Genomic DNA, 144179 nt, shown 5'->3' with positions numbered 1-144179 from the left:
TCCTATATTTTGCTGGCAGGAACCCATTGTCTGGTCCACACAACTGTGCACTTAGGTGCAGTCTTCCAGTTAGTATTGACAAAATAATTAAGATTGCACGACGTAGTAAGAGAGAGCGTAATAAATTTTCGATTCCATGTTGCATATGTATGTGCAAGTATGAGACATAAGTATGAAGTATCTTTCAGAATTGTAGGTGAGCATACGTTCATGGGTAAGCCAGAAGAGGGAACAAGTTAAACAAAACTTATGCTCTATTGTATTACACGTCCTGATGAAATGCTTGATAAATGTAAATCTAATCCCAGAAATGTTTTCATATATCCAAATTATGTGTAAAATATACCCAGATAATGGCCTGCTGTAGAGTAGTTGAATCACAAGTCTATCTCTGAAATGCAATGTCCAAATCATGCCTAATAAATATCCAGATTATAGGTCCAGTTCTAGACCATAATATATGGAGCATATCTGAACCAAATTAAAGCGTCCGAATAAATAATTGATAACTCATATGTAACAAAAGTGAACCCAAAAATGTCGATTACGGATCCAAAAATAAATTCAATTGCTATCTTCTAGACTGCATCCAATGGTTTTCCACTACAGAACTTCGCCATGGATATCCAAAATACATCTAATGCCTTGAACATTTTCACTCCAAGAGTTTTGAAGATATTCGCGTGTTTCACGACTTTTGACTCACCCTGCATAGTTTCATACTTAATATGCATTTTTAATAAGTCTATGTTTCAAATGTATTTATAGTTTCTTCATTTTCAAGTTCAACATGTGCTTCATTTAGTATTGTGAAGGGGCTATTTTTGGGTAAATTTAATCTGAAATATTTTTCTTATTCGGAAAAACACCTTCACCAAATTTAAATATTATGTTGAACCTGAAGAGTTCTCAGTGGGGTGAAAATTTCAGAGTTTTCTTCTGTCCCCCATATTTGAAATTTTTTTGTATGTGAAAGTTTTTTTCTAAGTTACAAATTCCACATGCAACAAACAAACAAAGGTTTATTTTAGTTGTTTTATATGATTTCTCCATTGCATTTACAGTTGTATAGATAAGAATTTTTCATAAGCAATACATTGAAAACAATAAAATACTTTCCTAGAAACCAATTCATGTAGTACTTAAAGGCTCTTTTCAAACTTCAAGTAGATAGTAGTAGAGAATGATGCAAGTACTAGGTTCACTAATTAATGCATCGTATTTAGAGAAGTTGTAATAATTTTGTTTTGAAATTGAGCACATAGCTGCTTAAACTAATGCATGTTTTGATTTACTGTTTGAATCCTATTACAGAAAAAATCCTAGAAAATAATCAGGCACAGTTCCGATAGTGTCTAAAACTCATATTGGCTATCGGAACCCAAGGTACCTTTATAAGGTAGGCCATTCCCGAGGGTCCGAGATTTTCTCCCATGATTCTGTGCGCGCCATGACGTCATTAAGAGGACAGAATGGAACTTACTTCGTTATCGTATACGGAAGCTTGAGATAAATGGGTCGATTATTTACCTATACACACTTTTTCTTGAATGCCGGTAGAATGAGGACAAATCAACCTGTTTGTGCTCTTGCCACATGCAATAATAATAGAAGAAAATCGCCTGGAATAAAGCGATCATCGCTTCCCAAAAAGTTGCTGTAGCAGGATTGATTCAATTTGTTCCTCCAAATTTCGGACTTACTCAGTGGTGCAACCACAGGGGAGGGCAGGGGCATTGTCCCCCAACCTTCGACGGAAGTCAATTCTAGGGGGAAGCAAACATTGTTGGCCAAAGGCACCTGCAGGGGACACAGAGGAGAAATTGCCCCCCTTTTATTTCAAATTTTATACAAATAAAAATACATTTCGTAAAATTTTCTTGCTCGCTTTGCTTGCAGTGCCAGCTTTTCTCAGCCTCGTCAAGTTCAGAGACGTAGCTAGGGGGCGTTGGGAGTCGGCCATGGGCGCCAAATAATCTAATTTTTAAAAAAAATGTGAAAGAGAGAATGCCTTGGCGCCATGTGATATTATTTGTTCCTTATTAAATCAATATTGTTTTAAATTGCAAAAATTGGATCAAAAAATTTTCTTTCTCGCTTCGCTCGCAATATAATTGTTTTTTGTAATGTAATGTATTTAAATAATATGTTTTGTATATATGTAATCAAAAAACTTTGAATACGTACATAATTTTTGATTTTTTATTTTGAATTTAAAATTTTGGGAGCGTCAGCACTTAGGCTATTTTGCTCCCGTCACATTATACGGGGACCAGCCCCTTATCATTACAAATCACAACTCTAGCGTTGCATAACTAAAAATGTTAAAATATTCTGACTTCTGGTAAAAGCTGAGGCCGTAAACGGGCACTCAGCACACACAAGGACAAAAGAACAGGACAATACGAACAAAATTATACTGGCCATAGGGCCAGTCGCCAGAGCCTCGTTAGTCTTTAGTCCAGGGTGCACTACGTGGAAGTGAGGATGACTTTTGGGCGCCTACGTGGAAGGTCACCCCTTACACCCAGAATACGTACATAATTTAGTGTTAGCATCTTGCATATGTATTTTCTTATTTTATGTCGTTCCATGTTGCATATGTGTAAAACATATGAAAGTTATACATGTAATATGTACAAAAAAAATCTTCCGCATGCTTTTATCATTCATTTTCTGCCATTCAAAAATACAGTTTGTGTGCTTCTTTTCAATTATTAGCTAATGTAAAATTTCTGGTGTTGAAAAAATATTTCAAATCGTTTGTTCCAAATAAATGCTTTAGCACAGACATCTACCTACCTTTTGCGTAATTTATGAGGATAATAACGTCTTTGATACTACCACTACTACCACTAGTAATAATAAAGCCATTATTAATGTTATTATTATTACTATTATTATTATTGGTACGTTTATCCTGGTACTTTCTCCCTCCAGATAAAAAATTCGTGGTTGCGCCTCTGGCCTTTTCTTCCACACTCGCCTTCCGTATCATCACGTATGCAACTTTCAAAAACCTTTACACAATCGGAACTCAGTTTCTAAGTATTGCTTCATTGAATATTGAGTGCAAGATAAGATTTTTTAGCTTTGAAGTTGAAACATCGTCCGCGAAAATAATACTTTGAACATCTCGTAGGTAGAGAACACTAATTAACAATTGCACTGTTACTTTACTTTATGTGCGTTTGTTGAGAAATTGTGCTGAAAATATAATGTACGACTTACAGGACAGGCGTTTCTCCCCTGCACATCCTTTCAATCTTCTCGTCAATGAGAAGAGCTGTCATGTAAATAATGACCAAAGAAGCTATTCAATCAGGCCCGTAGCCAGGAATTATTTGTAGGGGGGGGGGGCGAAGTCAATCCTAGAGGGGGCAAATTTTTAATATATTGTGTCGCATTGGCACATGTTATGGTAGGGTACACAGAGGCACTTTCCCCCTCCCCCAAAAGCTATAAGTAACAGAAAAGGGATGGTATTTTGAAACTGCAATAAACAAAAAAAAAAAAAACCTTCGAGCAACATCAAATAGCAATATTTCGATAATGACCTTTCCAGGTTGCCAAAGAATATAAAGTTTAACATAAATAGGCTAATAGGGACTGTACCTACTTGATATTGTAATTGATTGATTTGGTGTTTAAAGTCCACTTTATGCACACTAAGGCTAATTGGGACTGGACCTACAGTTTAAATTGGGATCCGAACCATTATGTGCCTTCACCCTACTTGATATTTACAGGTCGATAATGTTAATTGATGACTAACAACAGCTTTGGGCCTCTCTGCAGAACTGATTAAGGGAGCCCTTTATAAATCATGCTTCATAATGATTCCCTCTAGTTTCCAGTACGCAAGATTTTTTACGCACAAAGGAATCTATCGAGAATCCAACAACACCATTGTGTTGTGTTGTACAAGCAAAATCGGATTAATTACATAATAATGGTTAGGATCTGTACTTTGATGAATTGTGGAAAAAATTGTAATACTTTTTTTTGACCTTGCTAAAACATTAAAACATGGGTCCCTTAGTCCACCACGGACTCTATTTCCTTCAAAGGGGAGACTCTTGTATCACTACAGACAATGTTTGCCTACTGGTTACGTTAACCATTTTGCATAATATTGTGTAAATTGTATTATATTATAGTTGAAATACATGTTTCGACACCTGACAAAAAATAGAATCCCTTGATTGACCAATGACTTCTTGGATTACAGTGTCATCATTAATATTTGATATTAAGTTTCATAGAAAGAAATTGTTTTAATAGGGCGCAAATAATTTTACGGGGGCTCCCAGGGCCGACTCCCGCCGCCACATATGGAATAGGAGAAATTGTGAGCGAAGCGAGCAAGATAATTTTACGAAACGTATTTTTATTTGTATAAAATTTTAAATCGAAGGGTGCAATTGCCCCTTTGTGCCCCTTGCAAGTACCCTTGGCCGTCTGGAAGAAAAATGCAAGGAACACGTCCTCCCCGATGGCGCAGTGGTAGCGTCATCGCCTTGAAATCAAGGAGTCCTGGGTTCGATACCCGGTGGAGGCTCAAAGAGGTTCGGATCCCACTTTAAACTGTAGGTCCAGTCCCAATTAGCCTTACTGTGAATAAAGTAGAGTTAAAAAACCAACTCAAACCAAACCTACCTGTATTATTAGTAAAACACATTTTATGTGTGTGTTGGATATGGTATGAGATTTAATTAGGAAAAGCGATGGATAATGTAATATTTATACAAAGTAAATTAATGTATTATGTTCTTACAACAAATGTAACTATTACAGAATAGGAAGCCAGTGACGAAATTAGCCGTACGTTTTTTTAATTCCTGGGAGTAGTAAATATTGTTACACATAAAATCCAAAAAATTAGATCCTCAACTCAGGTGGATAAGAGATCAAATTATAATTCTCAGCTTGCATTTACCTCCGATTATTAGAAGTATCATTCGACCGAAAAGCAATCTCCGACTGTTGGCTGATAAATGAGATGTGCCTAAAATACAGGAAAACGTAACAGCATAATCGTTCCATTATTTTTGTTTTGTATTTGTATTGTTTTTGTTTTATTTCAAGTATAATTTGCCCCTTGGCTAATCCCAAAGATGAAAATGAATGGTGAGTAGATGAAATGGATGATCACAAATCCATGTGGATCACATACAGTACAGAGTACTACACAGATTGTTGGCCCACATGCCAGAACCTAATAAGCCCGCAAGAATGAAGTTCCTAGGATATACTACCTGGAAGAAATATTGCTATTTGAATGTTTCCAGAAAAGACACCATTTATACAATAGCCATCATCTAATTCATTCTACTGCTCGGTAGCCAAGGGCGTTAAGTGGTCGACTTTCGATTTCGCCTCCGAAGTTCCCGGTTCAAGTCCCAGCATGGGCATAGGTGTTCTCTGCGAGTCAGGCACGTATTCAGGAATTCCTTTAGTGGGGGGCTAAACACCATATTTTTAAGGGGTTAAGATAGAACCTCACAATTGTATGTTTAAGGCCATTGCAATGTTGGCAATTGGGTTCAAAACGGGAGTGGGGGGTGCAAGAAAAGTTTACTTTCTCTTCCCTTGGTATACAAGGGTTAGCATAAAGAGGTCATAGTGTGAAGGCAAAAAAATGGGGAGCAACTATCCCCTAAATCGTCGCCACTGTTCAAGGCTGCCAAATTATTCAGAACGTGAAATCGGAACATTTTTTACCACTCAACTCCTCTGTTTCCATGCATTAACATTGTGTGCCGGAACCATTTCAGTATGTGTGTTTGTCCATTTCTTATCATCAGACATCAAAACATCTATGGCGTCTTCGAGTGTTTTTACGAAGCTGTTACACCGCACGGGATGGACAATCCACTCGACAACGCGAGACTCAAACTGTGGGCTGCGAACTGGACGCAGAAATTTCTCGAATATTTCTCTCCGATTCGAGCCTGAACACCACTACTGTGTCTTGTCCTCCCATGTTTGCAGTTCTTATAAAAGCCGAAACCCACCAAATTATTCATATTGAGGCCTAAGCACATGCAAGTGTTCACAATTGTCTGTCACAAGTTCCGCAGTCTTCTCATATATTGGCACAAAACAAAGTAAGTCTTCTCGAATACAGTTCGAAACAATTAATTCACAATGAAAACCCTTCCGATCCCAACACATCTAGTGTTTCTTCTCCCAATATGATTAAATGCTTACTCATTTATCTCCAGTGACGTGCCCAGGGGAGGGTTGGTGAGGTCATAACCCAATTTGACCAAGTATTCCTTAAAAAAAAATGAACGTCAAAGAGAGGAAAAGGTGGCAAAATGAGGACTGACCACCAAAAATAGTATGCATAACCCTCCTCTTCTAAAATTCTGGGAAAATTTGGTCCGGGCACAACTAACTCATCACTCAAAACTTTGATTTTCAGTTGATCTGTGCAGCTTATTTCTTTTTTAATTAACCGCTCCAATACCCGTTACTGCTTAAATATTCACTTTAGAGAGAGACCTTCGATCTCTTCGGCCCTCGACCCGAACTAGCACTACACTGAGGCTCCGGAAATTCCGTTGTCGTTAATGCCTTCTGCTTTGGACTCGAACTGGAACTAGTAGTAGACTTCGTTAGTTTATGGTATTTAGTCCTTTTCATTTTCGAATCACTAGATCTTATAAAGCCACCAATAGACACTGACTGATCACTAATCGACTGTATGAACTATCACACTTACCTTTGAATACTCATTAAGCGATTCTGTTGTACAGATCAACCTGGAAATTGAAGCAGCGTATTTTAACCTCATTATATTCTAAAACGTTCCACAGATAAAACGATTCGTTAATGTTGCCAGTAGTTCGACTCCTTCTCTTATTCAAGAACGTTCCCTCTCGCGCTTTCCAGAGATTAAAAAATTACAATGAATCGTCCTACGTGTGGCGCTACGTTTGCAGCTTCCAAATGCTGACAAGTCTTTGCATAGTGTTGCGACAACACCGAAAGCGCAAGAAAAGTTTTAATGCAATATTATCAACAACAGGGTTATAGAACATTCTCCGTGTTGCCTTGGTAAATATTTCTCTCCTTATATATTATCGGCACACTATTCAAGAAAACAAAAACCTAATTTTGCCGGACCCTGTGGCTGAGTGGTGTCGACCTCCGTGGCGAAGTGGTTAGCAGAGCGCGCTACAACGCCAGGGGTTCTGGGTTCGAGTCCCGGGTAAGGCATGGGTATTTGTGTTCGTCCAGTGTATAAGAAACAAAGAAAAATGTAAGAATTGAAAAGTGTAAAAGTGAGAAAAAGAGTGAATGGTGGGGGATACTTCCGTGTAGGGGACATTTCCTTTGAAAAAAAGTGATTAGCACATCGCGCTGCGACGCCAAGGGTCCCGGGTTCGAATCCCGCTCGGCCATGGTTGTGTGTGAATGTCCATTTATCATTTTCATAATTTCATCACTCATTCCCATCTTCGTAAATTAGCTAAGAGGAACAAAACGCGAAGTAAAATAAAATAAATCAAATAAAAAAAAACTAATTTTATGTAGTGCAAACTGAAAAAATTAAGGGGGGGCTCCAGCCCCCTGATCCCACCTTGGGTGCGCGCTATTAACAATAACAGGGTTATAGAACATTCTGTGTCTTGGCTAGAAAATTATTTATCTCAAATTGTCATCACATTATTTAAGAAGCCATGAACCTAATTTTATGTAGCGTAATTTCCTGAATGGGGTGCTGGAGCCCCCTGATTCCCACCTTGCATACGTGCTTGACTCGATAATTATTTCTCTCCTTAAATTATCGTCACGTTATTTTATTTCACACCACAAGAAACCAAAAACCTCATTTTAACTATTGTAAACCGCAAACTTTCGGGGTGGCTCGAGCCGCCTAAGCTTCCCCTTGGATACGTGCCTGCTGCGAGTGTCCCTTCATCAATTTAAACTAATCATCACTCATCCTGTTCGTCGCTATTAGCCAAAAGTGGAAGAAGACGCTAAATAACAAAAACAAATTTATCCTCACCGTGGCGATCAACTGGAGAATCTGAAAAGTAGAATAAAAATATTAAAGGGAAATTCCAGGACATTCAGTAAAAATTCATATCAGAATATGCCCGGACAAGAACTTTCCTTATAATTAGACATTTAAAATAAATGCAATAGCTTAGCTGGAAAGAAAAGCTGGCAGTGGAATACAGCCTACAGGGACAAGATATCACGCATATAATGTATGAAAAATAAACTATGCATTGTTTCGGAATAAGTGTATTCTTCTATCGCGTATTTGATCTCTTGTTGTCAAATTAAATTAACAGCTTTGGTGTATAATATCAAAAGATGCATGAAAACACATCGTTTCATGAGCCATCTGCTACATTCTACGCATAGCTTTCTTCTGCTCGTGTCCGCTTGGTGACGTCACAAGCTCTAGCCAATAACGTGCAAGTCGCGGAGTGGCCCCCTCTGATCGGAACCAATTGGAAAAATTTCCAGCTGAGTATAGGTGTAGAAAACAATTTTGTGACGCTATCTGTTATATGATTAGTGTTATGAAAGATTTTATGCACCATATTCATATGAAGGACAATATGGCAATTAGATCATCACCATACCTTCCAAACACAGAAAATGCAAAAGCACTAGAAACAGTAGTATTGGAATTATAGAGTTTTCAATTAATCCACATGTTAGTGTGTTTCAAGATTGACTCTAAAAATAATACTGAATGTCCACTTGTAAATTCTTCCGAGGTCAACTGTTGTTTCATGTTTGATGCTTACCCTCCCTGTGATTTAGAGGAAAGCTTATCTGCAATATGTCAAGGTACATTTTTTTCGCCTTGATTTCAAAGCATCACTCAGTGAAATATATATCAATCAAGCAAGTACGAAGACCTTAATTTCACAGTTAGGCCAATGGCAGTATCATTCATAGTTTCATAATATTTACTCCAGTTGAAGCTACTAATTTGAAACATCTCAAAATTGTACATATTATATATACTAGATATACAACCACTGCATCTGAAACCCTGTCATGATAGCAGTGGCGATAGTGTTGCTATGTTGAGTTACGGGGAAGACTCTAGTTCACATAAAACACAGTTTCAGAAAGCTTGGTGCAACTATAAATATAGTGCTGCTGTATCCCTTGCTAAAAGTAAGTTCATGCAAGAAGAAATATTCTTTTTATGGCTTAAGATATCTCAAGGCAACTTGGAAATAGGCCCTAAAAGGGTAGAAACTACTAATGCCAACCCTCCAATATTTGGCTAAATATATAGTACCTAACTACCTTGACCATATAAGGTTTCTCTTTGAACAGCAATTATCCTTAAATTACCCTGATATAAATAAAGATTTCAATTTCCGAACTGATGGCAGTTTGACAGGATATGTACTGTAACAAGAGAGTAAGTTTACAATATGTATTTTTCCCCACAAAGTGTTTAAAAAACATAATACAGAACTATGGAACTTGATGTTAGGTTTGGATAAATTTTATTTCTACTTAAAGGCTCCTTTCAAACTTCAAGTAGATAGTAGTAGAGAATGATGCAAGTACTAGGTTCACTAATTAATGCATCGTATTTAGAGAAGTTGTAATAATTTTGTTTTGAAATTGAGCACATAGCTGCTTAAACTAATGCATGTTTTGATTTACTGTTTGAATCCTATTACAGAAAAAATCCTAGAAAATAATCAGGTTAAATATTACAAAATAAAGAAAGATATTTTGTACAAAAAAAATCACCACAAATACCTCATAGGACCTGGGTAATTAGTAACACGCAAGTGTCTGTGATTAGTTATTTTCATAATCTATACAGGATGTCCATAAATTATCTTTACACTTTTGCTTATTTTTATGGACACCCAGTACTATGTAAGTTCATGATATTTATTGTACCTTAAACAGTAAATATCAACGTTTTAATTGACATTGCTGTTGTTTGTTTCAAGTGTCAAACTGACGTAGCAGGTTGTGCTATTTGAAAATGTAGTCTGCACGAGAGAAAGTATAATGCATCGCTTCATTCACCGAAATAAATCTGACACACAAACGCAACGACATTTTGAGACTAAGTATGGAAAAACCCCGCCATATTGTCCTACTATTCGCAAATGGACTAGAAATTTATGGAAACTGGGTCCGTGTTGGATCAAGATCAAAGTGGGTGCACACGAACATAAAATGAAAATCTGTGAATTCATTATGTCATGGACTATTGTCCAGTGCAAGTTCTTGTAACAGTTACACTTTGTATGTAAATAGTGCAAATGTTTTTGCAACACCCTGTGTAGCATGGACCGATATATTTATATTTTCCTGGCAGGGGAACAAATGGAGTTCTTTGAGCAAGTGAAAATGAATCGTGAACATGTCTGATATCTTCATTTGATGTTCGTGGATGGGCACTTCAATCTTGATCTCACAATAAGGAGAAGGGAGTGAAGTCTGGCTTCCAGACTTGCACGACAAACAGACACCTCGCTACAAGTAGTTCGTGATTCGATGCTACGAGGGATCTTCTCCACACAGGTGAGAGACAGGTATTTTCATTCACCATGCTGATCTAGTCTGTAGGGGTTTAAACTCAAGCGTTGTGTAATGCCATTCATGTGTGTGTGTAATTATTACCTCTCGCTTGTTACCATTAAGCTTACCATGAACAGCGAGTGCTCAAACACTGAGGATGAATGATCAGTGAGCTACATCATCCATCAGAATGATTAAGGTTTCTGGTTCGATCCCACGTACCTAGCAGAACATAGTAAATTAAAATATCCTTGACAACTAATTGTAAAATATAATATTTTTGAATTGATCTTAATTTGTAGTATAGATAAACAAAATCGAAAAAACTACATACATGTATATTTGTGGAAATGAAATATGATGAAATTATTTTGTCACTATGATTACACTGTTTTTCTGGTGTTTCATATAGTATATTTATAATGGTAAGAAATTACATCACACTTCATTCGAGACTAACCTCGAACACATGCACAGTTTGGAGGCCACAATCGATATTATGTTCAAAACTAAATCTACAAGCATTTATGACAGAGAGTGGAAATGCCAATGGCATTACATTAGTAGAATTACCTAGGTATGAGAATTGTTCACTAAAAAATACATCAATATTCATTTTATACAATGGTCGAGTGTGAAATTAGAGTCCTGACCTGGATGTGGGTGTTACTTAGGATTTCCCATTCATCAATTTCATCTAAGGGTCGAGGGGCGACCTAGGGTAAGGTGAAGTGAACATATAACCTCTCCCTTGCCAAGACCGTAGTCTGTGTTCGATGAACACATCCTTCTCGAGGTGACCCTGATTTAGCCAAACACTATGGATCTAGACTGGGAAGTTGATAAAAATCCCTGAAGAGGGGGAGCAGCCTCTTCAGTACTGGCCCAGAGTCAATGACATCAGTCCAAAAGAGTCTAGAACCAGACAGTCACAGGCAGAGGTGGAGCAACAGAATGTGTGATAATGCACCCAAAAAATTTAGTTCTATTCAATTAATTAAGGCAAGGAGTTCACATTTGCCATTTCATATACTCAAGAGTCGAAATACAAGCACAAGTCACAAATGTTACGGGATATACTAATCTACGAAAAATTGTAAATTGTGTAATAACTTCAAATTCAAAGTTACCTAATCAAATCCTTGCAATAATCTTCCATTTCTCAGATGTGTTGTTTTGTAAAGGATACTTACAAAGTAAACGGATTGAGAGAATTTTGTTATATTTTCTATGCAGCTTTCTTTTTGTTCTTCGATAATAATAGTATAACCTGAACTATATGAAAAAACTTGCCTCAGGACATTTACAAATATATATACAATCATTGGGTTTTGGATTAATAGAAATTGCAATTTTTCACGTCTATGGACGAAAATTCAAGCAGAAATCATGCATAATTCCCAGATCCAATAATTCATGCATAATTCCCAGAATTCAAGGAATTCCCGGTAAGTAGCCACCCTGTTATTGGAACATGAAATATAAAATCTCTGACAGGAAAAGAATGTGAGATAGTAGAAGACGTGGAAAAATACAAGATTAAAACCTTAGGCATAAGCAAGACCAAAAGGAAATGATCAGGAGAGATGCTGATGAATAAGGGATACCTTAATATTCTCAGGAGTAGATAAGAAAGCAAGAGCCAAAGAAGGTGTAGGTATAATATTTGAAGAAGAATGTACAAAGAAAATAGTAAATTGGGAACCAATTACATCAAGAATATTAAGAGAAGATATGGAAATGGAGGAGAAGATATCACTTATTCAGATCTATGCACCTACAGAGGATGCAATGAATGTGAAAAATATATTTTCTATGTCAACCTACAGGATACCATGAATAAGGCTAAGGACTTTGCGAGACATGTGATCATCATGGGAGACTGGAATGCCAGAATTGGAAATGAACCAGAGAAGAGAAACGAGTGTATGGAAAAGCATACAGCAAAGAGAATAATAGGATGAGAGCTGGCACTCAGCCCCTAATGTGGAAATCGTGTGTCGTCTGCTAGGAGGGGAAAGGAGGGGAGGTAGGGGACTTCAGCTACACTAGCGGCATCTCGTCCTGGTCCCCCGAAACTCACGAACTAACGCAGTGCTCTACTGTTAACAAGTGAAGGAAGCGTTGCATGTAAGTTTGAATTTGAAGTAACCGTCGATGTTGCTCGCGTCGGTAGAACGCCGAAATTTGTTCGTGCTCCGTGTTTGGCGTGGTATTTGTATGTTTTTTTAGGCGATTGGCAACAACTGAAGTGCAATTCAAAGCCCACCATGCCTCGTAGATGTAAGTTACGAGTTCGTCTGATTTACGGGAAAAATCTACGAGATCTGAAGCTTGGATAAATTCACGTTTCAGAATTCCGAAGGATCCAGACAGGTATGTACAATAAATCTTACGAGACATTAGGAAAATGTAGTTAGAAAATTCTTAGTTTGTTAATAAATAATGCGATCACCAAAGGTAAACATATTGGTATGTATATATATATATATAGGTTGTAAACAATCATAACACAGATGCATGATACTTTGGTCCACCCTCTATTTTCACGAAATTTCACACTTTTGACCTACAAGACGTGTTGGCTGGAGCTCAAGGGAGCCAAAAGGAACGGATATCCGGTGATTCGGAGTCCACCATCAAATTTGTGATTTTTTTCCCCTATCTAAAGGAGGCCTTTGAGAATACTTTTAACATACCAAGCCCCTTTGGAGGCAAAATTGTCAGTTCGACATGCAAGAAGCTCAGCCTGTGAAGCAGGTTTTTCTGCAAATAATAAATACTTCTATAATACAGATTTTCTGAAAAATTAAAGAAAAAATATAAACAAAGAGAGAGAGAGATTGTGTGTGAGTGTATATATACTTCTTTTGGTACTTCTTCCACTCTTCAATGACTCCATCGACAGCAATGAAATTTTCCTCTGCACACGCCATTCTTCGTATTTTCGTGGGGGCCTGTTACCGTTTTTCCATGCACGACATTTACGTGTTTCCAAACATACACATGATCATATCTTTTTCATTTCGCATGTTGTTGCACCCATGTCAAGCATAATTATTATTTATTTTGACTCCGCGAATCCCAAAATGAAACAAAATTCGGGGGTTCCTATTTGAAAAACACAACGTGCCCTCCCTGGCCCCCAGGGGGGCCCTGTGCGGGGGCTCATTTGTACGCCATTAACTTCCCCCCCCCCCCCAACAAGGATCATGGTTTGTTTGGACCAAATTTTCCTCACATGCATATCACTCCCGCTATTTTGATATGTCAAGTTAAAATTAACACCCTGTATAAAACTTCCAGGGAAGAAGGAAATCAAGTGCATCTCTGAATAACACACAGTATTTAAATTAAATGATATAATAAAATATACAAGGGTTGGATAAAAAGTAATGGCAACACTGGTATAATTGGTACTTGACTGTATTGGCAGAGGAGCACGTGTTACATTCCTTCAAAGTAATCGCCCCTCATCTCTACGACCTTCTGTCACACGTATGGAAGGTGTCGTACACCGTCAGTGTGTCCATCTCTGTCGATGTCCCACAGTGACCGCCCTATAGCACGTATGATGGCTTCGCGCGTGTCGTAGTGCTTCCCGCCCAGTGGTTCCTTCATTTTGACAAAAAGGTCGTAATCACACGGTCTCATACCGGTGAATACGGCGGATGTTCCAGTACCTCCCACTACCAGTTATGCAGGAGCGCCGTCACATTGTTCGCAGTGTGACACCTTGCATTGTCAAGCAGGATGATGGCACAACGTGCCGTCGCTTCCTTCTTAATGCAAGACGAAGGTGGTGTTGCAAGAAGGTGCAGAAGTAGGCTGCGTTGACCGTCTGCCTGAGAGATGTTGTTCTTCTTGCCTAAACATATTGTTAGGGCGCTTGCACTCTCGTCCTCTGCTTCAGAGCACTGCTGTTTTTGACTGAATAACATACAATCGCTCCCACTCACTATACTTCCTCGTCTGACATTCATTTATCAGCCACGAAACGCTTGTGGCGCTGTGACTCACCCCTTTCACGGGACAGCAGTGTTGCCATTACTTTTTATCCAACCCTTGTAAAAATAAACATTGTGTGAAAACCTTAAAATTTTACAAATTCTAAGTTCTTCAGATCTTAAATATCATATGCACACATATGTGTTTAGATCTGCTTGTTAGAATGCATGTGATTGTATTTGTACATGGAACTGTAAATTATGAATCTAATCAAGGCAATTTTAACTTATGTTTATATATTACAGATGTTCCCAAGGTTGACCAGTCCTGGAAGCACAAAATGTGGAGAAATACTGTGCAGTGTCCATACATAAAATGAAAGTGATTTCTGCTACGATTTAGTGACAAGTGTGAAATGTGATAAAAGTTTATTTTTACTGCCTCAATGTGGACTAACAACTCACCAATAAAGTCATTAGTATATGTTTCAACGTTCCAAAATCTTCTGATATTGAAATGTTTTCTTGGTGCATAGTTTACCTCAAGAAAAAAGCAATTGGTGAGAGCTTTGATTCTTAAAAAGTTTAATTGTTGTTGTTGCCATTTCTTCATTTGTGTGCGGATGTATATAAGTGAGAAAAACTTGTGATACACTGTGAGAAATTCCAAATGTAGTGCCTTTTGCCCTTTTTCTTTATGAGATGTAAAGCATCTTTATTCAAAAAGGAAAGATGAGAAGACTATATTCGGATTGGTAAATGAAAAACAAGGGAGTATGTATTTTGTGATTAATAGTGTCAGTGTTATGAAGAAAATTGCATGGATTCAAACAAAGTGCTTGTTTTGACAACCATATTCTCATACTTTCATGCAGCTTGGGGTATGTATTACCTCCCTTATGGTAAGAAACCACATTCAAATTTTAACTCTGCTATATCACTCTTCTAGTTCCACAAGTTTTAAGGCAATTCTTGCTTCTTTCTAATTTACTAACCAAAACATATTGACTGCAATTGAGTCATTGGCCCAAGTTCCTTTTGTTTTATTGCGATTTCAACATGCTACGAATGCAATTTTTACATGGTTCAATTTCGGTGTGCATCTGTTAACACATATTGCGGAGTTTTAGGGATTACTTAAGATTGATTGATTGATTGATTGATTGATTGATTTGGTTTATTTTACTTCGCGTTTTGTGCCTCTTGGCTAATTTGCGAAGATGGGGATGAGTGATGAAATGATGAAATTGATGAATGGACATTCACAAACAACCAAGCCCGACCGGGATTCGAACCCGGGACCCTTGGCGTCGCAGCGCGATGTGCTAACCACTCGGCCACAGGGTCGGGCAGGATTACTTAAGATTTTGTTCAATATATGTTTTTGTGGTTAGGTTAGGCAGGTTAGGTTTGGTTCCCTTAGCATTAAAATAAAGTCCCTAAATGCATTATACAAAGGTTCCGATTTACTTCTATATTCATTCCCACGCTTCTACGATATTTACTGTCGCTTGTTGACGGAGAATATCTTGTCCATGAGAAGTGCGTAAAGTAATTTTCAAGTTTTATTTTCAACATAAATAACTTTTTTCAGGTCCAAACAGTGCTCATTACTTTAAGGAAGGTTCAAATTTCATGTGACAATGATTTCCAAAATAGTCTTTGTGCTAGGATAAATCATAAAACAATCGGAACAGTTACCGAGTCATTTTAGAAATCTAGATTGTGAATTAAAGCCAGTGTATTTTAGGAAGAAAAATATAGTAACAATGCTCTGCATTTGTGTTAGTTCACTAGTAAACTTATTAAATGTATGTATTTCCAGTTCTCAGTGGCACATTTGCTTGTGCGCAGGACCCAGTACTTATTGCATTTGGGCAGCTAGTAAAAATAATGCTCCAACACAGTGTAGATACAACACATGTTAGTCACTAAAATAGGTACTTTAGTATTATACAGACTGCCTCATTTCAGACCGTGCATTTAGGGACTTTTTTTTAATGCTAAGAGAACCAAACCTGGCCTGCCTAACCTAACTACGAAAGCATAGATTGAACAAAATGTGGTTAGGTTAGGCAGCCCAGGTTTGGTTCTCTTAGCATTAAAAAAAAAGTCCCTAAATGCACGGTCTGAAATGAGGTAGTCTGTATAATACTAAAGTACCCTAAAATATAAGTGTTTTATACAACCTCAACATAATTTTTTAAGAATATTTTTAGTGCTACCTCAGTATCTGAACACATGAGATAATCTCATAACCAAAGGTTCCAGTTCAAGTCTGCGCCAGGGCTTGGGTGTTTCTTTGTGAGAGTCCCTTTATGTCAGAGAAGTGACCCAGAATTAGAAAGATTTTAGTACAGAAGGGACGGATTAACTGATAGTTTACTGGTTTCGGCTAATATAGGAATAAGTAATGAATCATTAGAATTTTTTTCATCCACCCCCACCTTCGGCCGTGATCAAGAAAGTGTGGGGCCTATCTCCACATCCCCTATAAGCCTTCATGAGAGCACCATGTTAGAGGTTAAAATGTCATCTCAGTCTTCATTATAATATTGAGTGAAGTTTTATTCCTGGAACTGTTATGTTTACAAAGAGGAACAGTTTCACCTACGGTATGTAAAGATAATAATTTACATAGTTTTTCATTACATGTCTGTACTGTTATAATGATTTGGAGACAATAATGAAATAATTTTGAGTATCTGTCTTTGTTTATATTATCCTTTCTTTACTTGCCTATTGTTACTGCATGTCTCCACAAAAGACCTAGAGTCGAGAGTCGTCAGCTATTAGAGGTTGAGTGTTCTGCACTGCAGAAGTGTGTCAAATGAAAAGTGCTACTGTTTCATGTAGAAATGACTGTGCGCTCAATTTATCATAATATAATATATATATTTACCTGAGTTCAGTTTCATTTAAATATTGATGAAAATACTTTCTTCTACATGCAGAACACTCAACATACATCCACATGTAGATAATAAAAATGTAATTAGTACATTTACTTCTTACTGGGAAATAAAATATCGTAAGGAGGATCTGATGGAATTTTGTGATACATATATTTGTTCTTCTGGTCAACATTATATGGATTACAACTCGATTAAATTCCTTTTTTTTTTCTATCTTTGTTCAGTGAAGATGTGGACATGTGAGTTGTGATGAATGGGATTTATTTTTAATTGAATTGAGTTTACATTTTTTCATGGATGATGATGAATGATGCTTTTTACCCTATCATTGAGTTTAGAACAGTGGTGTATTAATCCATATTATCTGGTCTACCATTGTTAAACAAGCTTTTTGCATACATGTGGAAATTGCCTCAAAATTTGAAGTTGTTGTAATTCAATACTTGTTTTACTTGCATGTCTGCATTGGTGTTTTATTTCTTTTATGTCTAATATATAATAAACATATACAATAAGTAAGAATTGTTCCGGTAAACCAGGTAAAATATTACGAATACGCCACTGGTTTAGATTTGCCTCCGGCTATGTGCCTCAGGAAAAAGCATGTTAAAATTAGCTGGTGATTGGAATATTTAGATCCTATGTGGGTCAAGGTGGTAATGTAATGCAAAGCTAAATCATAGGCAGTGCTTTTTTTCTGGTGGTATGCAAACTGTATGCCATACCGGTATCTTTTTACATGTGAAAATAAAAAATAACATTTTATTTTAATGTTAGAAGTTTGTGTGTAACTGTATGAATGCAGGATCACATGTGAACATACCTTACTATTCTGGGTAGTTCTTATGATGAACACAAGAACAATTTTTTTGGAGAGTACTGGAACCTATCTTCCCAGAAAAAAAGTACTGGTCCTAAGTAAGACCAGATGATTCTGTGCCAAAGTTTGAGGTTTAAGCCAACTTTATGCTCAGATAGGCTAATTTTGAATTTAAAATTGAATCAACCACTGCATTAAGCCTCTATCCATGACTTCTCCTGATTACAAGTCAACATCATCAGAGAAGCTGAGATTATCCTTCAGATCACTAATGTAACTGCCCAGGGTGCGAAATCATTGAAAACTGGTGGGGGGAGAAAGTTCTTCATCTACAAACTGCCTCCTCCACAAACATATTTGTAATGTTATTAAAAGTAAAAATAGTAGTAGATTTGTTAATGATCTCTTGAAAGAGAATGCATTCAATACTCACACAACTACACTAATTTGTGTGTGTTTTCGATATTATTCCTAGTAAAGTATATTTGAAATTAAAAGTAATTGCTTATCTTTTGTTTGCTATAACAAAAACGCTCCCTGCCTGGAAACTTTTGGTGGGGGGATTTTTGAGGCCAATATTGTTGGTGGGGGAAATTCCCCACAGGATTTCGCACCCTGTAATTGCCACACTTTATTCAAGAGAGAGATGGAATTATTTACACATTTTCAGAAAGTAATGTGTCAGGTAAGGGTTTCAATTTTCTTAATATTTAGTTTTGAATACATTCTTGCTTTAACTGCACAAGGTGTTTAGGAATGAACAAATCATCTTGAGGTGAAATGTGTGCATGGTCATCAGGAAGGTGGGAACCCCCCCCCCCCCTGCAAAATGATTATCAACTTAAATTTATATTTCACACATGTTCTTTCATTTAAGTAACAGCAATATATGATAATTTTTATAAGAGCATTACAGGAACACGATAACTTCAAAATGAAGGACTGGTTTCATGGGATTTACTGTTTTTTTTTGCCCGTCCCCTCGCTCCTGGAAAAATCAAAGCTGTGGCTGCATTATTACTGATGTAATATGGTGTTTGTTTTTTGAAACCTCTATGATGTGCATATGTTTTTCGTAAATTTTGCTCGCACATGAAGATACATATACAGAAAGTTCGTGAATGATTGTAAGAATCACCTTTAGATGGTGTATGCTGAAATAAGTAATTTTTCGGTTAGGTTAGGTTATTGTAATTTTCAGGAAAAATTCTAATTTACGTTTAAATTTCTACACTTCGAAAATTACAATATTCTGTAAAGAAAAAACAACTAGTAGAAATCTGAATTCCTAAATACATTTGTTTAAATTGTAAATGTTTTTCCCTTCGAAAGTTTACTACGTTGGTAATAATTTTCAGCAGTCAGGCAGCTTAATTTAGAGTCTCCATATTTCGCCATGGATTTTTTCCAAGTATAGTCATATGTTGTGACGTAAAAATGGAATATAGTCTACGTAAAACGTGTTGCTTCTGGCGTTGCCATGGTAACCACAGTAGTGTGGCGGCAGCATAATCTCGGCTTGTTCCTGATTGGCCGGTCTCGTTTAAATTTCTCATTTCGGATTGGCTGTCTTGTAAGCCGGCTGCTGAAAAGTTTCCATTGTGGGTATAGGAACTTTCTTCTCTCCTTACATCCCCATTCTCTTTGGTATACAGCAGAAACAGTGAAAAACAGCAATGGAGAAAGAATGATTAAATATTGTATAGACAATAATTTACACATAGGAAGTACATTTGCTCAACATAAAACAATACATAAAATAACATTTGTAGCAGAAAGGAGAAGAGCAAGAAGTGCAAAAGATTATTACATTTATACAGAAAATACAAGATATACAATACAAGATGTCAGAGTGCACAGAAGTGCAGAACTAAGCACTGAACATAAATTACTAATAATGAAAACAAGATTTCAGGGACCTAAACAAATACAAAAAGTAAAGTACCCTCAAATTAAAATAGGAGAACTAAGGACAGAATGCAAGCAAAAGGAAAAAGGAATTTAAAAGGCAAGTGAAGGAAGGGTTGAACAAAAGAGAGAGAGTGCTAAGTAACCAGAACTAAGATAAAGAAGAATTAGAAGAAAGATGGAATATTCCAAGAAGAGTATTGATTAAGAGAGCTACAGAAGTTTGTGGCTTAACAACCGTTGGAGATCAAAAGAAAAGTTCAAGATGGTGGAATAACTTCGTTAAAGAAATAGTTAACAGGAAGAAACAAGCATGAAAAAGGTACATGGAAAATAAGACAGAGGAGAAATAGAATGAGTATGTTCAGAGGAGAAATGAAGCAAAAGAAGAAGTCCGACAAGCAAATCAAGAATCATGGGAAGAGTTTGGGTTAGAAATAGAGAAAAACTATCAAGGGAATAGTCGAAAGTTCTGGCAGACAGTAAAAGCAATGAAAGGAAAAAATGGGAAGAGAATAAGAAACATAGATTATGAATCAGGAAAGATCCAAACAGAAACTGAAGATATATGGAAGACATAGAGTAAGTATTATGAAAACACATTTAGAGATGAAAATGGGAAGATGAAATAGAGAGTGCAAATGTAAAAGAGGATGGAAGAGATGAAATAAAAATGCAAGAAGTGGAGGATGCCATAAAGGGAGTGAAATTAGGAAAAGCAGCAGAACTAATAGATGGGAGGAAAGAAAGTTCTACAATGGTTGTGAAAGATTTGTAATGAAGCATGGAAGAGAATTAAAATACCCAAACATTGGGAAAGAAACATGACCATACCAATCCACCTGTAAAATGTGAAAATTATAGAACAATCTGTCTATCTTCAGTAGCTCTAAAAATATACACAAGAATCTTAGAAGAAAGACTAAGAGATGAAGTAGAGGAGGAGTTAGAAGAAGAACAAGCAGCTTTCAGAAAAGGAAGACAAACGCAACATCACATTTTCACCCTATGACAAGTTGTATAAAAACACTAAGTTGCTGACCAAGGCAGTTTATTAAGATATAAAATCACTTAACATGTAACGTTTCAACCCTGTATCAGGGTCTTCCTCACACGAAGAACTAAACTAAAGATCTTGGTTTAGTTTAGTGTTTTTATATCTTAATAAACTGCCTTGGTCTGCAACTTAGTGTTTTTAATATGGAAACAAGGCTTAATTATATTACAAGTTATAGATAATTTCTTAGCAGAGAAAAATAACTATTTGTAGGCTTTTTGGATTTAAAAACAGATTTTGATACAGTACAACGACAACAACTATGGTCAATTTTACAGAAAATAGGAGTCTCAGAAAAACTAGTAAGAAGAATGCAAAGAGTCTACAAGACAGTTAAAGAAATAGTGAGAACAGGAAGTGAGAAATCAAAAGAATTTAACATGAACAAAGGAGTTAAAAAAGGGGTGGCATCAGCCCCTTACTATTTATAATACTAATGGATCAAATACATAAACAATGTAGAAGAAGAGCTCAAAAATGTAAGGTTGGAAAAGGAAACTGAAACCAGTTTATGTACAATCACTTCTGTATGCTGATGACATAGCATTAATAACATCAACTAAACAGGAACTACAACATAGAGTAATAGAATAGGCCAGCTCAATACAAGATAGAGAAATGTTGTTCTTGAGTTGGTGTTTTAAGTCCACTTTATACACGGTAAGGCTAATCGGGACTGGACCTACAGTTTAAAGTGGGATCCAAGATAGAGAAATGATAGTGAACTCAAAGAAGAGTAAAGTAATGCATATATCAAAGCATGGAAATGAAGAGAGATTGGAAATAAAATGAGAAGGAGAACAGCTAGAACAAGTGAATAGATATGAATATTTGGGAACAATAATAACAGGCGATGGAAAAGTAGAAGATGAAATAAATAGCAGGGTTCTAAAAACAAATAAAATATATTACCAAGTAGGAAAAAAGGAGATACAGGAAAATACTAAATTAAGGACTTATAAAACCATAATTATACCAACAATGCTCTATGGCATAGAAAGCTTAATGCTCCAAAATAAGCATAAAGGTAGATCAACAGCAACAGAGATGAAATACCTCAGAAGAGTTGTAGGAAAAACCAGACAAGATAGAATTGGGAATACTAAAATCAGGAAACAGCTACAAGTAGAATCAATTGAAGAGATAATAGAGAGAAGAACACTGGGCTGGTATGGCCATGTCATGAGAATGAGAGAAGAAAGAAAACTGAAACAAGTAATGGAAGTGAGACCAGAAGAAAGGAGAGGAAGAGGAACACCTCAGATAGAATGGGAAAAATACTTGTCAGAGATGGTTACTAAAAGAGGGAAGACACTAATGGAAATTAAAAGAATGGCCCAAGATAGAAAGACTTTTAGCAGATGGCTGAAGGACCCCGATGCCTAACAGCAGTAAGTAAGTAAGCAATTTCATCTAATCATCACTCATCCAAATATTGCAATTTGCCAAGGTGGAAGAAAAGAGATGGCAAATAATGAAAATACAATACTATAAATTAAGACCTAAGAATCGAGTCTTTCCGAAGGCATTAGAATATACCATAAACATAATTTTTATTTTACACAAATGTAACATTCATCTCCGATGAGTTAAAAATTCTTGTAAGATCCCTGAAAATAATACATGAGTGATTGATTTGCTTTATTTTACTTCACTTATTGTGCTACTTCTGGCTAATTTGCGAACATGGGGATGAGTGATGATGTGATGAAATTGATGAATGGACACTGACAAACATCCATGTCCAGGCCAGGATTTGAAGCCGGGAACCCTGGTATCATAGCATGATGTGCTAACTACTCCGCCATGAGAGCCGGCTGAAAATATCAACTCAAGGTCTAAATTTGCCACACATTTTCACTGCATAAAACCAAGTAGGTCAATGAAAGACACCCATCAGAGGTTCAAGCAGGTGAGCTATTGAAATCTACTGGGTGAACTTTTTTTTTCACAATTATAACAAGCAATTCACTTTTTTTTAGATATGAATTTGATTGGGTGTGTTTCTCTTATCTTCAATTAAGTCCTCTTACACATTTTTGTTAATCTTAAAGACTCAATAATCATGGTAGAGAAAATTAGTCTGAAACTGTGCTACGTTATTTTATCTCTGCCAAAGGGAAATAGTTTTTATCTCTTTCTTGGTATAATGTTTTGTAGTTCCTACATTTCATGGTGTGTACTAAAAGCAACAGACACTTTTTGGGAATAAAAACACCATGTAAGCTATGAAAAATGCTATTTTTTTCTTTCTGTTGAAATTAGTGTCGCAAGAGTGTATTCTGTAGTTAAATGTGAACAAGTCTAATATTTTGATGATCTCATAACCTATGGATGGTTTTAAAAAACTTATGGAAGATGCCACAGCTAAAATGTATGTAATGCTTACTACATCAGCTAACTTGAATAATGCAGAAAGGTGAAAAGAGCAAAACTAATAAAGATGCCAACCTCAATATCAATAAACTGAAGGTAAATGTGACGAAGCTTTCAGTGTAGTCAAGATAAACGTAACGGAAAAAGGCACTTGTTTTGATAAAATGACCAGATGGACGATTGTAGTAGTAGGAAGCATGTGTGGTAATTCTTATTGTGACACAATATTCCATTGTTTAGTAACATAAAATATGCATGGATAATGTTTTTTACATGATGATGTTTGAGCTGGATGATGTGAGACATAAACATAAGAGGGTAGCCAACTTGACCACAGGTTCCTTTACTAGTCTAGAAACACAGTGGCGAAAGATTTACATTCTTCCTTATAACATGAAGTCAAGAACTATATTAGAACATTTTAAGAGAGAGAAAAATGGAAAACTTAAGAATGAGGAATAGTGGTAGAGAATATTTACCATTCCGCATGTTGAAATTGGAAACAAACTTTTATGAGGTTGGAAAGACTGCACTTGGTGATGCACACAGTCAGGTAACATTTGGAGAAGTGTACAATATGTCACATAAAATTATTAGCAAAGAACAAGACAATATCTTCTAATGAAATGTGAAACACATATCAATAAGCTAACTAACATGTGGCAAACAATAGGTAAAGAATGCCAAATAGCAAAATTCACTCTCTTTATAAAATAGAATGTCCCAAATAACAGATACATAATAAAAGAACTAGATGCATTACAACTGCCAGAACTACTTTTATTTTTTTGATAACTGAATTGGAACATATCTTTTTCATTCATGACACTCAAATACAGAGTACATTGTGGAAATATTTATACTTTTCTAAAAAGTCTGATCACTTTATAAATCTCATCATGCATGTTTCAGGCTTGAATGCTTCTTGAAATCTTCCTCTGTAGCAAAAGTCTTAGAACACAACCTGCACGTGTAAGGTTTCATGGCATGCATTATTTTGTGTCTCTTCAAACTTGAATGGCGATTAAATGGTCTATGACACACTGGACATTGGTATGACTGCACTCCCGTGTGAATTACAGCATGCCTATACATATGTCCACTCTGGGAAAATCTTTTATCACATACTGAACATGCAAATGGTTTTACTCTAGTGTGAACTCTTGAATGTATTTTAAGGCCATCTTTATCTTTAAATGCTTTGTTGCAAGTAGAACATGCAAAGTGCTTTTCTCCAGTGTGAATCATGGAATGCTTTTTAAGATCACCCTTCCGTTTAAATGCTTTATTGCATGTTGAACAAATAAACGGTCTCTCCCCAGTGTGAACTCTCAAGTGGGTTTCCAGTAAAGATTTCCAAGTGAACACTTTGTTGCATACACTGCAGGGAAAAACTTCTCTTGAAGCAGGCGATTGTTTAGTTTTCCCTTCCGTTGTACACCTCGTACTCCTTGAATTATTCTTGACTGCAGACGATGTTTTTGATCCTCTAGCTTTGGCTCTAGAAAGACTCTGGAAACATCCTTTTGAAATCAAACAGCAATCTCTAGGTTGCACATATTTCTTGAATAGAATAACATCCCTTCCTGTGTTTTTCGATGAGCACCTGAAACCAGAATTTTAGAAATAAATTTTATGATTGTCAAAAAATACAAGCCATTGTTACAATTTTAAATCACTCATTAAACACACAAATATCAGATTGTTCAGTACATTTTTGGAATATTTAAGTACCATTTGTACATAAATACATACATAGAAAAAAATTTTCTAATATGTAATCACATCTTCCGAGTTAGAAATACATCTGCACTATCCTATTGATATGTTGATATACATATACGTCAGAAAGTTTGCTTAAGGTCAGCCCCTGCTCAGATCAGCCACTCGTGAGTGGTACTATTGTTCTAAGTGGAATCCAATCCATTGCACAATATATATGCCTGTGTCAGGATAGAACTCAGGACACTTTGCTGACAAGGTAATAGTTATACCTTAGTTAATATTAATAGTTAATATTAAGTTATTGAGTATTAGCCTTAGATCTTGAAATTACAAAATTAATATCATGAAGAACTGCTGTAGCAAGAAATAAAGAATAAAACATTGACATGTGCAAGACTAGGGTGACCATAATATTTTTACCCAAAAACGGGACATCCCAAGGAGGTCAGTTTACATTCCCCTATCCTTTCTGAAAAATCAATTAGGGCTAATTATAAAATTACTGTTGTTAAAGTATGAATCACATAAATGATACATCATCAACAATAAATTATATATGATCTCCCGTTGTCAAAAGGTATGAATAATTACAATTTCTATATTACTTACATAGTGTTTCTGGCTCTTTTCTGATCAACTTTTAATGTTAGACTGAGACGCTGAAGTTGAGGAGTGCCAGAAGTATTTATCAGAAGAATCAGTCTTCTTGAGAACAACTTTATTCTTCACCAAACGTGAGATTTGTCTTTACAGTTTGTATCAAGATGCAGGAATTTAAATTCTTGTTGCAGGTTTGTATTGAAACTACATGTACGCTGCCTGGAAATGCCTATTTATTGCTCTACAAATATCGGAACACACACAAAGCAGTACAACTATCTGATCAAACATTCTCGACAACAACCGAACATTTTTATTGTTATGAAGCACTTGAAACAAAAGAGCTGTTTTTCCATGGTGTAGCTATTGCACTTGTTTTAAAATCCCATCAACATTTAATGTCTCTCAAATTTAGATTTGATATCAAGCTAACTCATAGACTTTTATAAAACGGGACAAATAGTGTTTCTTTAATAATATCACAGGGACAACCGGAACATGTCTCTGAAATGGGACAGTCCCAATCAAAACAGGGCATATGGCCACCCTAGTAAGGCAAGCACAGAAAAGTAAGTTACGGAATTTTCTGATGTTGACAAATCGTAGAATAGTTTGGTAAAAATTATGCTGTATTAAACAAGAAACATTAAAAATGGCTTCGTATTAAGCTATTTAAATTGTGTTTTAAATGCAAATGCAAGTACCTTCAAGAAATGAAATGATTAACATGTAGGCTTTGTCAAGAAAAAAACAATAGATTGTGGAAGCATTATGTCAGGATCTAGGTGTCCCATTTTTATTGCAAGTGACTTTAAACGAAAATGTTTCATCCAAAATACGAACTTAAAATGTTTTAAACATATCTAAAACATTTTGAAAACATTATGTTTAAAATGGTTGATAATTTGTTTTAAAAGAAGAAAGGAGTGTGCTTTTATCATTGTTCACACAACAGTATACACCATTATAATACATTGCTCATGACAATATCAACTGCCATATAAATGCATTTCTAGTTTCATTATAATCAGGTTTTAGAACTAATCACAGCTTTTTTGCATGACCAGGCCTCATATATCTTTTACATCATAGGAGATCGATTCCAGCATGTGACAGTATGATTTTTGAATTATATGAATGCCTTCAAATCACTTGATCACCATGGTATACTAATTGCTAAGCTAAAAGTATTACTTTCGCACCTTCCGAAATAGACTGGGTTCAGTCTTACTTAACTGTGTGTAAACAAATGGTATTTTGTGTCAATGATCTCCAGTTTATTATTCCAGAACCTCTACAATCATAAGGATTGCTATTTCAATAACCAGAAGATTATTGGTGGTAAAAGAACAAAATGTGCATTAATTCCAAAAAAATCGCAAGCTGTTTTAGTTGGCTCTGGGAAAATAAAAAGTCACATAGATCTTAACATTTAGTCCTAAATTTTTTTAACTTGATTTATACATTTCAACAGACCTATCCATTTTTATAACAAAATTCTTTGGAAAAGGAAAAGTAGCATTCCATTGCATTGCCAGCACAAGCAAAATTTTAGGAAAATGCATAAAATCACCATACATAGGAAAAATATACCTTTATACCATGCTTTGGATCAGATATCGCCAACAGTTACAAGGTAGTAAAATTTGAATAAAACCAGATTCATCAAGTTTAAAAAAGCAGGAAAGAGGTTTAAAAAATAACTTAGAAATGGAAAACTGGTCTTGATAAAAATATGACCTACCATACATATTGAAGCCATAATTTGTAGTTTTCTTTTTAAGTTGACATAGCTATGCATGAAAAGAAGATGTGTTCTACGTGATCAAAAGTATCTGGACAAACTGCAAAACTTGTGTTTATCATAGAGAGTGACAAAGTACTGCCATCTATCACGTGGAACACATGGTCAGTGATCTCAGTATTTGAATTTGAATTTGAATTTTATTTTTCTTCCGTTGACCCTTGTTTAAAAGGGCATGGAAAACGTCAAGATACATAATGAAATAATAATTAGTTAAGTACATCATAACAAAAAAGAAGAAACATTGCGTAGTACATTACATCACTACACCAAAGTAAAAATGAAAAAAATACACTTCATTACACTACAATAAAAATAAAAAAACACATTATCATTGTTGCATGATTGAAATAAGAATACAATTAAAATACACCTTTTTTAGTACATTGGCCTTGTATTGTCTTGTTCCATGAATTCTCCGATACTGTAGAGAGCTCTATCTGTCAAATATTTTTTTATTGTTTGTATTTGATTATCTTTTGGAGATATCAGTTTTATGTCATGAGGCAGCTGGTTGTAGAATATTTTTCCGGCATTCATTGGTGATTGTTTTGAGATATTGAGTCTGTGTTGGTTCTGGTAATAATTATCTTTCCCCCTTGTATTGTGGTTGTGTAATTGGTTATTTTTAGTCATGCTTCCAGTATTTTGAACAAACGTTATAGCCTTATAGATGTATAGGGAGTATATTGTCATTATTTGTTTTTCCCTGAATAACTCTTTGCAAGATTCCCTACAGCCTAGTTTGTACATTATTCTAAGTGCTCTCTTTTGAAGTCTCAGTATTCTGACAGTATTATTATAAAATGATCCACCCCAAGCTATTATGCCATATTCAACATAGGGGTAAATTAGTCCATAATATATGCATTTGTTAATTTCTGTTAAATTATATTCAGCCATTTGTTTTAGCAGGTATAGATTAGATGATAATTTACTGCAGATGTTGTTAATTTGTTCTTCCCACGTTAATTTTTGATCTAGTGTTATACCCAAAAACTTTACTGAAGATACAGTTTCTATGAGCACATTGTCTATGCATAGTGTTTGTGACTCAAAATCCATGTTTCGAATTGTATTGAATATCATAAATTTTGTTTTATTGTTATTTATTATTAATCCATGTGAAGTTAAGTATTGTGCCAGTTGGTTTATGGTGATAAAAGTGTTTATTTCAAGCTTCCTAGGGTCGATACCTCTGGCAAGAACAGTTGTGTCATCGGCATAGGTGACAATTTTTGTGTTTGAGTATTCTGGTACATTGTTTATGTACAAAATAAAGAGCAGGGGCCCCAGGATTGATCCTTGGGGTACCCCCATTAACACTTTCCTACTTTGTGATTTAAAGTTAGTGACTATACCATGCATGTTGTAGCTTATTTGAGTAATTTGCATTCTGTCCTGTAGATAAGATTGTAGAAGTTCATAAGCTATCCCTCTTATTCCTATATTGCTAAGTTTGACCATAAGCAGGTCATGTTTTACCCTATCGAATGCCTTGGAAAGATCTAGATATATAGTGTTTGCAGCTTCGTGTTTCTCTAATGTTTCGGTTACATAATCAATTAACTGTGCTAGAGCTGTGTTTATTGATTTCCCTTTCTGGAATCCATGCTGGTTTCTGTTTATTATGTTATATTTGTTACAAAACTTTATAATATAATTTGATAAAATTTTTTCCAATATCTTTGAAAAAGCAGATGTTAGGGAGATAGGTCTGTAGTTCTCAATGTCTGTTGCAGCTCCTTTTTTGAATATGGGTATCACTGTGCTGTGTTTTAGAACTTTGGGGAATGTACCAAATTTTATTGAATTGTTGACTGCATACAGCAGGGGTTCTAAAATAGATTCAGAGCAGGATTTAATAAGTTCAGCTGACCATTCATCAGGTCCATGTGATTTTTTGTTTTTTAAACCTTGTATAACTTTTTTTAACTCATTAGCACTTACTTCTGGGATATATATACTGTTTGACCGATATTTCTCGATTGGGATCTCTAGTGTTTTGTCATTATTTTCATTCTCTCTGTTTGTGTTGGTTAAGTTTATAAAATATTCGTTGAATAAGTTACATATGATATTCGGCTCAATTACTTCAGTGTCATCCTTGATGACTTTTATGTTTGCTTTATCATTGTTTGTGTTTGATACACGGTGATTGTTTACTATTTTCCAAATGGCTTTTTGTTTATTAACAGACTTTTTTATTTGTTTACTGAAAATATTCGATTTTTGATTCTTTATGGCTTTCTTGAATAGTTTTTTTACATTTTTGTACTTTTCCTGGTGCTTAGTGTCTTTTGTAATTCTGAATTTTTCATATTCTATTTTCATATTACTTTTCAAAAGTACAATTTCTTCTGTTAGTGGCACTTTCTTCTTATTAGGGTATATTCTTTTTGTTGTTTTGGGACAAGCTACATTTAAATAATATGTTAAGTGGCTTATTAGCAATTCCCAGATATCATTCGTGTCAGTTAGTTGGTAAAGGTCTATCCAATTTTCCTGATGTAAGAGGTATTTAAGATAATCTATATTTTGCTCACATGTATCCCTACATTCTATTGTGTAACTTTTTGAGTATTCTAACCTTTTCCCTTGTATTGTAATTTTTTGAGACGTGTGGTCAGAGATAAGCGTATGTAGGACTTCAGCTTTAATGTGATTTGATTGTATGTTTGTTATTACATGGTCAATCAGGGTTTCTGTACTTTCTGTTATTCGAGTTGGTTCTTGAATTATTTGAGTTAGGTTGTTTGACTTCAAGGTATCCAAATATTGAGCACAGTAGTCTGCAGACAGCACGAGACAGTGGTACGGGATGGTCTGAGGAACTCATGGACTTTCAACATGGTCAGATGGTTGGGTGCCACTTGTGAGAGAAGTCTGTGCACAAGATTTCCACCCTCCTAAACATTCCGATGTTATAGTGAAGTGGAAATGTGAAGGGACATGTAAACCCAAACGCATGCAGGCTGACTTTCAGAGATAGTCGAGTGTTGAAGAGGGTCATACAGCGTAATTGTCAATCACAACCACCATTACACAGGAATTCCTAACTGCATCAGGATCTACTCCAAGTACCATGACTGTTCGGTGCAAGGTGCGGCAACTTGGTTTCCATGGCCGAGCAGCTGCCCATAAGTCAAACATCACACAGGCAAATGCCAAAAGCTGCTTCACGTGGTGCAAGGAGCATCAAAACTGGACCACAGAACAGTGGAAAACCATTGTGTGGAGTGATGAATCACGGTACACAATGTAGTGATCTGATGATAGGGTGTGGGTGTGGCGAATGCCTGGTGAACAACATCTACCAGACTGTATAGTGCCGACAGTGAAATTCAGGGGTGGCAGTGTTACAGTGTGGTCATGTCTCTCCTGGAGGGGGCTTGGCCCTCTTGTTGATTTATGTGGCAATGTCACGGTACAAGCTTGAGTCGACATTTTAACCACTTTCATGCTGACTACCGTGGAAGATCAGTTCAGGGATAACCATTGTGTCTTTTAACACAAGTACCCATCCCATTGCAGGGCTTGTGAGGGTGATTTGACGACACCACCACCCCGGACTGGCCTGTGCAGTGTCCCGATTTGTATTCCATAGAACATATCTCGGATGTTTTTCAATGCCAACTTCATGCTAGACCACACCGACCCACAACGATACCTCTTCTCACTTTGGCGCTCCATGAGGAATGGGCTGCCATTCCCCAGGAAAGCTTCCACCACCTCATTGAAAGTATGTCTGTGAGAGTGAAGGCTGTCATCAAGGCTAAGAGTGGGCCAACACAGTATTGATTGCCAGTGTTCCCGATAGAGAGCAGCCCAAACTTGTACTTCATTTTCAGGTGGGTGTGCACATACTTCTGATTACATAGAGTATATTGCACATTCTTGTACTAATTTATAAATTTCTAAAACTCAAATCACCTTCTGTTTCTAGTTTTCTTTCTGAATTTCATCCCCATGATATTAGAGCACTCCACTCCTCATAGACCTTTACTCCATGTACACAATTTTCATATTTTCTCTCTATATCAGATCTAAGCTAGTAAAATCAGTTTTCTTCAAATACACTCTCACAATAATAATTAAACATTTCAATATTGTAGATATTTCCATCAATGTTCCGTATGCTACTTTAAATGATCTATATTTGTATATATGAATGCACTTATGTGTTAATAGATTTACAGGTGGTGGACATTGAAACTGAAAAACCTGAAACGCAGACACCAACCTTTATTACTATGGTGTTGGACCACCTTTGGATGCCAGTACAGCAGCAACACATCTGAGGAAGGTACCAATAGAGGTCCTGCACAGTGGTGAGAGGGATTTGCAGTTATTCTTCCTGAAGCACACCAATGAGTTCAAGACGTGTTGCTGGAAAAGGAAAAAGTCACTGCTCACGATCCTCCAAACTACCCCATAAGGGCTCAATAATGTTCAGGTCTGGCAACTGGGTGGGCCATGGCAGATGTTCAACCTCACTTCATGCTCATCGAACCACTCTGTGACCTGTTCAGAAGTGTGTATCAGTGAGTTTTCATCCTGGAGCAGTGCGCCACCATCCGGGAACAATATTTGTAACATAGGGTGCAGATGGCCCTATAGTCCTTGTCAGTGACATGTCTCTCTAGAACAATCAATGGTTCCAAAGACTGCCACAATATTGCACCCCACACCATCACGGATCCATTCCCATGTTTCACTCTGGACACTAAGCAGTCTGGTTGGTATGCTTCGGATGGACTTCTCCACACGTAAACTCTTCCAGATGTCAGAAAAAGAGTGAAGGTGGACTCATACAAGAACATGACACATTTCAGGTCATCTAACGTCCACGATTTGCAGTGATGGCACCAGTCAATCGCTTATTAGCATTGCTGCTAGTTACAAAGGGTTTCAGTATAGCAACCCTGCCATGGATGAAGTCCTCGATGGATGGTTTTGGTAGAAACAGGTTCAGTCAATTGTGTATTCAATTCTGCGGTGACTTTTGCAGTGGTGGGTTTAAGCTTTTTGGACACAATCCTCTTCAATACCCTCTGTTATCTCTGTCACAGAGCTTGCGCTTCTCCTGGATGTGGTTCGTCCTTCATTCTGGTATGCTGTCATGACCCTTGATACTGTGGCTTTTGATACCAAACAAATATTTGCACTATCCATTACTGATGCATCAGCGAGACGAGCACGAACAATTTTCCTTTTTGAAACTCTGATCTGCTCCCCATTCTACTGCATGAAATCGAATACTCGACATGGAGATTGTGCCAATGTGACTGGCAGGCACACACCTACTCGCTCGAATACCCGCTAGGCTGTGCATTACCAACAGGCGGCGCAGGAGACCCCTTCAGTGGCATGTTCTATAATCACCGGTGTTTCAGTTTCAATGCCCACCACCTGTATATATAACTATATGTACATGGTTAGTGGAAGGTTCTGTAACAAGGCATTAACTTTGGAATTCAAAATAAGGCAATTATAATAATGATGGTGGGCCTCCCCGATGGTGCAGTGGTAGCATCATTGCCCTGTAATCAAGAGGTCCTGGGTTCGATACCCAATGAAGGCACATAGTGGTTTGGATTCCACTTTAAACTGTAGGTCAAGTCCCGATTAGCCTTACTGTGCATAAAGTGGACTTAAAACACCAAATTAATCAATCAATCAATCAACAATGATGGTGGTGATAATAATCAAACACAAACGATAAATTAAGAGGAAAAATGTCAGATATACATAATAAACGGGTCGACAAGCTAAATCTGAAAGGAGATAAATTTTTATGGCAGTATTTCCACCTAGAGAAAAATTTACCTACTTTAAAAGCAAAGAAGAAAATATCACATTCTGGGTATACTTAAGACTGTAGTGGTAGTGTGGTAAAAAAAAACTCCCATCATTAGTCCCATGGATCACAACAGTGATCCATAGAATATTATCATTTTTACTCATTATTTGTCAAACTTTCTCAACCCATTTCAGTAGGGAGGAAATTCTTAATCTGGTGCATTACATTTGGATGTGATGAAACCAAAGGAAAGTACATATCTTAGAATCTTACTGTTGTTATTTTCTTTACCAAAAATTTAAAAAATATCTTTTTGGTGGTCTGGTCACATACACTTCACACATTTATTAACAAATTTTAGGAACATACATATAGAAATACTATGTATCGAAAACACTCCCATCAATGGTTGCATGGAGCACTATTGTGCCCCACTGAAATATGAGCTCTAATAAAAAATCAACAATGGATATATTTCAAATAACAGCTGAATGAACATAGTTTCTGGACTGTTCCAGGAAGGTACACTAGGAGCCAAAGGTCAAGAGTGATGCCAAACTGCAGTAGCATGTGGAAATATACGAGTGGATCACTATTGTGATCTACGCGACCAGTGCAGTTATAATCCTCACTATCTTGTATGAACAATACTGACCACTCTTTGATCCACAATTTGCATGTTATGGGGCGAACATGGGTTCTGAATACAGGTAGGTACTCATAATCACTTACACGTTTTAAAATACTTATGTCCAGCAGCAATTGGTAAGATTGTAAAATATTTTATGCATTTTTTGTCCTTCAAGCAAACATTAACCCAGACAATAGTCACGGCAAGTGACCCTCTTGTTAGCCTCCAAATAAAGATCAATTCTGATCTTCTTTGGAGCTTACAGTTCTTCAGTGAATAGCAGTAAATGGAAACAACATACTTTACTGGAAAGCTTCAATCATCTACTTTTACTAAGCATTATTACAAACATGGCTTGTTTTCTTATTATAATGAAAAAATCATTTAGTATGTGTTTTTCTTGCATTTTGCAAGAACTTCTAACTTGATACTGTATAGTTAGGTTGCATAATTGCAAATCAAAATGAAAATGTTAAAAAAAAGAGGTGATCACTTTTTTCATCTGTATTATGAAGTTTGAGATGTGTATCCCAGAGAGAATTTTATTTTGCCAATGTAATATGGCAAATGAGACCATGAAATACGCATGTCACATGTGGCTTGTCTCTGAATCCACACGTACGTGATGTGCATGAAACAAGTTCTATTGCGTTCATTGGATGTGACATCAGGGACACAGGGAGAAAAAAAATTCTAAAGGCCATAAGATGATTATAATTTTCATTAAATTATATAAATACACATGCATTAGCATTTTATTATTTCAGCACTTTTTGACAGAATTTCTAATATGCAGACACAGCACAGCATCTCACAGTTCTTGAATAATGTTCTTCTTTCTGAAACACACCATTTTACTCATTGTCTCTTTCTCATTTACTTTACATGAGACTTCCTCTCCATACATTACTACAACTTTGTATGTGTCCTCATGATGTAGACTTATAACTATAGGGGCGTGGGGTATAAATGGTGGACTTACTTTTTGAATTTGAATTTAAAATTTTGGGTGCATCAGCATGTAGGCTATTTTACACCCGTCACTTTATACGGGGTCCATCCCCTTACCATAACTAATATATCATAATTGCAGTGTCGTGTTACTAAAATATTACATATTCTGGCTTTCGTTAAAAGCTGAGGCTGTAAAGGGGCACTCAGCACACACAAGGAGAAAAAACAAAAAAAAAACAAAAAAAAACAGGACAACACACACAAAATTATACTGGCCATAGGGCCAGTTGCCAGAGCCTCGTTTGTCTGCAAAATGCAGTCCAGGGTTTACTATGTGGAAGTGAGGTTGACAATTGGATGCACTACGTAGAAGGTCCCCCATACACCCCATGGAGACTTACTAGAGGATGATATATACCTAGCTACACTATTAAGAATAATGCTTAAATATTTTTTAAAGCAGCTAAACAGACAGTGTTGGAAGTTAGCAAAGAGAAAACTAAATATATGCTTACAGACCGAAACCAAGTATTAGGTAATAATCAAAATGTAATTATTGATAACAACTCATTTGAATCAGTGTCCAAATTTAAGTATTTAGGAGTAGTACTAACAAATAAAAATGATATTAAAGAGGAAATAAAAAGAAGCAGACTTAATTTAGGAAATGCATGTTACTTTTTTTTCTTCATAAACTTTTATCTTCTTGAATAAGAAAAACTAAAAGTTAAAATATACAAAACAGTAATTTCACAGGGAGGTGAAATTTGGTTGGTCTCTTACATTAAAAGAGGAACACAAATTTATGAGAATTAATAGAATTCTTTGGAAAATATTTGGATCTAAAAGGGATGAGGAGAAAGGTGAGTGGAGTAGGTTACATAATTTAGAACTGTATAATTTGTACTCATGTGCAGATATTATTAGAATAATTTAATCAAGGCGACTTAAGTGGGCAGGCCATGTGGCACAAATGGGAGAGGAAAGAAGAGTTTACAGGATTCCTATTGGGAAACATGATGGTAAGAGGCCTGTGGGAAGGCCAAGACTAAGATGGAGGGATAACGTTGAAATGGACCTAAAGGAAATCGGTCAGGATGGAAAAGATTGGATTGATCTTGCTCAGGATAGGGACAGATGGAAGGCCTATGTTGCTGCAGCCATACACCTTGGGGTTTAAGAAGGCTAGAGGGTTAGTTAGTTAGTTGTATGTGTCCTGACCATGAAGCTTTTTATAATTGAATTTATCTACGAATTGAAATGCTAAAGAAATATCCAAGGGTGTATTGAATATTTGAGGTCCATAAAATGACTTCGGAAATTTCTAACATGTGATGATATGGCATGACACTTCCATCACTTGCAGAGCAAAGTGAAATTAATTTTCAGCTATAAGAGTTGCCGGGGCCATATCCTTATTTTTCTAATGGGGTCCAAGTAGAAGGAAGTTCTAATTACAACACAATGCAGTTAGCTGTTACAGTTTGTTTTGATTTCATTTGTACGGAAAAGAATGGTGGGATTTGCAATTCAATTATTGTAACGTAAAAGGAAGCCAATTTTAAATGCTACATTTTCAATTGGTATTTCAAAACTATTTCACACCCCCACCTGACATGCCTTTATCTGATGTATGGTACTTTCAGAACACAAAAAAATGAATGAAAATATACATATGCCTATTATTAATAATTATCTTCACTCTCCAACAATTGGAAATAAAACACATTATACAGAAATCTACTGATATATCTAATTAGAAACATTTCAAAAGACTGCAGGTGAAAGGTAAAGCTACCCCCTGCACATTGCAACTTGCTAAGAATGCATATTTGCGAGGTTATGCTCCAGCCACTTTAATCCCTCCCCCCCCCCCAGGTACCCATTCATTGCAGGCTGGGTGAACTACAATCACTCCATGCAGTGCCATTGCTGGACAAATTCCATATGATTGATTGAGTTAGTGTTTTAAGTCCACTTTATGCACAGGAAGGCTAAACGGGACTGGACCTACAGTTTAAAGTGGGACCCAAATTCCCACACGAAATCACCCACCAAAAGAATTGAATCTGGGCCTACCAACTGGACTGCCGCAGCTAGGAAAGACTAGCATGATCATTGAAAAAATACATTTATGTATGTATTTGTTAGCACAGTGTTTCCTTTAATGACGGTATAATACTCAGCCTTACCATAAATACTGTCACTGGAAGGTGACTCCTCTCCTGCTATTCAAGATCAACAGTTCCTCCCATGAGAAGGACCATGTGAGTCATTGCTAGTTGAACTACAGAAGTGATAGAACATTTTTTGGTATGGGGCAAGTAAGAAAACCGTGTGATCCTCTATAAAGTAGGGAAGTCAGTGGGCAACAATTTTCAAGAAGATTCGAATCTCCAAGAGGTATCGTACTATCCAGTGTTTCAGTGAATGATAGGCCCAGGTAAGGATGGCCATGGTATGACGGTTTGGAGTCATAATTCCCTTGTTCATACCTAACCTATAGAGATTGTTCGTTCATTTAATGAATGCACTTAGTGGTTTGTAGGATTCACGAGAGATGGTGTAGAACATAACTGCGTTAGATGATTTGTTTTTACTTCCAGAACAGAATCGAAGTAAATTGGTTGATAAACAAATTTTGTATTATCGTTCATAAGAATTCGTTAATAGTAATTATTGATCCCACACACCATTGTTGTACTCATTTTGCAAATTCATTATTAACATTGCTTTGGTTGTGATTAAATTTAAAGAATCGGCCAGATGCGAGTCCGCGGTGATGGACAGCTCGGCAGACCATTGCATGAAAGTTGCGTGCTGCTGATGATATACCTTTATTAAAAAAGTATATCTAGGAATAAAGGTCCAAGTGTTCTTTATAATTTAAGTTTGAGAACACGATGGAACGTGTGTATGGTTTAACAAGTAATTCCTTGGTTCGTGTGTTCAAGAAATTTTAATCGATCCTGTGCCGATGTTCGATTGGAGATGGAAGTTATCGATTTCGGCACGCGGTGATGGAAATGGACTTCCGGTAAAGGAGGAAATGGAGTGAGGAAAGAGAAGACACTGCAGTTAAGGAAATTGTCATTGTTTCCAGCTGTTTCTGTATGAATCCGACGTCTGCTGTTATGATAAAACGGTGGATGAAAGCATGGAGTGGAAGTACAACGCAGAAAAACATTGGAGGTGAGTCGAACTCTCGGCTTCCAGAGAGGAAAAGAGTGGACTCGTGCATGCCGGATTCTTCGTCCCCGAGACACAAGGTAAGGAAACTAAATTTCCTTAAGTGACGTTGAGAAGAAGAAGATTCTCGCAAAACGTGGTACCTACGGATACACAAAGTCGACGCTATGTCAAAAAAAAAAAAAAAAGGGTTGTGTGCACACATAAAACGAACTATTCTCGTTCGAGAAACGAATAGTACATGCCAAATAAATTAGGAACATGTTCCGGGATTAGTTTTACGTCTATTCTACGAAGTAATATGGGCTTTCGTAACCAATTTTATGTAATATAAAATGTGCATGCTAACACTCGTAGGTCACAAGTCAATGTTAAAAGACATATTGGCAACACCTTTTTTTTTAAGGGAATATATTTATAATATTACGGTTGTTGGAAACGATCATGTACCCGTCCATACACGTTGGGTAAAAGTTTAAATGGAAGGTGGTCAAACTGTGTTATAAGTGTATGTGGCCTAATGTCGAATTAGTTCAGACTGGATGATGTAAAATTAAACGTTTTAATGTACTGAGTTTGCATGCTAAACAATGGTCACTATTTTCTTTCTTTTTTCTTCTTTTTTTTTCTCTCATTTTTCATATACACAACAGTTTGAATGATCTTTAAGATTTAAGATCACACTACAGAATTTTGTGAGTAAGCATTTCGTTTCTTGTAATAAACATAAGCTTAATTAACGTCCATGTGTTGTAATTTCAGCTGTTTGCAAATAAACTGTTCCATGTCAACAATAACACATAATTATGTATGCTAATTGAGACATTCCTTTTCAGTGGGGGGACCCTCATGTGCATACTGATTGGGATTTGGTCTTGATATATTGTGGGGGTGGATCTGGTGAATTTACTATTAAAATTGAGTCATGTCTCTATGTATCTAATTAAATAAGTGAGCATGTACGTAGGCTACTCAGTATCATTGTAAATTGCAGAAAAAGGGTGGAAATTTTTGTTGTGGCTTGGACACCTGATATGTATTAAAAATATCTGGGGACCCAAAAATACTGTTTGCTGGAAAATGTTGATGGATATCCTGGTATATCAAAATTAGGCACAGGGTGTTCTAAAAGTTAAGTGACCAAACTTTGAATTTAATTTATTTTGTTTGTGCAAGTTTGAATTATCATATGTATATTATTCTTTTCATTTGCAAGTCATAGTACTGTGAACCTCCAAACGGCATATCCGGCGTCACCGTACGATTGTCATATGAAAATCTGATTGAGTCGAAATTTTGTGAAACTTGGGAGATTTTTGTTGGTTGAAGATTGATGATGGGGTATTCATATGAATTGAAGGTGTGGGCTACCGCGCCAGGGGCATACCGTTTTAATGGACCATGAAATCAGTGGTGGCCCGTATGTGCAGAATTCCTGTACGTAGGCCCATGAACTGATATTCCCAAAAATGCCCATGGCTCATGTGTTGTGAACTGACCTAGGACTGAATGCTTACAAACAATGTCACGAACAGGTCACTTTCTCACAACTGAGTTAATGGCCAGAGAGTAATAAAGAAAAAGGGCCTACTTGAGTATTTAACAGAAAATGGGCACAGAAGAAGAATTCTGTTCACTGTTGAAAATGTTTATCGTGGAGGAGGCTTTGAACTTGCAAAATGACAGTGTGCATGCCACAAGTTCACAAGAAGCTAGTGAACAGGCAGTAGCCCTGCTTCAATCATGGTGTGGTGTTACGATGAGTCCAATTTTTGCAAGAAAGGGATACAGAAAACAATGGTCAAGAATCTCAGCAACTCTCTTTTCCATGGTCAGGAGTAGAGCTTTCAGCAGAATTCTGGAAACCCAGAAGCGGCTGGAGACGAATGTGTCCGACTTGGTTTCCTCCTCAGATTAGCCATTTGGCAGTCCCAACTTCAACCATCTGGATTACAAATTATGGTCTGTGCTTCAAGATATGTCTTGTAAAGGTAGACTATGATTATCAATGTAGAAAATGAACAAATTTTCAAAGAAAGAACTAAAATGAGTAATGTTTGATTTGCTTTTGTTATTTAGTGTTGCTTTTCTGTCACTTTTGGCCAATTGCAACAATGAGTATAAAATTGATGATAGGACACTCACAAAGGACACACATACCCAGGCTGGAATTTGAATCTGGAACCCCTGGTGTGTAAAAAAAGTAAAAATAAATAAATACATTTAAAAAGGTGTGTCACACTGACGAGATATGAGGGTCATTCGGAAAGTAACCGCCATTTGGCTGTAAATAAAAAAAACCGCCTAGAAACAACAAATTTTTACTTTACATTTGAAAGGTACAACTGTCCTCTATTTTTCAACATAGTCGCCATGTAAATTCAAGCTCATGTCATAGCATTTCACCAACTTACAAATCATTTCTGCATAAAACTCGGCCGCCTGGGAATTCAACCAACCTGTCACAGCATTTTGAAGATCCTCATCATCAGCGAAGTGCTGTGCCCCCAAGCCACTTCTTCATGTGAGTGTGAGTGAACAAATGAAAATCAGGAGCCAAGTCTGGGATGTATGGGGGATGATAAAAAACGTCCAATTTGAATTGTCGCAAAAGGTCTTGTGTTCGGCAAGCAGTGTGAGGGCAAGTGTTGTCATTCACGAACACAACCCCAGATGTCAGCAGACCGCAACGTTTGTTCTGGATGGCTCTTCTCAGTTTCTGCAAAGTGTTACAGTAAACTTCAGAAGTGATTGCCGTACCACGTTCACGATGAATGTCTGCCGCTTGCAGATTTTTTGCCCCCAAAAATCTTATCACTCCGCGTACCTTGCATTTGGCAGGATTTTTGATGGCATCACACATTTTGTGACATTATAACCAGCACACAAGCAGTACTACAATGCTGTCAATAGCACAGCTGGAAGCTTACTGAATCACAGATTGGGTGATGTAACAACGGCTGCTCTCTGGCAACTACTACTAGCGCAATGCCACAACTGCGTTTACTTTCCGAATGACCCTCGAGTACTTTGCTAATTAGGTAGCACTTGATAATAATCAATAAATCAATTTGTCCTTCGCTCCATGGTATAATGTTAATTTAACAAACACTAAATTTATAGGTCCTAGGCTTTAGTGGCTTCTTGCCATAATTTTTCAGTTCTGTAAAAGTAGTTCTAAATTAGAAGAGGATGCACTGTAAGAAAACTACTAATAGATGATGACTGCCTTAAAAAGAAAGGCTCTGGTAGAAAACTCAAGTACTATGAACATGTCTCTCTAAAAATTTCTGAGTGGAATTGTCTCTGTCCCATGTCTCTATGCTGCGAGAAACTAGGCACCACCAACATCAACATTCATAGGCAACAGATCCTGTTGCAGTAGGACTGACACGATAACTCAGTTTGTACAATATGCAGACCAAGTTTCGAGTCCTGCTCAAGCCTGCATATTTTGCTGAAATTTCTAATTATAACAGTAATCTTCTTCATTGCCATATAAAACAAGAGAACAATAACACAAAAAACATAAGGGATGCAACTATTTATTTTTTAAGTACAAACGTACTACAAATTAATAAATTCTGTGAATGCAAGAATACCTAATTCGTCATCTAGTACATTGTAGCACATCTTTATTTGTCATGTATGTGGAAGAAGTGAATGCATCCTCAAGTTTTCTTCTGTATTAAAAGATCGCGAACACAAGTTGCATGTGTATGGTTTTGAAGCATGCACCACAATATGTGTCCTTAAATGTGAGCTTTGAGTGAATGACCTGTCACATACTGGACAAGTGTATGGCTTCAGTCCTGTATGAATCCTTGAATGTGTGTTAAGATGAGCCTTTCGTGTAAAGGCTTTGCCACACGTTGCACACACAAAACGCCTCTCTCCAGTGTGAACTCTTATGTGAGCAGTGAGATTGTGTTTGCGAATGAACACTTTGCTGCATTCGCTGCAAGGGAAGGTACTCTGGGACGTTGAAGGATCCAAATGCTTTTCTTCTTTTTTTGAAGATTTTACATTAGCTCTGCCATCCCTAATATGCAAATCAAGTGATGCTGATACTGCTGGTCTCAGCTGAATTCTTGACTGTGCAATTTTAATATCATCCAACTTTCCACCTGATAAGTATGCCCCTTTGGGCTGCAAATGTCCCTGATTATCCACAGTTCCTTGTAGAGTACCATCACTTAACAGAGCATTGTTGAAAAAGTACCTGCAAGCAGATTTGTTAACCATATAAATAAGTTTGAGTCATCTATTTATACGTAACATTAAATTTAACACTACCTTTACTGTTCAGCACATAACTAATTCTTATTTGGTACAAATGAAGTAAATGATGGTACAAATGTCTAACAAAATACTTAGAACACAAATTGTATTCATTGGAAATGTCCTGAATTCATTAATGTGCTGTATAGTACAGGGTGTCTGGACTGGGACTGACAGTTTTTAAAAGGGTGTTATTTTAACATGGTAAGGAGTAGTTAGAAACAAAAACATACATTTTGAAGACAAACTCACTAAGTTTTATTGGAAGCCGTTACAGTTCAGTATAGATTCACATGAGCTCCGCTTGTTGCATGGACAATTTCCAGACTCTATCCAATCTCCCTTCACGTGTTCTGTAGCATCTGAGGGGTTACACAAGCAAGAGCAATCCGAATATGGTCCTGCAGTTCTTGTAGATCACCTATCTTTTGCATAGAATACATCATGTGTGTGTTTGATGTACCCTGAAAGGAAGTCTAGAAGGGTTACATCAATCTTCTACAGAATGTCAGTGGCAAATGAATGTCTTTTCGGCTTGTCATCTGGCTTGGCTTAATTTCGTGCAACAACTACACCTTGTAAGCGTACAAACAACCTTTTGTGCACAACTTCGTTAACAGTAGTTCTTAGAATTCCTAGCTGCTGGCTTGCCTCCCTTTATGAATTCCGTGGGCTACACGTGTTTCTTTCTGTACCGATGCAACATTTGTTTGAGCGACACTAGCGCCACCACACTAGTTGTATATGCATAAAAATTTGCTGAACCAAACTAAAAAAATGTACTACTGCTTTTGCAATGCTTTGTTAACAAAACGCTAGGTTTGTTGAAATGTAGTAATTATTTAGAAACTGTCAGTTACAATCTGGACACCCTGTATATGAACAGGAAATCAGACTAGCAAATTTTGATATGTATTTTCACCTGGTAAAAAAATGCAAAAAAAAAGCAGTGTATTGAATCATGATAATCTTCTGAAATCCAAGTTAGAAACTATAAACCAGCATTGTAATATATAATCCAACTGAAAAAGTAAATTACGTACATTAATAAAGTTAGAGAATAATTAACATGCTGCATGTTCAAATTGAAAGGAAAAATTTACGACGTTGGAAATACTGGATCAGTATGGTTGCTGGCTCTATTTGGAGGACATCAACATCAAGTTTGAACACAAGGAAGAAAATTTTACTATTTTGGTAAAACTAATTTCACAAAACCTTGGATAATATTATGCAATTGGTAAAATGTACACTATATCATTTTTTGATCTGTCGCTAGTACCACAAGCAACAAGATCTTGTAACATGTGTCCTATTGTGTAATATTTTGCATATAAATCTGTAGTGTAAGATAAATGTAACCAGTGAAAGATCTCTTAATTACAATTGCATGTTTGTTAAGACTGTGCCAAAAACACAGGAGTGCTAGGATCTGCACAGACATGTTCTCCAAAATGCTAATGATGAGCTGACAGGGAAAAAGGTACAGTGTAGGTTTGATTGATTGATTGAGTTGGTGTTTTAAGTCCACTTTATGCACAGTAAGGATAATTGGGACTGGACATAGTTAAAAGTGGGATCCGAAACCTTAACTACAAGGTGACAATGGTACAATGTAGGTGTCATTTCCTCAATCCTCACTGGCCCGAATACACCAAGAATTGGTAATTAAATATGTTTTACAAACAGCACAATATTACATGCATAATGCATGTGATATCCCACCCACAAAAACTTTATTTTTTCCCTCTAATAACTTCACATACTCTTCTGTTGGCTAGGTTTCCAGCTGGACATTGACACACAGCATTCTCTAAACCAGAGTGGGTACAGAAAAGCCATAAATTTCCATGGCTTGTCCAGGTTTTCTGTAAGAAAATGTGCAATTTTCCCTCACACATATAAAATGCATACAGGCAAGTTGCAAATTAAAGGTGGGAGGGATGGAATGTTACTGTGGTTCTCCCAATAAACAGTGGTGTGTCAGTTATATACTGATCAAAGGTGGTGCCTGGTTCAGATGACAACAGTTGCAAGCTATGCAAAGAGAAAATGTCAGGTAACAGAAAATATTTGAAAATTTGACAATATTGAAATCAATTTGTAAACCAAAGTTTCATTTGAAGTCTTGTAGGAAAATGGGCAAAGCTGAATATGAAGTTCTTATGTTTAGTGGAAACTGTACATATAAATGAACAATGTTATTGTAATTACATAATGATATCTATAATTTCAAGAGTTGGTTTATCCCTCATGGTAAAGTAGGATCCTTTTACTCAACAAGCAAATGAAGATGTAGGGAATAGTGAAATATTGGGAAAATGTTGCAGTAAACAACTACAGTCAACTCTCGATTCAACGACCTTTCACAGTTCCCGGGAAAAGGGTCGTTATTTCGAAGGGGTCGTTATTGGAATTTGCACCAATTTTCAGCTTAAAGGGAGCTCAAACGGACACAAAGATGCCAAGGAAATGGTAACACCATTTATCCTGGTAGTTATACAACCTGTTATGCACAGGATGCGTGTTCTGAGAAGGAAAATAGAACATGAAAAAGTTTTCACAAACGAGCATTTAAAATAATATTACTTTGTTTCAATTGTGCACAGTCGTTGCTTTTCCAGGAAATTCTTTCAATTCTAGTTCATGAGAAACCCGTTTGCACTGAGACCAATGGAAAGGAAAACAATCTCTCGCTTATTGCAAGCGAAACTCGAAGAATCTTGACACCAGTCAGACTGGTGCCAGCAAAACTCGGGAGAATGAATGTTGGATTTTATACAGGTTTACTGGAGCATTGTCTGTTACAAGATTAACTGGTAAGATTAGATCTCTCGGGAGAAACAACACAACCTCTCTAGGTACCAGACAAAAAAAATAAAGGCAGGGCTGTAATTTTCGTTCTGGTTCGGCTGTGTAAAATACATCGTAAAAAAAGTCACTTTTCTTTGCTTCAACCAACTTCATTCACCCTCCTTCCCCATTCAAGGGAGCAGTCGAAACTCCTTCCTTGACTTGCATTGTAATCCAGCGTGAAAAAGGAAATGTGCAACCTGCGATCTGTTTTCACCCAATGCGTATTTTAGGACACGTCATTAAACATGTCATTAAACAGCGTGGCAGTCGATAATCATTCGGGTTTGGAATTGAATTTCACTTTAAACTGTATAATTAGTCCCGATTAGCCCATCAGCATAAAATGAACCGAAAACAAGCTTTATGAAACTGCGCATTTTCACATAAAAAATATTTACTCTCACATTAATGGACGATTGAATGTTGGATTTAGGAGTATTCTCGATGTCAAACACCCACCCCTCCAAACGGTTTTGCCTTGAATAATGTATTTTTAATCGGTCTCAGCGACCATTGTTACATTGAACTCTTTTTTTTTTCCTCCACATGAATGGTTCTGAGAAAAAGCGGATGCAAATTAAATTTACAGATTTGCTTATCAGAAGGCGCAGAACATGAAGTTATTTTAACTCTTGTTTTCCTTTCTGGAGATTGAATTTCGTTATCCTCAAATCAAAACAGCTTTGCGAGATTCAAAACAATAACTTTTTTCTTCACGCTGGATGAGTCATCGCTGTTATCTGCAAGCCAGAGCTTTGCAGATGCTAGACAAAACACTGGCGCCAGCTGCATCGTAAAAACAAGGAGACCGGCTGGAAGTTCGAGCAACAGGTGGCGGAAGAGAAAAATCCCAGCATTTTAAAGATAACGCAACTGTCGAAGACGGAACTTTTAACAGCACTGTAAAGAAGAAAGAAATGACCCTTGCTTTACGTTTTACCATGCAACAGACAATAATACGGGCAATATTTCCTATGCAGACAACAGCATTAAAAAAACAAAAACAAAAAAACAATTCTGCAATTATCAACATTGCCGTGCACACCAGTAGCGGAGAATAAGCTGAAGAAAGGGAGTTGGGTCACTTTTTTTTTTTACTTGTTGTATGGGTTTTGTTCGTCCAGAACTGGTTGCCCCATTTTAGACGTCAAAGGAAAGGAAGAGGGGTGGGTCCTTTTCCACCCTCGCCTGTAATCAGCCCGCATCAGCAAGAAAATCGGGGCTGAAACAATCTGCATCGCACCCCCCCCCCACCCCGCCTAAGTTTGCTGACAGGAAAAGAGGGAGAAATCAGTCAGCCAACGGAACACTTTTTTGGCAGATATTACGAAATCGACACAATGGACATTTCCACTTTGACATGAAAAACGTTTTAAATCCATTCATTTTACAGATAATGACACAAACATGAGATGTGCAAAATATCTCGGCGATATATGTTTCGGTTCTCGAGAAACACGCCTTCAAACACCGCTGAAATTCACCTACTACGTCACGGATTTGAAAACGTCCTCTCCACAGACAGGAGGTCCTCTGACGTCATCACTTAGAAATGCGTGCAGGCGGGGCTTCTGCTCGTCCCGTCAACTTAGCATGAGCCGCGGAAGCGACGAAAAATTCACTTGTTACTGTGTAAAACAAGTATCTTGTAACTTCCAGTGCAAAAATCTGTGCTCCATTTCTTGGAGATGAATTATGCTCTAGCAGTATAGTAGTATTTACTATAATTCAGCCACTCGGTAGAGGGTTTTCCCATTAGGGTGACAAAGCAAACCTTATAACAGTCAATGGCTGAACACGTGAACAGCCTTGTTCATTGCGAATATATAGGTTAGTTCTGACTGGCAAGAACTTAATGTTATAGGAATGCCTTTTCTGGAATTACAATTATTTTCGTCATAATATTTTCTTCACAAATTTTAAGATAATACTTTTAGAACACACTGGTTTACACGCCAATTTCTGCAATATAAGAGGTGAAACGGTATAAAAAGGTACGGGGAGTTTTTAAATTTCTTGCAGTGAATGACAGTTTTCTTCAGTTAATATATATATTGCAAATTTTTGTATTTAGCCTACTTTTACGTCGCTTTTCCGTTCACTTTGTTTAATTGCAACGATGAGAACGCATGGTTAATTTATTATGTATCATCTCTAACATCACATTTCTTCCCACTTTTGGCTAATCGCTACAATGAAGATGAATAACTACAAGCTGTATTCGAAGTCGGGGTGCAGGAGTACACCCCCCCACACACACACACTACCACCAACTGCACAATCTAAGTATCACCCAACCTGCCACGATAAGAGACGAACTTTTTCTTCTGTCCCATCTCATTTCGAAAACATTCACTTGTCCCATCTCCTTTTATGAGAAGAGACGGAACATGCCTCGTCTCGTGAGCAACACTAACATTAACAATAGAAGCATCCCCCTAGCTGTCCCCAAAGTCTCGAGCAAACATCCTCCCATGTAACAATTTCCAGTTCAATGAAATGCCACTCACAAGGTAACAGTCATGCCCAGGTCGGTAGTCAAACCTGGAACATGCGACTTCCTCAGATAAATCATGAATTTTGTGTATAATAATTACAACGCAAGTTCATTCCTGGTAATTCTGAATCTGCAGTTAGGTTTGCGTATATAAGCAGGATAATATTTAGTTTTCGAGGAGTCAAATAATAATAATAATAATAATAATAAAAAATATTAAGAAAGGTTTTTTTGTATTTATAATGATAAGCGTCTGCATACGTTGTTAATTCTATATTTTTCTAGACTTGAGACGAGAACGAGAATTGCCCTTCCAAACCGAGGCGGATGTTTATAAATTGAGACGAGACTGTCGATGAGACATTTACAAATAAACACGAGACAGATATTTACAACTCTCAACGAGATCGAGACCAAGGCTGCCATGTCTCGTCTCGATAGGATCCTTAGTGGTGAAGTTGTGAACCAACCAATTAATGCGTTCGGGGCAACGAGATGAGGCGGCTTTTTTCGCAGTACAAAATTCAAAATAATTATATCGTACCATTTCAGTATGGGATATTGTTATACACATGGGCGTATATATAGTTCACGGGGGGGGGGGGGGAGGGATGGATCAATTTTTGGTATGATTAGGGTTGCTTTATTTAGTAAGTGAAAATCCAGGACACTGCTGGCCGGAAGCTTGTTGGGGAGCATGGGGAGGGGATTTTGGACCCGACAAAGTTGTGTGTTTGTAGTCACGAAGTCGCGCTACTTAGTATTGATACTTTTCTGTTCATCTTGTGCCACTACGTTTTTAAGAACCAAATTTCTTTAATATGATTCGAGGGGGGAAAATAACTGATTTGACAGTCTCAATGCAGTTTCTTATCGCAGAAATTCCGAAACTATCAGGAAATTGCAGATATTGGTCTGCAGTCCCATCTGGTGTGTGGAATTACGAAATTTCCTTCCCATCCGTATCCCGTCCTATACGTCTCTAATTTAAGAAAATGAAATAAGTCCGAAGGAATTTTTTATGAACAAGCGGATAGAACAAGGAAACTGGTAATTTGAGTGAACCAAAAAAAGAGGGGGGTTGGACCCGTTGAATCCCCCTTAAATACGCCCATGGTTATACACATTATTTCCTTGTAATATTTATACATAAACTAAGTATAGATATGTACTGTGCAACTAATGTAATCTTCTTAGTGTATTTTCTCTTATCTGCACAAAAATATTTGATCATAATTTGCGCAACAGAAATGGAACACAAACTGAAATTGCTTTATGGAAAACAAAGTCAAGTAGACTTTATAAATAAAGTGACGAATGTGAAAATTCCTATTTTCTATTACATAGGTTACGGTAAATATCGATAAATATAAGTTTAAAAAATATTTTTGAGTGTCTGGTCAGCAACCAATTTTATAAGCAATATTTTTAGCATGGCCTGAGAACACACGCAGCTGAACCCTTTCATTTATCTTGCACGTGAGCAGTACGGATATTTCATAGAAGAATGATCATTACAAAGCATAGCTTTCCTTTCTCCTATCGCTCCTTCTTCCATTATTTAAATCGGTACAGATTTGTCAAACTTCTGCACGTGTTCGCTCACCGTGGGCTACCCACCCGGAACTGGACGCTCGAAGCAGACGACAAACGAACTCTCCCTAAGGAGTGACGTAGTAACATGGCGGCGGCGTGTTTTCAGCGCAACGCTAGCCTCGCAACTTTGGAAGTCTCGTTTCTGCCTTAAACTGGACGCAGAGAAACGCGAGAACTTGCAGGGGTAATTTTTCCAGGGTGTAGTTTTTAAAATTGTTGTAAAAAAATTGAGTGGAAATGTCCATTAGGAAAACGTATGAAGTGGGAAACGGGAGTTATGATGCACGTAAGATCGAAGTAAACTTTTGTGGAAACCTGGATGACAGCGCATTAAGCGGGTTGACGATCTTTAGTTCACCAATGTGGTTTTGATTATCTCTAAAAGTTTCGCTTTTTTATGAAGTGTTGCAGGGAACAAAGAATACTTTTTGAATGAAAGCTGTTACCGGAAGTTGTCGTCTACAAGGCCGAGAGTTGCTCACTCACGGGAACCTGCTGAACTCTACGTCAGAGCTGGACAGATGGGTCAGACTTCCAGGCGCCACGCATCTGTATTTTCGAACATCCCTGCGATCTTATCTCTCAAGGTGGTGTATTTATCGATGAAAGAGCTTGACCTGCCATACACATTGGCAAAGTCTGCAAGTGCAGCAGTCATTTCAGGCTGCTCCCCCCTCCTCTGCAAGTTTTAAGCAGCTCTTAGGACAAGGAAACAAGTCAAGTCGATTTAGAATAACATCCAAGCACATTCGATCTTCTTTTCTCGCATATCCAAGAGCAAGCCTGGCGCCTTGGGTGGGGTGGTGTCTATTTTTTAGTTAAGACCCAATTGTGAGCGGTAGAGCGCTCGTGAAGGGAATGAGTGGAGGAAAAAACAATGCATTTTTCGGCCGATTTCCTTCAATTTGTCAACTTTTTTTTTCCAAATTTTTCTAATTTTTTCTAAATTTTTCACGGTTCCCGGGAAAAGGGTCGTTACTTCGAGAGGGTCGTTATACCCGGGGTCGTAGAATCGAGAGTTGACTGTAGTGAATGCACACAAATCAAAGTAATAACATTTAAGGCTGTCATGCCACTTGAGAAGCTGAGTGGTGATGTAAAACATTTGAATAGAGAAGTTACATATTTAAGAACAGTTGATAATGAACTGGAAAAAAGATTGCATTTTAAATGGCAGGTTAATTAATAATGAGAAATCCAGTGCAGACAATGAAACTGTTCCAAATTATGATAAAGGTGATGTAAACTTGGTGGACAAAACTGATACATGTAAACAATCATTTTATCTTCTGAATTTGGCAATAATGGTGATAAGGTTGCAGAGAGCAAGGAAAATGATGAAGCAACATGGATTCAAGTAGTGAGAAAAGGAGGGCAGCAAAAAGCATTAGATAAAAATGACATGCCTGCTGTGGGAAAAGTTTGGATGTTGGAGAAAGAATATAAAATTTCTGCAAACATGCTAGCTTTTTGAATGGATGGTTTTATCCAAGTGCAACCTTCATATTTTAGTAGGCTTATTATATCTATGTAATATACACTAATAGTATACTAACATAATTTTCAATGTTTGAATTTGGAATAGGAATATGCATATAAAGTAAAAAAGAAAGAAAGAAAATATTGCTACATATTTTAACAACCTTATCAAACGTGCCCTCAGTGATACCATTTTTTCTTGAACTACCTTCAGTAAAAAAAGAACCTGGAATTTGGCTGGTAAAAGTCCCACATTGGAGATATCGAGAATTCTTTTTGTACGTAGGATGGCATCACTGTAATGAATGACCACACAGAGGGGTAGAGTAATCTATCCATCAGTTTGTGCACAGCAGCTGTTTACGTCAGTTGTGTTGACGAGTGTCCTGCGATTTGCAGAATGGAGAAAAATATCGAGCAAAGAATTTGTTTGCAATTTTGTGTTGTCAACTGTCGTGTGCTGAATCGTTGAAAATGCTACAAAAGGCCTTTGGTGATTCGTGTCTGTCGAAAACACAAGCGTATGCATGGTACAAGGCTTTCAAAGAAGGCAGAAAAATTGTTGCTGATTTACCCCATTCTGGTCAACGACTGACGAAAACAAACCTCTAGTAACTCAACTTTCATGAAACACATCATAACTGGTGATGAGACATGGGTGTATGAGTATGACATGCAAACAGGTGAACAATCTTCGGAATGGCACTTCGAAAATGAACCAAAACCCCCCCAAAAAAAGTTGCTCAAAAATTAAGGTCATGCTCAATGTTTTCTTTGATTATCATGGTGTTTGCACTCAGAATTCCTTCCAGCGGGACAAACTTTGAATAAAGAGTTTTATGTGACCGTTATGAGGCGTCTGTGTGAGAATGTTCACCGGAAAAGACCAGAGTTATGGAAAAACAATTCTTGGATTTTGCACCACGATAATGTGTCGTCGCACACGTCGACTCTTGTTCGTGAGATTTTGGCCAAAAACTCAACACATGTACTCACCCAAGCCCCACATTCCCCAAATATGGCTCCATGTGATTTTTTTCTCTTTTCGCGACTCAAGTTACCACTTTGGGGAAGGCATTTTGAATCAATTGAATCCATTAAAGAAAATTTGCAGAAGGAACTCGGGGCGATGCCATCTTCTGTGTTTGAAAATTGTTTTGAAGATTGGGTTAAGCATTGGCATATGTGTATTGCATCTGATGGGGCCTATTTTGAAGGCGACAAAATAAATGTTGATGATTAACCATGTATTTTGTGTTTTATTCACAAATTCTGGGTACTTTTTGTACGTAGTAGTATATCTAAAATAAAAAATCTACTATCAAACCCCTTAACATTTGCATTTAGCATAAAATATTTGTATTCTGGCTTTCAAGTGGATCATGTTTTGATGTAATAACTGCTAAAGCTGGTCATGGTTCTCAACCATTGAGAGACCAGAGTGCGTTCTGTGGAAATTTTTCAAACTGGTTTTGAGGTCTGTGTAAAATGCTAGCATAAATGCATCAAATGTGATGGCAACTGTGTGGAAGAGTAACTCTGAGTAGAAGACACTGTAGGCAAACTATATGTATGTTCATTGTTTCAATATTTCCAATATTAAACAAATTATACCTCAACACGCAAAACTTATTGATGTCCCTTATACATTAATATTAATTAAATATTAATAAATAAATTATGACATATTGTACATGTTTATATTTGTTGACAAATATAAAATTTGATTTAAAATTGTTGGCAATATCTGGATATCTGGATTTCTTGACAAATATAAAATTGGATTTAAAATAGTTGGCAATATCTGCAATATCTTGCAGCCTGGTACCAGGCCAAAGCCTGGCAGTTGATAGACACTACCCTATAGTGGAATCACAAGCAAAACAACCTGCGCAGACCCGTGACTCTTGTGCACCGTACTCCCGTGAGGAGGGGAGGGGGAGAGTGGACATGCTTTCTTATGGCCCAAGCTGAACGGAAGAAGGGAAAGCTGCGCTGGGACTTTTCGTCCAAGGTTTTCTTTCCCTTGTGGTCGCTCTATAGTACACCGTAACCGTAAAACTGAGGTAGAAACTGAAGTAGATTGGCTAAAAATGACCAAAGGAAAAAGTACATTATTTTTACAAAAATCTGGATTTCTGTCAGTAAAATTTTGTTTGTTTAAGTCCATTATATGCTCAGATATGCTAATTGTGATTGGACCTACACCTTAAAATGCAACCTGAACCACTGTGCCTCCATGGGGGATTGAACCTGGAAACCCTTGATTACAAAGGGCAACATTACTTTATGCCATCAGGGACCCAATTTTTTTTATATGTGGCCTATAACATGCAATAAAAATTCGGCCATTTTTCAAACAGTATTCACAATAATAAGTTACTTTTGGCTCTAAATCTCTTATAGTAGCATACTGATCTTAATTATTTAATGGAGTATAGGGACATGTAGTAATGCATATGTATTATGAATAGTAAGGATTTTAATTATTTTATATTTTAAAATTTTAATTGTCCTGAAAGATATAATAGTTCAATATTAATGTTTCATTAACTTTTTTTGACATAAATGGCACAAACATGTGAAAGTTTGTTCTAAGTTTATTTTGTACTCTGATAGGCTAATCAGGATTGGTCCTACAGTTTAAAAATGGAATCCAAATCATTATGCCATACATATGTCTCCACTGAGGATCAAACTTGGTACCCCTTGATTACCACTGTGCATTGGGTAGGCACATACACAAACTTGCATACAACAAAAACAGGTTAATCACTACAGGTGTTCAAAACGTCATGCAACCAAGACTTTGGATGTACATAACTTTTGTACAAAAAGCTATATAAACATGAACCTTGTGTGGGGCTACCCCGATAGTGCAGTGGGTGTCGTCACCTTGTAATCAAGGAATCCCAGGTTCGATACCCAGTGGAGGCACACAGTGATTCGAATCTCACTTTAAACTGTAGGTCCAGTCTTAAATAGCCTTTCTGTGCATAAAGTGGACTTAAAAATAACAACTGAACAAACCAACATGAACCTTGCATTCGGTATTGACATTGACTATGTGGACATTTTAAAAACATTAAAGAAGAAAGTTCTGCAAGAACATTCAGCATGGAGAAAAAGTTGCTTTGGTCTAAAAAGTATTTGTACGAAGAAAAGAAAAACATGGATAAAAGACAGATATGGAACCACTTGTAAAAATTGACAATGTGTGTTGATGGTCTCTGTGAGTATTTATGGAATTGGCAAAAGTATGACAAATTTTTTCAATAAAAAATCCAGTAATTTTCCAAGAAAAGTATTCCCAATAATAAGTTAAATTTTTGGCATTAGAGATTATTATTTATGGCATATTCACTAAAAGCATGTTTTTTTTTGTTTTTTTTTTCGAAATTACAAAGTGTGATGGCAACATTGGTTGTGTCAGAGGCCAGTGCCAGGTGTGCCTGACATCTGGCTATCAATGGCCAGATGAAGGAAAAGATTTAAGATTTATCGAACAAATATATAGGTAGGTTAGTATTTTCAATGATAAATTTCAAATCTTTTCTTTCATCTGGACATTGATGGCATAACGGAGCGAGATGCCAGGCACACACCTGGCACTGTTCTCTGACACAACCAATATAATGATTGTAATTTCAGAAAAAAAAAACTCCTTCTTTCCATGTTTTTCTTTGATTTGTACAAATATTTTTTTACACCTTAGTAACCTTTTCTCCATACTGAATGTTCACGAAGAGAATCATTTCATTTTTCATGTTTTAAAAAATATCCACATAGACAAAGTTAATACCCAATGCAAGGTTCATGTGTCTATCGATTTTTGTACAAAAGTTACATACATTCAGTGTCTCGGTTGCGTCAATTTCCAAACGCCCTGCAGAAGAAGTGGCTAATATGTGTCCTGTGGCTGCCACATCATGTAATATTATTTAGCTAGTTCCAAAATATGACATTATGAACCTCCAAACCCTTAACTGACACTACAAGTAAAATACGTTAACACCAATAGGTAAAAAGTCAAAATTTCCGTTATCTTCCACAAAAAGATGGCTTTGTATCAGGAAAAAAAAACATCCATTCAAAAAGCTGGCTTTTAATCTTAAAAAAATCATCCATTCAAAAAGCTAGCTTTTAATCTAAAAAAAATCATCCATTCAAAAAAGCTGGCTTTTTTTGCAATTCTAGCTGTGGTACACATGTTGAAAACCGTAACCTGCTTGAAAGTGTTTTGTCAAACCTCATTCACATGTGTGGGCCATGGATTACACACGGTGTGGTATGAGAGGTGAGAGGCAACTTCCCTCAAGTCATCGTACTTGTCTTTTCCACCAAGAAACTTTTGTAGAAGCCACTAGACATGCTGGTAGGGTGTATGACTGCCAACCCACGTTTGATTCCCAAGTGAGTGATCTAAGGTTGGAATTTTTCCAACCTTATCACAGCATAAGGCAGCTCTGTGGTTTGTTTGCCCAGCCTCAAATAAATGGGTACCTGGGAGGTTAAGGTAGCCAGAGCATGGTGCTGAACACATCACCCCTACAAAAAAAAAAATGTGTGATGCCCTACCTAAACATCCTCCCTATACATGCCTTCATGCCATGTTGCAAACTGCATTGGGAACATATTTTACCTTTTTTGCCTGACTAACAATTTTGTTCATTCAGTGAGAATATGTAAATGTATATCTAGAGGTGAAAAATATTTGACCACACAAGCTAATTAACTGTACTCAAAACTGTTGTCATCCACATTATCAATTTATCAGATTATGAATTTTTCAATGTTATTTAGCATATTACAATTTCAAGGTAGCTTCTTAAAGTATAATAATATTGAGAAAATAATACAGTTTAATTACATATTTTACTGCCAGGAACCTAAAAACAGCAAGAAGTGAGAAATGATACCTATATTAGATGTTTTAATGTACTTACATGTTTTTACATATTTCAGTATACTTACGAGGGTCATCCAGAAAAAAAGGGGAACGTTTTGGTGTAAAACACAAACAACAAATGATGCATGCAAAAAATTTATGGGACAGAAACTTCATACCTCACTCTACTTTTCAACAAATTCGCCATACCCGTTCAAGCACTTATTATAGAATGATACCGGTTTGTTGATACCGTCATTGTATTTGGTTGCAGTCATTGTATGGCACAACAGATCCTTTGAAGCAATTGACAGTAGGCCTCAGCATTTATTGTTGCACCCCCTGGCAGAAAATCAATGAATAAGATGCCTTTCCTGTCTCGAACGACAGTCTCCAGAACCTTTCACATGCTGAGTGTTTGTTGGGACTCTTTTGGCTTGGAAGGTGATATGGTATGGTGCACTGACTGACACTTGCTTTCGGGTGTTGAATAGGCGACTCATGTCTCATTGCCAGTCGCAATCGAGAAATTTTCGGAAGCACTTGCCATTGTTGAAGAAAGATACTGTCACTAGATGATTGAATACATTTGTGGCAACCGAGTACAATGACTGTGTATACAAACTGGTATCACGCTCTGATAAGTGCTTAATTTGGTATGGCGAATATACGAAAGAGTAGAGTAAGGTATGTAGTTTCTGTACCATAAATTCTTTGCACACATCATTTGTCATTTGTGTTTTATACCAAAACGATCCTTTTTTTTTTAAGACCCTCGTACATAGTTTTTACATATTTCAATAATTTTTCTACATATGTTTTGACTATATAAAAATGCAGGCCCTAGTTATGTGCAACTAGTCTATTAATATAAAGACATTAAAGAACTATTTTATGCACAGCCACCAAATGCAAGTTCAAATCTTCTTGCTGAAGGAAACTTTGCCTACATAATTTGCAAAGGTGTGGTTTCCGAATGTGAACCTTCAAGTGTCTCTTCAAATCTCCTGGCAGAACAAAAGACTTGTCACATACGGAACACACATAAGGCTTGAGACCACTGTGAAATTTTAAGTGGATGCGCAGATGGTTTTGCAGTTTGAATGCTTTGTTGCATAATGTACACTTATAAGGCCTCTCTGCTGTGTGACTTCTCAGGTGAACTTTGAGTACATACTCACTAGCAAACACTTTCGTACATATTCTACACATGCCAAAACCTGACTCCGTTGAGTTTGAATTAATTTTAATATGTTGGTTTTCACTCGGCAAAGCACTAGATATGTTTCTTCTTTCTCTTGTGTTACACTTAATTAAATATCTGGAAAAAAAAAATCACTATTTCATTATATCAAATTGAGATATTTAAACTTTTGCGACACTCATCATAAAAATGACTTTCATAGGAAAATACGAGATTTGTACAAAAAAGACCGAAATCTTTTAATAGCCCCTCAACTGTTGCAGATGGCGTGATCCAGCTAGCACCTAGCGGCATATCTTGGTAAGAGATCGTCTTTTACTGGGTTCCGATCTATGCATTAGTTGTCGAGTAGCAGCCGATTGAGTGAGGTCGTGCACAAGCGGCTTGTCGGATTAGTGGCAAAGCAACAATGAAAGAGTTGGAGGAACAACGCGTGTGTGTGAAATTTTGCATAAAAGTTGGGAAAACTTTTACAGAAACATTCCAAATGCTTAACTAAACATACTGAGATGACTGCATGAGCCGAACAGAGTTCTATGATTGGTTTAGGTGCTTTAAGGAGGGCAGGAGTTCGATTCCCCGAAGATCCAAGGGCTGGACGACCTTCCACGTCAACAGACAACCAAAATGTTGAGATTGTTCACGCTGTGATTCATGAAAATCGTCGTTCAACTGTCCGTGAGGTTGCTGAAGAAGTTGGCATAAGTGTAGGATCCTGCCATAAAATCCTGACTGAAAAACTTGACATGCATCGCGTCAGTGCAAAATTCGTTCTGCATTTGTTAACAGATGACCAGAAGCAGAACAGAGTTCAAATCTGTCAGGAACTGCTTGCAAATGCAAATGCAGATGAAAACTTTCTCAAGAATATCGTAACAGGAGATGAGACATGGGTTTACGGATGCGATGTGGAAATGAAGAGGCAGTCTTCGCAATGGATGGGTCGGTCAAAAATCAAGGTGATGATGGTTGTGTTTTTTGATTGGAAAGGCGTTGTGCACCATGAATTTGTACCACCTGGTCAGATGGTAAACAAGGAAGTCTACCAGAGAATTCTACCACGATTGAGAGATGCTGTGCATAGGAAGAGGCCTGAACTGTGGGGGAATCAGTCGTGGATGTTGCATCATGACAACAAGTTATCTGGTAAAAATCGCACTTCTGTTGTGCCCCATGCACCCTATTTTCCGAACTTGGCCCCTGCAGACTTTTTTCTCTTTTCCAAACTGAATACCACTTTGAAAGAATGGCATTTCCAGACCATCGAGAAAATTCAGAAAAATGCAGCGGAAGCGCCAGGATTAATCTTTAAGGGGTGCGGAAAGAAATTTAGGGGGTGCGATGCTGAAAATAAGGAAAACCATGAAACAAGCATGCAACATTTCAAAACTGGGGAGCAAGTTGCCAAAATGGCAGGGGGAGGGTGCAAGGACAGTTAAGGATAATGTTGGGGCAAAAATAGCAAAAAGCGGGGGGCAACTCCACCCCTAATCACTGCCACTGATTAACAAAATTGAGTGATGGAAATGAAATTGTATGTGTGAAATATTTATAACTTTAGATTGACATTCATTTTCCAGGCAGGCTGTGCCCACCTTGCCTTCCCCCTGGACTTACATGATGTTATGTATTGAGTCTTATACTAAAAAAAAAAAAAAGTGGTCTTACAGTGTAAACATTGAGATACACGTTGTAGTCTTATTGAACTAAAGGTAAAAAAAAAAGTTATGCTATGCACCATGCCATGAAGGTGTATAGTAGTATGAACTATGTAGTGAAATAAAAAATGAAATTATCCTTGTCTTTTAAAAACACAATTTTTCAATGTAACCAATGGAGGTACCAAATACGTAGTAATACATTCAGTCTGCCAATTCAGGATATAACGCAAAGTGCACAGCAACTTCGTCTTCGTTAAAACCCCTTCTGCTGCACTATCCCCAACAACGAACCGTAAAATTTCATCGTGAACATTGGGCCTCTTTCTAACGGGTTTTGAAAAAGCCTGAAATGGTACGTTTACTAGACATGTTACATGGAACAAATACATAGAACGCATTAACAAGAAAATTACCCTTCAACTTACAACTCGCGTTAAATGAAGGGCTCGGGTGTAAAACATGGTAAGCGACATTTTGTTGATTTCCGAGTTCATTAAGAAAAAAAGGTTATTAATGTATATAAATTGTTTTCGTTTTGTGTTTACTGATTTCAAAAGGCTTCACTGAGTCCATTGCAAATTGGGTATAATTACAGAATACCGGAAGTATCTCTGATTGCTTTCAAATTTGGTATACTCACTAATTTTGACCTCGAAATCATGAATTTGCAGTTAAAAATTGGTGGTCACGTCTAGAAAATATGAAATACCATGTATACATTACTGCTATTACTGCTATGTTTGTCGATGCACTAATATGGTCGCCATGTTTGATGTGAACAAGTGAAGTTCGCTATCCGTTCCATGGAGCGTTGCTTTACCGTGACAATATGGCATCTTCAGTAAATGTGGAAAACATACTTGCCCCACGAACCATTCACGTAAGGTTAGATTAGGTTAGGTTAGGCAAGCATACTTAAAATTCAGGGTATTCATAAACATAGTTTTTGAACGCTAATCATTGCAAAAAAATGTTGTTGCCTTCATAAATCACCGGTGTTTACTTCGTTCACGGACCCCCTTATTTCGCATTTTCTAGATGTCACCGCCAACTTTTCCCCATCTTCGCAAATTAGCCAAAAGTGGCACAAAAAGCAAAGTAAAATAAAAGAAATCAATAAACAATAAACCATTGGGAAAAAGATTGAACACAATGGTGAATATCAAGGATGGATGATATAAAAGACATCACCGACATGATATATATCGGCAAAATATCATGATGATATATCGCCAAAATATTGTGACAATATATATTGTCAAAATATTGTGATGATATATCAACTAGTTGATATCGCCTGGACGATATTTTTTTCAATATCGCAATATATCATTTGGACGATATATCACCCAACATTAGTGAACATTCCCCATGTTCAACTTGGCCCATGCCAAATGCAGCAGCTCCATCAATTGGCTCACATTTTTTGGGAGCAGATCTCACAATCCATTGTAGCAATTGCCAGACATGTCCAATGTGTTTACAGCCTGGTTAGTTGAGGGGGGGGGGGGGGACAAGGCAGTGTGGAAAATTCATTGTCATGTTCCTGCAACCACTTTGTGGTGATGCAAAGCCCTATGACAATGTGTTGTCATGTTGAAACATGGCTTTGTTGTTGGAGATTTGGACACAGATGGCCGGCTAAAAGATTCCTGAAGCATTCACAATTCAAACCCTGTGATGTTCAGACCAATAGTCCTAAAGCATACCAAGACAAAGCTCCTGGCTACAAACAAGCAGAAATGAAATTCCCTAACTTTTCCAGATTTTCCAGGACAAAATTTACATTTTCCCCTGACAATTACAAACTAAACTAAATCGATGTTTTTGCAAATGGAAATAATAAACTCATATAGATCCAGGTATGAATTTGTTAAGTACCAATATTATCTTCTATGAAATTGACTTAATTTCTCTATACTCTATGATTTGAATTCAAACAGCAAAATAGTAAATTTGGAAAATTATTATGATTCACAAGCTAGGGAAGGATTACGGGAACAGGAAGGAACATTAAATTTCTTGGATATTGAGATGAAAAACAAGAGAGGAATGGGGATTGTGTCTACATGGTATCAAAAGAAGTGTTCGGCAGGAGTGTTCTGCCATAAAAGAAGTGATGTGAGTGATGGAACTAAACATAATTTGATAAGGAACATGGAAGACTGAATAAAGAAGATATGCACAGAGAAAAGGGAAGAAGAAACCAAGATTAATAGCCTGTGGGAACAACTAGAAGAGAATGGCTATGAAAAGAAAGACAGACACAACATCAACAGAGGAAGGAAAGAAATAAAAGAGAGAGGACTGGAAGAGAAGGAAGAAAAAGAAAAGGAGAGATGGTTTGGTATAAGAAGTATGGGAGATGCCACAGAGAAGATATGCAAAGTGCTGAGGGAAGTGGGTATAAGAATTTACAGGAAGGGAGGATGCACTGTTTTAAGTATAGCCAGCAAGAAGGAAGAAAAGAGAGGAAGGAGAGGAAGGGGTTATCTACGAGGTGAAGTGCAGAAGATGTGAAAGTGTATATATAGGGGAAACGAAGAAGAGACTCAAAGACAGGTTAAAGCAACACATGGATTATGTGAGATTGAAGAGAGACAGGAATGCCATATTCAAACACACTAGAGAAACAGGACATGAAGTTGAATGGGATTCGGCTAGGCGAATAGGAAAAGAGAAGAGAGAACTAGTGAGAAAATGGAAGGAGGCCAAAGAAATAAAAAATAAAGGAGAAGACATCAGGAATTGGAATGGAGGACTCAAGATAAACAGGGAATGGAAGAGTGTGTTACAGAAAGTTGAAAGGATGAAGGAAAGGAATGAGGGGCATGAGCAAGTGCAGGACACACCGCAACCTGGTCGGATGCGTTCATCCACTACAGACGAAAACATCAGGTTGGTGGATGACATGATTAAAGCGAACAGGCGTATCACCATCGATGATGTCGCTGAAGAACTGGAAATAGGCCATGTGTGAGCTCACAAGATCATCCACGACATGCTTTTGGATGACAATGCGAAACCACACTCGGCGAGGGCTACGCAACGCACTCTTGCAACCCTTGGTTGGGACCACCTTTCCCATCTGCCGTACAGTCCCGATCTCACGCCAAGTGACTTCCCATCTGTTTCCAGCTTTGAAGAAGGCACTCGGAGGAAGGCGCTTTGGAAGCAATGCTGAGATGACACATTTCGTGCAACACTTCTTCCGTATAAAGGACACTCATTTTTTCCAAGAAGGTTTTTTGAAGCTTATCAAGCAGTATGACAAATGTCTGAATGTCCGGGGTTCTTATGTGGAAAAATAAAGTAAGTGTGCTAATCCTTTTCTCATTTACGTTTTTTTTCCTTCCCATCTCTGTCCACAGTCGCCAGGGTAAACTTATTTTCGGGCTCTCCCTCATAACAATCACATGTAAGTAACGGGTGGATCTAAACTTACAAGTGGTGATAAAAAAATCCAATCTTAGTTTACTTGGCAACATATTAATAAAAAAAATGATATAACACGAAGCGTACAAATTACTTAAATTTCTTCCTCGTGTCATCTGCTATCCAACAAGGTACAAATGTTGCTAACATTCACATTTGTGTACAAGAAATAATACTTCATTCATCTTCATGTGAATGGAATCAATGAACAATACAATTAAAGAACATTACACGTCTTGCTCAAAGTGGGCACCTCCGTTACGAATGCAGGCAGGCAGGTTTTTACGGACATTTGGTCTTGTAACTTGTGATGTGATGGTGTACTTGATGTGCTGACCAGATGTTAAGATCCTTACCCTGAGCTCTTCTTGCGAGTTTACCGGTGTATTGTAAACTAAGTCTTCCATGTGGCTCCAAATGTAGAAGTCGGAAAGCGTCAAATCGGGGGATTGAGCCGGCCAGGGGATCGGGCTAACTAACTAACAAACTCCCTAGCCTTCTTAAACCCGAAGGTTCATGGCTGCAGCAACACAGGCCTTCTATCTTTCCCTATCTTGAGCAAGTTCTATATACTCTTTTCCATCCCTACCGATTTCCCTTTGGTCCATCTCAACGTTGTCCCTCCATCTTAGTCTTGGCCTTCCTACAGGTCTCTTACCATCAGGTTTCCCAACAAGAATCCTGTAAACTCCTCTTTCCTTTCCCATTCGTGCCACATGGCCTGCCCACCTAAGTCTTCTTGATTTAATCATTCTAATAATATCTGGACATGAATACAAATTATGTACTTCTAAATTATGTAACCTTCTCCACTCACCTGTCTCCTCATCCCTTTTAGGTCCAAAGATTTTCCTAAGGATCTTATTTTCAAATACTCTCAATTTATGTTCCTCTTTCAATGTAAGGGACCAAGTTTCACATCCAGGCAACATTACTGTTTTGTATATTTTAACTTTTAGTTTCTTAGATATTAAACGAGAAGACAAAAGTTTATGAAGAGAGAAGTAACATGCATTTCCGGAATTAAGCCTACTTTTTATTTCCTCTTTAATATAATTTTCATTTGTTAATATTACTCCTAAATATTTGAATTTGGAAACTGGTTCAAACGAGTTGTTATCAATAATTAGATTTTGATTATTACCTAACACTTGGTTTCGGCCTGTAAGCATATATTTAGTTTTCTCTTTGTTAACTTCCAAACCTATCTCTTTAGCAGTTTTGAAAAATATTTTAGCATTATTCTTAATTGTATTCACATCATCCCCCAGTAAGTCTACATCATCTGCATATGCTAACAACTGAGTCACACCATTTAATTTTAGTCCTTCTTTAGTTTCTTTTACCTTCCTAACAGCATATTCTAAGGCAAAATTAAAGAGCAATGGAGATAATGCATCTCCTTGTTTTAACCCATCATGAATTGTAAATTTGTCAGACATATTAATACCCACACGAATTTTACTTTCTGTTTCACTGGTGCATATTTTTATCATACTAACAAGCTTCTTAGGTATTCCAAACTCTACTAATATATTATATAATTTATCTCTTTTGACCGAATCATATGCTTTTTTGAAATCAATGAATAGCTGATGGACATTTTGATTATATTCCCACTTTTTTTCAAGTGTCTGTCTGATGTGAAAAATTTGATCTGTAGTTGACCTGTTACGTTTAAATCCACATTGATAATCACCTATAATTTCATTAGCATATGGAGTTAGTCTTGTTAAAAGAATGTTAGATAATATTTTATATGTTGTTGAGAGTAGAGAAATTCCACGGTAATTATTGCAGTTCATTTTATCACCTTTTTTAAACACAGGAACAATTATGGATTCTTTCCACTGTTGAGAGATTTCTTCTTTATTCCATATTAAACAAATTAATTTATGAATTTGACATATTAACGAATTTCCACCATATTTAATTAACTCAGCTGGTATTAAATCAATGCCAGGTGCTTTGTTATTCTTTAGCCTTTTAATAGCATCTTTAACTTCAGTCAAGTTAGGTTCTGGAACTAAAGGTTCTGCTGTGTGTACTTCATTTACTTCTGATTTATCTCCTACATGGACATTTAAAAGGTCATTAAAGTAGTTCTTCCATCTATTTAGAATATCGCTTGGGTCAGCTAGAAAATCACCGTCTTTATCTTTTATCAAGTTTACTTTAGGTTGCCACCCCTTTCTAAACTCATTTACACCTTTATATAGATCTCTGATATTTTTATTTTTGCTGTTTGTTTCAATTTCGTTAATTTTGCTTTTCAAGTAATCTCTTTTTTTACTTCTAAACGTGCGGTTAACTTCTCGCTTTATTCTATTATAATTGTTTAGATTTGTATCATCAGAGTTATTTAACCATCTAAGTCTAGCATGATTTCTTATTTCTATTAGATTATGACATTCATTATGAAACCATGGCTTACTTTTTGTTGGTTTATGGTATCCTATACTTTCTTTACCTGCTGATTCTATTGCATTACGTATGTGCTCCCAATTCTTATTTACGTCTGTTTCATTTACATTTTCATCATCATTTAAATCCTGCAAAACATCAAATCTATTTGACAGTTTAATTTGGTAATCTTTCTTAATTCTTTCATCAGTAAACTTTCCTGTATCAAATTTTAGAACTTTTAGATTTTGTTGCTTATGATTTATCACTGAGAGTCTTTCTCTTAATTTAGCAATTACTAAATAATGGTCACTGGCACAGTCAGCACCTCTATGTGTACGAACGGCAATTATACTAGTATGCCTTCTCTTATCAATGAGAATATGATCTATCTGATTATGAGTTTTACCATCTGGAGAAGACCAGGTATATTTATGGATATCTTTATGTTTAAAAGTGGTACTTTTCACAATTAAATTCTTTGAGGTTGCAAAAGTAATCAATCTTATACCATTATCATTACTTAATTCATGAAGACTTTCTTTACCAATCGTGGGTTTAAATGTCTCTTCTTTGCCAATCTGTGCATTACAGTCACCTAACAGAATTTTCATATCATACTGAGAAAATTTATCAAAGACCTGTTCTAACTCTGTATAAAAATCATCTTTAGTATTATCATCTTTATCTTCCGTTGGTGCATGTATGTTTATTAAAATAATTTTACACCACCTACCCTGTAAAACTGCATATGATATCCTATCATTAATAAATTCTACTGTTTTAAGAGCCGAGATAATTCTATTATTTATGAAAAAGCCTGTTCCAAAATTATGATTTTCAGTACCACCATAGAAAAAAGTATAATTTTTAGTTTTACAATTCCCTTCTCCTGGCCACCTAACTTCCTGGACAGCTACTACATCTAATTTATACCTAACTATCTCATTAACTGTACACTGAAATGCCCCAGGCCGGTAAAGGCTCAGAACATTCCAGGTGCCTAATTTAATATCCTTATTCCTAACGTAGATCTTATCCTTAGTCCAGGGACCTCCCAAAGTAGTCCCCACCCGGAGATCCGAACGGGGGACTATTTTACCTCCGGAATATTTTACCTTGGGAACATTCATGGCCTTATATTGCTGTTTCTTGACATGGCTTTTTACAGTGCAGAGTTGTCAGCTCTACGCCTAACCCCCAATATGAATGGAGGAACTACTACACAAGACAAACACAAACACATTAGACAGCACAATTACTACACAAGACGAACACAAACACATTTGACAGCACAACTACTACACAAGACACACACAAACACATCACAACTAAACACAAACGCATCACAACTAAAACATAAACAAACTACACACCACAACTACTACGTAAGACAAACACAAACAAATTAGACAGCACAACTACTATGCAAGACAAAACAAACATACTAGACAGCACAACTATTACACAAACATACTAGACAGCACAACTACAACACAAGACACATACATACATATCACCGATATTACACAAGACAAGCAGAAATACATTAGACAGCATAACTACTACACAAGATAAACACAAACGCACTAGACAGCACACCTACTACACAAGACAAACCCACATACAAGCACACCACAACTACTACACAAGACAAACACAAACACTACACAGCACAACTACTGCACAAGACACACAAACACATAACAACCACTACACAAGAAAAAAACAAACACACAACTATTACTACACAAGATTATGAATGGATGGACAAAAAATAGAATAGAATTCTGATCTCTGGAATCAGAGCATGATACCCATAATATTTTCTAAAGCTGTTGAGATTGAAATATCAATAATAACATGGCGTTTCAATAACCATAACTAGGGCCCTCATGGTTATGCATTTTCCATAATGCATATGCAAATGCATATTGCATATTTCAATGCATATATGAATCATATGTATAAACTTCTTCCATATTGTAGAGCCAACAATGTTTGTATTTACGTTTGTGCATTGGACGTATTGTCCTCACAGCAAAACCGTATGTATCGGGCTGCCTCGACCAATCCATTTCTTTGGGTAATTTTCATCCAGCCACTGTCGCATGCCCAGGCAGAAGTATGGATGGGTGTCATCAACAATAATTTGATCGAGCGATTTTTCCTGCCCCAAATCTTAAATGGCATCACTTATGAACATTTTTTGAGGAACGGGGTGGCAATGTTGTTGGAGGATGTGCCTCTAGCTACAAGACGTGACATGATTTACCGGCATTATGGCTGCCCAGCTCGATCCTACGATCGATTTGACGCCTTGCGACTTTCATATTTGGAGCCACATGAAAGACTTAGTTTACAATACACGTGTAAACTCGCAAGAAGAGCTCAGGGAGAGGATTTTAACAGCTGGTCAACACATCAAGGACAGCATCACGTCACGAGTTACGAGACCAAATGTCCATAAAAACCTGCATGCCTGCATTCGTAATGGAGGTGCCCACTTTGAGCAAGACGTGTAATGTTCTTTAATTGTATTGTTCATTGATTCCATTCACATGAAGATGAATTAAGTATAGGGTGTCTACACCAAAAAGCCCTATATTTTGAGGCAGTTTAAAAATAGTAAATCTTTCTCGTTTCAGGTCTGACTTGTCCGTTGGGTGCAGAAGGACTTAAAGTTGCTGCCTAAATTTTTTCAACGTGGGGCATGCATTGGTGTTGGTGTAGTTGTCCATCAAAACCAAAATGGTGTCAGTGCAGGAGAAGGCACAAACTGTGCTTATGGTATGCGGAGTTTAAATCCATTGTGATGGTGCAAAGGCAGTTTCGTTGTGTTTACAAGAAAGCAGCACCACAAACCAAGAGGATAAAATCATGGCACAGACAGTTTCTGGACATTGGCAGCATTCTGAAGCGGCATGTCTCCGAAGAACAAGTTGAGAATGTCCGCCAAGAGTTTCAACGAAGTCCACGCAAATCAATTCGTCAGGCTTCACGGGAACTTCAGATGCCACGTGCAACTGTTCATAAGGTCCTCAGAAAGCAGTTGCATCTGTATGCATAGAAGGTGCAGATTCTGCAGGCCATCAAGCCTGATGACAAGCAACGACGATATGACTTTGCATGTAACATGCTTAACCGAATCGACCGGAATCCTGCCTCTTTGTCAAGTGTAATAATTTCTGATGAGGCCATATTTCATATCTCTGGTACTGTGAATAAGCATAACGTTAGAATTTTGGGGTCCGAGAATCCACACAGTATCAGGGAAAAGGTGTGAGATAGCCCGAAAGTGAACGTTTGGTGCGCCTCATGTGCGACAAGATCATCGGACCGTTCTGCTTTGCTGAGGAGACTGTCACAGGAACGACGTACCTAGACATGCTGGAGTTGCTTTGCTTTCCCCGGGTTGAAGACCTGCAACCAAACCTTTGGTTTCAGCAAGATGGTGCTCCACCTCACTGGTCGCTGGATGTTCGGAAAACTCTGAATGAAACATTTCCAGGATGCTGGATTGGACGAGATGGATCCGTACATTGGCCTCCACGTTCTCCGAACATCACACCATTAGATTTTTTCCTGGTGCTACATGAAGGACAGGGTGTTCGCCACTGGAGTGTGGGACCTTGAAGACTCCGTACTCGGATTGTGGAAGTGATTGGTACCAACCCTCCGGACATGTTGCAGCGGACCTGGATGGAAGTTGAATATAGACTAGACATTCTACGTGTCACCGCAGGGGTTCACGTGGAAGTATTTTAATTTGTTGTTGTAAATCTTTTCTTAAAACTTAACTTGACATACAACTTATTTTTGTGAAAAAAAATTAATTAATTTCATTTCATTTTGTATACGGAGCAAATTGAAAAAAGGGCATTTTGGTGTAAACACCCTGTATTATTTCTTGTACACAAATGTGAATGTTAGCAACATTTGTACATTGTTGGATAGCAGATGACTCAAGGAAGTAATTTAAGTAATTTGTAAGCTTTGTGTCATATCATTTTTGTTATTAATATGTTGCCAAGCAAACTAAGATTGGATCTTTTTATCACCACTTGTAAGTTTAAATCCACCCGTTACTTACATGTGATTGTTATTTGGGACAAACTTTTTTTTTTCAATGAACCACTTATTTGTTAGCTATCAGAAAACGCTGAAATATGTGCCATATAATAAGCTGTTTTTTCTCAAGTGGAAAATTGTCATGTAAAAAAAAAACAATAGAAATTTGATTATCATGAAAACTACTAATTTTCGGACGGGATATCATATGGTCAAATCTATTGCAAATTGCCTCTACTTTAACCCCTTTCAGGGAATACATCTAATTACAGGTCACCCTGTATATATAAAAAGGCAATCTAGACAAAATTCCGTGGCATTTCCCTGACTTTTTTTGACACCTCAAATTCCCTGACTTTTCCCGGTTTTCCAGGTCTGTCACCACCATGCCAGACCATGATACGGTCACCACTGGCCTGTTCAAGCCCAATAGTATAAATAGGAGATGCAGCTTTATACTGTTTATGCCAGACACAAAGTTTCAAATGAAATATGACTCCTCACTCCAGACATATTTCTTCTGTGTGTCCATGGTCCACCGATGTCTTTCCTTGGTGGGGCTCCCCGGTGGCATTGCCTGTAATTAAGATGTCCCGGGTTTAATAGAGCCCCTGTAGCTCACTTGTTGGGGCATCTGACTACCATGGGGAGAGACTCGGGTTCGATCCCTGATGGGGGGAACCGTGATTTTTTCCCCACCTGTTCAAGTGGCTCAGGTGCCCACCCAGCATCGTTTAAAGGTAAAGGTGACCAGGGAATTGATGCTGATCACATCATCCCTACCTTCGGCTGTGATCAGGAAAGTGTGAGGCCCTAACTCCACACTCCTATATGCCTTCATGGTGTGGTGCAAAGCACAGGGGAACACATTACTTTACTGGGTTTTACCCGGTAATGTCTTGCCCAAAATGGTTTGGATACCTATTTCAACTGTAGGTTCAGTCCCAATTAGCATATCTGTGCATAAAGTGGGCTTACAACAAAAAAAGGTAAAAAAAAAAGGTAAAGTGTTCCCCTGTGCTTAGCACCACGCCATGAAGGCATATAGGGGTGTGGGGGTAACGCCCCACACTTTCTTGATCCGGTCGTGGGTGGGGGTGATGTGATCAGCATCACGCCCCTGACCGCCTTTACCCCCCAGGGTTTCCCCCAGGTACCCATGTTATTCGATGCTGGGTGGGCGCCGGGGCCGCTTCCATTGTTAGAAAAGTTCCCGGATTTGAACCGGCCGGGGATCGAACCCGGGACCTTTAGCATGGTAGTCAGACACGTTACCGACTTTTTTTTTTTTTAAATTTAAGGAAATACCCCCTACACGGAGGTATCTCTCACCATTCACTCTTTTTCTCACTTTTACACTTTTCAATTCTTACATTTTTCTTTGTTTCTTATCAACTGGATGAACACAACTACCCATGCCTTACCCGGGACTCGAACCCAGAACCCCTGGCGTTGTAGCGCGCTCTGCTAACCACTTCGCCACGGAGGTCGACTATTGGTTAGCAGAGCGCGGTACAATGCCAGGGGTTCTGGGTTCGCCAGGGGTTCCGCGGCCACTGTGGCTTACAACTCAACTCTTTTTCTTGATTCTCATGAGGTGTAACTTGTGATGACTAGACCTTGCATTTTTAGGTTCTAAAAAGTTTCTAGGTTCCTAAAACAGGTTCTCAAAATTCTAAAATATGTTCTGAAAAATCCTAAAATAGTTTCTAAAAATCTTAAATTAGGCTAAAAATATCCTTAAGTAGGTTTCAGAAAACTAAAAACAAAATTTTGAAAGTACCATAAGAAATTTTCATAGGAACCAAATATTAATTTTCTAGAATTATCCACAAATTATTGTAATAATATACTTGTGCTATTAGCAAAAGTTGCCTGCTTATATGAAAAATGGATTACGTGTGTATAATTTGCTCCACAAAGAATCTTTTTCATGTTATCCACAGTCAAACTCTGCTTTTTGTCTCTGAGGATCATCTTATATGCTGGAAATGATCTTTCAACAGAAACATAGTCAGTGGTGTAAATTTGAATGGTGAAATGTTACTTCACAAGGTGTGAATGCCACATAGCACGAAACTGACGCAAAGGGAACAAGATCACATGGATCAAACGTTCGCACTTTGGACTGTGCAGTTAACAGTGCTGCCGGATATTTTGCTTTGTTTAGAGCTTGGAGAAAATACCATGGACTTGGAGGGAGGAAAATCAACAAAGTATTACTTATGTGAAATTTAAAAATTTCATATTTCCGCGTTGCACAATTTAATGGTAAAAATCCTATTAATTTCAAAGAACCTCTGTCTTCAATCACTAAGGGTATGGCACCTGGAGCGGAGATGGTATTGCATCACGGCTTTGTTTGTTCCCGTGCAGCGATAGTTGCAATTTCTCCCGTTCGGCAGTGCTGACATGTGCATCCTGGTTTGAGTCATCTGCTTCCTGTTGTCAGGTGGCGCTGTCGGGTGGTGGTTGGGGGGCTGGGCTGGGCTGGGCTATGCTGCTCTACCAGAACATGGCTCCTCAGCAATGGCACACTCCCATTTGTAACAGATGAAATCTGCAACCTCCTACAAGCTTGCCTCATCCACAACTATTTCCAGTTCGAAGACAGTTTCTTCCACCAGACAGGAGGCCTAGCGATGGGCAACCCCATTTCTGCACCCCTATCCAACATTGTACTGCATGTGGCAGAGAAATCAATACTCACCCAACCAGAGTTTGTGCATATAAGATACAGAAGATATGCCGATGACACACTAGTCATTTACAAACAAGTACAAGCAAATAATTTTGTTTCTAACAGGTCAATGATATGATGACATAAACACATGAAAGTTACATTAAGTTCACTTTATGCTCAGATAGGCTAATCACGACTGGGCCTACAGTTTTAAAATGGAATCCAAATCGCTATGCAATATTGACTGATTAATTTCTTTATTGTACTTCACCTCATGTGCCACTTTAGGCTAATTTGCAAAGATCGGGATGAATGACGATATGATGTAATTGATGAATGGACCCTCACAAACATATATGCCGAGGTCAGGATTCGAACGCAGGACCCCTGGTGCCGTAGCACAAGCTATGCAATATGTCTCCACTGAGGATGAAACCTGGTACCCCTTGATTATAAGACAGTGTTACCACTATGCCATTGGGTAGGCAACCTTTAAAGCTCTTAACTGACACTGCAAGTGAAATAGGTTAGCCGTAATTAGTAAAAAGCTAAAAAAGCCAAATTTTCAGGTTTTTTCCCCAAAAAAGCCAGCTTTTAAATTAAAAAAAAAAGTCCATTCAAAAAAGCAAGCTTTTTTTGTAACTCTAATTTTGACCAACCCTTGTCACTCCACCATTTTTAAAAATATCAATAATTTGACCACTTATTTCTATATTCTTTAAGCATTCAAAACATTCAAATTTCTTCACACTTGCTGCCATGTTAATCACCATTTCAGGGTTGCTATGATTTTTTTATTATGAAATTCCCTGGCATTTCCAGGTTTTCCAGTCCAAAAATTTTCCACACATGTACGTATATCATAATGATTATTGCTCTTGAACCTTGTGTTTTTCAATTAAATATACAGAGCATTCCCTGACATTCGCTACGAGACTCGGCGGCAAGCAGCCCAGTGTCAGCGCTTGTCTTTCCTGGCAAACGGGGTCCACGACAGTCGGTAGAGTCGTCTATTAAAATTACAGTTTTCATATTGTGTACTAACCTTGACTACAGAAGGTGCTGAAAATCATGTGCCTCTGCTGCAACACATTCCTGACATCTCCGAAGGAAATTGGCATTTACACGTGCAAGTTCGTCTACTGTAATTCTCCCGATTTCTTGTACAATACTCTCTTTTAACTCACAGATGGTGTGCGGATTGTCTTTGTATACTTTATTTTTTAGATTTACCCATAAATAAAAATTGCAGGCTGACAAATCAGGGGACCTAGAGGGTTTTTGAAACACCCATTTCTTGTGAGAGGCGGCGGATAGATTTCCGAGAGACTGTTCTAACATTTGTCCTATCTCATCAAGTTTTTCCTCAGTAAGTACATGTGTGTTTTTCTTTCCACTTTTATTCAGAACTGACCCTGTTACTCTAAACTTTTTTACAAGGTTTCATATAGTGGTCCTATGTGGAACGGGAACACCAGGAAATGTTGTTGCAAAACATCGTCGCACTTCTCCACAATTCCTATTTCCGAAGTAACACTCGACAAGATAAATCCTTTGTTGTAATGTGAACTTTTCTGGTGCCATATTAAGCCACAATCTTCAATACATGGACACAACACAACACAACTTCCAAGGGAGGATTATACTGGCGTCAGTCTGCAATGTCAATAGAAAGGGAAAGAGAGCGAAGGCAGGGAGAGCGAAAAAATAAAACAGACTGTAGCGTGCGACTGTCGTGGACCCCGTTTGTATAATCTGTTAATTATTATGAATATTCACTTTCACAACTTTTCTTTAGCACATTTCATTCTAGACACATAAGAATGTGAGAAAATTTTGAAGAGTAAAATGTAAATTTACAATTGGCATCAAATGTATTGGGTGCTACAATCACGTGCATCTAGCTTTCAGGCTAAGGTAACAGAGGTACATCCTTTCACCATTATCAGATCTTCACAATATAAAAACAACAGAAAAAGTTCCTAAACAATACACAACTTTTCATTTTCTGACGCACTTTTAGTGTTGTAGAAAATGCTGCTTTTTGTTTATATTTACAAGTACACAGCATCTGGAGAATTTTTTGTTGCAAACATGTATTCTATAGAAAATGCCAACAAGACTCAGATCTATAAAGTAATGATGATGACCTCATCTTCACCAACCTTTCTGATAATTATAATCATATTGTCAATGTACTTTAGTTATCAATCAGATATCTGGATTGCAAGTTTTACTTGTGAGAACAGGAGACGAAATGACAGAAGGCTGTGAAATTGGAAGAGGAGTACGACAAGGATGCTGCCTATCGCCTACTTTGTTTAATATCTATTTAGAAGATATAGTGAAAAATTGTTTCTAGGGCACAGGAGGTGTCAAATTGGGAGGAAGAAGAATAAACTGCATAAGATTTGCTGATGACATGGCATTATTCGCTGAGGACCATAAATAGTATGTTAGAAGTGTTAAACAGCAGCTGTCAGCAGTATGGGATGAAAATTAATGTAAAGAAGACAAAGGCAATGGTTATAGGACAGAAACCAAGGAATATTAATGTGAGGGCAAACAGTGAAAGAATCCAGCAAGTGGATAACTTCAAGTACCTCGGATGCACTATAAGCAGTGACATGAGCTGCAAACAAGAAGTGAAAATGAGAATCGCAATAGCAAAAGAAGCTTTCAATAGAAGAAAAAATGTTTATTGTGGACCCATGGATATAGATCTAACTAACTAACTAACTAACTCCCTAGCCTTCTTAAACCCGAAGGTTCATGGCTGCAGCAACACAGGCCTTCCATCTTTCCCTATCTTGAGCAAGTTCTATATACTCCTTTCCATCCCTACCGATTTTCCTTAGGTCCATCTCAACGTTGTCCTTCCATCTTCGTCTTGGCCTTCCTACAGGTCCCTTACCATCAGGTTTCCCAACAAGAATCCTGTAAACTCCTCTTTCCTCTCCCATTCGTGCCACATGGCCTGCCCACCTAAGTCTTCTTGATTTAATTATTCTAATAATATCTGGACATGAATACAAATTATGTACTTCTAAATTATGTAACCTTCTCCACTCACCTGTCTCCTCATCCCTTTTAGGTCCAAAGATTTTCCTAAGGATCTTATTTTCAAATACTCTCAATTTATGTTCCTCTTTCAATGTAAGGGACCAAGTTTCACATCCAGGCAACATTACTGTTTTGTATATTTTAACTTTTAGTTTCTTAGATATTAAACGAGAAGACAAAAGTTTATGAAGAGAGAAGTAACATGCATTCCCTGAATTAAGCCTACTTTTAATTTCCTCTTTAATATAATTTTCATTTGTTAATATTACTCCTAAGTATTTGAATTTGGAAACTGGTTCAAACGAGTTTTTATCAATAATTAGATTTTGATTATTACCTAACACTTGGTTTCGGCCTGTAAGCATATATTTAGTTTTCTCTTTGTTAACTTCCAAACCTATCTCTTTAGCAGTTTTGAAAAATATTTTAGCATTATTCTTAATTGTATTCACATCATCCCCCAGTAAGTCTACATCATCTGCATATGCTAACAACTGAGTCACACCATTTAATTTTAGTCCTTCTTTAGTTTCTTTTACCTTCCTAACAGCATATTCTAAGGCAAAATTAAAGAGCAATGGAGAGAATGCATCTCCTTGTTTAACCCATCATGAATTGTAAATTTGTCAGACATATTAATACCCACACGAATTTTACTTTCTGTTTCACTGGTGCATATTTTTATCATACTAACAAGCTTCTTAGGTATTCCAAACTCTACTAATATATTATATAATTTATCTCTTTTGACTGAATCATATGCTTTTTTGAAATCGATGAATAGCTGATGGACATTTTGATTATATTCCCACTTTTTTTCAAGTGTCTGTCTGATGTGAAAAATTTGATCTGTAGTTGATCTGTTACGTTTAAATCCACATTGATAATCACCTATAATTTCATTAGCATATGGAGTTAGTCTTGTTAAAAGAATGTTAGATAATATTTTATATGTTGTTGAGAGTAGAGAAATTCCACGGTAATTATTGCAGTTCATTTTATCACCTTTTTTAAACACAGGAACAATTATGGATTCTTTCCACTGTTGAGGGATTTCTTCTTTATTCCATATTAAACAAATTAATTTATGAATTTGACATATTAATGAATTTCCACCATATTTAATTAACTCAGCTGGTATTAAATCAATGCCAGGTGCTTTGTTATTCTTTAGCCTTTTGATAGCATCCTTAACTTCAGTCAAGTTAGGTTCTGGAACTAAAGGTTCTGCTGTGTGGACTTCATTTACTTCTGATTTATCTCCTACATGGACATTTAAAAGGTCATTAAAGTAGTTCTTCCATCTATTTAGAATATCGCTTGGGTCAGCTAGAAAATCACCGTCTTTATCTTTTATCAAGTTTACTTTAGGTTGCCACCCCTTTCTAAACTCATTTACACCTTTATATAAATCTCTGATATTTTTATTTTTGCTGTTTGTTTCAATTTCGTTAATTTTGCTTTTCAAGTAATCTCTTTTTTTACTTCTAAACGTGCGGTTAACTTCTCGCTTTATTCTATTATAATTGTTTAGATTTGCATCATCAGAGTTATTTAACCACCTAAGTCTAGCCTGATTTCTTATTTCTATTAGATTATGACATTCATTATCAACCCATGGCTTACTTTTTCTCGGTTTATGGTATCCTATACTTTCTTTAGCTGCTGATTCTATTGCATTACGTATGTGCTCCCAATTCTTATTTACGTCTGTTTCATTTATATTTTCATCATCATTTAAATCCTGCAAAACATCAAATCTATTTGACAGTTTAATTTGGTAGTCTTTCTTAATTCTTTCATCAGTAAACTTTCCTGTATCAAATTTTAGAACTTTTAGATTTTGTTGCTTATGATTTATCACTGAGAGTCTTTCTCTTAATTTAGCAATTACTAAATAATGGTCACTGGCACAGTCAGCACCTCTATGTGTACGAACGGCAATTATACTAGTATGCCTTCTCTTATCAATGAGAATATGATCTATCTGATTATGAGTTTTACCATCTGGAGAAGACCAGGTATATTTATGGATATCTTTATGTTTAAAAGTGGTACTTTTCACAATTAAATTCTTTGAGGTTGCAAAAGTAATCAATCTTATACCATTATCATTACTTAATTCATGAAGACTTTCTTTACCAATCGTGGGTTTAAATGTCTCTTCTTTGCCAATCTGTGCATTACAGTCACCTAACAGAATTTTCATATCATACTGAGAAAATTTATCAAAGACCTCTTCTAACTCTGTATAAAAATCATCTTTAGTATTATCATCTTTATCTTCCGTTGATGCATGTTTGTTTATTAAAATAATTTTACACCACCTACCCTGTAAAACTGCATATGATATCCTATCATTAATAAATACTACTGTTTTAAGAGCCGATATAATTCTATTATTTATGAAAAAGCCTGTTCCAAAATTATGATTTTCAGTACCACCATAGAAAAAAGTATAATTTTTAGTTTTACAATTTCCTTCTCCTGGCCACCTAACTTCCTGGACAGCTACTACTTCTAATTTATATTTAACTATCTCATTAACTGTACACTGAAATGCCCCAGGCCGGTAAAGGCTCAGAACATTCCAGGTGCCTAATTTAATATCCTTATTCCTAACGTAGATCTTATCCTTAGTCCAGGGACCTCCCAAAGTAGTCCCCACCCGGAGATCCGAACGGGGAACTATTTTACCTCCGGAATATTTTACCTTGGGAACATCCATAGCCTTATATTGCTGTTTCTTGACATTTTTATTTTACAGTGCAGAGTTGTCAGCTCTACGCCTAACCCCTAATATGAATGAAGGAACTACTACACAAGACAAACACAAACACATCACAACTATAACACAATATAAACACAAACACACCACAACTAACGCCAAGGGTCCCGGGTTCAAATCCCAGTCGGGCTTGGTTGTTTGTGAATGTCCATTCATCAATTTCATCATTTCATCACTCATCCCCATCTTCGCAAATTAGCCAAGAGGCACAAAACGCGAAGTAAAAAAAACTAAATCAAATCAAAATCAAACACCACAACTACTACACAATATAAACATAAACAAACTACACACCACAACTACTACACAAGACAAACACAAAAAATTAGACAGCACAACTACTAAGCAAGACAAAACAAACATACTAGACAGCACAACTACAACACAAGACACATACATACACATCACTGATACTACACAAGGCAAACAGAAATACATTAGACAGCATAACTACTGTTATTAAATTATTGTTAAATTTTAACAATACTTATAATTACATACTTAGTATATAGTAATAAGTCATGTTTTTTACTGTCTCTGGTCATAGTCCCCCCCCCCCAAGTTGATGGTTTAGCGGTTTCAGCCCCCCAAAGTTGATGGTCTAGAACATTTCAAATGTGTATTTCAAGTTAAGTTTATGTGGCACAATTCAGAGTAAACTTTACAAGAGAAGCAAAATAATACATTATATCCTCTTAAGCAAAATTATGTCGGGGCTCTGACCCCACATCGTTAACATGGGGGGGGGGGGCTCGAGCCTCCCCAAGCCACATGGAGTCTGCACCTATGCTTACACCCCACCCTACCCAATAAGAATGATGATGATAATGAGAGCTCTGAATAAAGGCATTTTATCAGCATGAACAATCAGTATGAATATGCACATATGAGATATAAAACATCTATGAGCTTGTATGGCTGAAAAAAGGTTAAAAAAGACAAGGCAGCTATCCAGATGGCTGCGACAGATAGGCTGAAAACTCATAGTAGAAAATCTTTCTTGCGTTTCTACCGAAAGCTTTTCAAACATCGAAAGCTTTTAAAACATCAGCAGTAGTTTATCAATTGCGGAGGGGACTACTTTGAAAGGAACAAAGATCAATAGTTGCTAAGTTGAATACAGTGGAACAAAAATTTAACAGTTTAAAAAAAAAAAAAATTTAGGAAAATGTAAAATCGAGGAAAACTGTACAATATTTTGGTATGTTGTTACCAACAAGATTGAATGTATAATGCAGGAAAATGAATGAAAATGTTTGGGTGCGTTGGCACATGTGGCATTTAATGCATACAGGGAAATATCCCCTGACCTCAAAATTAGGGATGGGCTAATATGAAATTTTGGCTGATATCCATAAAGTATCAATATTCAACCAATCAGATATAAAATTCCAAATGGTTCTTGAAGAACCTCAATGGTTCATTGACCTCCTTAATAAATATTTCTTTCCAGGTGACTGCAGTGCAAAAAAAGTTGCATATTTACGCATTTACTTTCTTTAAAAATAGGGCATGGAGTTATCCATAAAAATTATATCAAAATGACATAATTTTGCAATAAATTGTAAGGTATTTAGATATATCGGATCAGTAATATAATCAGTAATTTTACCGAAAAACTGATAAGACTATATCAGCCAGTACAGATTAATCTGTCCCATCCCTATTAAAAATCCTTTCCACAGTCAAAAAAGGGGTGCAAAAAAGTTCCTTGAAAGGGGTTAAAAGTGCAAGGTTCTAAAAGGACATGCGCAGCACAAACAACACACATAAAAAGGGGTAACGATACGCTAAAAACTTCTTCAGACAGTGGAAAAGGTCTTTTCTTCTCAACGCTAAGAACATTTTTCAAAACACGGTCATCATCTACCAACTCGATTGATAAATTGTTGGGAAGGTTAAAAGCAAGTCAGGAAATTAAATTGGCACATTCAAAGAGATCTGAGGCTATCTGGAGGGATTTTGTTCGGTTAAATAAGTGTACATTTTGGAGGGGTAGTAGACAAGTTTGTCCAATTCCAAGATTCAATTTTTGGCCCTAAAAAGGGTATCACAGGTACGACGCAGTGGAGGATCCAGACCTTGCAGCAAATGATGTGTGAAACATAAAATTACGGTTCTGCTGGATTGTATTTCTTACATAGTCAAAGGTTGTATGAAAATCACATATTTGTATATTCATAAAAATAATAACATAGATCTAAGGAAGAGATTAGTGAAATGTTTTGTGTGGAGTGTAGCACTATATGGTGCAGAAACCTGGACGTTGAGAAGAAATGAAGAGAAACGACTCGAAGCTTTTGAAATGTGGACGTGGCGAAAAATGGAGAGTGTAAAATGGACGGACAAGGTAAGAAACGAAGCCGTACTGAAAAGAGTTGGTGAAAAAAGATCTACACTGGAGACCATCAAGAAGAGGAAAAGAAACTGGTTAGGACACTGTCTAAGAAGGAACTGCCTGCCTGCTAAGAGATGCCTTGGAGGGAATGGTTGAAGGAGGAAAAGTCCATGGAAGAAAGAGATATCAGCTTATGGATGATAATAAATTAACTGGGTCGTATGCTATTACGAAGCGTAAGGCAGAGAATAGGGAAAGCTGGAGATTGCAGTGAAAAACCTGCCAATTAGGCAGAAAACAATGAATGAATGAATTCTTTTTAATATCTAGTGTGAAAATTTATTACAGAAATTCGAAGGAACCATAATTTTGCACAAGACTGAGAATCATAAGAACGAAAGAAACAAGTTTCTAAACTGAATCTTTTTTGGGAGTGGAATCACAAGAACCGAATCCAGAAGTAGAAGTGAACTGCTTGTTCATTTTCCAACTTTTCTCTTGCAGACTCCACAAGGCACATAAATTCCAGATGATCTGCAAAATTACCTGACATTTCCCTGATTTTTCCCTGACAAGCCAAATTCCCTGACATTTCCCTGTTTTCCAGGTTTTTCAGATGTGAAGCAACACTGCATTTTCACTCTCAGATTAGTAGTTTGCATGCTATACTACAATGAATCAAATGGATACTTTTACATAATTTCTCATGAAGGGGACAAAACACCTTAATCATATCCATCCTGTGAGACACCAGGTAGGTCCAAAATTATTAAACGTAAAAGTACGCTTGAGCTCCTTTTGTTCTGTAAGTTCCAAAAAACTGAAAATTTTCAAAAATCAAAATGTTGATGCCCTGTAACTCAAATGTGGTAGAGAGGAAAAATCTAAAATATGCACAACAGTGAGACTTCTTGAAGATCAACATAATATTAAAATTTGTTGAAGGTGTTTTTCGAATATGATAATTTTAGATTAAATTTACCTAAAATTAGCCCCTTTACAATACTGAATAAAACACTTGTGGAATTTGGAAATGAAGAAATTGCAAAAAGTTGATAGTTGAAACAAAGATTTATCGAAAATGTATATTAAATATGAAACTGTGCATTATATAGGGTGAGGCAAAGAAAAGGTAACTGAAACATGGAAATGAGATATAACTTCCGTTACCTTTTTTTGCCCCACCCTGTACATACATACAGGATTAGTCAAGCATCATGAGCCTTTAAAATCCTTCCTGAAAATCCATCCATTACATGCCCCTTAGATATTTGTGTTGCGAAGTTCTGGATATCCAACAGATATTCAAGAAAATCCAGGAAACAACCATTCTGGATCAGTAATGGACATTTCATGAGTCATATTTTGGTTATTAATATATGTTTTACACATGAACAAAACATCATTGATGTTTTAATTTGCCTCAGATATGCTGTGGATAGGAAAACATATACTCTGGTAATTTCTTATGCATGATTTGGACATTAAAGAGTCTTTCAGAGGTTGGGAATTTAACTGTACTACAGAAGGTTATTATCTGAGAATTTTTCAAATAGGCATATCTGGGATCTCATCAGGACAAGTTTCTCTAATACTATACAATGTAAGTTTATTTTTTAACATTCCAATTGAAAAAAAACAGTAATGTTACAGTCAAATGCCAGCCAGATGCCTGTAAATGTCTGATATTTCCCCACTGTATTGCACTGTACAATACAATGCGAGAAATCACAAACAGGGGCTGTACATGGTCTGGAGAGAAAAGTGTACAGTGCATGTACATGTGAATGAATTCTGGATGAATATATGTAAAAACACATGTCAAAGTTATTTTGAGATATGAAAAACATGTGTTACTGACATATTACAGGTGCTCAACAGTAAAAACACATTTCGATGAATTGATGATGTGTAACTGTAAATTATGTGGTTTACAGGCAGCTCACATTTGTCACACAGGGACATGTTAAATGCATGAAGTTGGAAAGCTACATGTGATATTCAAGTGAATATCTTAATTTCCCGCATCCACTTAAAACTTGATCTTCTGTCAACTGCCACACTTCCATATACACTTCTTTGTCGATAACATGGATGGTTTCTTATTGGCCCATTAGTCAAGTATGCATTTACTTTGTGACTTATTCACATAAGCCGACCCCTTCAGAACACTTCAGAAGATAAGAATTGCATATGAATACGACAACATACAAATTCCACACTGACTGAACTCACACAAGACAGGTTATACAGTGTTGCCAAACCACATTCATGTAAAACAGCTCAACTGAACTTGAAGGTTTACAGTCATCCAGGGCAAGATAGCCAGTCCTTGAAACCTACACATTTGTATCAACATAAAACTAGATTTCAATATTAATATTTCTTGTATTTTTAACTTCGATATGGTACATAACTTTTTACAAACTGTTTACTCTATTCGATAGTCATATGTTTCATTTTGAACACGTACGTTCATAAATTCACATTACAAACTCATCATAACTCAACATAACACAACACGTACGTTCATAAATTCACATTACAAACTCATCACAACATTGTAACTATTGTGCTCGTCACAATATAATCCCCTCTCTTAGGAAACATTTTCTGCGTGAGACAATTAATCAATATACATTAAATTGTCGAACATGAAGAAAATTTACAATAAAAGGCGCACGATTACACAGTGCTTTCTACAATAACTAATGCAATACAAATATTTGTGTTCAAGCATGCCATTCATACATAATTTAGGCAATTTTCTTTGTCATATTCTCTTTATACAAAGAAGCAAAATTTATGACTTTCATAAATATACACAAATATTTCATTGAGATCACAGAAAATAAACACAACATTATACACAAAAATCATTTGGGTTACACATTGTTTGCTTTCAATAGCTCACTTCTCTTTTCTTCTGTACAATTGAAAAGTTTAAGATTTGTTAAGTTCTGCTTTTGTTCCTTTGCTGGCGTCGACAATGATATTAAATGTGCTTGGTTATTCTTAACTTCCTTGACTTGATAAGGACCAACATACAAGCTGAAAAATTTGTGAATGCTATCACTAATAGCTTTGCTTTTAAGATGGTTTCTAACAAGAACCAGGTCACCAGATTTTATCGGATGCTTAGGTTCATTAAAATCCCTTTTAATCTTTTGTTTTTTCTGTTTTATATTTGCTTCAGCCATTATACACTTTGTCTTCCAGGGTAAATGTTTCAAGTCATCTGGCCAACTTATTTTGTCTATTATTTCATCGTGATAATCAACATGCATAAAAAGTTCAGATGGTGTGAAACCGGTTGTTTCCGATTTCGAATTATTCAATAGATGAACGACTATATTCACATAATTAAATCAAAGTTTATGGTTATACTTACAAAACATTCTCAATAGTCTCACCAGCTCTTTATTGTAACGTTCGACAGGATTGGCAAAAGGTGCGTATGGTGAAGTTAACACATGTTTAACACTCACAGAATCCAAATAACTTTTAAATTCAGTTGACTTAAATTGCGAACCATTGTCGGTGAGAATTACCTTACACTTTGGGTAATGATTAAAGTAAATTCCAAATTTGTTAATTATTTCCTTTGAGGTTGCACGTCGAAGACAATAAACCATCACAAATTTACTCATTACATCTACAATGACTAATATATGTTGGAAACCTTTAGACAAAGGTAATGGACCAATTAAGTCGGCTGAAAGTAAGTAGTGAGGTTTGGTTGAATACACATGTAATTCTTCCTTTGAAATTTTAAAGGTGCATTGCTTATCCCTTGCACATGAAAGACAGTTTCTTAAATAGTCCTTAATACTTTTACGCATTTTAGGCCAATAATAAAACCTTTTACAAAAATCGTAAATTTTAAAATAGCCGAAATGTCCCTTTAAATCATGCTGTTTATACAAAACATCTCCAATTAAAGCACTAGGAACTACTATCTTCCAATCATCATCTACATAAGGTTTGAAAAATAGTATGCCATCATGAACGGAATACTTCCTTTTAATTATCAGATTTACTTCTTGAGATTCCAATTTTCTTCTTAACGACGAACAAAGCAGATCTTTCTCTTGTGCACTTCGCCAGAAATTGGGTTCTATATCAGAGATTACGTGATTTACGTACATTTCTTTAATCGTAGTCACTGGTGATTTACTAATAGGATAACAACTTAACGTATCAGCAACTGGATTTTGAGAACCAGCTACATGTTCGATTGTAAAGTTGTATGATTGTAGCTTAAGTGCCCATCGGTTCAACCTAGGGTTCAGTGTCCTTACTGATTCAAGCCAGCACAACGATTTGTGGTCACTGTAGATTGTAAAATGTCTTCCAGTAATATACACGGTAAACTTTTCCACGGCATAAAGAATAGCAAGGCATTCTATTTCATGTGTACTGTACGTGGTTTCAACTCCTTTCAAAGTGCGACTGACATACTGAATGACATTTACATTTCCATCTTCATCAGGTTGCCAAAGTACTGCTCCTACGCCGATCTTAGAACCATCAACATCAATACAGAATTCCTTATTAAAATCAGGTTGTCCTAATGATGAAGATGATAAGATTAATTTCTTTAGGTTATTAAAGGACTGCTGATGATCTTCCGTCCAGCACCAGTTTGAGTTTCCTTTCAGTAATTGATACAAAGGAGCTGCAGCTGTTGCAAAATTTCGCACAAACTTTCTCCTCCAGTTAGCCAAACCCAGAAAACGACGAACATCCTTCATACATTTTGGAACTGGAAATTCGGAGATTGCCTTATTGCTCTCCGGATCTATTTTTATTTCGGTGCCAGATATTATATGTCCTAGAAATTTAATTTCAGTCCTAATGAACCTGCACTTAGACAATTTTACAGACATATTTACGTTATGAAGTGTCTGTAGCACATATTTCAATTGCTCATAATGAGAAGACAAAACAGGTGAAAATATAAGAAGATCATCTATGTAACAGATGAGGAACGAACTTGTAGATGGATTAAAAATCTGATTCATTCTTTCCACAAAAACAGATACAGCTGACGTTATGCCAAACGGCAAGAATTTAAACACGTACTGTCGGCCTCTGTATGAAAATGCTGTATACTTGTAAGAGCACTCTGTAAGTGGAATTTGGAAATAACCCGACGATAAATCCAAGGTTGAAAACACAGTAGCTCCTTGGAATCTCTGAAGTAGTTCATTAATCGGTTCCACACGAACTAGAGGAGATATCACATGTTTATTTAAACGACGAAAATCAACAACTGGCCGCCACTGTCCACCAGCTTTTGGTACTATATGTAGCGGATTTAAATAAGGTGAAGCCGATTCTTGAATGACTCCCCAAGACTTCCATTTAGTGAGTTCCTTCTCCAAATCATCTCTTCGAGCTATAGGTATAGGATATATGGGAGCCACAATTGTTTCTGTTGTATTTAATTTAATCTCGTAAGGCTCTACTTTAGCTTGCCTTGGTTTATCAGAAAACAATGTTCTGAAACTTAACAATAACTTAAAAAATAAATCATACATTTCATCAGTAGCAATCAACAAACTATTATCAGCTAAAGAAGCTTTAAGATCGGTTTCTGATGCTAAGTAGTTTTCATCCTCTTCTTCCTCAGAATTCTTAGCAAATGTTACAAAGTTACTTTGAAGAGAACATGAAGGGAATGTGTCAGTCGTTTCTAAAACATAATTAGATTGAACTCCCTTATCACTTGATAATGTGATGTTTTGCTTCTTGAAATCAATTATTGCTCCGAAGCGCCAAAGAAATGGCAATCCTAATATTACTTCAGCATGTAACTGCTTAATAACATATAACTCTATATGAAAGTGCTCTGAAGCTATTATTAAACTAATATTCTTAGAACCAATAACTCTAAATCTTTTGTCACCACCAAAAGAAAATAATTTAACATTATCCACTGAATCTAATCTAGCAGTAGGAATAATAGTTTTCAATTTTAACCAAGTTGCATAATCCATTAAATTTGCTTGACTCCCACAATCAATAATACAGTTAATGGTTAAGTCACAAATTTGACCTGGCAACACAATAACTCTTCTGTTTGAAACAAGAACACCGTCATCGTCCATTACCCATTCTGGTTCAGCTTCATACCAATCGAGTACAAAGTTTACAGTAAGAACTTCCTTTTCCGAATGGTTGGGAACAATAGATGTGTTGCTATGAAAATTGACATTATCTTCAAGTGATGTTGGAGTATAGTGATGAATATGCTCCTTGTAATTAACTGGACAGAGGAACCGGAGCTCATTACTCTGCCTTACATGTTTAAGGATGAGTGTTCACTTGTATTAGCAGTCGTTCCTGTTAAATTGCACACTCCACTACTCGAAGGTACTTGACTTTGGGTCACGTTACTGCTAGTCCCGGGATGTGGTAACAAATTGGAATTATTACCATACCATAAAGAGTTATTCGCTGGATATATACTTGGCTGAGTTGCTGTAGTACTGCAAGAAGTAAATGGTGAAGTCCAGGGAGAGAATATCCAGGGTTGAGTAGGATATTGCACCATGGAATTTAAATTATTTGCATTCCACTGAGGTAAAGGTACATATGGATTCACCTGCATACTCTGCGAAGGCCTTAACCACGGTTCGGCTAAAGAAGGTTGAGATTGTTGTTTAGATTGTTCAGTGTTGCTTCGTACTGTGTTCCAATTACATTTACCCCGTTGGTTCCTTACTGGATGTTTATTATAACCACTTTGTGTATTTGGTTGAACACTATTCGGAGATGAAAAGGCTTCATCCGTTCATAAAGTATTTTGGATCTGTTGATTTGAGCATGGATTTGATTGCTGAACGTTGCTCGAAATTCTGCTTGCACCACCAATTGTTGTAGGTTCGGTATTTTGGGAAGATGTAAAATTTCTGGTCTTACGAAAATCTTGCGTTTTGACAGAAACTTGTCCAACATTGAATGATTGTTTGGATTTGTTGTTCAGAAATTTGGTTGTCTTATTTCTTCTCATAAATTCTTCCTGGTCCTCTGGAACTCTAAAAGATTTGTTTTTTTCCCGAATGAACCAAATCAATTCTGTCTAAAATAGATATCAGTCTGTCCATACTTGGTATGTCATGACATGACACATATTCTGACACATTTCTCGGTATTTGTCGCAACACTAACTGAATCATATCAGATTCAGATGGGTCTTCTTCCAAATTTGAATAGGCAGAATAGAGTTTCAATGCAAAAGTAGCTAAGTTTTCATCAACATTGGGATCATATTTTCTTGTTCGTAGAGCTGCCAATTGTGCTTGTACTACTTGTTCAGAAGCATAGTGATGCAAAAACTTTCCTACGAAATCCTGAAAACATGAAAATCTCTTCTTATGAGAATTATACCATAACAAAGCCTTGCCGTAAAAACACTTATATATACTATTCAGCCTGTATTCCTCCGGAACTCCCATTAGATTGAATGTTGAAACTAACTGATCAATATAGTCTCTAGGACTTTGTTTCTCTAAATTTCCCCCGAACTTTGGGAGTAGGTTCAAGTCACTCACTTTTAATATGCGTTGCATAGTCTCATTACAGCCAGTTACTATTGCTTGTGGAGGACGGTTATTCAACGAAGTCATCGAATTCTGAAGACGAGGTGTCATTGGGTCAAACGGTACTGTAGTTACTACTGTGCTATCCTGATTATTCGGACTAATGAAGTGTACATTACTTCTGGCAGTACCAAAACCTCTGCTGCGATTATATGTAGCATTAATTCGTTCAGAATTATTGTCTAACACACAACTATTTCTGCAAACTGTTAATGGGCAGGAATTGGTATGAATGCTACAGTTAATAGAATCCGTAGTCGTAGTATTTGTTGAACAGTCCGGGAAACAAGCATGGATATTGCTAGTGCAATTGTCAGGCGAGTTGTGAACAGAACCGGTGTTAAATTGCCCTTGTAATGAATTATCACAACCACATAAATCTCGTGTAACATATGAATTAGTGAAAGAAGTACTTGAACACTTTTTAGAATTAACATTATTGATGGCCTGATAACGCTCCCTAACTAATCTGCTTCTCTTCGTTCTCTTGCCCTTGTACATTTGCTATATATGCGTAATATTCGAATCTTCACTCCCAAAATCTGTTACATCTGTATCGGATGAAGTTGAGTTTGTATTTTTGCCTTTAAAAGAAACAAATTTCTTCTCTCTCTTAGCATGGTTTCTCTTCAAAGCTGTTATTGGAGTAATTTGTGCAGTTTGAGAATTGACATCGACTTGATTGGCTTCAGACACGTCAGATATTTTATCAACGGTTGGTGCATTATCATTCTCAGGAGCTAACACTTTTGTACTACTAATGTGCCCTATTTTTAGTTTTAATTACACCAATCTCATCTTCTAAGCGAGAAATAGATACTTGTTGTTCATTTAGTGTAATTTTAACAGCACTTATATTGCAGGTTTGTTCTTCCGCTTGTGACGTTAGTTCGACGAGATGTTCCTGATGAGAAGAAGTCTTTGCAATAAGTGATTCTATATTAGACTGCACACCACTTAATTCCTCTTTAACCTCATTTTTAAGGGCGTTAGTATTTATTTTGCAAGCATCAGCCACCTGTTTTATTTCTTCTCAGAGTTCAGCGCCAAACGTAACAAGAGACTGATTGAAACTTTCTGAAAGAGTCGCAGTTATTAACTCCTGACTTTCAGAAAACTTTTTCATTTGATCAGTGAGTTGCTGTTTCATATGCTCTTCGCTGTCTGTAAGCTGTTGTTTCATATGCTCTTCGCTGTCTGTAAGCTGCTGTTTCATCTGCGCTTGGCTGTCTGTAAGCTGCTGTTTCATCTGCTCCTGACTTTCTGTAAACTGCAACTGAACGTCATCCATTTTATGAATTATTGTCTCCAATAATGCATTGAAATTAGTATCTTTATTGTGTTCAGTCCCATGCTGGCTAAACATCGGATCACCTACTTTGCACAAGTACTGATCAAATGTATCAGAATTACTGGAATGTAACGCTGCTAACTGTAGACATTTATGGTGATATAATTTTCCACATTTGCGACAAGTTATACACTTAGCATTCTTATCTGGATCCTTACAACAACCCAAATTTTCAACATTGATTTCCGCATTGTCAGAAATCAAGCTTTCATCAATAGTTTGTCCTTTTCGTGTTGATCTTTTCCCTTTATCTGTCATTATTTAACTATATTATTAAGAAAAACGCATAGCTAAACACTTACTAATTCGAATCCTGGAAACTGGGTCGCCAAATTATTGAAACCTACACATTTGTATCAACATAAAACTAGATTTCAATATTAATATTTCTTGTATTTTTAACTTCGATATGGTACATAACTTTTTACAAACTGTTTACTCTATTCGATAGTCATATGTTTCATTTTGAACACGTACGTTCATAAATTCACATTACAAACTCATCATAACTCAACATAACACAACACGTACGTTCATAAATTCACATTACAAACTCATCACAACATTGTAACTATTGTGCTCGTCACATCCTGCACTCACGTGTGTTCAGCTACTGAAGGGATGAAAGAACAAATGGTTAAAACACTCTTCCGCTAATTCTAAAGTGAGCATCCTGAGTCACTTGCACACTTCGCCTCTGCTAATCTATGCAGCATAAAATAATGCAAGAACATAAGAGGTGCATTACAAGGTGAAACGATGAATCATGTCAATTGATTTGACGTTGGTAATCAACAAGAATTGTTTACACTAGAAAAAAGGTCCTCATTTGTAACATTTTTATTTCTCATGTACTAAAAAGCTTCATGCAATATTTCACAATTTTATGTTACAAGTAGGATGATAAAGGTCCAGGTCTGGATTTACAAAATCAAGTCTACAATAACTATCACATGAAAGAAGCAACCTGTTACCTGTTTGAATAAAATGGCAAGAACTACACATTTTGGTGTGTACAATTAGTTCCAATTGTAATCCCACTCATATGTACTCACGTGAGTGCGTTACGCACATCAGGTTAATCCAAATAATATTAATAGATTTACACATTAACGAAGACCAGCGATTCCATTTCCTTGTTCCAATTTTTCATTGCGTAACATTCCAAATATAATATATTCAATTTGGGAATATTACTCGTACCTTGTCGTACGTCTATAGAGTTTATTTTGGAGAAAACAAACTCTCCACCGCAAAATACGATAACGCTACGGCATTTCGATGGTGTTGCCATCTGTCGTAGATAAGCTAAACTATACTCTCCTCCCCCCCTTCCCTTTTTTTTCTTGTACGATTCCCGATCGTCAGTAACCAGTTCGCACCCGGTCTTCGAAACAACCACGTACAGTCGACTAGTAGCGGAGCAGGATCGGCTTGCCTACACGCAATTCCTTCGCCCACGTATTGCAATGGTGAGATGGGAATACAACTTTGGAAGCCACGATTTCTAGACTCGTGAAAAGGCGCACGAATGCAGTTACGTGATCCAGACCATGTGCTTGTGATTGTGATAAGGACCATCAGAAGGATTGCATTAAGGTATAGTGGACGTTTATAGATTCCGATCCTGTTGCCGACTTGCCCCGTTTTGAACTGTACAATTACTCCCCCTTCTCTTGTGATTATTGAGCGAGCTGTTTGTTTGGAGTTTCTTCTCCAACACATTACTACACCCCCCCCCCTTTTGACTTTTTTGGATATAAATTAACGTGCCGAGTATATTGGTACAGTGCTTCAGATAGTGAACTTTAATAATTTATGCACGCATTTTTTGGAACTGATAATAATACCAAGTCAAAGTACGCCCAATACGAAGCGTTAGGCATTTTTTTACTCCAATGTTTCGTATAAAAGTCCAATCCCAAAGAAAGAGCGATTAGCTGACTATTCTCATGCCTTTTGGAGAATGAATAATCGATTGTGACAAAAGAAAATAAATTTGTTTTCTTTACGCAAGGAGTTGCTGTATAGACCTAGTTGAAAGATAGGAAACAACGGTTTAAATCGCGTTCATCAAATGACACTGCTCATTTTTTGTAATTCTTCCCCTTTTTCCCTCTTTAATAAGTCATATCCCCGGAACACCTTAAACAGTAGCCTCAAAGCCATGCACAATATATATATATATATATATGTAATATACGTTTGCATGATTGTACGTAATTGTTAAGGATTCGTTGTTGTTGAAGAACACCTCCATAGATTGTTATCGGCCCTGTGTTGCCTTTTGTTAAGTAGTACAGTTACGGGAACGTAGATTTACAATTGGACGTGTTCCCGGTACTTGTTTGTAAAGAATAGTCCCCCTCTTAAAAAGAGAGGTTGAGGGTCATGTAAATAATATTTAACTTTCACGTTGTTATTAAAAAGGTTAAGATAGTCTAAAACTGTTGAAATAAAAGGAGGTTAAAATTGAAGTCCTTTTTTTTCTTTTATCTTTGCTTGCTTGCTTCTGTCCTGTTAGAGTTAAATCGAGCACATTGAAAGAATACAATATATATAAATATAGGTTTTTGAATAAGAGCAAGGATACCGTCCTTGAATGATTAAAGTCGTGTACATCTTTTCACTGCTCTACCCCCCCCCCCTTTTTTCTTCTTTTGAAGATTAAAGCGAATAATAAATTATGCATGCCTGTTTAATCAATTAGTATTAAGAGGGTTAATTGTAATTAAGTTTCTTTGTGTCGTCATTTGTTACAGGAAAATTTCTGTTGACAGCATAAATAAGCAAAGTACTAATTGGAACGGAATCTTCGTGATTTTTGACCGTTCCTCGGATTCCTGCGTTTAGCGGAACATGACGTTGCCTTTCTGTTGATGGTTTACGTGTTTGGAACATATATGCCCAACGGAAACGTAGCGTCAAAAGGTGTTTATGACCCTTGCATGGAGCAGGCACTAACAAGGGTATATTTACCACGCGCTTCCATTGACTATACATTAACGTACCGGGTTAGTTAGCTGCCTTAACCAGACAAGCGTCATAAAGTTTTGGTACCAGAGCAGGTTTAGTGATTTACTTTACCTTTTTCAAGTAACTTTGCAGAAAGAAGAAATTTTTACACAACCCCCTCCCAAAATTTTTTTCCTACTTAATTTTTCTTGTATTTTTTTTCTCCTTTGACATAATGACTATTGATGTACCATCCCCGTATGAACAATCAACGTTACCCCCCCCCCTTCTCCCTCCGTCTTGGATTTCCTTCAAGGTGTCATTCTTCCACAAAATTCCTCGCCTTTACGAGAAACAATTCGTTTCCAGACGGCATCCTTCCTGTTTAAGGGAGTGTCTCCTATCACCGGTGAGGATCTTATCCCTTTATATAATTTTTTGACCCTTCTCCATAAAATCATTGCCTTGGATTTGATGGATATTGAATCCCTCCTTCTAATGGCGTTACCATTTACCTTACACCCTCTTCGCGAAAGTTGGATGGAAGGTCTCCGACAGAAGTTGCCGTGGCATTCATTTTTGACACTGATCTGGCTCCGACTTATACCTGCTTCAGACATGCAAACATTTCGCTTTTCTATCCTTCACCGTATGCAACAACCAGACGAATCTCTGTTTTCCTTTCTCTGAGATGTGTATGATGCTACCCAGGTGCTGGCCGTTGAGTGGTCTGACCAGCATTTACTTGAGGTTTTGCTAGAAGGGGTGACTTTCCCTGCTCGTTCTTTACTTTTATGTTATCCCCGTCCCCAAAATATCCGTGAGTTTTTTAACTTGGCTCAACAAATGTTTCAACCTGAATTAAAATGGCATACGCACATGTATTCAGAGCCCCATATAAAAACGTGCCCATCTTCTCGTTTCGTAGATGCTTCGGATAGGCCTTGTGAACCCCCTCCTCATGTTCCTCAACATAGGGTCTTGGCAAGTTCGCCGCCCTCAATTTCCCATACACAGGTGGGTCAGACACTACATAATTTTGCTGCCCCCTAGACCTACTTATGTATCAACCTTTTTTTTTTTTTTTTTTTCAATTATTTAAATTGTCAACATAGGAAGTGTCTTAGATGTAAGGGTATTATGGTAATTTTTATATGCATTATTGTTATTAAGTGTATTATCCATATAAATGTGTCTGTTTTTCAATACAATGTTTATGGAGTGATATTATATAAAATTATTATTGTCTATAGTTTGGGTATTTTGGTTAATCACAAATATTTGTAATGCATGCGCTCTGTAATGATGCTACTTCCTTCTCTTCCTTCCTTCTGTAGGTTGTAGTCTTAACTTTCCTGTTTCTCTTTCTAACTTCTACCTATCATTATTCTTGATTTGATTCCTTTCCTTTTTTTTCTTTTTCATATTTTCACGAGACTACGACTATACTACAATTACGCCATGGGAGACTTCTGTTGCATCCTTGCTAGTGTAACCATCTTGCGACGAGTGTGTACTACGCCTCGGAACATTTCGCAGTGTTGCGCATCGCTTTAATTAATGTGTAGGCCTTTGCCTGGTAGTGATTCTGTGTTCTGGCGTCGCCCAGTTTGAAAACATTTTTGCTATCTGTTTTGCTAATTGATCTAAATGTGATGAAATTGGTAATTTTTGCCTGTGTATGATCTCTTTGCAATATTGGATCCGGGATGGCCAATATGGAGTTCCAGGTTAATTTAAGTGTCTTGTGGACTTTGATATATCATCTTTGTTGATATTTATGTAGGCATTTTCAACCGGTATGTTATTATACCTTGAAGGATTTTCTTTTTGCCACTATTAATATTATTCTAACTATTCCGGGTGTTATACTCTGAGCTTGATATTTATATTATGTTTTGGTTCAATTTATCATATGTAAACGCTTAGGAATTTTTTTCCCTGCAGGTTCCTTTTGGGGGATTGTACATTGTTGGTGTGCGTTTCTATTTTAATTGTATTTCTCTGCTCATATATGTATTCTTGCGTTAAAGCTGAGAAAATGGTCATTTTATAAACTATACATATTAGGGTGGTTGTTTTATGCATATTTTCATAATTTAAGTGCAACTCTTGGCTTGTAAGACTTTGAAGCTACTTGGTCGTTTAGGCCATTGTTTCCTTGTTACTTTATTTTGCGGGCAATTTTTCTTTCTTTTCCCAGGGCCCGGGAGTTTGTAACATTCCAAATATAATATATTCAATTTGGGAATATTACTCGTACCTTGTCGTACGTCTATAGAGTTTATTTTGGAGAAAACAAACTCTCCACCGCAAAATACGATAACGCTACGGCATTTCGATGGTGTTGCCATCTGTTGTAGATAAGCTAAACTATACTCTCCTCCCCCCCTTCCCTTTTTTTTCTTGTACGATTCCCGATCGTCAGTAACCAGTTCGCACCCGGTCTTCGAAACAACCACGTACAGTCGACTAGTAGCGGAGCAGGATCGGCTTGCCTACACGCAATTCCTTCGCCCACGTATTGCAATGGTGAGATGGGAATACAACTTTGGAAGCCACGATTTCTAGACTCGTGAAAAGGCGCACGAATGCAGTTACGTGATCCAGACCATGTGCTTGTGATTGTGATAAGGACCATCAGAAGGATTGCATTAAGGTATAGTGGACGTTTATAGATTCCGATCCTGTTGCCGACTTGCCCCGTTTTGAACTGTACAATTACTCCCCCTTCTCTTGTGATTATTGAGTGAGCTGTTTGTTTGGAGTTTCTTCTCCAACACATTACTACACCCCCCCCCCCCCCTTTTGACTTTTTTGGATATAAATTAACGTGCCGAGTATATTGGTACAGTGCTTCAGATAGTGAACTTTAATAATTTATGCACGCATTTTTTGGAACTGATAATAATACCAAGTCAAAGTACGCCCAATACGAAGCGTTAGGCATTTTTTTACTCCAATGTTTCGTATAAAAGTCCAATCCCAAAGAAAGAGCGATTAGCTGACTATTCTCATGCCTTTTGGAGAATGAATAATCGATTGTGACAAAAGAAAATAAATTTGTTTTCTTTACGCAAGGAGTTGCTGTATAGACCTAGTTGAAAGATAGGAAACAACGGTTTAAATCGCGTTCATCAAATGACACTGCTCATTTTTTGTAATTCTTCCCCTTTTCCCCTCTTTAATAAGTCATATCCCCGGAACACCTTAAACAGTAGCCTCAAAGCCATGCACAATATATATATATATATATATATATATGTAATATACGTTTGCATGATTGTACGTAATTGTTAAGGATTCGTTGTTGTTGAAGAACACCTCCATAGATTGTTATCGGCCCTGTGTTGCCTTTTGTTAAGTAGTACAGTTACGGGAACGTAGATTTACAATTGGACGTGTTCCCGGTACTTGTTTGTAAAGAATAGTCCCCCTCTTAAAAAGAGAGGTTGAGGGTCATGTAAATAATATTTAACTTTCACGTTGTTATTAAAAAGGTTAAGATAGTCTAAAACTGTTGAAATAAAAGGAGGTTAAAATTGAAGTCCTTTTTTTTCTTTTATCTTTGCTTGCTTGCTTCTGTCCTGTTAGAGTTAAATCGAGCACATTGAAAGAATACAATATATATAAATATAGGTTTTTGAATAAGAGCAAGGATACCGTCCTTGAATGATTAAAGTCGTGTACATCTTTTCACTGCTCTACCCCCCCCCCCTTTTTTCTTCTTTTGAAGATTAAAGCGAATAATAAATTATGCATGCCTGTTTAATCAATTAGTATTAAGAGGGTTAATTGTAATTAAGTTTCTTTGTGTCGTCATTTGTTACAGGAAAATTTCTGTTGACAGCATAAATAAGCAAAGTACTAATTGGAACGGAATCTTCGTGATTTTTGACCGTTCCTCGGATTCCTGCGTTTAGCGGAACATGACGTTGCCTTTCTGTTGATGGTTTACGTGTTTGGAACATATATGCCCAACGGAAACGTAGCGTCAAAAGGTGTTTATGACCCTTGCATGGAGCAGGCACTAACAAGGGTATATTTACCACGCGCTTCCATTGACTATACATTAACGTACCGGGTTAGTTAGCTGCCTTAACCAGACAAGCGTCATAATTGTTATATTATAAATCTTGCATTTTTCTATTTCTTTTGACATTAGTTTCCTTCGTTTAACAGCCTTTTGCATACAAATTAAAGTATTACATAGAATTTTCAGTAAAAAATGCAGGTTCGACCAGGATTCAAACCTGGGTCTCTGGCATTTTGCTCTACAACTGAGCTACCGAGCTGGCCTGGCTTCACCTGATCTTTCGTTGCCGCTGTATTACCTGCGTGGAATCATCTCAGCTAGTGCTACCGCAATGAGGTCTGTTGCTTTGAGACACAGTAGACGTTAACATTGCCTTGTTCCTCCCAGTGTACATCTCTACGCTGTAATGCATAGTTCCATATATAATATGCTGTACATTTTCAACAAATCTTTGTTTCAAATGTATTTCTCTGCCTCACAATTTCTTCATTTGAAAATTTAACAAATGTTTTATTCAGTATTGGAAAGGGGTTAATTTTAGCTAAATTTATCTAAAATTATCATATTCGAAAAACAACTTCACAAAATTTTAATATTATGTTGAACTTCAAGAAGTCTCACTAGATTTTTACTCTTTCCCCCATTTGATACAAGGCATCAAACTCTTGATATTTCAAAATTTTCAGTTTTGGGGAACTTATAGAACAAGAGTAACTACTACTCTTATTTTCAATAGTTTTTGGACTTACCTGATATTGCACAGTAAACCATTTCTTCTTCACGGTTATTTTGTGTCCCTAAGCAAGTGTGAAGTGAATATCTCCAGCGGTAAAGTAGCAAAAATATGCTGAGATGAATTATCTCCTGGATGTTGAGATGGGAAATAGAAAGTGATCAAGTAGGGGTATTACCAAGTTGAGCAACTACCCATCGGTACCAGATAAATCGCAATGTGGTGCACAAAAAAGCTTCCTTTACCTGCCTAATGTGATTAGTAACAGCAGTTTACCGAACAGTAGTTTCTTGATGTAGTCTTTCTGATCTTAAGATAATGGTATAAAAAGAGATTCAGGATCTTCTTGAAAATCCATGCCTAACACTGCAGTTTTAGACTCTATAGCAATGCTGTAGGTTTAGATGGCACTGCAATATTTAAGTGTGGAAAATAAATCTCCATTGTGATGTTGACCATGATTCAGGGGTGTGTGGGATCAGGGAAAAAGTTCCCATCCAAATCTTGACTTGAGGAATGACTTAATATTTTTGACATCGTGAAATTACTATACAGCAAAAAGCTATTGATTTGTCCTATTCTTGAATTGTCATGAAATCAGAACTTAATAATTCCTTAACTCAAATTTTTCCGTGTTATATAACTGAATATATATGAATATCAGAAAGATTGGAGAAATGACAATTACATTAGGGGAATTTTACTCTGAAGTGACAAGTTTGGGTGTTGATTTTTTGCTTTAAGTCCACTTTATGCACACGTAAGTTAATTCAAACTGGACATGGAATCTGGACCATTATGTGCATCCACTGGATATGAAACCCAAAACCCCTTGATTACAAGATGACAACCATCGAGGAAGTTTCACACCAGCCTTGGTGTGAAATTTCTCTTAGGGTTTGGTTTGATTTGAGTTGGTGTTTTAAGTCCACTTTATGCACAGTAAGGCTAATCGGGACTGGACCTACAGTTTAAAGTGGAATCCAAACCACTTGTGCCTCCATCGGGTATCGAACCCAGGACCCCTTGATTACAAGGCAATGACGCTACCACTGCGCCATGGGGGAGGCCCATTTCTCTTAGGGATAAATGGGTTCAGAGCACAAGTATCATAACTCCACTTCCCATGGAAATGAAGTTACATGTACGAGGTCTGACAACTAAGTTCACGAACTTATCCTAGAAAATACGCTACATACTTTATTGCTGAATAGCGCTGTGGTCACCTTCAAAGTACTCCCTTTGGAAAGCTATACACCGATGCCAGTGATGCCACGAAGCAATTTTGGAACTCTGTTTCTGGAATGGCCTTCGGAGCTGCCGTCGTATTAGCCTTAATGTCCTCAATGTCATCAAAATGTCTTCCTTTCAAAACTTGTTTGATTTTCGGGTAAAGAAAGAAATCATAGGGGGCAAGGTCAGGTGAATATGGCAGTTGGTCTACCGAAGTCATTTGTTTCCTGGTAAAAAATTCCCGTACAGACAGTGCCGTGTGCGCAGGTGCATTGTCGTGATGCACGAACCATGAGTTGTTGGTAAAAAGTTCTGATCGTTTGCGTTTGCGATCAATCTTTACTTGGTCTGCTATGAATCTCATGGTCAGTCGTCGATTCCCTTGCACAATTTGACGACTTTTGGCAATGTCTTCATCTGTTTGGCTCGTTACTGGCTGCCCTACCCTTTTTTCATCACTCACTTGTTCCCTCCCCTCAGAAAACCGTTTAATCCATTTGAACACCACTGTTTTCTTCATGGCATTCTCGCTGTATACCTGCACTAACATTTCCAAAACTTCACTCCCACTCTTACCCAGTTCCACCAGAAATTTGATGTTTGTTCGTTGCTCTAATTCCAGCTCAGTCATTTTCACACAAGCAAGCACAAACAACAATGCTCGCCACTCAGCACAAATCCACCACGAGTCGACGCGAACACTGCTGTGAGACACTGAAATACCAAGGTTACAAAATCTTACAGAGCTGCTTGTATAGTGCTGTCTTAAGCGCCAAACGGTGGCGAGTTCATGAACTTAATTGTCAGACCTTGTATAACTTTGATCTGTAAGTACCAAAATTTCAGTGTGGAAGTAAGTATCTCCTAAGTTTCAAATTCTTGCTTATAGAGAGACACTATGTTTGTGCTCCAACACCTTCCCTCTTTTGTTCAGAGCACAAAGTCAGTATGTTCATTCATGTAAATGACAAGATGAAGTGTGAAGGTGCATTTAGGAATGTCGATGGTTCTTGTTCAGAATATCAACCAGATTAAAACATGTCTTCTGTTGATACAATGAAAGATAAGTCACACCATTAAATCTCAGCTGGACATTTGGATGACACCAAGGCAGCTGTTTTCCAGTTTTCCTCTACTATCCAAAAATCGCTATGATATTCCAAAATCTGAAAAATTATGTATGCTTAGAATTTGTTCTAAAACATTCATGTGAACCTTCGTGTTGTTTGCTTTTGCTGTTGTCTAGATATTAACAACAGATTAATAGACTACCGAGAAGGCTCTACAACAAATTCTAAGCATATTTAATTTTTCAGTTACCAGCTGAGCAGTCTCAACATCAAGTGATTTGCTTGAGTGACGAAACTGAGAGCAAAAGACCATTTACTGGCAGTGGTACTAGGCAAGTGTTATTGCTGCATGATAACATCAGGCTGCACATGGCAAAAGGAACTAAGAAGATTTTCTATTCATTGGGTTGGAAAGTTCTGCCTCATGCAACTTATTCCCCTGACTTGCCCCTTCAGACTACCACCTGTTCTGGTCAGTGCAGCACCACCTAGTGGATTCTCACTTCAGAAATCTTCAAGAGGTGGAAAATAGCATTATTAAGTTTGTAGACTCTAAACTGCCACCATTATATCACCAACTGCCCAAAGACGGCAAAAGTGAATACATTCCAATGGAGATTACTTTGCCGATTAAAATGTAAGACTATTTTCATTAAAAAAAACATTTTCTTTCTTTAAAAAGGGCTGAGAATTAAGTTTTACACCTAATACTTCACTTTTTTTGCCACTTATAGCTAATAGCGAATTAACTTCAGTTGAGATGCACTTTCATTGTATGATTTCAGAGTGAAGTTATGCTGGAAAACCAGTCAAGAAGCTTGAACAGAAACACAAAATTTTCCAAACTATAACACAGTGTCCTTACATCACAAACTCAGCATCACCCTTATACAGCCACTATGAATAAAGCACCAAAGATCGAACATCTACTGGTACACCAGTGTCCAAACATAAAAAAAATTTGCAATTGTGATTCACACTCTTCATATTCAAACACACATACACACACACACACATATACATATGTATCTCTCTCTCTTTGTGTGTGTTTCTATGTTTTTTAGACATACTTTTGAAATGTTTCCCCACTTGTTGGTACATGGTTTCTACACTCAAATACAATTATTTTCAACATGAGGGTGATATCTATCAGAAAACTAAATGCGTAGCCATGGGTGATCTCCTATTAGCTCCCATAGCCAACACAGTGATGCATCTGGCAGGATGCACCAGAATCTCATCAGATACAGTTCATCAGATGTAGTTCATTCTTGCACAAGAACGAATTTCATTGTTACCACCCAATAATGAAAATGCCTCTATTCCCTCCCACCCAAAAAATATACCACTAGGATCTTTTATGTCAAAATTTCCTCTTTCTCTTTTACACAAACGTACATGTTCATTTTAACATACCAATTCTTACTGTTAACACAACAAAAAATGACTATGCCCCAAAAGTATGTTACTGTATATATTCTAACAAAGTTCCCTTTCTCCCGCTTGTACAAGTAAGAGCTGTGATGGTCTAGTTGGTAGGGCATCTGACTGCCATGTGGGAGACCCAGGTTTGATTCCCACGGTGGGTGATCTAAGGTCAGAATTTTTCCGGCTTTGTATACTGAATATAATATAGCAGCTCCAGGGCTCACCTAGCCTCCTATCAATGGGTACCTGGGGGCATCCTAGGGAGGGGGGGTAAAGGTGGCTGGAGCCTGGTGCTGATCACATTACCTTCAAAATAGTCGAGATCGAGAACGTGTAGGGCCATAACCCCACATCCCATAAATGTGTCTTCATGGCACGGTGATGTATGCATGGGGAACTTTACCTTACCCTTGTACAAGTATTGAACTTCATTCTAACAAAACAATGAATTCTTATTGTTGTTAACCCAAGAATGCAAAACACACCTACCCCCCCCCCCCCCCACCAAAATGCATGTCACTGTGGATGTTTTCTGACAAAATTCTCCCTTTAAACCCCATTGTAGAAATACCTTGTTCGTTCTAGCACATGAATATCCTTAGCTGATTAAACGCAACTATTAATATATATACAGGGGATGGACAAAAATATGGACACTCCACGACATCGGAATGGGTGATATCGGTGCAATTTGCCACTTGAATTCGGATGCAGTGCAACATTCTTTTGTTTTACACTGTGAAAAAGGATTCTGTCAGACTGGTAGGAGTCGACAGTTGCACTGTAGATAACATGCAGTGCAGTTGATACTGAATCATGTCCGAGCTGACAGTGTTTCAAAGTGGGCAAATTGTTGGTGCCCACCAAAGTAGCCATGTTATTTGGTGTATCGAGAGGGATTCTATCCAAGATCAAGATGACATAATAGTGTGTCCAGAAAGATAACATCAGATAAACACCTGCGTGGACGAAAATGTACACTGAGTGACACAGACAGAAGGACACTTACAAGGGAGGTTATCTAAGTGTTCCCCTCCGATTCCCATGAAACTTGGCAGGTGTATAGAGGGGCCCAAAGGAAGAAATACATGTTGTTGTTTTTTTTGTTTTTGTTTCAGCTAAAAAACTGTTTTAGGGGGCAACCCCCCCTCAAATGTCAAGATGAGGACAAATTGAAGTGTGGATCTGACACCTGGATCCCCGTCTGATTTCCATGAAACTTGGCAGGTGTATAGGGGGGCCCAAAGGAAGAAATATGTGTTTTTTTGTTTCGGCTAAAAAACTGTTTTAGGAGGCAAACCCCTCCCCCCTCAAATGTCAAGATGAGGACAAATTCAAGTGGGGATCTGACCCCGAAACCACGTAAATATGGCATAGGAAGAACACGCACATATAATTGGAAAACACAAAGCACAGAGCTGTGTTTGCCAGTGATATGCACTTCATATCTCAAGTGTTCTACTTGTGTATCTGCCAGTACTATAAGCACATAACTTCAACCACCATCGTCCTTCACAATAGTACTTGCGTCTGGTACCGACAATCCTACAGTTCTGTGCTGTGTGTGTTCCAATTATATGTGCGTGTTCTTCCTATACCATATTTATGTGGTTTCGGGGTCAGATCCCCACTTCAATTTCTCCTCATCTTGACATTTGAGGGGGGATGTTTTGCCCCCTAAAACAGTTTTTTAGCTGAAACACAAGAACACAAATTTCTTCCTTTGGGCCCCTCTATACACCTGCCAAGTTTCATGGAAATCGGAGGGGAACACAGGGGTAAGATCCCCCCACTTCAATTTTTCCTCATCTTGACATTTGGGGGGGGGGGGGGTTGCCCCTAAAACAGTTTCTTTAGCTGAAACACAAAAAGACATATTTCTTCCTTTGGGTCCCTCTATACACCTGCCAAGTTTCATGAAAATTGGAGGGGGACACAGGGGTCAGATCACCACCTCAATTTCTCCTCATCTTGACATTTGAGGGGGGTTTTCATTTTCCTGCATTTTAAGTTAGTTTTAGCTTGCTCCCCTGAAAAACGTAAAATTGAATCCCAACAATGCCGCGTTATATATCGCAGACCTACGGGAGAGTATAATTGCAGCAATAGACACTATCGACAGGACCATGTTGATGTGAGTGTGGCAAGAAGTAGACTATCGCGTTGATGTGTGCCATGTCACCTGTGGTGCACACATTGAACATTTGTAGGTGTTCCTCATTCATTCTGGACTGGTTTCATTAACGTAAGTTCAATACTTCACTTGCAATCAATTTTTGTAAACTTTCAATTATTTATGAAACACCCGATATAAGGCATTTTAGCACAATAATATTTTAAGCTTATTATTACTCAAAAATTAAATAAAAATTCCACTTTGCCATTGAATACCAAGCTTCCACTCTCACATCACCTATCTCCCCTATATACACCTGGAATCCAGAAAACACTGATACTTGACTATGGCACTTTTCACACCTTCAGTTTCAAGGCTGGAAAGACAAGTGTTGCTTGTGCATCTCTTATCATCAGTCTTCCCTCATAGTCACTTATCACTCATCACTTATATCGAAGCAGAAACACTGAGGGATCTGACCTTGCCAGTTCACCAGCTTAAGTGGAGTTCACCAGTGGAGTGACTTGCTACTGCAACCCTCCTCCTGGCATGCCAGACCCTCCCCTCAAGTCCCAAGCTTCCACTCTGGCATCACATGCCTCCCATATACAGGACCATGATAGAATTCTAGAATTCCCAGTTATCAAGGCGAACTTTCCAAAACTCCAAGGGTACAAGCAGATGTTTTCTCTATTTCAACCTTAATTGATTGATTTGGTGTTTAAGTCCACTTTATTCACAGTAAGGCTAATTGGGACTGGACATACAGTTCAAAGTGGGATTCGAACCACTATGTGCCTCCACCGGGTATCGAACCCGGGACCCATTGATTATAAGGCAACGACGCTACCACTGTGCCAGGAGGCCCTATTTCAACCCTAAGCATTACCGCCTCTAACCACCCACATATACAAACACAAATATATGAACAATATAGAAACGGTCTGTGTGATTCCAATGTATCCAAAAATTCTAATTAAACTGTATATATATTTAAAATATTTAATTTAAGGTGCAGAATTTATATTTGCCATTTCACATACTGAGACTCGAACTACATCTACAAACACAAGTCACAAATGTTACGGGATATATTAATCTACGAAAAAATTGTTAATTGTATATGAATTTCAAACTCAAATTTACCTAATCAACTTCAAGATATCTTATCTTGTAATAATCTTACCTCTGTCAGATAGACGACACTAACAAAGTAAAGGAATTGAGAGAATTCTCTTTTATTTTCCACACTGCATTTTTCATGAAAAATTGCCTTAGGGCATTAATAAATATTTATAAATTTAATGGGATTTGGATTAATAAAAGTTGCAATTTTTCATCTACGGATAAAAGTTCATGCAGAATACACCCATAATTCCCAGAGGCAATAATTCATGCACAATTACAGGTGTTCCCAGTGAGTAGCCACCCTGAGCCACTAAATACAGGCATTTGACCATGGGCCTGAGAAATCACTTTCCACGTACAGAAATTAATTTTGGTAAGATGGTAAGTATTGCCAAGGGGAGGCAATTGCAACACGCCACTTTAAAACTTATATAAAAAATTTGCAGCTGCCACTTTGAAAAATATCCTACTTATTTGCTTCAAGTAAAACATTATAACTCTGAAAGTAATAGTGATAAAGGCATGATTCATAGACCATTTTCTTCAGCATGAACACGGCTACAAGAATATTCATGCATGGAACAGCATTTGTAATAAAAAAGGATAAACCTGAAAAAATATTTTTCTTCACAAAAATTTGGCTATTTCCCCACCTCCATGTTCATCACTTCAGAACATCTGTGTTGGAAACAGTCCTGATATATTGGGTGAAACATGTTCCTCTCCACTTAAAAGAATGGTATTTTCTGGAGGAATAATTATTATACAGGGCGTCATTTTAATGGCACCCACGGACCACAGATTCGTATAGAGGACATCAAAACAAACAAGTTTTCTCAGTAACATTTTTCTCTTTGGTGCGTCGATTCGATGCTACAGCCGTTCAAAAAAGACCGTTTTGCCACCTGAAAGCTGGCAACCACACACAACATTTGATCGTATCTGTGACGTCATTTCCTGCGGCGAAAGAGCACATGGCAGGGTTGCCAGGAAAACACAAATTTTGTGAAAAATGACAAACTACCAACCACATAATTAGCTGTAAAACGAAGTGAGAAAGGCACCCAGTAGACCGAACATTGTAGCCTACCAGCCAGAAGATCAGCAGTCATCTCAGTAGAAGAGGGAGGTGAACCAACCATATGAGAAATGGTAAAAAACGTATTCAAAATGAAGTGTCAATATCGGATTTTGTCTCAGCCTACATGTCAAATATCAACAACAATAAATTTTATTGGACTTGCAGCTTACATGTGACTGTTTACGCCCAGCTACATGTCAATTATATTTGCAAATCTCGTTGCAAGGTTGATATCTACAGGTTTGTGTCCAGATGCCATGTGGTACTTTTGTGCTGATAACGGAAGTATTCGAAGTTCACGTTGTTACATTACGGCTAAAACACGTACAACCACAGTAACAATCTAATGATGAATCAGTAGCGAATATACTGCCCTGCTCACAGTTTCAAACTATTACATGCGTATCCGGTGCGTAGATAAACGTAGTCGTCAGAAAGTTTGTTTTACTACTACTTATATCCCTGTAATTTTTTTATTTTTTTTATTATTTTTTTTTTCCTCATAATGCCCTGAATATACTAATTATGTGTTGCTTACCTTTGGAATTTTGAGTACTTTCATTTCTATTTTGTCATCTGTTCAGTGTGTCACCGACAACTAGTATCAGAAAGACGAAGTTGATAGACTCTATGGCAACTTGGTAACTAGATTTGCAAATATTTGACATGTAAGCTGAGACAAAATTCGACATGACCACTTCCACTTGAATTCTATTTTCTTTCTACCATTTTTCGTATCGTTTGTTTACTTCCTGTTAGGTTACAGAACGTGTTTTCTCGATTTGTTTTACAGTACATAATGTCGCTGATTGTAGCTATGTCATTTTTCACAGAATATGTGTGTTCCTGGCAACCCTGGAACGCGTAGCTTCACCACGGGATATGACGTCACAAATGCAATCAAATTTTGTGTGTGGTTGCCAGCATTCAGGCGGCAAAACGGGCTTTTTTGAACGACTTTAGCGCCGAAACGATGCACCAACGAGAAAAATGTTACTGAGAAAAGTTGTTTGTTTTGATGTCCTCTATACGAATCTGTGGTCCATCTGTGGTCCGTGGGTGCCATTAAAATGACACCCTGTATATTATACACTGCTACAGCAAGCTTTCAGCTGGTTACACTGTTACTTTACACAATGATTACAACAGAGTCAATCCATGTAGGTTATTTCTAGTTAAACAAAGTAGAATCTTGTACAAAAAACTGGTGTTTGGGTCGCTCTAAAATCAATATCACAAAAGATAAAATACTGTTTTTAATGAACTTTTTCTCCCTGGTCAAAACTCAGTGACGGATAAGAACACAGCACCTGTTTTCCATTATTTTTTAAAGTCAACTTTGTGCCTCTTGTCTCTTTCTTTATATATCTATAATGTCCTCATTTAGTACTATTAGTGTAAATTAGTGCCATCATAATAATGGTTATGAGAAAGGAAAGAATCAACTAATGACTGAGGAAACTCCTGAAATCAGTATAATATTCTAAAAATATCAACCACATACATAAATACACAAATTTAAAAAAAATAAATAAATAAAACTGAGTATGACAATACACAAACATAATCCATGCTTCAAATATCAGAGTACGCATGTTCCTAAAAAAATGCATTCAAGGAATATTTATTCCCTCCTTGTAAATTTCCTCTTTCAAATACAACTGAAGATCAGGAAGAGACATTTATTAATACTATAATTTCTTTGGTAACTGAAGTAAATTCACTACCAGTACAAAATCTATTACAAATTTATGAGAGATGTCAAGTGAGGAAGGAGAGTTTGGTTACAGCATATGAAACATTTGATGTGGTTCCAACTGTACTCTGAAAATATTTAATCACTGATAATTTTTATCATTACATTCTTTTAGGGGTACTACTTAGCTAGTTAAAATTAAGTATCATTATTGTCACAATGTTGGCAGTGGGTGGGCAATTTACTTTCAATGCAAATAGCACCATACAAAATGGGTGAAATTATCAATTTCATGGTTTGTAACATGTCTTCTGGAAATCTGAAAGTTGCATGCCAAGAGGTGACAGAGATTGAAACACTTACTGCTAGCTTGAGAACAAGATCTCGTATGACAACATTACTTACACATGTCAAGATAGTTTCTTTTGTACACCATGAGACATAACAATATAAACAATATTATCTCAGTAATTACAAGAGCTTCAAAGATGTACAGCACTGTATCATTAACAATATCTCCACTTGCAAGTCAAAAGTCTTTAGAATGTGGAACAGCATCTCAGGTTGCTGATTAGTAAGCATTGAGTATATTGCAATTGTGTATTGCACTATTTTATACATTGGCCAATCCATAGTCCTGTAACGTGTATTGTGGCATTTGTTACTCTTGTAAAATATATTTTATATATATTAAATATATATATTATATATATTTATAAAAAAGATAAATCTTGGTGTTTTGTGTTGTAGTTACAAGCAAAATGCTATTAGTCTTCAACAAGTGACAAAAACATGGAAGAAACATAAATTGCCATATTTTATAGGGATGGGTTGATATGAAATGTTGCCTGATCCCGATAAATTACCAATATAAAATTTACTGATACAGATAAGCAATATTCTACCAAAATAGTATACATTCCAATTGGTCCTTGAAGAACCTGAATGATTATTGACTTCCTTATTAAATGTGAATTTTGAGGCAACTGCAGTGCAAAAGAAGTTGCATATCTAGACATTTACTTCATTAAAAATTATGGCACGGAGATTATCCATAAAAAATATTACAAAATGGCAGAACTTTGCACTCAATTATAAGATATTTATAGATATATTGGATCTGTAAAATAATCGGTAATTTTACCGATACACCAATATGCCTTTATCAGCCGATACCGACAGAGTCAATTAATCTGTCGCATCCCTAATACTTTGCATTGATACAGTACATATAATTTTAATAATTTTTCACCTGGAGCAGATTTTTCTCCCAACTCCATGACTAATTCACGATTTAAAAAAAAAAATCTCGTGCATATATCCAAGCATAAGGAAAAAAAAAGTTTGAGGAAATATGGTTGACATAATGTCATACTCAGTTTAATCTTGTAAAGACATTAAAAAACACATGCTTACCCCATTTCTCCTTCTACAGTTGGGGTCTCACTTTCAGTCGGCTGTTCAGTCTTCTTCACTTCTTCGGATACTATTTCTACAATGTCATCATCACTGTCTATGAATGTACTAGCACCAGACTGTACACTATCACCACTCACACCCAAATGTACACCTCCCTCCTCTCTAAACGTATTTGTCCTAGCATCAGTCTGTAGGAACGGCAGGGAGGAATTGTCACCAACACTGTAAATAATCTGTTGCTCCATTGGTTCAGATTTAACAACTGTTGAGGATTCTGGCTGCGAAGCATTTCTGATTGTCTCTTCATGAGAAGGAACATCTTGAGGCTCAGACTTCACTGTGCAACTCACAAAATTAGTTGCTGGCTCTTGAGGTGGGGGCAAACACTGATCACGTAAATCTAGCTTCTGCCTGCTCCTGGCCTTTAGATGTGGTGATGAGAGTGAGGCACTCACAGCCTGCAAAGACAATGAACAAGAGAATAAAAGGGATGGACTATAATGGAAATTTGATATTGCAATACATCATCAAGAAAATATCGTCACAGATGATATGATACAATATTTTTCCGTATCATGATATTGGTAATATATCATCTCCACAATATACAGGGTGTAACATAAATATATGTCAATACTAGGGGAACATATTTCTCACATGGAGACCATGAAAAAATATTACATGAACATGGGTCCAGAAATGAGTCATTGACGTGTTAGAGTGCATTTTCGAAAACGCTGCACACTGTGTATGAGGCGAAAGCGGTGTAGTGTGGAACGTTGAGAAAGCTCTCGGATGCCACATACCCCACATCTGAACTGGCGGGAAACATGGTGGGAGACATTGGCGTTAACCCCGGGTGAAATTGGGGGGGGGGGGTCAAGAAACACATCGTAGTCAGGAAACGCTTTATTGACATGTTACAGTTTGTATGCTACATACTACACAACACCCCATACCAGAACACTGTACACCAGATCTGTAGGTACCAGACAAACAGGTTCACAAGAAATGCTCAAAATGTCTGCCATGCACACGGAGACATGCAGCAACTCGCCGTTACATACTCTCCTGGATGTGCTCATGAATTCCTGGAGAATTCCGTATCGTATCGCATCCGTCCAGAATATGGACACAAAGAAGACTCTCAGCATCATGCACCGGTGTTGCATACACAAGAGCCTTTAAATGACCCCACAAATAAAAGTCTAGTGGGTTGAGGTCTGGTCCTCCATACGTTCATCCGGAGTTCACCAGAACGTCTACTACATTACATGCGGATTGCATGTTCTGGTATGGGGTGTTGTGTAGTACGTAGCATACAAACTGTAATGTGTCAATAAAGCGTTTCCTGACTACAATGTGTTTCTCGACCCCTCCCCCCCAAACCTGCCAATTTCACCCAGGGTCAATGCCAATGTCTCCCACCATGTTTCCTGCTAGTTCAGATGTGGGGTATGTGGCATCTGACAGCTTTTTCGACATTCCACACTACACCGCTTTCGTCTCATACACAGTGTGCAGCGTTTTCAAAAATGCGCTCTAACGCGTCAATGACGCATTTCCGGACCCATGTTCATGTAATATTATTTCATCGTCTCCATGTGAGAAATATGTCCCCAAGTATTGACATATATTAATGTTACACCCTGCATATCATCAAATATCATGACGATACATTGCCGACATTATATATATCACCAAACTATCATGACGATATATCACCACCATGATATATATCGTCAAAATATCATGACGATATATCATCTGGACGATATATCGCTCAACACTAAATTGATTGATTTGGCGTTTTAAGTCCACTTTATGCACAGTAAGGCTAATCGAAACTGGACCTACAGTTTAAAGTGAGATCCGAATACTATAAGCCTCCACCGGATAGACCAGCACTAGAAAATAGATGATGTTCGCAAATTTAATGCAACTTAATAGGGACACTAAATGGGATAACATCATACGTTCATGCTTGATTGGTGCCCAAGCATGTCCAGTTGTTGACTTTTGATTTCACCACCTAACTTCCCAGGTTCAGATTACAGTTTGGGCACGATGTGCTTTGTGAGTGTCTCTTCATCAGTGTAATCTAATTAGCACTCATTCTCATCATCGTGATTAGAATAAAGCAGGGTGGTGAAAAATCATGAATTTCGTTGGAAAAATTATTTTTGATGACTTTTAAAATTTAAATCGATTTAAAAAAAAAGACTAATAATTGCTTGTATGGCTTTTGGCACCATACATTTTCCTATAGAAAGGCTTTTTCTGGTAAACAGCCCTGTAAAATATTAGAACAGTTTGATAAAGGTAAATAAAAAATTACATGTAAATATACATTTTTTTTGTTTCTGATACTGTACACATGAACCTACTATGGAAATATTTGTTGAGTGTTTCATTAACTTTACTTCTAGTGAAAATTAAACATTCTGGATGCACTATAATATTTGTAACTTAAAATATTTTTTATAGTCTTTGTAACTGAATTTTGTCAATCTTTTACATGATAGTATGCAAAATATCAGCTGACATGTTTATTTAGAGTTTAATGATAATGACACTACTTACTGTTGTGAGTACTTACTGTTAAACATGATTGGTATTTTCTTTATTATTCTACAGAAATATTAGGCGCATCCAGAAAGTAAGTTTCCCACTCGCCCACAGGTGGCAGGCCATCAGTTATTACAGTAGATATATGCAAAAAATAGGTGATAGGTGGAACTAATTCCCACAAAGACGGGGATTGAATTTTTTAGTTTGTTGTTGGTATTTTTTTGACATACTAAAAGTCTAGAAAAATGTGAGTGTGCGAAATGCGTTTTTTTGGTGGCCATTTTGAAATTTCTTTAAAAAATCATAAGAAATCGTGTGTGGTATCAATTATGGAAAATTTCATGCTGAAAAAGATTATGAGATTGGTTTTAAAAAAAACAAAAAAAAGAACAAAATAGTGGCCGAAAAACTGAAAGCTTATGCAGTGTTGAAAATCATATTTTTAGTAATCAAAATGTGTTTTATAATACAAATGCATATGTATTTCATCAATCTTACATAAGAGAAAGGCTAAATCTAATAGTCTTCTTAAGTTTCTTCTAAATCACTTTCTTCTAGTGCAGTATTTGTGCAATCTCTACCAGAACAGTTACAACATATCTCAGTACATTCCACACCATAACGTCGACACGTACATCTACCACTACCACACGGCTCATTTGTATCAGTTTTGCAGGTGCAGCGGATCATTTTTGTAATAACTCTGGTGCAGGGCTCATTTCACATGTTATGGGCTGTAGTTTGTCTCCTAATTTTTTCCAACCCCACTCTTCGGGATTGGCAATATTGGTGTTCATAGTTTTCCAACAAAGACATTTCAATGTACGCGGAGAAGATGAACAGCAACATCTTCTGTAGGTGCCAATCTTGCAATATTAAATTCACTTTTGGCAGTTGTGATTTTTTTTCAAGTAGAGATTATATCGTAGTAGGTTCAGAGTCTCTGTCTTTGGATTTCCACCGTACAATGATACCTATGCTTTGGTGCCAATATCTGTGAGTTCCTTTCTGTTTGCTTTTCTGATTCAAACAGAGTAGCGCAAATGCTAAATTCCTCACATTTCCAAAAATGTCGATATGTTGCTGATTTACTTTAACCAAATAAGGAGCTTGTGGTATCGCATCCAGTTAAAGCATCTGAAAAGAGAATAATTTTGCATCCCTTTTCGCCAAGCACATGTTGCATCGATTTAATATCACGTTTTTTATCACTGAATGTAGATGACTGCAAACAAATATTTCATGTATTATAGTAAATCAAAAGTACAAGAATATCGGTGTCGTCAGCAACAACTGTTACATGCTTTTCTTCTGCCAAGGTCAGTGCTGTTTTTACAATAACTGTGTCAGCATCATCTGTAGCATGAATCAGAGTGTAGCCATTTGCTTCTAAGTGTTTCCCAAGCATGGTTATAAAGCACTGTTTATTTTCATTATTAGAAAGAAAGGGTCCTTTGCCAATAAGAAGTGGAGAGCTCTCAGTAAATTTCACTGTTACTGATGATTGTTTTGTGCGTATCTGATGCTCTACATCCTTTGTACTGGAGATGGCATAGCCATCAAATACAATTGTCCCAACCTTATATTGCTTAGCAATATGACTGCTATATAGTTGTAACACATCTCAAAATTTTCCAGTTTTTGGCCATGGCAATTTGTGTAGTAGTGCGCCCCCATCAAGAACATACGATGTTTCCGCAGGTAACATGTAATTTAAACTATTTGCTATGTCATCCAAAGTTCTTGCCAATGATGATTTGGCACTTTTTCTCAATAACTGAGTTTCTGGAAACATTACTGTACAGACCTGTATAACGCCAGATTTAACCCGTTTCTCACTGTCAGTAATAAAGCGACCACAAAGCAAACAGTGTTCTTTAAATGTAGATGTTGGTATATCCGACCGTAATACTCTACTGCAGCTGGCTAGTGCTTCATTCTGAGTATGCAACTTCAATTTCATATCACTCTTAATATTATTGGGATTTGTGTACAGATGGCAGCATTCGACATGAACACTCACAGGGTGATCAGGAAATGGTTCAAATAACTCATGGATATTGTCTTTTCGAATTTTACTGATGATACCTTGTATACCTTTAGTAGACAACTTAACACACTTTGAAGTTTCGCTTTCACTTTCAGAGCACAAGATACAGTTCCTTTCTGCCATTTTCAATTTTAAGAATACTTGAAGAAGTCACCTGAAAAAAAAATGGAATTTAAATATTTTTACACACCTACATCATCTCTGTAAACATTTTACTTCTAAAAACTATAATTATATTATTTTCCATCATGAAATACCGTGTAATTTGTTACCACACATTACTTTCTTTAATTTTTGATGTTTTTTTAAGATGGCGGCCAAAAAAAAGTATTGTGCACACTCAGATTTTTCTAGACTTTTAGTATATCAAAAAGATACCAACAACGAACTACAAAATTCAAATCCCGTCCTTGTGGGAATTAGTTCCACCCAAAAACCTATATCTCCTGTACTAAGTATTGAAACCGGTTTTGCACATGCGTGAGAGGCACATGCCCTGGCTAGTGAATGTCCTAGAAGACGCCTCCCGAAAGTCCTCAGTAGCGTCGTGGCAGCGATGAAACATGGTGGCTCTTATTCCATCTGCAGCTGCGTGCGATGTTCATTCAGTGATCAAGTTCTTCAACGCACAAAACATACATCCAATCGAAATTCATCGTCAGCTGAGCCAGGTGTATGGGCCAGACGTCATGAGCAAGCAGATGGTGCATCGTTGGTGCAGGACATTTACAGAAGGCCAGCAAAATGTGCATGACGACAAGCGCAGTGGGCAGCCATCGGCTGTCATGGACAAGCTTGTGGAGCAGGTGCAGCAGCGCATATTGGAGGATCGTCGTGTCACGTTCACGGAACTCAGCAGCCATTTTCCGCAGATTTCTCGGTCGTTGTTGCACGACATTGTTACCAAATGCCTCTTGTTCTCGAAATTGTGTTCCCGATGGGTGCCGAAACAACTGACACCCGAACATAAAGGAAAATGCATGGTCATGGCGCTGACATTTCTGCAGCGTCATGATGATGACGATTTTCTCAACCGGATCATCACAGGGGATGAAACATGTTACATACAGTACCCCAGAAAGCAAGCACAGAAGTGATGTGCACGGTGTTCTGGGACAGACAAGGCATTCTGCTCATCGAGTTTCTGTCCAGAGGTGAGACTGTGAACGCTAACCTACTGTGAAACACTGGGGACATTGCGACGAGCCATTCAGAATAAGCAACATGGTAAGCTCAGAGCCAGGGTGATCTTGCTGCACGACAATACGAAACCGCATATGGCTAGGTGCACTTCACTCCTTCTGGACAGGTTCGGTTGGGAGGTGTTCGATCATCCATTGTACAGCCCGGATCTCGCTCCCAGTGATTACCACCTGTTCTAGCACCTGAAAAAGTTCCTGTCCGGTCAACATTTTCACAGCGACGAAGAGATTCAGACCATGGTGGAATGACAAACAGATGGATGCAAGGGCATGGCTCTCAGCCATACTACAAAGCTCTGGTGTCAACATAGTGGCCACAGCCAGGAGAGGGGGTGCTTTTCAGAGGGTGACAAGTGGAGTTTCCGGTTTTGTTCTTTTCTGTAGACCACTGAACTGAGTGTTTTTTTCTTGTTGTCTTTGTTTTACTTCTAGTGAGAAGAATCAAGTGCATTGCGAAAGAAATATTGCCTAACTGTGCTATTTACGGCTGTAGCAATCATTACAAAAAGACAAAAGGAACGAATATCAAGTATTTTGGATTTCCTGTTAAAGAAGAAGAATTTTGTTACAAATAGGTATTGGCTTGCAGGCGGAAGGACAAAGTAAACAATTTTATCTCTCTCTTTATATATACACACACACACACACACACACACACACACACACACGCACACACACACACACACACACACATATATATATATGTGCATGTATTATGTGCTTTCACGTATCACATTTTACGTTGCTTTTCTGCCTACTTGGGCTGATTGCGGCGATAAGACTTGATGATCATATGAAATTTGATCAAGGGACAAACACAAATACTGTTACAAAGTTCAGGATTCAAACCCGGTAACTTCCGCGGCAATATCGCGAGTCAAGAACCCAGCACCCTCAGTCACCGAAGTGACTCAGGTATATGTATATATGCAGTCTTAGGTGTGTGTGTATATTTACGTATATGTACATATACGTACTATACATATGTGTATATATAGGGTTATTAATGCAGTTTGTGTTATATGCTCTTTCTTGCCTCAAATTTATTTCTAAGTTATCGTGCATATAGTACCGTACAATGAAGGCACATTTTAGAGGTTTTAGGTGTAGGGACACACACATTCTCGATCTCGGCCATTTAGGAGGTGATGTAATCAGTACCATGCCCCGGTTGCCTTTACCATAAAATTCCTGCACTACATTTGTTCGAACAAGTAGCAAATGTAACAATAACAAATTCTTCAGAAAAATAAATTTAAAAGCTTAATTTTCCATTTACGTAATGCTTTTCCATTGTCATTTCTAATACTTTCTCCTTCAATTCTACTCACGTGGTTGCAATAGTGTACCGAATATTTTGGGGGAAGCTGAAGCTGGAGACTATTTTACCTGTAGGAAACGCTTTAAAATTATCAAGTAGGAATGAATTTCCCCATCCTCTATCTGTGCCTCTTTCTGTGTGTATTCTAGCCCTTAGAAAATCTGAAAACAACTGTAATGGGATTCAATATGCTAATATGAAAGAATTAAAACTACTTTTCAAATGTAAGAGAGGTAGTCAGAATTGTGACAGTGTATGGTTAAAATTTGAATTTCCATTTTCCAAAAACAAGAAGAAGAAGAAATAAAGGTAAGACTATATGACGACGAGAATTAATTATGATACATGAAATCTATGAGAGAACACTCTGAAAGGAGTGCCCAAGTCTGGACTGGATGTCGAAGCCTTCGCTAAGTCTGACACTCAACATGCTTGAACACGAAAGTTCCTGTGTGTGTAAGACTAATAGAAAACACAGAAGAAAGCTATGCACTAGGCTCATGCTGACCAGTAAGGCTGAAAAGAGATTCATTAATAAATGACACTTTTTCGCAACATTGTATTTGATATTTGCAAGATACCACCTACATTCTTAACTATTTCCTTATTTTTTTCTCAATTTTTTGGCTCGTGCCTTTGGAGGGTGCAACCCCATCATGCCCTTCCCTCAGTACACCATTATATGGTTATTCCGCTTGTTTTGAAGTTATATTGAGTCTGTAGTTGAAATTTGTTTCACGAAGAAAGCTTCACTGTAGAGCGAGCGGACTTCCTCTCTGGCAATGATGATGACATCATGCACCGGAAGGGAGAGTTTTCAGGATCGGCTTGCATCCACCTCATTAGTCTTTCCACCATGGTTCAGACAGCTGTCACACAGTGTTTCAGAGACCAGGCGGCAGACTTCTACGATGCCAGGATACAGAAGTTGGTCCCATGCAATGACAAGTGCCTGAATTCTGGAGGGAATTATGGTGACAAGTAACTGGACAAGTGCTGGATCTGTGGCAATAAATCATTGAATGAAATAATGTTTCCATTTTGGGTACGACCCCAGGGAAACTTACTTTCTGGATGTGCATAACAGTTAGCTATTTTTGCCCATAAAAATTATTGAATTTTAAATCAAGATAAATTTAAAGGTGTTTACAGTTTACATATTACATTTCCATTCGTATGAACTTCACCCTATCAGCACATATATTTTGTTTCCTTTCTTCAAGCCTAATAAACACCATTAATTAATTACGAGATTAATATACTTTCACCAAAAGTGATTCTGACATCTACAAAATCCTTAAACTAACTAACTAACTCTCTAGCCTTCTTAAACCCGAAGGTTCATGGCTGCAGCAACACAGGCCTTCCATCTTTCCCTATCTTGAGCAAGATCTATATACTCTTTAACTTCTAGATTCGTTAATTTATCACTTTACGATGGAAATAACATATATTAGCATACTGATACGTACGTGCTTAATTTCGCTTGGCGTTTTATTTTTTTCCGAGCTTGCCAACAGCTGATTAGCCTGTGCGCCTGTTTGTGCAAACATGGCACCGCAGAAAACTCCAGCCACTTGGCAGCCAACGAGGAGACAGAATTTGGTCATGTTCTGCTGTTCTGCATTCTGATTGCACACCGCTTCTTATCGTGGCCCGACTGTAGGAATTTTCACTTGGGGGTGAACACATCTAACTGCTACTCTGACAGCACAGAGCCATGTATTGCTTGGCTATGTTACATAACACTTAGCTCATTTGCTCTTCCTGGCTCTCCTATAATAAAGCTAACGTAATGGCAGTGCACGATCACATTATTACCCCTCCCCCAAAAACTACTGTTGCGCTCCCAAAACTTGTTTCCCTTTCCTCAGTTATAATGAATTTCTAAAATCTCAAGTAAAGATGTTTCCGTGGAACATCGTGATTTCCCAGCGACAGAAAGGGCACCCTGGTAAAATTGGAGGCTTAGCTAAAGCACTTGCAAAGAAAGAAGCTGAGGCTGAAAAGAAAAAGGATCGTATGGAAAAAAAAATGCTGGAGATAGAGGAGCAGAGTATTAAATCAATTACTAAGCAAAATCCAGTCCTACTGTCATCTTCAAGTGAAAATGAAAGCGATTTATCAGGTTCATCTTCAGTTCCAGGTCCCTCAACCTCCGAAGGGCCTCCGAAGAAACGAAGTAGAAAGTAGTATATCATTACTATCGTAATAGAAAGTTTTCTCATGTCTGTCACTAAAATAAAAGAACGATTAAATTAAATTAAATAAAATGTTTTACCAACAGTTTAAATCTAAGCTTCTTGGATTCTGTGATGATTATTAACACTGTTGCTTTCTAATCAATTGTACATACATAATGAAATTTAAATTATGGCAACAATTTTTTTGAACCCTCAAAACAAGATCATGAAATAGTTATTTGGAGAACACAACACCAAATCATTCCATGGACGAATCTATTTGAGATGTGAATTTCAGCTTAAAGTCTCTAAATTTTCCGCAGTTATCATGGTCACCATATTGGTGACCTACTCCACTAATCCCTAACAAGCATGTAAGGGGAGACCCTTATTGAAGACACCAAAATGCCAACCTCACTTTCACGTAGCACACTGTGCACTGTATTTGGCAAACTAATGATGTCAAGCACCTGGACCTGCAGTCTGGGTAATGCTGTGTGGGGCTTGTGTTATGTTATCCCTACATGTTTGTGATTGTCCCTTCATCCAGCTCCTTACGATTCATCCTCATCTTTACAATTAGCCAAATGTAGCTGAAAAACAAAGTACAATAAACTAAATGAATCCATCATCCTAAACCACACAATCTATCACAGAGTTTTTATTAAAAACTTGAAATTCAATTGATGCCTTAAAATTGCTGAAAGTTATGCTTCTTCACCTTCAAAAATGTAGACTACTGTTGGATTAAAAATTATAGATACTCGAGTTTGGACTCCCATTAAAAATTAGCCAGTAGACCTAGATTAAAACGAGTTACATCAAAATGCATCTTATTCAATTCTGTGTTAATTTATGCTATTGCTAACCACTTTATATATATATATATATATATATATATACAGGGTGATTCTAAAGGTATAGTACAAACAAAAACCACAGATACCTCCCATGAAATAGAGACGAAAGTTCCCCTTCCACTTTGCCGAGAGATGCCTCCGTGAGGAGCTAGACAACGCCGAAAACGTGTGAAATTGAACTTCACACCTCTGTACAGCCAGTACCAGTGAAGATAGAAAGGCGGAACAAACGAAGTCAAAAGGAATACCAAAGTTGCCCATCCGAAAAACACTAGGCGGCAGCTGCGCAACGCATGCGCATGGGGTTCCACAAAGGAAATAGGAGTGTCCCGCAAGACAAGTGAAGGGAAAGGGTAGCGATCGACAACAGTAGGGACAAAAGAAGCAATGAAGCATGAAGTAACAATTGCACAGCGGGAAACAAACACATGCAGCGCGTGGGGAGACACCGCAGCAAGAACAAAGCATGGTTCAATAAAAGAGAAAGAGGACCGGACGGGGAATGGTATATGTCAAGGAGACAACAAATGAGGGACGAGGGATTCCCCGGAGCAGCACCGAGGGGATGTCACACAGAGGTCGTGCGCCAGCAGGACAAACACAGCAACTACGGGCACAGGAGGTTTATTGCCACGCAAAGGTGCACTTACAGATAGGAATAGTACGTAGTACGTAGTCGTACCCCGGACTGACGTTGTTACAAAAGTTGCTCAAATTGACGACCACCACATTCAATGCAGGCATTGCAGCGTCGCAGGAAATTCTGGCGAACCCTATCAAAAATCCCTGGCATGGTACACACCTCGGCCGATGCTGCAAGTATCCGCGCTACCAATGTTTCCTTGTCAGGCACCGGGGTCTCGTAGACGAGTGTTTTCACATGGCCCCACAAGAAGAAATTCATTGGTGTGAGGTCAGGCGAACGGGCGGGCCAGGGGACGGGGCCCTCTCTGCCGATCCAGCGCTGTGGGTAGGTATGGTGCAAAAGGGTTCGCACTGTGCCATCAAAATGTGCAGGCGCTCAATCCAATTGAAACCACATACGATGTCGCACGTTGAGGGGTACATCTTCTAGCAGCTCTGGAAGGACTGATGCAAGAAAGGTGCGATAGAGGAGGCCATTTAAACGTGGTGGCAGCAGGTATGGGCCGATAATCTGTTCATCAATGATACCTGCCCAGATATTCACTGCAAACTGGGTCTGATGGTGCACCTCGACTGCTGCATGTGGATTTTCATAATCCCACACATGGCTGTTTCGGCAATTGAAGATGCCCTCACGGGTGAATGTTGCCTCGTCCATGAAAAGCACATGGCGCAAAAAACGGGGATCGTCGGTACAAAACTGCAACAGTCGTTGACAGAATTCCACACGTCGTGGGTAATCCCCAGCCTGCAACGCGTGGACTCGCTGTGGATGATAGGGATACAGCAGATCATCATGAAGGACATGCCACACTGTCGACTGTGACACTCCCACTGCACGTGCAATGCTACGGGTGCTAGTGGACGGTGTGTCGTCCACGCGAGCAAGTACGTCCTCCTCGACCGCCGCGGTGCGCACATGTCTTGGGTGACCGACATGATGGCCTGCACATAACACACCCGATTCACCAAGGGTACAGTGCACGTTCGAAAACAACCTGCTGTCGGGTTGTCGCCTCTCCGGATACCGTCCGCGATAAAGGCGTGCAGCTGCTCGGCCATTGCCATCTGCAAGGCCGTAGACAAAATGCATGTCCCTCAGTTCTACAAATGTGTAGCGTTCCATGGTACGGTGAGGATAGTGCCAATTATGGAATACTGTACTGCAGTGCACAGGTGGCACACACACACACACTGGTTACAACGGCTGCGAAACAACGTACTCAATTGTCGTACGTCAAGCACACCACCACCGCACCGGCTCTTTCACTGACACGCTCCCTGACGCTGCACTTCCAATCAGCCCACACGTCCGCACAGCACTGTGGTACAATCAGCTGACGTTCCTGAGCCACCCGTGCTTGTGCTCTTCACTACCTGACCACTGCCGTCAGGTGGGGCCATGTACTCTGGGGCCTTGTCATCGTGGAACACATGTAGCGTCCTTCATTCTTGCCCCATTCACCCACAACACGTACTTCGTCCGTCTTGCTCGAGCCGCCGGGGAGCACTACGTACGATCGTGTGGTGTTTGTGTACACCAATGTGGGGTAACCCAGCAGTTGAACAGACGTGCATACCCCCACGTAGCTTCATTACACGATTGTCCCACACAGTTTATCTGTCCAGCCTTGCTCGGCCCGGTCTCACACCCACGCGGCAGTGTGCGGCTGCGGCCGAGGAGGGACTCAAGTTGTTCGGCTAGGGTTGCGATCGGAAGCAAGCAGCCGCGTCAGGTCTGGGAACGGTGGACCTGGTGATCGGGATGGAAACATTCCGACCTCGTCCATTAGTGTCGTCCACCGTACGGAGTGGTGGGGTCCGTACGACACTCCAGCAGCCTTTCGCCCGCTCCCACCCAGCGATGTGCCTCCGGCTTCATTTCTAAGAGGCTGATTGGGCCCCATCACGACGTTTGTTACAACGTCAGTACGGGGTACGAGGTCCTATCTGTACGTGCACCTTTCATTAGCAATAACCTCCTGTGCCCGTAGTTGCTGTGTTTGTCCTGCTGGCGCACGACCTCTGTGTGACATCCCCTCGGTGCTGCTACGGGGAATCCCTCGTCCCGCATTTGTTGTCTCCTTGGCAGGTACCATTCCCCGTCCGGTCCTCTTTCTCTTTTGTTGCACCGTGCTTTGTTCTTGCTGCGGTGTCTCCCCACTGTGTTTTGGGGACTCCCCTTGCGCTGCACCACCAGCGCCGCCATTTCTGCCCCGAACCATGTGCGCGTCTGTTGCCTGTCGAGTGTCACGGACCACTTTGCTTGCATTCTCGGTGTGTTTTTACATCCTACGTCGTCCTCCCGTGGTTCTGCAACCCCGCACTACTTTTCTCGACTGCACTGCTTCAGTCATGGTGTTTGTTTCCCGCTGTGCAATTGTTACTTCATGCTTCATTGCTTTTTTTCTCCCTACTGTTGTCGATCGCTACCCTTTCCCTTCACTTGTCTTGCGGGACACTCCTATTTCCTTTGTGGAACCCCATGCGCATGCGTTGCGCAGTTGCCACCTAGTGTTTTTCGGATGGGCGACTTTGGTATTCCTTTTGACTTCGTTTGTTCCGCCTTTCTATCTTCACTGGTACTGGCTGTACAGAGGTGTGAAGTTCATTTTCACACGTTTTCGGCGTTGTCTAGCTCCTCACGGAGGCATCTCTCGGAAAAGTGGAAGGGGAACTTTCGTCTCTATTTCATGGGAGGTATCTGTGATTTTCGTTTGTACTATACCTTTAGAATCACCCTGTATATAGTATGAATTCTATTTTACCTAGTCATATCATAAATTCTGTTACAAAGTTAATAATGAACTACAGGCACAGTGAGCAAGCTAATGTATTAATATTTGGATGTTACAAAGGTACAGGACTTGCCAACACAGAGCACCAATCACTGTTCAAAATGGCCACCTCTGGCCTTCACACAAGCCTGAAGTCTCGATCGCAGCATGCACGGTCTCGAGGGGAAGTCCGCCACTGCCTTCACAAGAGAACGCTTGAGACTTGCATGGTTTGGATGCCTCTTCCTACAGACTATGCCCTCCAAAACGGACCACAACCTGTAGTCCAATGGGCTGAGGTCGGGGCTGCTGGAGGGCCAATCAGCCGGAGCAATGAAATCAGGCACATTCCTCTGAAGTCACTCCTGTGCGGTCTTTGCCTTGTGGGCCGGTGCTCAGTCCTGCTGGAAGCTCCACGGCTCATTGTTCAACATGGTGCGGGTCAACGATTTCACAAGTGGCTCCAACACTGTCGCTTGGTACACTTTTGCAGATGTTTTCACACAATTTTCACAGAAGTGGAGGTCAGTTGTGCCATCATACGAAAAACCCCCACCAAACCATCACTCAGGCAGGATGATGGCTTCTGAGGATCCGTGGCATGTTTTCACGAGCTTTCTGGCATGTTGAGGCATAAACACGGTCGTTTTGATGATTGTAGGACTCTTCAATCATGAAGATTTTCAAGTCCGTGAAAAGGATAATCCAGTGGCCACCATTTGCATAATGCTGAAGGAGTATTTTTGTTTTCTGCTCCCTCTCACCTTAAGCTGTGGAGTGAGGAAGTGACCAGTACTTTCCAGATGAGTGCAAAGTCCTAGGTCACTTCGGAGCGCACGCCACATCGACATTTTTCAAATATTCAGCTCTCGAGCCATAACTGCTTGTTTCTTAACAGGATTTCATCGAATCTGCACCGCCACTGCTTTCACGAACTTCTGGCTAATCACGCTGTGAAGTCTACCTTTCCTGGGGTGGTCCTCAATTGTCCCTATATCACAGTATCTGTTGATGGTCCGATGCATGAACATCCTTCTGATATTCAACTTTTTCAGGGTGTTCAAAATGTTCAATGATTATTTGCCAACTTTGTGCAGTGCGATTACTGCCACACGGTTCTCGTATACACCCCACTTTATTTGACTCACAGTGAAATTTACCTTTCCGCTAACACAGCCAAACACACAATGATACTGATTGTTGTTTGATCCAACATTGCCGGGTTACCTTGCCAACCAGTGTTGCCATCCCTGTCTAAACTTTGTAACAAAATTTATGATATGACTAGGTTAGGTTGGCTACAAACAAGCTTTTTTTGTTTTACTAATCGGTGTTATTTTCCCCAAAATTCACATTTTCATTTTAGAGCATTTTCTGGCAAATACCTGAAATTATACCTTCATGGTGTTTTTAAACTACCGTTTCAAATTGTAAGTCACATGGCCTACGCCTCTTAGTGAGAGTTTGGATATCTTGGAACTTATTTTGGGAAAGTTATTTTCCATACCCCCTTTTTAATTTTAATGTATGGGTTTTAGATAATTTAATATTCCCCATATATACTGAAGGGTGCATAATGACCATAAGTGGTGACGAACCCAAAAATTTAAAAATCAATGAATCTCATGTGACAGATACCGATATATTATTGCACCAAAAATTGGCACTAACTCTTTTTACTTTGTTAATGTTACGTTTCCCAAAATTCACATTTTTGTTTTAGAACAATTTTCTGCCAAATATACCAAAACTTTATACTTTCATTGTGCATTTTAAACTATTATTTTAAATTGTAGTTCACATGGTCTACGTATTTTCGTTACAGTTTGATAAGTTGGAACAGATTTTTGAGGAAGTAAAAGTAAAGTGCTCCCTTGTGCTTAGCTTCTGCTGGTTCCCTAGTCATGTGCGCATACAGGGGAACTAAGCAGCTGATGCTGCCACCAAGTCTTCTGATGACGACGTTCTCGTCCATCTGCTGCCAGCTAGCGACCTGCAGAACATGTTTTGTCGTAGCCTTCTTGACACATGACAGGAAGCGTGGGATGCTGAAATGGGGTACAAGCTTCATGCTACGAGGGAGAATCAAATGAAAACCGCAATTATTTTTTCCCCACTATTTTAATGCAGGGATAATGTTTGACAGAGGAGTCCATAGCCGCAGCAGATCGGCTTATTCAGGAAAATCGGTGTGTCACCCTGGCTGAAATGGCTTCCTTGCTGAATATGAGCTTCGGTTCAGTACAACACATAGTGCATGATTAACTCCGCTACAGAAAAGTGTCTGCCAGGTGGGTTCCTCCACAGCTGACGAAGGAACTGAAAGTCCGTTGGGTTGACGCATGTCAAGAGCTGTTGAGGCGTTATGAAGAGGAGGGTGAGGATTTTCTAGCTCACATTGTCCCCGGGGATGAAAGTTGGGTGCACCATTTTCAACCGGAGACGAAACGTGCAAGCAAAGAATGGCGACATTCGTCTTTGCCGAAACCAAAGAAGTTTCGCAGCCAGCCCTCTGCAGGGAATGTCATGTTGACTTTATTCTGGGATAAGAATTCTGCTCGTGCAACCATGAAAACCATCGATGACCTACGCTTCAAGTGCCTACCACATCCGCCATCCTCACCATATTTGGCACCATCTGATTTCCACATCTTTGGTCCATTAAAGGAGCACCTTGGAGGGCAGAGGTTCAAGTCTGATGAAGACATCCAATCGGCTACACAGTCAACCGAAAGAATTTTTCTCATGCGGTATCGAAGCACTACCTATCCGATGGCATATGTGCATTGAACTGGGAGGGGACTATATAGAAAAATAATGTACAATCGAACATTATCCCTGCATTAAAATAGTGGGAAAAAAATAATTGAGTTTTTCATTTGATTCTCCCTCGTAGCATGAAGCTTGTACCCCATTTCAGCATCCCACTCTTCCTTTGTACCCCATTTCAGCATCCCACGCTTCCTGTCAAGTGTCAAGAAGGCTACGACAAAACATGTTCTGCAGGTCGCTAGCTGGCAGCAGATGGACGAGAACGTCGTCATCAGCAGAATTGGTGGCAGCACCAGCTGCTTCGTTCCCCTGTATGCCCACATGACTAGGGAACCAGCAGAAGCAGACATCAGTACTGGCAGATGAAGACACGAGCTGTCTGAAGATGCGAATCCAGAGTCTGCAACATGCTGGTCAAATCTCTGCACACAAGGACTTCCTTCAGACCATTGACGTCTGCAAAGTCCAGTGCCTTTAGAATTGCATAGAACTTTGTCGTACAGATGGACAGGCAGGATGTAGCATGTAGCTGGAATTTTGAGTCTAGGACGAAGGCGCAACCAACTGATTCGACTATCTTGGACCCATCCGTATAAAACACATTAAAATTGGGGTGCTTCGCACAAAGATCTAATTACCGCTGCTGGTATAAAACCATTGGTGTTTCTGTCTTTGGAAGCGGAAAGCACCAGAACACACAAGAATACCAGTATAGTGGACGGTGTCTATGATGCAAAGCCTAGATGGGCAGGCAGACGAATAGACAACACATCCGTAATCGACTTCGACTGATAAGTGAACGGTACAGGCAGAGCAGTGCCATCCTATCAGCACCCGAAGAAGTATGAGCTAAAATACGTGAAAGATTAAGAACTTGAAGACAAGAGAACTTTAACTGGCAAATGTGAGGTAGCCATGTTAATTTCTTGCCGAAAATGAGGCCCAGAAAGCGGACATCATTCACGAAGCACAGGGGAGATTTCCCCGTGTACAGGTCAGGGTCAATATGGCATGTACGCTGAGACAAAAGTGGAAGTTGACGAGAATCTGACGCGAGAAGCGACAAAAGATGGTTAGGTCGTCCACATAGAGAAGACCACATACAGGGGCAAATATGTTGGTCATAACACTGTTCACTGCTATGGCAAACAGTCACACTCAACATGCTGCCCTGTGGAATGCCGTCCTCTTGTAGATGAGGATCAGGAAAGGAGTTCCCAACACGTATGCGGAAGTATCAGTCACTTAGGAAATTTAGGATAAAGTATGCCATGTGGCCATGAACACCCCATGAATGGCGCTGCTTCAGAATACCAAATCGCCATGTTGTGTCATAGGCCTTTTGGAGGTCGAAGAAAACTGCAATTATTGACCATGCGCTCCATTAGCTTGCACACACAGCTAGTTAAGGCAATCAGCCTGTAACTAGATGCTGTAGTGCACTCTTTTCCTGTTTTTAAGATAGAAACAATAATTGCCTCATTCCAAAAGGAGGAGGAATAGACCCTTCACACCCCAAGTTCGGGATCGAACTCCCATTCAGTGAACGGATAGTTGAATGGCTTGGTGATAAGACTTTGAAAAACTATAGGACGTTGTTCCTGATGGTCCTTCTCACGGCGGAAACGTAGTTTGTAATTTTCTGAGCTCGAAGCATCAGAAAACTGTGTGGCCAAGATATTTGCTATGTCTCTGGATTCGGTGACCAAAGTCCCGTCGTGCTCCAGAGCAGTGAGAGGAGCGGATGGACCTCCCTGGATGTGATGTACTTTGGTCCAAACGGCTTTCGATGAAGCCTGCTTCATCAGAGATGACACGTATTGGACCCAGCACACCTTCTTACTGGCTCAAATGAGCCGACGGCACAGTCACGCTTAATGAAGAACTGCTCGAGGTTTGCAGCAGCGTAGATCCTGTTGAATTGATGCGGTCCTTGATGGCTGCACTGATCTCCGCAGTCCACCACAGGACTGGGCAATGTCTCACAGGTCCACTGGGATGTGAAATGGAGGCTTGTGCAGCATCAAGGACTCGTGACACGAATATATCTAGGGCGTCAATTGGTGGCAAAGTCGATGCAAGATCGATTTCAAGATCCACTACACACTTGAATGCACCACAGTCAGCAAGACTGACATGCCAGTGGGAAGGGGGGGAAGGGTTCACGATGAGCGCTGAAGATGATCGAAGTTGAGAAAGAGAGGGAAGTGATCACTCCCACAGAGATCAGTGTGAATGCTCCAAGAGGTGGAAGGAGCAAGCTGGGACTGCAAAAGGACAAGTCCAATAGGACTGAGCATGGAGTGAAATATGTGGGAGTTCCATCATTCAACAACGTTAAACCTGACGTCTCACGGAATTCATCTAGAATTTGACCCCTGGGCTTTCTACGAACAGAGCCCCCTACAGACGATGGTAAGAATTAAATTTGCCCAAAACAGCCACAGGACAGGGAAGTTGTTCGATTTGTGATTTGATTTATTTTACTTTGATTATTTGGGCCACTTTTGGCTAATTTGCCAAGATGGGGATGAGTGATGATATAATGAAATTGATGAATGGACACTCACAATCATCCATGCCCAGGCCAGGATTCGAACCCAGGACCCCTGGCATCGTAGCATGATGTGCTAACCACTCCGCCACAGGGGCCGGCAGGAAGTTGTTCGAATACAGAAAGGAGGTCCTGAAGAGAGAGAATCGCTCCTCCCTTGAAATTGACACAGATATTGGCTGTGGTAGATGAACCCAAACGGCAACAGCTTGGAGGGGGGTGGTGAGAAAGTGTGGGTGGAATCTCGAACACCAATTGCTACACCACCGTGTGCACGACGATCCTCAGGAAGCTTGTCCGTGCGTTAAAGCATGTATCTGTTGAGAATCACTGATTCATTTGGGTGAAAATGTGTCTCTTGGAGACATATGATGGCAGGGTCAAATTCGGATATTAGAATTTGCAGTTTCTCGAGATGTGTGCGGAAACTGTTAAGGTTCCATTGGAGACAAGAGGCCATGATGTAAGGTTTAGAGTGGCCATCAAATGCGTACTCTATTAGATATCCCTGTCACTTTTGTAAATTAATCATCTACGGCGTCGTCCTCTATCATGTCCTCGAGTAAGGACACAGAGGGCGATGGGGATGGAACAGTGTGGTAGTGCAGGGTGGTGGATGCGAGTGCTGGTTTCCTCAAAGCGGAGCGAGCTGATTCGGGAAGCATTGTTGTCTGAGTGGACACGTCATTGGTTTGAATGCCAATACTGCGACGGACAAGAGCATTAGAAGCAGCTGTAGCGAATGGCACAGGTAAAGTAGTGTGTACGCTTCCACGGAGACAACGCTTTGCGTTACCAGCAGAGATTTTCTCTGTGCCAACCAACTCTCGGTTCTTCTTTTCCTCTTGGAAAGTGGGGGAGTCACGATGCCAGACTGGTTGCTTGCCTTTGCAGGTAACGCTCTTTTTGTTTTAGCAGACTCATCGTTACTATCTGTTTTTCAACAATCCTAATCACAACGTAATGGGACACTGACGTGACGTTATTTGTCTTTTCCAACAAACTTTTTGGACTCAAAGGCCTCCGACGTTTTCCCCCCATTAGAAGGTGATTTTGTTCCCATAAACAGTAAGGTTTTATTAGGAGGGTCCATAAATTGTCACCTTGACATGCCTTCTATGCCGAGGAAGACCTACCCCTAAAAATAAAGGCAATGCAAGGAAGAAGTCTAAATCCCTGTGGCCACTTTTGCAGCTGCAACTACTCCTGCAGCCAACACTGTCGCATCAGCATGTGCAGCAAACACCTTGGGATAGTATTTTTTGCCCCGAGGTTGTCTCCTCTAGCAGGACCCTTAGTTATAGGGAGGTCAACAGGATGGAGATGAATGACGTAATGGAATGGTGAAAATGTGACATATGGACATGAAAAATGAATGAAATAAGATGATAATGGCCTCCCTACTAAGCTCCTCGCCCCTTCAAGGCAGTCCTATATAGAGGGGGCAGAGACTCCATGATGGTGGCAATTGCACACAGCCAGTTTCATTTGTGTCAACATACAGCATTTTGCAATGTAATATCTTTATAACTGTGATATAGAGTAATGTTCATTAGAATTTGATGCATTTCTTATTTTTTCATTGCTTTACACAAGTGCTTTAATCTTTTCTCTTTCTCTCTCTCTCTACCTGCCAACAGAAAATTGTGCACATAAAATCCATTACTGAAAACTTCGAAAGGAAACATACTGGCACATATTGCTAATTATAACAATGTGGATGACTGATGATTGGGGACTGAGCCGATACCAATGTATCTGTACTGGTCAGTATCATTGGTGTTTGTATCAGATAGCAACAGTTGGAAATTGTTTACTGATACCGCCCGATACTTTTGTGGCATCTTGGTCTTTCAGGAGCTTCACAAAAATACAATACAACACTTTTGTGGAGTCTAATTATACTGGAAAGTATTCAAAATTCAAAGTTTATTTTTATATTGCGATAGTTTTGTGATTACATAATGTGTAATTTAATATTCTGATGTAATTTTTGAAAATTTTAAAGCAAAAAATTTTGGTAAATTGATACTTGAATAGGGTAGCTACTCTAGGACCATGATAAAATTCAAGTATAATTCCCGGTTTTCAAGGCGAACTTTCCAAAAATTCAAGCAGATATTTTCTCTATTTCAACCTTACGTATTGCCGCCTCTCAACATCCACACACAAATATCTTAATAATATAAAGGGTCTATGTGATTCCAACATCCAAAAATTATAATTCAATTAAACTGTATACGTAATATAATTAAAATATTTAATTTAAGGTGCTGAGTTTCTATTTACAATCAGAGGTGCGACCACGAATTTTTGTCTGAGCGGGCGGGGAGAAAATGCCAGGATAAATGTACTAATAATAATAGTGTTATTATTATAATATTATTATTATTGATTTGTTTTATTTTACTTCGCTTTTTGTGCCAGGTTTGGCTATTTTGTGAAGATGGGGATGAGTGATATGATGAAATTGATGAATGGACAGTAACAGCTGGGATTCGAACCTGCCGGGGCCAACATTGTTGTTGTTGTTATTATTATTAGTAGTAGTAGTAGTAGTATCAAAGACGTTATTATCCTCGTAAATTATGCAAAAAGGGAGTATAAGTTGGTACTAAAGCATTTGTGTTCGAACAAACTATTTCAATTATTTTTTCAACACATGGCACAATCCCACTTTAAACAGTACATCCAATCCCGATTATCCTTTCTGTTCATAAAGTGGACTTAAAAACACAAATCAATCAATCAATTTTACAACATTTTTTTCATTTAAATAGTTCGGCATCCATGGCCGACTCCCGCCGCCCCCTAGCTATGGTTATAAACTTGATGAGACTAAGAAAAGGAGGAATTGCGAGTGAAGCAAGCAAGAAAGTTTTACGAATATAATTTTTATTTGCATAAAATGTGAGTAGGATTTGTATTAAAAAAGTTGTAATTTTTCACGTCTACGGAGAAAAATTCAAGTAGAATTCACGCATAATTCCCGGAGCCAATAATTCATGCATAATTCCCAGAATTCAAGGAATTCCCCGTGAGTAGCCACCCTGTTGAATTACTTGAATTGTTGGTTTAAGTCCACCTTATGCCCAGAAAGGCTAATCGGGACTGGACCTAAAGTTTAAAGTGGGATCTGAACCACTATGTGACTCCAGCAGGTATCAAACCTGGGACCCCTTGATTACAAGGCGATGACACTACCACTGCACCACCTTGGAGGCTTGGAATATATACACACTAACAGTAATCAATATTTTGAACAGCTCTTAGTTAATAAAATTTTCAAGTGTTGGTATTGGTGGGAATCGATGAGAGTTCAGGCATCGGTATCAGTTTTAAATGGTATTGGCTCTACTATTGATAAGATGAATTTGATGAATGGATGCTTACAAAGGACACCCATGCTCAGGCCAGGACTCAAACCTGGAAATGTTGGTGGAAATGCTGTGTATGCTGAAATTCTCATTTTGTCTGCCTTGCACCCTTTCTTAGGAAAAGAAAAAAATTAAGTCCACCTTGCAATGCTTAATAACCAGAGCCCGGATTTTGATGATGTCATCTCTTCTTCCTTATGTAGTATGCATTGCTTTTAAGTATTAAAACCCTGAATATGAACCTCTGATTATAAAAATATGAATTTTACAGTGCATTGTTTAGTCATATATTCTACATTTTAAGTTCTAGGTAATTTATTCAAATTTTACTTCTTCTGTTCTTCTTTTGTCAAAATCGAAAAAAAAAAGTAATGTAATTGCATTACATTTCACGTGCTAATTTTTAGCCAGGAACTGACATTTATTGCCTTGATGTCTGCAACAATGAAAATAAAAATTATATTGCCATGTGATTGTAGGAACAAAGCAACATGCCACTCGACATTCTACTGCAATAATTTTGAATAAGGTAACATTTTTACAGTTTTTTTATACTTAACAGTTACATACACCTTGAAATTTCAGTTCTAACATTACAGAAATATGAACTATGCCATACTAATTGTCATACCAGAAAGAAAGACAAAATTTTAAAGTCACTTTATTGATATTTTCTGGTCATTTTATAGATAATTTTTCAGATATTTTTAGGTCCTCAAAATCCAGGCGCTGTTATTAACATATGAAATGGACTTACTTGATAATGTTGCTTGCTCGGATTGCAATCTTCCACTGCAGCGACGTAATTCGTGAGAAGATTCTCAGACTCATGACACATATCTCGGAAGTCTTGAAAGGTCTCCAACTTGTCTATACACGACACACACACAAACTTTGGAAGGCTGTCATCTTCAGCAACCTGTTGGAAAACAGATATGTAAAGGCAATTAATAACTATGGACAAGGTAACACATGGCAAGGTAAATGCAGATGGAACCTGTAATTTGTAACAAGCTAATGGTTTCTAAATGCATTACATTCCACAGTATCCCTTTTTATTCACTAAGTAACGTTGTAGCCTTTTTATCAAGGGGTCCTACATTCGATACCTGGTAGAGGCACATGGCACAGTGGTTTGGATCCCAATTTAAACTGTAGGTCCAGTCCCGATTAGCTTTTCTGTGAATAAAGTGGACTTAAAACAAAAATTCAAGCAAATCAATCAATTCTATTCATTAAAACACATGGGACAAATCAAGTGGTAGTACTTTGTATGGTGTGGTGTACTACTAGAGGGTAGGGGATACTTTGTGGGGTAACTCACAAATTCATAAATGGTAAATGACATTGAGAGGCACCTTGTTTTAATATATTTCTTAATAACATACAACTTTTGTAGAAAGCCTAAAACTACAGGGTGGCCCAAAAGTCCTGCACCATAGGCGTATGATGAAAAATTGAAATGTTTGCGATTTCTTCTTGTAGGTAAACCATGTTGACTACTGAAGAGTGGGCAGATGCTATGTTAATGTGAAGACTACTACCACAGTGAGGAGTAGATGGACCCGGATCGAGAACCAGGAGTGCACACCACAGTTGACATCAGGGACAAACAGCATCTGTGTTAGCGAATTTCTTCTGAGGGCCATGCTATTTCACCAGACTTGGTGACCCACATCCTGCAAGCGATGGGTGACTGCGTACAGTTGTGTTTTGACAATGGTGAACAAATATTCTAATCCAGACTATGGTGCAGGACGACTTCTGGCCACCATGTATTTAATGGTTTCAGTAAGCTTCAAAACAGATTTAATATTTTTAAAGCTGAGAAAAAATTGCAAAAAAAATAATAAAAATATGTCATCACATGATATTCCAGTGTGAGTTGAAGAGTGGAATTCTGTAAATTCCTGCTGACCTCCTGGAGGTGTGTCTGGGTGAAACCTTGAAAATTTTAAACAGAAAAAGTGGTTGATCTTGTATGAGTCTCCTAATTTCATGAAATACAGAACATATTTGATATGAGTTATTGTATTCAAATGGGTGGTCACAACTATTTCTTTGTGAATTTAAAGTTACGCACATTAAGTAGTAATTTTGATGTAAAAAAAGAGAATTTCAGTGCTTTCAATGTTTGTAACATCGTGCATTAGTGACTGACATTTTCACGATTGTTATTTATGACGGGGGTTAAAAAAAACACAAGCCCCCTATTAAGTTCGAGCTTGGTGATTACACTCACTTATTTTACGTACCATGGTTAGCACTAATGAATACTGAAGATTCAGTTTTCTCTTGAAAAGGAAGTACAATAATTATTTCAAAACTTATACACACACAAATTCACCAAGCTGTTGCGATTTCATAGTTTTGTTGCCTAACCTTTCCTGACCCACAATTTAGATGAACTCAAATCCAACTCATGAACATGACAATACTTATACTATCTGTGCACTAAATCCTTCATGCAGTTGTTGATCTGTATCAAGCTTACATCGGAACGCATTTATTTTCATGCAGGCAACAAATACTTGTTTCCCTGCACACCATGGAGTTGGAAAAATACCGCAAGGTGTTCTAGTATGGACTGGTGCTGCTAATACCTCACATGAGGTAAGTATGAAGCAGCATTATGTTCCTAAATGCTTTTCGTTGTTTATTAGGCAGGTTAAGTTTAGGGCTATTAGCATTAAAATTACTTCTGTAAGTTCAATAAGTTCATCATGAAAAATTATGATCCTAAGCACATCCTGTTATTTTCACTACTGGTGACAGTAGTAATTTAAAGTAAATTCTTAGCAGTAACTTCAGCAACACTGCCAATGAATATACTAAAATATGACAAAATACAATGTTATGGTATGATTCAGGTAATTACTTTATGCTGTTCTATGAAACTGGTGAAAAATAGCCTTACGTTCCATTCTCGCCACCTGGCGGGAGCAGTTGCAGTCAATAATAAAATGAAGCACTGCAGAAATTAAATTTTCATTTTCACCATACCAAAATAGTACTATTGTTTTGCCAACTGACAAAACTGTGTCAAAATATGTAAAAAAAGGTAAAGTGTTCCCCTGTGCATAGCACCACGCCATGAAGGCGTATAGGGGGTGTGGGGGTAACGCCCCACACTTTCTTGATCCGGTCATGAGTGGGGGTGATGTGATCAGTATCACGCCCCTGACCGCCTTTACCCCCCAGCGTTTCCCCCAGGTACCCATGTTATTCGACGCTGGGTGGGCGCCGGGGCCGCCTCCATCGTTAGAAAAGTTCCCGGATTTGAACCGGCCGGGGATCGAACCCGGGACCTTGAGCATGGTAGTCAGACGCGTTACCGACTGTAACATTTCAATTTGAACAACAGTTGACCACTGGTTGTTCAAGTGGTTTCTAGAGAATATGAACACTGGTGACAATGACTCATTTTTCACGAGTCTTCAAAATAAAATTGTGAACTTTTATTGTTTGGTTTGTAATAACAAATTTCTTTGCTCTACGAAAAGAAAAATATAATAATACTAAATCTCATCATTCCGAGAGAGTTGGCAAGCCTGATCAGACAAAACTGGAAATCAAACCTTGTGAAAAATGCCTGTGTAACATGATTCGGAATGGATGATATTGACTTTGATGTCAGCGGTGCAGGGCATGATGGGAAACCTCACCACAAGTTGTTCTGTCAATGTAACTTGGCATTCCAGCACAAGAGAGCAAGGGTGTAGTGAAACCAACGCTATGTACATGAAAACAGACCCACTGTTTAACACTTTTGGTGGTGTTATTGGAGTGGGGATTTTAAAATGAAGTTTGTTTCCTTTCAGTGAATTAATGTGTTGTGTATGTGTGTGTGTGCCATTGTTTGTGCATTAATTATTATTATCATTAAGCTATGCATATTTCAATGCCCAAGTGACAATGATATATTACTCCATTAAATAAAGTACAAAATGATGCACTTCAGAACATTTCTGACTGATCATTTTCGCGAGTTGAGGTTTCTTTGCAATTTACTTTATGCTGACATGGGTTAATCGATACTAGACCTAGTTTAAAATGTGCCTCCATCGGGAATCGAACTTCTCGACTACAAGGCGACAGCATTAGCCCCTATGCTATCAGAGGCCTTATTTCCAAGAGAAACAGGCTCAAAAGTAATATGTTTTTTTGGGATGTTAAGTGCCTTTGTATGATACATTGGGTACCAGTTTCATAGATCGGAGACACATTAAAATCAAATATTTTGTGTTTCGCATGGTTCGTACTTACCAATTGTGTATTGCGGAACATAGTTCAAGGTGTCATTATGCTTTTTACACGAAAACAAACACATTTACTACTAAAATAACCCATTTTTCTAAGTGCTACCTAACGCACGTAACGGTGCAATATCGCTTTCTTTGCGAATGATATTGCTTCTTTTGTTTTCGAATATCAGTGTTTAGAACCTTCTTCACCGAAAAATACCTACTATCATGTTCATCACGTGTGCAAATTGTGCATTATGCACGGGTAGCCCCACGAACCATCACGATAAGGTTACGTTAGGCAAGCATAGTTAAAAAATAAAAAGGTGTTGGAAACACTGACATGATTTCCTGGTCAAATAGATACCACGATGAAAGAAAATACCTCGACTAACATTGGAAACCTTAGAGAAACTCATTTCTGTAGTTTCTTCTGTAAAAATGAAGAAATGTGTCTCTGATGTATGAAACTGTTACCATACATTGTTTTATGGCAAATAACATTTGGTACTATTATAGTATAAGGGAAACACCTTTAAATCATATTTTGGTAACATTATAGTATAAGGGAAACGGATTTCTTCAAATTTACAGGAGAAAGTACTTATGGAAATCATTTTCTGTAGCATTGTGAAAAGGGAAACACCTTTAAATCATATTTTTCACATTGCTAACGTACTATTTTGGAATGCGGAACATTTCCTAAGGTGAAATAATGCATTTCTAACTAAGATAATGTCTATTTCTTACATTTACGAGTACTTACTCTTACTTGTTATTTCGATTCTTTAACACATTATGGCGGGCGATAGCGTACTGGTTCAGGGTGCGTTGTGCGAGTGTTTTGTCGATTTATGCAGTGTTGCAACCTCCTTCACCGGAAAATACCTACTTTCGTGCCCGGATTTGAAATTATGCTAATACGTCGCAAACCATTGACGTTAGCCTCACAAACCATTGACGTTAGCCCCACAAACCATTGACGTTAGCCCCAAAAACCATTTTCCATAAGGTTAGGTTAAGTTGGGTTAGGCAAGCATAGTTAAAAAAAAATTTAAAAAAATATAAATATTCGACACGTCATGTTCTAGTGAAAACAGGGCAAGGCTGAAACATCTTAACACACGGAACATTGTACTCTCGTGCAGAAAGCAAATGGCGGCAGCAGAAACAGCGTATCGGACAGAGATTTTCGCATTAGAATGGATCAAAACTAGATTCACGAACTTCCACAATGCTACAGAAAATGATTTCCATAAGTACTTTCTCCTGTAAATTTGAAGAAATCCGTTTCCCTTATACTATAATGTTACCTAACATTTTTTAAAGAAAATCTGGTAATTGTTACTAGGCTCGGGTACCCTTTTCTACACCCTCGATTTTTCGCACATTTCAAATATTCTCGTTACGAAAATTAGTTCTTCATAAGAAACGATGTTTCTAAATAGCGCGGAAAGTAATTTTTTTAGATCTACGTGCTAGGAAACTTACGTTTTTCAATATTAAGATTCCTTATGTAACGTCGAAACGGTTTTGCAGGGATTTGATCATGGCGCATCTTAGATTCATGTCACAAGCGCACGTCTGAACATTTTCTTTTTCTTCTTATCTTTGACTTGTGCAATGGGATAATTTGCAATTTTTTCTTGTTATGAATGACTTGTGCAATGGGATAATTTGCGATTTCAATATATTATTTATGTAATTTATTGGCGGATTGGATATTTGAAACATTGCAATTGTTTTGTGCGACTTTAGACATTGGAATTGATTTGTGTGACATTGAATTAAGACAAAAGGACTAAATATGAGATTGACACACATTCAACGGATGAAGGACATAGAGGACTTTGTTCGACGAGACATACGGGACATTGTAATTGACTTACAGGGAGATGGTCTGCTGCCCCACGAACCATTGGCGCTAGCCCCACGAACCATTGGCGCTAGCCCCACGAACCATTGACGCTAGCCCCACGAACCATTGGCGCTAGCCCCATGAACCATTGACGCTAGCCCCACAAACCATTGGCGCGTGGATAGGTTAGTTCAGTTAGGTTGAGATCGATAGTTAAAATTTGGTGTCGTGTTAGTATCACGATCTAGAAATTGGAAATAATTGCGAACCATTTCAAACGACAAAATTTCAACTTTAAACGGCTGTACAGTCGTAAATACTTCTTTCCGCGCTCCAATTTTTTGTTATTCACAAATAGGATCAAATAATGTTCATAATGAAAAAAAAATAATTCAAAATTCGAGGGTGTAGAATAGGGTACCCGACCCCGAGACTAAGCAAAATGCAAAGGACTGCATTTAGAATATAATCGTTATATTACCATCTTGAATCACTGGCACGAACACTGTAAGCGCAATAGTGATTACAACACGCTCTAAAACGCCTGCCGGAATCATGGTATGGCATTTCGCGTAATGAACTGTGGGGGAAGTTGTTCGCTGAATAGTTTCCATTACACAATCGGAACTTGAGCCAATGTGAATGTACTTACAATGAGTGACAGACAATTTAATATTTTTCCTGGAATATCTCTTTGTAATCCTTCTTCTTCATAAATAACAATTTTCAATCTTGTCTTCTTCAAACAGAGTCTGCATAACGTTTGATAATCTTCCCCAATTTGTTGTTGTCTTGTTAACTTTGGACTCATTTTTCAAAAGCAAGTTTATATGCAACTTTCTCAATGCTGTACGCAGGTTTCACTTTTTAAAGCGACCAACGGTTAGAAAATGATATTCCTTTTACCACAGTCATCGAACACATTCTTTATTTGCAACTTTCATATAGCACAAACACACAGTACGCAGGTAACGCCAAAGATTTCAGGAACAAACATGTTTTGTTTACAATCGCTTCGCTTCTGCGGACTGAGCGGAGCGACCATCGTTGAAATATGCACAACATGCTACAGACCACAGCAAAGACTAGAAATGAATCAAAAAGAATGAATGACCACAGCGCATTTTCTTAACTCGTCGAAATATTTCAAAAACGTAATTCAACATTATGTTTAAACTACAATAAGATAAATATCGTACATTCGATATATTTTGAAACTAGTCATGTACTTACGAAGTCCGACCATGGAAATTTTAATTCACCATATTAGTGGTTACGTCACAGCAGACGACGCGGTACGATTTGAGTCCCAAACTACAGCGCCTTGAATAACGTAGTGTGGAAAACGACCCAAGAAATTGGTTCCCTAGACGGATGAGAAACATAGATGGCAGTGCGATCAATGTCGGTGCTAATTTTCTTATGAAAGTAATGCGGCTTTGTTAGTTTTTGGAATATATCAGGCGCGAAGCGTCCATGTAAGCCGGGCTTACACTTTATTAGTTCTAGTAAAATGTATGTAATTATATGGTAAAATTCGTAAAAACTTCAAAGTTCAACTCGGCCCGATACCAGTCTTCGAGATCCTGTTTGTTAGACTGCAACACTTCAGCACCAGGTGGCACATGGGATCTCCCGCCTTCTGCTTGTGGAAAGCTGTAAGCCGTCTGAACGTTGCCTTACAAATTTCTGACCGCGAAGGAGCAGTGCCTACCGTATCTGGATGAAGAAGAGCAAGGAATATAGGGAAAAGAGCGGGCCAAACCCTACGTTTGTAAACCTACGGCCACAGGCTTACAGCAGCGTTGCAAACCTCATGTTTAAAAAAAGTGTTGTTCATGGACGTCCGCAGTATTTCCACCAGGGAGGATTAAGATTTTTTTTTGTTTTTTTTAGGGGTTGGGGTAAACTAGGTATATTTCCCTTCTTAAAATATACTAATTCAATTTGAAGTTAACATTTTTCTGCAACGCCCTTACAATAATTAACAATTTGATGTGACTGAAATGAAATTGTATGTGTGAAAATGGTTGACATTCATTTTTCAGGAAGTCTCCTTGCCTTCTCCCTTCTGGACATCGATGGTGTATTTTAAACTCCGAAATTGTGCTACATACTACTAAATTGTTCTGTGATTTTCATATTATTAATATTAATTTATAACAAAAACATAAATACAAATTCGAATGGTTCAACCAACGGCATGGGCTCGACCAGGTTCGATGTTATACGTGAAAAGTTTGAGAAAATTCAACCAGAACGAAAATTGGCCCTCTTGTTTTATTTATATCCCCAACTTACAAACGACTTTTTAAACTTGTGCTTAGGTTGGCTTCTCTGAATACGCGCCAGCGAGACACAGGTCCTACAAGAGGAGGGGCTCCAGCGTTGTCGGGTATGAATGGTTGACGGCAAAGGAAATTTGAGCCGGTGGTGCTTCAAGGAGGTTTTTTCCAGGAACAGGGAATTCTGAAGCAAAAATCTAACAGGAAGGGGAAAAAAAAGGAGAAACCTAAAAATGAGCGGGATACGGGAAAACTAGATACACATTGATGTGCTAAATTCATGTTTCTGTTTTTAGCTTGTAGGAGAGCATAAACATCAGAAATATTAAGATCTCTGTTTTCCGTTTATGTATGAACTCAGCTGGTAATAATTGAGGTAAAAAGTGCAAAAATTAATAAATAAATAAATGTTAATGAAAGATGAAGATTGAACCAATTTTGCAAATCTCATGTCAAATGTGAATTAAATATTATTAATTACGTAGTCCGTGCTTCAAACACTCTTCAAACAGCGTTCGAAAAGCCTGTTTATGCAGTGACGTGCGGTGACGTCGACACTTGGGGTAGCAATGAGTGGCGTGCCCAACGGGTCATAATCCCCCCCCCCTTTTAGCGCCCAGTATTCCTAAAAGAAGAACGTCAAATACAGGAAAAATTGCAAATTAGGAATGACTACAAAAAATTGTACACATAACTTCCACCCACTTTCGAAAATCAAAAACGACGACCAAAAATGGCGGAAAGCGAAGTAAAATAAACCAAATCAAACAATCAATCAATGAATAATTTGATTTGATTCGCTTTTTTGACAAATTTGGTTAATCGCGAAGATGATACGACAAAATTAATGTAGGGACAAACACAAAGAACACCCATGTCCAGGTAGGGATTCGAACCCGGAACTCCTGGTGTTGTAGCGCGTTGTGGTAACCACTCCCCCACGGTTGGTTGATTTGATGGTTGATTTGACGTTTTAAGTTCATTTTATACACACAAAGTCTAATCGGGACTAGATCTATAGTTTAATGTGGGATCCGAACCACTATATACCTCCATCGGGTACAGATTCGGGACCACTTGCACTCCCCCACAGAGGTCGGCCGGCAACAAACATGTGAGGAAGGCGCTAACCATTCGGATACGTAGGTATCGGTAAAGCAAACTGCATTTTTCCTGAGTAGTAATTTTCAATTGAATTTTTGAAATACAATCTTTATATATGATTAACGTTTATTTTTTCAAAAATTTTGCATTGCTTGATTTCCCTAATTTCCCCATCTCACGATCTCGTTACTGAAGGATACGGGCTCAAACCCTGGCCTTTGCATGAGTGTTTCTTTGCAACCAATCTTCACCAGTTTAATTTAATCAACGTTCATCGTCATGGCAGAAATTAGGTAAAGCGATGGATGAGAGAAGAAAATACAAATAATTTCTTCCCAGTGCATCTGCAGAGCACTGTGAAATCAGAAGCCTAGAATTCTCTGTTCATGACTGTCCCTCACGACTTTTCAAGCTCTTAGCTACTTATTCCGATTAAATCTATACAGCTAGAAAAAGCGATGGGTAACAAAACACACCTAACCAAACCTTTTTTCTACTTTCTTCAATGATATTCATTTGGCTTTTTGAGTTCTGGGATACATTTTTTATTTCTATTTTTTTCATTATTCACTGCAGGCAGAGTACAACACATAAGAACAAGAATGCACGCTCGTCACGAATTCCGGCCTGAATTGTTCTTTGTGAGGTCCGTTCATCACTTTCATCATATAATATGTGGCAGAAAAGCGAAGTAAAATAAACTAAACCAACAACAAGAATTAGAACGCGCGTTCACTTGCCCAAATAAGTACATCCGTATTTATGATTGTTTAGCTTATCCATTTTTTTTATTGGAGGCCAAGAGATTAGTATATTTAAATAAAACACTACTAAAACGAGAACAAGAGAGAGCGTGAGCAAATATTTGTTAATTAATCATTATATATTCCATATTTTTTTAAAAAAAACATAACATTTTTTTTACATCTATTCAAAGTGGACTGTCGGTCCTGTGCTGTTGTGTGTTAGTAAAGTGCATTATGGAATAGAACGAGTGTGATTGTGCGTTGGGGTGGATTGATTGATTGATTGAGTTGGTGTTTTAAGTCCACTTTATGCACAGTAAGGCTAATCGGGACTGGACCTACAGTTTAAAGTGGGATCCGAACCACCATGTGCCTCCACCAAGTATCGAACCCGTGACCCCTTGATTACAAGGCGACGACGCTACCACTGCGCCATCGGAGAGGCCCTGCGGTGGGGTGGAGAACTTGTTGCAGACGCCGTTATCCAGCAAGGATTTTGCTGCCAAGAAGAAACTTGTGGATGTAGGTAGGCCCACCCCTTCCTTCTCTAGCAGGCATAGTAACAGAAACGAAAAATGAAGTGCGCCGATTTTGTGATTCAGGGTACGAAGCTGATACTTGGTTATGCGGTTGTAAAAAGTATTCTGCACTTTTCTGTTTCCTTCTGTTTTCGTTTCTTTATTATTATTATTATTATTGTTCATTTTATCTAACTTTGCATATTTTTTATCGTTACGTTACTCATTGTGATAGGAAAAAGACTGACTTAATTATCAGTTGAAATGTAGGAGATACACAGCCTAGCAAAGAAAACACCAATCCCAGAGATTTATCCAGAATTTTTAATTTGTTGAAAAATTCTAGGGAAGTGTTCTGAAAAAATGGGGGGGGGGGTCGATGTGTGTGGATAAATCACTAACCATGTCAGCCCAAAAATAAGCACAACGGGAAATAACCTTCATCATGATACGTTTACACTGTTGGAAAGGTCACGCTCCGCCACTGTTGATTTGTTTGTCTATAAAGGCTGTACGTGAATTGATGGAAACAGTTGTATTTGTGGAATAATTTGCAGTCACGAAATGACATTAATTTGGAAAGAAAAGTAAAATAAAATTAATAAATAAATAGCATGCGTAACACAAGAAGAAACATCGCAAAGTGATTCCGGACGTCAGGTGTTGGATTGTGTACTAGAGTTTTATTTTTCTATGTTATTAGAATATAAATAGTATCCTGAGAGATATTTCATACCGAGGCGACAAACCACAAGTGTCGCTTGGAAGCGAGCAGTCCGTAATCAATGCAGCCTTTCGAACCGTAGGGACACAAGCTCTGACTGCACCGTTTCTTCAAGGAGATTTTACACCAGAGCGACACGCGACAAACGATACGAGGATTTCACACCAAAGCGACACGGATCCTTCGGTCCAAGGCAACTTTCACACCGAAGCGACACATGTTGCTTGGAAACGAGCCAATGAAGAGCAACATTTCACATCGTAGCGGCATGACGGGAAGCACAGGTCAGCGTTCGGTTGGTGAAATCCTCAAGCGATAAGTGTCGCGTGCCCCTTGTCGCTTTGGTGCGCAATATCCCTAAAGCAATACAGTCATTGCATCGCGCATGCGCGAACAACAAACCACGGTAACATGTTGCAAGCTATTGAGGAAATGGCCCAGTTTGAGCGACGCACAAGCGACAAAGCGACACGTGTGACTTATCGTGTCGCCTAGATCTGTTGTTGTAATGTGCGGTTTTTCGTGTCGCCTATCTGTTGTTCGCACAATTAGCAGCGAACGCTTGCCAATAGACTGAAGGCACCATGTCGGTTGTCACTTAGTTGTGAACTCCCCCTGTAGCGCGTCGCTTCGGTCTCAGCACCCTTCCTTTAAGGAGCTTTCCGACCGAAGTAACAAGTAGCACGCGAATACGCCATATGAACGTGTCGTTTGCTGTTTGGACCCTCATGTGCAATGAATGTCATTTTACAGTCTGGAAGTGTGTGTCACTAGTGTGACAGTGTGAACATCCCGTGTCGCTTGTCCCATTGGTTTGAAAGTTTCCTTACACTCATGTCGATGGCACTAGGAAAGTTTTGTGGGGTTCCCCTTGTCGTTTCATGGAATCATCATTATCATCATCATCGCCGCGATTAGTTTAAAGCGGAAGAAAAGAGACAGTAAATATCCAAAATACAAATGCTTCAGTGTGTATATCTTTAAAAGAAATGACGATGATGATAATAATAATGAACCTAATTCATACACAAAAATTTAGTTGCCAAGAGCATTCCACACGTATTTTTTCTCCCGTATTATTAACGAAAGTATGACGATAGTAGTTATGGTCCCGGATATAGGCCGATAAATCAATTGATTGGAAAAGATCGATGAAAGATCAATTGATGATAAAGGGCAGTGAACAAGCAAGCATTGTTTATTTTTGGAGGGCGGCCACAAATGGGCGGGGTTTGAGATATGGGTGAGAGTTTTGATTGGTTGTTTGGATGAGGAGATGATGACGTCATAGGTGTTTTGTGTTTTGATTGGTTGAAGAGTTTGTTGACCCCGTAACGGGAAATTCCCGAGCTTGATTTCGACAGGAAATTACTGTGTCAGTTGAATGATGAATAAAGTGTTGTCTGAGAAAGGTGAAAGGTTATAGATAAGAGGTTGAGGTTTAGAAAATGCTGTGTGAATCACGTGAAAATCACGTGATAGGAAATTGCTGATTCGGTTCGATTCTAAGAATTTCCCGCCAAAATCACGTGAAAGTCACGTGACCGCAAAATTCCCTGCTCGGGTTAATTTTCGAGTGAACAAGCAGGCATTGTTATTTCTTGGCAGGGTTCCAAGAATGTGTGGAGTTTGAGATAGTGGTTAAAAGGTTATAGATAATGGATGGTGAATGTTTTACTGTTGTTTTTTATTTTATTTATTATGTTTGTTTTTCGGTACAGAGGTTGATTTAGGTTTTCGAACTTAATGACTCATTCAGTATAGAGGTTAACAACCTGTCTTTGAGAAGCCTGGAAAATGTTGCTGACTCATTTGATTCAAAGATCGTTGTATTAATTTAAGAATACAAAAATTATTTATTTGGACATGTTTAAGGAAAATGACGTAATAGGAAGAAGGGCATATACATGTAGACGGTATAAAAGAACAAGAATGTGTCACAATGGCAGAGTATTGCATAACGATCCGGAAAGCTCTGAATTTCTACGAGATAAGTTACAACGAGTTTTGGGAAGTTATAGAATCCTGCGGCGATGTCGATACCGATCGTGAGGCTGTACAGCGAGTGTTCAAAACATTTCCCGTTTATGTACGTAGCACTACGTGAAGCTCCATGGTGCGGATGTTACCTGTTTAATAGATCGGGAGAAGCAGTCCATCATTCCTGCGAGACGTTGAAGGAGATAGTGGAAAGAAAAAAGTTTACGGATGGGAGAACAGGATTTCCTAGTCACAAATGTTCGTGTGAACTCATTCAGAGGAAGGATGAAGATGAGATTGCTGAAGCTTTAAAACAAAGAGTGAAAGAGTGGCTTGCCGTGTTAGTGAACAAAACTATTTTGTGGTGTACTACCTGCAACAGTTCTCTACTACGTAAATTAGAAGGACATCCCTGTTTTCCAGTGGTATCTTCGAATCGTCTTGGTTTTTCCAGATCTCTGTTCGATAGTGATGTAGAAGATACTGTACCGGTACCGATATCACCAATACCTGGAACCCCATCACCTATTGTATCAGATTGTTTTTCTTTGGCTGATTTATGAAAGTGTTCAGTTACCCCTGCTACCGATATCAGTCGATTCTCGATACAAAACTTACGAAAAGTGGCCTGTAGGATTACAACAGACACCTGAAGAGTTAGTGACTGCAGGATTTTACTATTCAGGCCACGGTGATAGAGTACTGTGTTCATATTGTTTTTATGGATTTTGTGATTGGACATCGGAAGATTGTCCTGTTATAGGACATCTGGCATCAGTGCCCCATTGTAGTTTCATACGAAGTGTTGCATTACTACATTGTAAGGCCGAATGTAAATATTGTGGTAATAGAGAAAACTCCGTAAAAAGAGTTATTGAAAAAAATGCAGATTCTGTAATGATTTGTAAAATCTGTTTTTTGAATGTTTGTGATATAGTGTTTCTTCCGTGCAGACATTTTGTCAGTTGTCGATCCTGTGCCTCACAACTCGATAAGTGTGCTATATGTCGTGGATCTATTAAAATTACATGGACAGTTTTTACC

At 38.1% G+C, this 144179-nt stretch overlaps 1 protein-coding gene across 5 annotated transcripts; it reads right to left on the bottom strand.

The window, feature by feature from the left end:
- Positions 1-24317: 24317 nt before the first annotated feature.
- On the bottom strand, positions 24318-137091 carry LOC145999687 (uncharacterized). Of its 5 annotated transcripts, XM_083136903.1 has the most exons (5): positions 136431-136794; positions 130434-130595; positions 107362-107822; positions 69144-69216; positions 42347-42490 (listed from the first exon to the last, which is right to left on the bottom strand). In XM_083136903.1, the coding sequence occupies exons 1-5, from the start codon at positions 136587-136589 to the stop codon at positions 42461-42463; spliced, it is 885 nt and encodes a 294-aa protein (XP_082993029.1). In that variant the 5' UTR covers positions 136590-136794; the 3' UTR covers positions 42347-42460. The 5 variants fall into 5 exon arrangements, with proteins under 5 accessions (XP_082993027.1, XP_082993025.1, XP_082993026.1 ...); XM_083136901.1 differs by lacking the exons at positions 42347-42490; positions 69144-69216; positions 136431-136794 and adding exons at positions 24318-25168; positions 137012-137091; XM_083136899.1 differs by lacking the exons at positions 42347-42490; positions 69144-69216 and adding an exon at positions 24318-25168.
- Between the last annotated feature and the right edge of the window lie 7088 nt (positions 137092-144179).

Source organism: Lepisma saccharinum, chromosome 15 (assembly GCF_977018435.1).
Source record: "Lepisma saccharinum chromosome 15, izLepSacc3.1, whole genome shotgun sequence".
NCBI lineage: Eukaryota > Metazoa > Arthropoda > Insecta > Zygentoma > Lepismatidae > Lepisma > Lepisma saccharinum.
Note: the sequence above shows the minus strand (reverse complement) of the source record. Positions and strands in the feature narration are given on the sequence as shown.

What these genes read in the sequence shown, in the direction of transcription:
- LOC145999687 (XM_083136899.1), bottom strand. Translation starts at nt 136,589, where the DNA reads ATGAGTCCAAAGTTAACAAGACAACAACAAATTGGGGAAGATTATCAA. An exon ending in TAAATTGTCTGTCACTCATT is followed by an intron (nt 130,596 to 136,430) that starts GTAAGTACATTC and finishes GTTTTCCAACAG; the next exon opens with GTTGCTGAAGATGACAGCCT. An exon ending in CGAGCAAGCAACATTATCAA is followed by an intron (nt 107,823 to 130,433) that starts GTAAGTCCATTT and finishes TTGTCTTTGCAG; the next exon opens with GCTGTGAGTGCCTCACTCTC.